The sequence below is a fragment of the Netta rufina genome, assembly GCF_964035555.1.
Source record: "Netta rufina genome assembly, chromosome: 9".
Taxonomy (NCBI): Eukaryota; Metazoa; Chordata; class Aves; order Anseriformes; family Anatidae; genus Netta; species Netta rufina.
This window is the reverse complement of record NC_140132.1, coordinates 25,325,484-25,468,428: the sequence shown is the minus strand read 5'-3', so window position 1 is coordinate 25,468,428 and position 142,945 is coordinate 25,325,484. Positions and strand designations below refer to the sequence as shown.

The following is a 142,945-nucleotide window of genomic DNA, read 5'->3' as shown; positions in this document are numbered from 1 at the left end:
CCTGGTCAAAGTCCCCGGCTGGCACCTCGCTGTCTGTCACGCTGCCGGCAGCTGGTGGATTTGTTTTGCCGCTGCTTTTGTCCCCCAGCCCTTTAACCGATGGCACAGCCTGTTCTGGGGCAGCTTTCTCCCCTTTAAACGAGCCGAAGAGGCTGAGGAACCCACAACCTGGACAAGGCAAAGCCCAGACAGACCCCAGGGCTCCGCGGTGCTGCCCCTGGGCACCCGCCTGCCCAGCGCCTCTCCTCCCCACAGCACCCACCCCGCTTCAGGTGGGCTTTGAGGCAGGTGTGCTCCTGTTTCAGTAACCAAAACCATTTATTTCATGGCCTGTTTTTTTCAAAAGTGTTACACGGTTACGGCCGCCATCAATAAAGCTGACTGAACACATCTTTTTTTTTCCCCCCAGGAAAGATTAGACAAACACTGAGCTTCTGCTAACGGGCTGCAAGCTCACTGTGTAAGCAGCCTGCAGCAGATGGTGTCTAGACGTTCCACATCACCAGATGTTCCAGCTCTGTACGGGAGACAACTTCTGCTCTTCAGCTCTGGAGCGCCGGGCACAAGGAGTACAGGAGGGCAATCAGTGCTCACACACACACAGGCTGAGCCCACTCCGAGCTTCTCTCCAGTAACTGAACTCTGACACTCGGAGCTGGAGCTATTTGTGCTGCTGTAGAACTGTTACCACTGCCCCAAACCCTCTAAATACCTGTATCTATGGAGAAATGTTAAATTTCCATAGTTACACAACTTTCTGAAAGCAACAAACAACGTGAAAGATAGGCCAAGTTTTTGCAGATTAAAAAACAACACAAAACAGAGGTAACCAAGAAACAGAGAAACACATTTATCTTTCCCAACTTTTTTTAAAAAAAAAATCCCTTTCTGAATTTCTAGAGAAGATACAAATAGGGTCAGGCAGGATCTTGGGCAGCTGCTTACAGAACACACCAGTTGCAGAGCAGCTTTTGCTCAGTCACTTTTCCCCGTGGCTTCTGAGGGCTGCAGACTTTTTGCCCAGTGCCTGGCGCTGCTGCTGACACCGCACAGCGTGCCGGGCCCTGCCCAGCTCCCAGATCACCCGGCCTTGGGCTTTGCCCTGTCCCGTGCTGCTTCTGAGCGCCACGTCACCCCCAGCCAGAGCTGGGAGCAGCTTTTCAGGACAGTAAAGATGTTTTTATGCTGTGTTGTTTCTGTACCCACAGGTCTGCAGGTCAGCATCTGAAGCTTGTGATGACAGCAGACGCCTCCTACCTTTAAGCCTAACATTTTGTTATCTGACCAGCTGATAGAACCAGAATTTCCTCACCTTTTCTCCCCTTTCCATCTGCAACTACAGCCACAGAGTAGTGCCAGCAAAGCGCCATGTGCCAGCCACCTGGGCTCTCAGTGGCACAGGGCACAGGCACAGCAGCTGGGTAATGGGAAGACATGAGGGAAGAACAGTGAAGTGCAGGGGACAGGGACACAAAAACCTCGACTTCTTGTCCTGTGCTGTACGTGTAGCCCTGACAGGCCAGCCCTGGGGAAGCTCAATGCTCCTACTACATGCAGCAGAAGTGCATTCATCTTCCTGGCTGCCTGTGCTAAGAGATACACTAATTCCTAGAGCCTCCCCGGTTCCCTCTAAATTGCTGCAGGTGTTTTGTCTGTACCAGAAGCACGTCAATATTTTAAGTGTCGCTTTGATGGCCAACAGGCAAAGTGTAAGATTTCAGAAAATTCTTTTTAGTGGTCTCAATACATTTGATACCCAACAGGCAGTAAAAAAAGCCTTATATTTTATTTCTTGTAAAAATCTTTTAACACATGCAGACTAAAACCAGTGTAAGAAAGTATCCACCATCGTTTAAACAAATAACTATACTTAAATATAAGTGTCTGCAATTGACTTGTATAAAAATAAGGTACATTTTGCTTTTGTACAGAAATCCACTCTCCAGTTCTCATAGTGATAAACAATACACAACTCTAGTACATACAATTTCACCTGATCATTGTTTTCCATCAATTTGATACTGCTAAGGTATTATGTGCAAAAAGTTGGTAACAGTTCCTTTCCCAAAAGAAAAAATGTTCTACGTGTTTTAGAAAATCAGATATTGGGCTTAAATTAAACAACTCCTAATCGATTCCTTTGTTCTCAAGTCCATTTACTGGGTTATGTACAGGCTTAGCTAGGACCTAGCGCAGGCTCAAGCCTCAGCGTCTGTGCCTGCTGTGTCCTGAGCGACTGCTGCTGTGGTGCTTGCCTTTGTGGGATCTCTCAAAGGAGCGGGACCTCTCGCGCCTGTCTCTGTGGTGGCCCCGCTCGTGCCTGTGTTTCTTGGCGACGTCAGAATGATCCCTGGATTTGCTCTGCGAACGCGAACGGGATTTTTTCCTTTTGTGACCGTGTCTGTTGGCGCTCTTCAGCTCCTCCCTGCCATGCTTGGCTTTCAGATGCGGCGAGCCGTGGTTGTGGTGTCTGCGAGGGCTGCCGCTGTGGCTGCGGGACCTGCTTCTCGATCTTGAGCTGTAGGTCCCAGACAGACTCCGCCTGTTATTGTAGCTTACAGAAAAACGGTAACAAGTTAGAACATTTCATTCACGTAGCAGGGAGGGAGAAGTGAGGAATATGCTTTTTTTTTTGTTTAGAAACTTTCAAACTACTGGAAGAAATCAGTCTCCAGAATAGACAGCTGATGAATGATAGTGGTGCTCCCACAATACATCTTTGAGTTGTGCTCCTTTAAAAAACAAACCAACCAACCAACCAAACAAAAAACAACAAACAAGAGCCCCAAACCAGAAGGTAGCGCCTTTTGCGATTCTTCTACCTCATCATGAAGCTTCCCCTCAACATTAGCTCTCTTCTTATCCCATAAAAATATAACAGAACTAATTATGCACAAAAAGATCCCCCTAAAAAAAACAAACAAACCACCCTGTCCCCCCAAACCTCACACCAACCAACCAACCCACTACTTACTGCCGCCTAGGAGTATGGGATCGAGACCGTGACTTTGTTCTTGACCTGGATCGACTGGCACTTCTGCTGCTTCTGCTCCTCTTGCTTTCTTTCCTCATGCTTTGCATGGGGGCGGAGAGAAGAGAGAAGCAGGGTTACACTTCTGAGATATTCATTATTTCCATTAAGTAACTGAAAAGTAGTTCACTGTACTTCAGTTGAAGAAACCCTTTTAAAGAAGACTCCATAACCAGGAAAAAATGTTTCACCTACCCATTGTAAGGGCTCTTCGAAGCCTGCTGCCTTTCTTCTGGCTCTTTTTTAATGGTTTTGGTATTCAAGGGTACTGGGCTCTTCTCTTCGGTTTTTACTTCTCTTGGGGAAGCTACAAATTTAAGTTCAAGATTAGGTATTTTACTGAGACTTTGTCATGACCACATTGTACCTTTTTGTACCCTTTGCAAGAAATTGAAATACAAACTCCAGAGCTACAGCTTCATTCCCCTCTGAGGACAGAGCAGGAAGATGCCAGGGGGTACACACATGGCAGCTTGAAGGCAACTGACTGAGCGGGGTGAGACACCCCACATGAGGGACACCACTGACCTGCAAGCCAAGCAACAGGATCACCTGGGACTTGATCCACCAGGGCTCAAATGGTACAAAATAAAGCCTGCCTTTACGGCCCACAAGTATCCATCTCCAATTGTTATCATGACAGTTAATTTTCAATAGCATCAAAATAATTAAGACTGAAGAGCAAAGTCACGGATTTTTAAATCAGTGGTACAAAGACAGGAATAAAGAATAAAAACTTTAGCAAACGCCACCATAGGTCCTGCTTTGTTCATTGGCAGTTTACAGATCAGTAACAGTATTAAGAGGTAGAAGTGCCAAGACAAAACTGTCTGTTCTTTGTATCAATAATGTTCAGACAGCGTTATTCATTGACTGATTCAAGATATGCACAAGAAGTTTTTCACTGCAGTGCCAGGAATAGCACTGTTATGTAAATTTCCCTTCAGTTTCCTGACCACAAGTTGTCCTCCTTCACTGCACTCAACAGTTGAGATGTACATCAAGGAGGTATTTTTCAGAAACACCTGCTATGAAAGAAGTCATGAAGGCTACTACAGCCCTGCAACAGATTAAATCCAGAGAATCTCTTCCTAACACAGTGATCCTGTGTCTAGGCATTTTCATGATTACCTTAAGGAACATGTTGTTAATATATCCCTGCCCCATCTGTGGAAGTGCAGGGGACTGGAAGAGCAAACCCTCTTTTTTCTAATTTTCTATTTCGTATTATTAATAACCACTTTTAAAATCTGTTTTAAAAAAAGCAAATTTCCAGCTTCTTACTTCTGTGAGAAAGTCTAAACTACCCAAGAGCTCACAGGGCAAACCTACTTTTTTTTTAAACACAACCAAAACACCACGCGTACTACTGGTCTCAAATAGCACTACCCAAGTTTCTGTTCAGAGAACAAGCTTACATGGTTTGGATGCAGGTGAAAAGCCACCCAGTGTTGAGAGTGCCGGAGTTCCATCTGGATTTAAGCCTTTTGCCTTCAGTTTAGCTTCCTGTAGTGCCATTTTCCTCTTTTCTACTTCTTTATCCAGAAATTCATAATTGGGCTGTTAAAATAACAAAGTGGTAAGAGACTTACACAATTTGCATTTTTGTCCCATTTCTCCAAGATGCATCTTTTAACTATGTGCCCAGACACCTGACTGCCTTCTGTCGTGTGCTCTCTCCGCTGCCTCAGAGAGGGGCAGCCACACAGCAGAGCTGTTCTGATTAGCAGGTTTGTACATCCATATCCCCAAACACTCCCAGACAACTATGGGACAACTCAAGCAGCCACAAACACTAAACTAGAAAAAAACACAAAGATTTAATGAAGTTACCTTCTTTCTGGTATAGAGCTTAAGAGTAGTTAAGCAGATCTCCTGGATATCCTCTTCTGTACTGCCGAAGAGCAAGAACCAGTGAGGGCGGGTAGGCAGTGGGATCTGAAAACAAATTAAAAAGGCCTTAATTAGAGATTACAGACTACACTTTAAGCATTTTCACTACTATTTTCTTGAAAACAAGTTACTAGTGGTAAAAGCCATAGCAAACTGAAGAAAAATTAACACGTACCTGCAGGGCTCTAGCAGCGAGATAAATGCAAGCACATGCTATGGTCTCTGGCTGAAAGCGAACAAACACATTTGTTCGAAGGCTGTCATTCATGTAATTCCTAAAAAAAGGAATGTAGGCAAGGTTGGATCTTAGGTTTCCATCCTTTTCTTTAGAGAGTAACAGTTCTGGAGACTCAATTGACTTTATTATTTTTTCTCTTATAATATTAAACACAGTTTCTTTAGAATTATTGCATTTGATGTTTACACTTGTTCCTTCTGTAAAAGAAGTTTGCTCCATTGCCATCATTTCTAAACACCAATGCAAGTTAATACCTTCTCCCCAGTTACGTCAAGTTGCACCATGAAGTGTCCATAGTTAACAGTCTAGCGAGTACTTTTCATCTGTCCATTTGCTTTAAACACCAATGTTTTCATATTTCAAAGTCAGTATGTTTCAAATTCAAATGCAAGCAGGAAAATACAGGATATTTTCAACCTACCATTTTCCAGAGGCTAGAGGCAACCTATGAAGTTCACAGAACATCACATTTAAATCCTACGTGCACCTTGATTAACATTAACTTCATCCAGAAAGGGAAGAATCTGATTTGCTCACTGCACTCAAAATCTTCACATTAGAAAAAGACCTACAGGTTAGTACTGGAACTACTCCACTAAGCTACTTTTCTTCCAGCATGGTGGCACCGCCATGAAATAGATGCCAAGAGAGATGTTTAAACAGCAGAGACCTCCAGCAATTTCTAAATTTCTGAGCTATGGGGAAGAAACAAACAGCAGTCAGGAATTATTGGCTCTATGGAACAGTGCCCCACATGGATACTAAGTGAACATGCTGCATGCACTGTATTTTTTTTAAAAAACAAAACAAATCAAAACAAAAACCTTGAGTCTAGCCAAGTGTTAAATTAGCTGAATTTATCTTGGCAGAAAATCTACCCAATGTGTCCACGGGCCCTTTAAATGCACTACAGTATACAGTAGCTAGGCAATAAACACATTTAGAGACATTGTTAACAGGTACTTCTAAAAGCAAATATACAAATCCTTTTGACACCCCGACAGAACTAGAAGATGCTGCCCGATGGATATGGACCACTTCAGTGAATCTCGGATGAGAGCTTGCACTGGGTAGGCTGGAGAGAAGGGCAGCCAAACAGGCCATCCCCAGGTCATGGGCTGAGGTGCAGAGGGCAGAGCTCTATGACTTACCATCATGGACTACCCTTTAATTAAAGAGTAGAAAAAAGAACAAAGTTAAATTGAGTTCTCCATTACAGAATGAAATCAAGCCATGAAAATAGTAAGCAGAAACAAGCTCCAGAGTATTTTAAAAGTACGTATTAATGTAGAAACTTACATCTCATTGCTTTGCATATGGATCATCAGGCTTATTATTTCTGCTACTATTTTCCTGGCTAGGAAGAGAACGGAAAACAACTTACCAGGCCGTCTGTACCAGGGTTTGATTACGTTCACATTCTAAGACTTGTAAATACATAACAATGATCTGAGGGAAAAGGGGGGAAAAAAGAGACTCAGTTCTAACATATAAGGCAACAGAAAGGAAATAACTATGCTAACCAAACGGCATTCCAAAACAATGGTGTCTCCTCCTTTGCCGATTCTGTACTCTAAGCCCACACACCATCCCATTGTGTTCAGACAATGCTTTATTTTGCTCCTTTTCTGTGATTTTGAAAAACAGTCACCTTTAACGCTTTCCAAGGAAGCAATTTCTACCACAGTCAATCTGGCTATTAGCTCAAACACTCTTGCAAATACATTTGTGATGGCTACTATGGAATAAATAAATGAAATCAGATCATTTTTACACCCGTGATTTTGTCCCACACACAGCTCACAGGGCTGCCTTCAAGGTAGAACAGTATTTACAATTGCATTAATTTTTGATGACTCACCTTATGCGGATGCTTGACATGAACACAAAATCCCAACTCCTTCAGTACCCTCCTTTCTGCTTTGATTACTTGATTTTTGGTGTTTATGTAGTTCTGATCAAGTATCAGGGGGCTTGGAGTCCTATAGTTTGCAAGAAATAAAATCAAAACTGTTTTGCATATCCAAAAATAGTGCATCTCTGTTTTCCCTTCCAACCAACTAATGGCAACAGAATCCGGTTTTCAACTCCTGCAAGCAAGTTTAAGCATTAATCTTGTGCTGTCCAAGTTTAGATAAACTAGTTTAGTTTCTGCAATTGACTGCTTCAGATTAGATGGCTAAAATGAAGACCAACTTGTCCTACTGTGTATGCAAACTACGTCGCTCCAGCTGCTGGGATGGAAGCCACCTTTACAGTGAGGATCTCAGGGAGCCTTTTTACTTCTTGATAGCGATGGGGGAAGGAGCGTGAGGCAACTACCTTAGCTAGGCAGGACTTCAAAGCAAAAACAAGCTAGGAGAGCTTTCTGAACAGTTTTACTGACATTAAAGTGGCAGACTTGTGCTTTTCCAACTGCAGTTTCCTATGCACCACAAGTCAAAATTATTCAGATCTTGAGAGGAGACAGCCCTGCTACTGCAACGTACAAAAAGCCTGTAAAACCATGAATTTAAACTCTAAGGTGTGCCTGTGGCTCTGCACACTGCATCCACTGATCAGTATGTGCATCTGTAAACCCATCACTCATTTGACAAAAACTCCTAAGTCTAGCACTAGCAAGTCAACTCCTCATTCCTCCCAAATCCACAAACTGAACAAGGCATTTTTTTAATTGCAGCTGAAGTAACTTGCCGTATGGTTTACGCACAATAACTCAACTTGTTCACCTTCCCAACTCCTCAAAGAAAGCTCAGCCATTGCCCTGTCTTACTACACCTTACAGATTCTCTGTGCTTTGCAGTGCAGAACAGTATTTGTGCAACTAGTTACGCTCTAATAAACCCCAGACTGTTTACACCATAAACCTCGTCCATTCCAAACACTGGTGACAAATTTATTTCACATTATCTTGAACAGAAAACAGTAAGGCAAAGTGGATGTTAAATACAGCACCTATTTTATCAGACGAAGTGTTTCACTGCTAAATTGTCTTTTTGGACCCAATGCACGTTCCACACGTTGGTCACATTTCTTTTCCCTGACAGGTCAGAGCACAAGGAACGCTCAAAAACCCTTCCAGGTTCCCATCCCAGGAAGAAAGGGTCAGCTGAATCACAAGGCTGACTGAAGGACTCCCCGGCTGCAGTAACCCACAATTTACACTAGGCAAGGTTTCTGCAGTCACCTGGAAGGATGCTGATCACCACTGGTTAAAGGAAGCAGGAGCTCCCCCCAGCTTTCCCCAAAGGGGAAGAGGAACAACTCCCAGAACATCTGAAATCAACTCCTGCAGCTTCGTGGTGCCAGGAAGGACCCACAGCTCAATAGGAGCCACACCACTTGTCTCAGGGCTCTCTGGTACACAGAAGTCTCTTCTCTCATTCATTCAGTGCGACTTTCATCACAGCAAGTTTACATGGCTTGTGATTGCAGCTATTTTAAACATGACCCAGTCAAAACACGTAGCTTTTCAGAAAGTAACTAGAGAATAGACTTGAAGTTTAACGTGACTACTTCTCCAGAAGTTACAGTATTATTTTACTCATCAGAGGAGTCTGAACTTAAAGCTCTGGGGTAGGAGGCTGCTTCAGAGAACCACCTTAAGTTCTTCAAAACAGTGAAACTGATTCACTTCCAACTGCTTTCACCTAACACCGAGTTTTAAATAGCATTTCTTCACACAATTTTATCTAGCCATCACCAGCATAACAGGGTCTGCGAGTCATCAATGAGAGCAGGAACCTAAGTTTAGGCATCCAGGCTCATCTTAGCTTGTTAGCACCACACTTTAGAGGCATCCACCTCACATCAAACAGCCAGAGCAGCTAGGGTTTAAGGTCACAAGTGAGACAGCGTGACCAGGTGGGATCACTCAACCACCTGCAGCAGGCTCCCGACCCTTCGCAGGGCTTTCCATGCTCTGACAGCTCTTTAAGGAAGTCATTACCATGAAAACAACAAGCCAGCTAAAAGTGCAACAGGAAAGGCTGTAAGCCTTACTTCACCTGAAGTTTTCACAATCCTACATGGCAAGAGGATCACTACGAACTGCTCATACATGCTCAACAGCTAAGTGTGGGAAACTCACAATTAATAGACATTGGAAGTGTGCTTCACTCTCTTGTCTTGAGTTACCTTGGCCACCTGTGACATACAAGTTCTAGGAATCTACCACAGAAGCCATGAAGCTTTAAACTGAAGCCATCAGTTTATCTGACGGTACTTCCAGAAACAGGAAGAAGTTGTGGCCTTTTATCTACTTCAGCAAATTTACAGATCTGTGTAAGGCTTCACTGCACCTTGTTATTAGCACGAGGGAAGTTCCCCCCTGAAACAGGTTGGTCAGTTCGACACTGCTGCCATCAACTCCCAGGTGTTGGGACGTGCAGTTATTCACAAGTTTCAGGTTCAGATTCACAAATATTCAGATGTTTCCAAGAGAAAATCTCCTGAGCCTTCCTACTCAGAAGGGCAGTAGGAGGAACTTTGCTACTGTATTTGCTGCACTTAGCTCTCAGTCCAAGCAGGAATTGTTTTTAGGCCCAGGTAACAAGGTAGAGAACATTAATTTGTAAGCTTATACATGAAATATAAGCTTCAAGCCCTACATAGCAAGGCACTATTACAAATTATCACAAATGCCTACATTTTCTTATAAACCAGCACTAGTGCTCCAGATGAGACCTTATGGAGAGCACAGCGCCCATTCTGGTGAGCCCATCCAGTCACAAAACTTCTACATTTAGAGACAACACAACAACCCAGAAGGTAAACAGACCGTAACGTGTTTGCAACAGAATCATAAATATCCTTTTTTTAATCCCTCTGACAAACAAGATCTGTGCTTTTGACACAACCACAGCTTCGTTAGACGCAATATTAAAATTGCATGTCTTTGGAACATCTAACGTGTTGGAGGAAAAGTACCCTGCGTGTGGTTTTGTTTAAAGTGCAACAAGTACTTCTGGTAAGTGCAGCGTAACGTCAGCATCTCGCTTCAATGACCAGACAGAGCTCTTACGCCACTCAATGTGAAAAGAAGTCAGGTTCTACGTTTGTCTCCAACACCATAAATACAAGCACTGTGCATTTATAGACCAGTTAAGAAGGCTAAGTTTTGTGAATTAATGCAGGCCACTTCAACATAAGTGTATAAACCTGATGGCTGCAGCAGAGGTGCAGAACAGCTGAGTAAGCCTCAGACCAACGCTTGGAAGGTCACAGATGACAGGAGTCACATTTGGTTGAAGCCTCGCGAGGCCTTTCTGCAGCTTCCAGGCACATTTAAGATAAATAAAATCAACTTCAAACTACATTCTGCATGTTAAACATCAGTTGTACTTGGCTCAGAACAGACGTTTCAGCACACATTTGTAAAAGCAGTGTTTTCATAATACGAGCTTTTCTTCATGCACACAAACATTTCACATGCAATACTACATGACATATGCTTGTGAAAGATTCCAAAGAAAACGTGCTTGTCCAAAACACTTCTTTTAAAGCTTTTTCTTATTTCTCAGTATTAGAAATACCACCTAATAGCAACTCGGTTGACTACAAGACTTACAAAAAGGAAATTCCAATGCAATTCCCATTCTGCAAACACACACATGTAAGGGAGCACTTACATCATCATTTATATAAAAAAAACTTTACAAATGTAAGACTTCTGTACCTTTGTGAAGGCAAGTTTTACTACGGATTCAAGCTACAATTATACAGATCCAGAAAGTGGAACCAAGAAACCAAAATTGTTTAAGAAAGCAAGCCCACTCAGACTACTCAACCTTCACGTGTGGGGTTAAGAGCTTCAGTTAACAGAAAGACTAGAAGCGAAAAAAAAAAAAGTACAGCAGCCTAACTTCATTTCAGGTCTGGGTTGTGTGTGAGAAACTAACTACGGCCTAAGTGTTAGCTTCAGATAAAAGAAGATTAAGCTAGTATTCTAAAAACCTGGACAGCAAAGAAAAAAGCTTATAACAAGATACAGGAGTTCTTCCAAATGGTTCACCAGTGGCCAACCTGTTTGTCCCCCGATTCCAGTGACCTATTCTCAGAGCACTGGCTTCTCCTTGGGGATTTTCGATACTTCACTCACTGTTGCCATGACGACAGCTTCATCTTTATGTACCACTCCACATCACCCAGGCTTTGGTAAATGTAGCTGGTCGCTGTATAGTCGGTTGCAAGGGAAAAAAGAGTTGAAGTTAATAACGTGTACAGATTATGTGATTGTAATCTTGTAAAAAGTACAGAAAAACGTTTACATCCTGCTTGTAAAAAAAGAAAAGCAAGCCTGAATGTCAGGCTTCCGCATCTTTAGATTAATTTCATGCAGATTCACTCAGAATCTCAGAGCAACAATACCCATTTCTCCAGAAAATAATGGGTAGAAGTGCACGATTTCTCTCGACATGATGCGTTTTAGACACCATGTAACATGCATAAGTGACATTCTGATTTGGAACAGGCTAGCTGGAAAGATTTAAGTTCACAGGTTAAGTTCAGTTTCTCTGATCCTTTGCATGGCACAAAGAAACGACTAATTTGTGTTCTCCTTGCAAAGAAAAGCATTGCGTATGATTAATTAACCTTCAACGTCTGGATCAAAGCCAAAACATTACAAATCTCTGAACCAGCTTCAATAATCCAATAACCAGACTCCTTTCTCCCAACTGTGGTTAAGAAGCAATACTACAGAAGTCACCTTCAGTGTAACTTCAAAAAAAACTCTCTCAGGGCCAACAGCTTCAAAGGAAAAGCAAAGAAAAACAACCCAAAAACCTAAGTTCCTTTCATTGTTTAACACTAGCCCATTCTTCTTTTATCTGAAGCTAACTAGCAGAACTTAGCATGAGACAGTAAAAGCCGACATTTTAGATGCCACAGAAGCACAACCAGAATAAACGTGCTGAGAAACAGCTGGCTTCCCTAAGGGATTTCTACTCTACTTTGAAAAGTTAACACAACTCAGTTTGAGCTCCTGTTAACGATACTGAGCAAGCAAGAAAGTGTGAATTTAAACATCTAGTTGAAAACAACCACTTCTCTAGAACTATAGATTACCCCAAGTTCTAAGCAATCAGGTACTGAAAGTAAAGCTGTTTCACCACAGCTGAAATCTCCAACCCGTCTATAACACTGCTGCACCACGGACTTCAAGAAATCTGATGTTTAACAGTAACCCCTTCCTTTCGGCCATTCCTTGCTCCCTCCAACGCACCGTTAATTTGCTTTCCACATGAGAACATCCATCACTTCACACACAAAAAGCAGCATTAGGCACTTGCAGCTGAGAACAGCTCTACAACTAGAGCACACGCATTATCCGGATCTGCACACAGATCAGGTGAGCTCACATTCCCACTTCACTGACTGACACAAACACACAGTGCCATAAGAAACAGAAGTCTCACTTTTTGCAATTAAAGATGCCTTCAGCTTCCCAGGCTCAATTACACATTCCTTGTTGAAGTCGTGTCATTAAAGCTGTAAACACTGCAGGCCAGACCAGACTTTCTTCAGATTCTAAAACCGCTACTTCTAAAAAGCAATACTGCTATCGCTGGCAGAGGTTCAGCTTTCATCTTTTGTAAACTGGTGCTTTATTGCCACTATAACCCCATTTGGGTGGGCACACGCTGTCATAAAAGCATTAGGACTACTGAACATTGTTAAAAGCCTAGAGAACACGCAGCAAATTGGCTCATCACACCTAGCACTACCTTTCAAGAACTGCAAGGCACCAAAAAAATCAATTAGCGGTGTACCTAAAACTACAATCACGGACCTGAAACTACAACCAAGACTCAAAAGACTTGTAGCTAAATAAATAATAAAAGAGTCTACCAAACGGTCAAAAGTAACATTCGAAGAGGTCAGCACTGAGCTGTACTGCCTACAGAGCAGGCAACGCGCGCTCCTTTCTCAATTTTAGGTCGTTGAACTTAGCCTGGAAAAATACTGTGAATCGAGAACTGCAGCGCACATTAGTGACAGAAGGTGCTGGTGCCGAGAAGGAAACCACCCTTACCTTTTTGCTCTGAGCTGGCGCAAGTGGTGGAACACATTGATCACATCCCTTATCCGCCGGGGCGCCTCCTCGATTTTGGACGCAAGATTGATGCAGGCCATGGCAACAATCTGAAAGGAAGCCCATTTCCACCGGGTTACTTAGGCGGTGACGAGAGAATTAACGCTAGCTAAGGATTAACAGCGTATAATTAAGGAGAAGCGCGGCCTGGAGGCCGGCGGGGAGCGGCGCGGCGCCGCGCTCACCTCGAAGCTGTGCTTGACGAACGACTTGGAGTAGAAGAAGCGGTGGAACAGCACCTGCCCCGTCGCCATGGCCACCTGCGGAGAGGGAGCGGCGGTGTGTGAGGGCGGGAGGCGCTGGGTGAGGGCTTGAGGCCCTGAGGCAGCGCCGCCTCAGCCCGCCCGGCCGCCATTTTGTGCCGTGCTCCCGCCGCCCCCCCCGCCCCGCCCCGCCTCACCACAATGGCGGCCGCCCCCCCCCCCCTTCTCCTCCTCCTCCTCCTCCTCCCCACAGCCCGGCCCGGCCCGGCTCAGCCCCCCCCCGACCTGCGGCAGGCGGAGGAGGATGCCGGCCGCCTGGATGAGCTCGCAGCCCAGGATGCGCAGGTCGGTCTCGCACTGCAGGTCCAGCCCGTCCTGCATGGACGGCGTCGGCGACAGGCGCTCCTCGGGGATCAGCGAGTGGTCGATGGTCAGCGACACCTCCGAGTACAGCCGGTCGCCGATCAGGATGCCCGGAGCGGCGGCAGCCGATGATGAGGACGAAGCAGGAGCCGGCGGGGCGGCGGCGGCGGCGGCTGAGGCGGCGGCGGGGGCGGCTGAGGAGGAGGAGGAGGAGGAAGAGGAGGCGGCGGGGGGGGCCGGGAGAGCGGCGGCGGAGGCCATGATGGCGCCGCGCGTCCGCACCCGCGGCCGGCCACGCAGCGACTAGCACAGCCCCGCGCCGTGACGCAGCGCCCCGCCGCGCCGCGCGGGGCACGCCGGGAAAAAAGAGTCCCCCCCGCGCCCCGCCTCAGCGCCCTGACGGAGCCTGAGGGGGGGTGTGGGGGGCTCCGCCGCGCTGCGGGGCGCTGTGAGGAGCCCTGGGGGTTATCAGTTATTATAAACACGTTGCCAAGCCAGTTCTGAACCCACTTTGACTCATTAAAAATGTTATTTTTGCCCCCTGCACCGTAATGGTGGCTGTTGACTGCAGACACGCTGCGTATGAAGCGTTTATTTCTAGTAACAGATTGTTGAAGAGCTGGAGACAACCCCCTGTGTATCAAGCTGCTATTACTGTAATAGTTTACTACCACCGTTGTCAGTGCTGCTTGAGGAACAGGTCTGACAAACGCCAAAGGGGGCGGTGGGCAGCTGGGTACCCCATCGGAACACACGGTTTTACAGAACCCAGCCCCGTTTCGACAGAAATGCCCCCAGAGCTCGGCACAGCCGTGCCCCGCCTCCTCCCGGGGGCCGCAGCCCCTCAGCAGCCCCCTCCCGGCCGGGCCGCCGCGGGGGCGGCGGAAGGACACTTCCCGTCTTTCGCGTCACTTCTCGGAACGGCAGCGCCGCGCCCGCCTGCCCGCCCGTATCCTTCCGCGGCCGCGCGCCCAGCCGGGACTACCCGCCCGCAAGGAGACGCGAACTGCCAGCGAGGCCCCGCCTTTCAACGGGCAGCTTCGCGACCTGATTGGCTCCCTGGGGATGATTGGCAGCTCCCTGTGCCGTCAGCCGGCCGCCATGTTGTGCGCGGGGCAGGGAGCGGCCGCTGTGGGGCCGTGTCCTCGGCTGGCCCCGGGGTCCCCGCCCGGCTCTGAGGGCAGGCATGGCCCAGTACGGCCCGGTACAGCACGGCACGGTCCGGCCATGTCATATATTTCACACAAAGCACCACACCACACCGCAGCCCCCTCCCACAGCCCCACTGCCAGCTCGCCAGCTCACCCCACCCGTCCCCCCACAGCTCCTCACCGACCTCCTGTGGGTTGTGGAGCGGGACAAGGGGCCCCAGCAGTGCCCCAGCGGGGAAATCCCCACACAATAAGCCCCAGGCCCCCAAAATACATTACCTAAGAGCTACCCACAGCAATTTGGTGCCTCTCTGTGGGCTGTCAGGTGTGCTCACCAGCACCGCTGTGACCTTGTGGGACAGGCAGAGTGCTCTGCAAAGATGGTTTTCCCCCTCTGGTTATTGAGGAAGAGTAAACCGGACAGGAGCAGAGGGCTTGGAGAAGCATAAGTTTGCCCAAATCCCAAAGAGTAGGGCCAGGTTACCGTATAGCCCCTGACTGCACAGAGCCAGAGCAGTTCCCTGCTGCCGGGGTCTGTTACACTGACAAAACCTAAGATAGGAAGGAATTTTTGGAGAAACACAGATCCCAGGTTTCAATCGGTGACAAGAGATGGCTGCTGGACCTGTCCTGGGAGGAAAGAGCCGTGGGTGCTGTGCCTGGCCCCATGGCCGAGGGGCAGCGGGTGCTGAGTGTGCGGGTGGGGCAGGGCGGCCGGGCAAACATTGAACATGACAAAGCCCCGTGGAGATCACCAAGTCCACAGTCCAACGTTTGTCTGGAAGCCTTCCTTTCCCTTCGTAGTTTGGGCTCTGAAGGCCAGTCTGTACCTATTATCAAAACAGGGCCTTTTCATAACCATTCAGTTGCTTTTCTGGTTTTCCCCAGTCCTGGGAGGTGCTGGGCTTTGTGGCTCAGCAGGGGTTGTAGGAGCTGGGAGGGTTGGCGTGCCCACCCAAGCTTCCTGTGCCTTTCACAACTTCCCTCCCTGTAGCCATGTACTCATACAGTCACTAAGAAATAAAAAATACAAATACAGAGATTCGAAAAGCCCACCACCACTTCAGGAAGATCACTGGTCTTTTAGAAACCTCCAGCAGCCCTCTGTGGTGCACTGGACTTCCCTTGGCTGCGCAGTGCACACACAATGCTAGTGCTAAGTGTCTCTGCAATGGCAAAAACAATTTACACAACACTGAAAGTGCTAAAGATGAAAGGAATAATAAAAAAAAGGAGCTGGGGAAAAATTACCACAGTTGTTTCAGTTCTCTAGCCCTCAGATTCTGAAGGTGAGAATACCAGGTGGATGGGTGTTTGCAGGAGGTGAGCGGCTCTTTCCGTTTTCAAAGCAGTTAGCGATACGTGCCAAAAAGTCTGGAAAGAAGGAAAAACAAGAGTCATGCAAGCAGCAGGTGTCACTCATTGCAGTGGAATTTGCCTGCTTTTTTTTTTTTTTTCCTTTCCCCTGCTCATGCACACACCCATGGTGTATTGGTTTTTATTTGCCCCAGTTTTCCAGTTGCGCTTCAGTGGTTTAAAAACCCGCATGTATTTTCTTTCATTTTCTTTCTTTCACAGGCTCACACTGCTTGTACCATTCTTAACAATTATTGTCATTTTTTTTTTTTTTTTTTTTTTTTTTGTGCAAATATTTTCTTTTAATTCAGTAGAGTTGAGCAATGTGTTGTCCGCACAGCTGTTGTGCAATTGGAAGTTTTAGCAATGCCAGGAAGTTTTGCTGTAGCAAGTTTTTTAAAAAAATAAATAAAAAAAAGGAACAGTCTGCAGGAGCTGGTGAGCCGGTACTCGATGTCTTTGGCCGGTAAGGTGGGGTTGCATTAAGGCTGTGTTTCGTAACACCGTCCACAGGAGGTGAAGTCCCTGTGGCCTCCGTGCTGTAGCACCACACCTACATGCGCACTGTAGGCAGCCTGAGCCTGTTAACAAAGCCATTTTAATAACTTTGTGTCTCGTTGCCAGGAACCAGTACACTGCCGGAAAGTGATGGCGATGAATAATTGCTGGTTGAATCATGGAAGTCAGCACGTTAGCGAACCGAATTCTGTGCCCTTTGGCCCGGAGCTGTATTCGTAAGCTCTTTCTTTAAACCCACTGCGTGCAGACAGCTACTGGCACAAAGAGGACACCAAAAGGCCAGCCTTTGGTTTCAGATGCTCACATGTCACTGGCTACATTCACGCACAGCATTGGCAATGCTGGTGCCCAAACAGATCTGGCATCAGTGCCGTTGTGCCTCCAGCCAACACAATTGTTGTGACAGAGGGAGCAGTCCCTGGCTCGTCCGAGTGGTGGCTACATGGGGCTGGATGCGGCGGGGTGTTGTGTCTCCCAGTCCACGGTGTCCATCCCGCTCCCCTTTGCCCCCTCGTGCTTCACCCCACAGCGCTCCTTCCCTCTTCCCTGCTGCTGGCTGTAGAGATCTTTACTTCAGAGATCTTGGAAAGTCGTCTTTTTTTAACAAAATATTTTAGGAGACTGGCTTCTGTTCTTTATGTTATCTCTAATAGGACTTCTGATTGCGCGTACACTTCCACTGTGGATTAAATGTGAAAGAGCTTGGCACCACAAGAGCTGGCAGTGCTGGAGAAACAACACTTCACGCTGCCAAATCACGACTTCAAGAAGAATGCTAGGTACTTATACAGTACACCTGGACTCCAAATTAACAGCCCAGAGAAACAATAAAGATTATTTGAAATGCTTCCTAGGGGGTGATTTCTTTAAACCCTTACTCACTCGTTTTGAAAGAGAAAAGAGGAATTCAGGAGCATAAGTTACAGCCTGCAGATCTTACTGTGAATAACGTGGTGTGAAAGCGGAAGCGTCATTATGAACACCGCCTCTTATTTCAGGGTTTCTCTGTTTCACGTTAACTGATTCATTACCTTCCACTCCCTAAAACTCTCATTCTGTTGGTTTCAGTGGCATTCCTCCTGGCATTACTCATTTCTTGCCAGTGGAGCTACTGCTGGTGGCTGGCTTAAAGTCTTTATCAAGAAGAGATTCAGATATCACCCCTGTGTAAAAATAAACCTTTGTATTTATTTATTTATTTTTATTTTCCCCAACTCTTATCATCTAAAATGCCAAAGTCTTCAAGCCTTACACTCCAGCTATAATATTTCCTGCCTTCTGTTCTCTCCCTAATGCTGCGTTTGTGTAAAAGTGCTTCATAGATTCTGTCATCAGGCAGTGCAGCATCGGGGTACTAATTTTAGCACGTGTCTCGCGCTCATTTTTTGAGCTGATGGCGAAGGGTCAGGGCGTTAGCCTGGAAAAAATCCCACTGGGGTCACTAGCACAGAGCGAGCAGAAGCAGGCAACCGGAGGGGTGGAAAGGAACAGGCTGTGTCCGGGCAGGCAGACATCAGCAGGACAGATTTAGCTCTGGTTCAGCCAGGAGGAGATTTGTCACTAGAGGGACAGGCCTAAATTATTTTTAGGGGTTGCATCATGAGTCTGCAGCTTTAAAGGACAGCGAAGGGAAGAGCGGTGTGCCCGGGGAGGGCTTATCCTGTTCTCTCAGAGCAGGGGGCGAAGCGCACACAGCCTGGGACGCTGAGGAATGTGCCAGCACGTGGAGACACCATGTGCTGCTCCAAGCCCAACGCCAGCTGCTGTTCCTCCTGGCTGGGACACCGGCAGCCTGCAAAACCTTAAATCTCGTGTGCTGCCCTTACCCCGGGCCGGCTGAGCCCAGCGGGACGGGTGGCGTTCCCGCACACCCCAAGCATCACCACCAGTACCTGCACCCCGCAGCCGGGCTCCTGGGGCAGGGGAGGCCACGCTGCCGAGCACGTTCAGCCCGGAGAGCTCCGTGCTGCAGCACTGGAGATGCACAGAACCACATCCTGCGCCGGGCTGGCCATCTCCTGAAGCGCCACCCGCTAGGAGCAGGTGCGCCGTCGAGAAAATGCCCCCTCGCCATCGGTTCAGGCAGGTGTTTCCCCTACAGGCAAATAAAGTCGGTACCGAAAGGCCTCATCTCATGTAAATAGCAGGCAAATCTTTCACCGCCGTGCCCATTTGCATGTGTGTGTTCAGCAAACTGTATTCAGCTCTGTCTGCCTTCGGAGCATTTTGGAGCGTCCAATTAACCTTAAATGAAGTGGTTTACTCTTTTTTTTTTCCCCCTCTTCCTTTAGAAAAAGATTTGAACAAGCAGGTTCATCAGGTCCTTGCCTCCTCACCTCTGCTCCTCCTCCAGGGATCTTATTTCTCTTCCAGCATTTCAGGGAAGCTCTGGGCCCCTGGCACATTGCGCACTGATGGCAGCAGCGGGTGAAATCCCGTCCTACACAGCACAGGGCTGCTTTAGGCAGAACAGGACCGCTGCCGAGAATATATATGGGGTGTTACCAAAAGAAACCACTGGGTAAAGTGCCAGCTTCATCAGAAAGACACCTTGAATGTGAAAACATTAAATATTATGCTTGCTGTTCATGGTGGTTCATGGTCTGAGCTATGGGAGAGCGCATGCTGTAGCTCGTGGTCTCAGCACGTGAATGAGACCTCAATAACACAGCTCGCTAATGGTTATTAGACAACCTTCAGTGCCTCCCGTGATGTTAACTGCGAGCACGAGCTGCAGTCCCTTTGCTGTCTATAACAAGCGCTGCGTTTCTGGGCTTTTGGCAGGGGCCGTGTGCCATCCAGTGGGCTGAGGCCGTGCTGCAGCAGAGCAGGAGGTGGCTGCTGCTGCGTCACCAGCAAAGGGAGAGGAAATTAAACCTGCAGTACCTGGGCGAGAGCCTGTTTTACTGACGGAACCACCGGCAGTATTAAATACAGACAGATTTCAGCCCTGACAGGCCGCAGGCCATTTACACCCCAAAGAGCCTGCCATGCACAGGCTGCCTGGCCCCATAGCACTGAGAAAGCTGAGACACCGACACCCCGCACTATTCCCAGCACCAGTGGGTTAGAAACAAGGGAGACCCCGAACATTTATGCTCTCTGCAATGCTCTCTCCTACGCTTCAAGTGAAAACCGCTTTATAATTGCGGAGGAAAAGCCTCACTGCGGTGCCTCTCACCCAGCAGGAGGCAGCACTTTACTGCAAAAAAGAACCCAAACTTCATGACCTCAGGTAAAATCTAGACATTAAAGTGAACAGAAAATCACAGCATCGTGCCATGCCTGCCTCCAGCAGTTTTGTGGACAGGGGGCTGCTCAGTGAGCACAGGCGAGGTTTGCAGTGCCGGCCCTCCAGCCTTAAATCGTCTGCTTTGGGGGAAGGAAGCCGAGAACTTGGGGAAGGAAACCCTGCATTTATCCTGTGTTGGTTGCAAACATCACCGCGCTCAGAGCGGGTGATATCAGATTAAAAAATGAAATCATTAATTTTAAATCATGACAAGGAAGCATCCCTGTTTTACACATCCCATGGCCTGTCTCAGAAACGATGGGAAGCCTGCCTATTTTTGGGTTCAAATACAGAAGTATTACCAGTCGAGCTGGAAAAAGGACTTTCTGACTTCATTTTGCAGCGAAAAAACCCTCGTGCTACCTCAAAGATCACCAGAATTTCGCTCTGGAGCTGTGATGGGACCAACAGAGGTGATCAGCGTAGGTCAGCCGGCTCCTTTTACGGCTGGTGACATACACCATTACAAAAATAAACATAAAAAAATCATGGTTTTCCACAATTATCATTGTTAATGCATTTGATCTTCATAGAAATCACTCAAAGCTGCAGGTCAGCTCCGTCTCGCAGGCTCCACTCCCCCAGGTCTCTGCTCCTTCCCCGCAGGGACCGGAGCCGAGCGAGGCCTCCCCAGGGCCCTGGCTCCTTTGAAGTAACTCGCTGCATATTCAAGGCTCCACGCAGAGCAGGGCTCGGCCAAAAAAGCCCCGCTGCATGCTCTCCTGCTTCCTCTGCGCAGCCAGGGGTGGATGGTGATGGAGCCCACGTGGAGCCCCGAGCCACCGCCCAGCTCCTGCACCAGCAGACGCTTCCCGGTACACCCCAGTGAGTGCTCCCAGGTGCTTTTTTTTAAGTGACACTTCCTAAATATTCACATCCATCCTAAAGATCCTCCCTGCCAAACAGAGGGGTGAGTCCACGTGCAGGCAGACATCTCTGCCAGCCGGTTTGCTCCTTCCCAAGCCTACAGCTCAGTCCCTGGTGTTTACCCTGCTGCTGCCTCCGTTAAGCATGGTCCTGCTTTTAGGTGGGACTCCAGGTGGGCCTGATGATCTCGAGTCCATTTCCCATCAATTATTCATCAGAGGGCCAGCACCAGGAGCTCAGCCCTGCCGTGTGCTGACCCACATGTGTCGTGCCCCAAAAATCCTTCACGGTGCCCACCGGGCTCAGCGTGGTGGGCAGGAACCTCAGACGAAGCACGGACGTGTTCTCAGGTGCCTCCTGCTGCTAACCCACCAGACATCACGTAATTAAACGGTGGGACTTGGCCACAGGATGCTGTGCAGGCTGAGGAGGTGGCTGGCTCCACAATTCCACAACACCCTGCTGCTGGGAGAAGCACCCAGTGCCCGAGGGCCCTGAAACCTCTGGAGGAGGCAGAGGATGGTGCAGAGAGGGGCCACCCCACCTCTGCCTCCTCCCCATCTGCTCCTGGTTGCAGTCAGGGGCAGGATGCTGGGCAGCTGGCTCCCAGCTGAGCCCACTGATCCATTGATCCTGCAGCTAACAGGCTCGTGGGCTTCAGAGTTTAGTACCAGCCCTGATACGTTACACATGGGTTTTACTCCTCATTTCATAATAGTATGTACAACAGGCTGCTGATAAAATCATAATGTTTTCCATCATCCTTCCCCACCCCCGCTGCAGTGCCCTTGTCAAAGACAATCCGAGCAGCGGGGGGCTGCCGGCGAGAAAGTGAATTGCTGTGAATGGGGAGAGCTAACAGAGAGCAGGAAGGGAAGCCCGAAAGCAGAGCCCAGCTTTTTGAAGAGGCGACTGTTTTTCACATGCGTTCTCATTAGCGATTACATGGACCAGGATACAGCCAGATGTGATGCACTCAACACAGCTGAAACAGTTTGCAAAAATAGTTCTGGGTACTCAGCTTCTATTCAATTTGCTGCTTTTTGTTTGGCCAAAAAAAGTATCTGGAGGGCTGCAAGGTGTTTACCAAGCTATTGATGAACTCCGGCTGGAATAACTTTGCACAGGACAAACATTTCTCCCCAGCCAACATTTACTAACTCTCTCTCTTTTTTTATATTCCTGCCTGCAAACCAGCCGTTCTGTCGGGAAGCAGGAACAACAGCAAGGGGCTGATGGTGTATTAGGAGAAGTGAACCATTTCTGGTAATCTATCCCCTGAGATTATGAGACATGGTCGAGGTGGTTCAGTGGCCTCCCGGCATTTTCTCCTGCACACCTTTGCTTTTAGCCTCCGGATGATTTTGGCTGATGGAGCGAGATGCAACTAGGGTCCTGTGGCCCCTTCCTTCTTCCATGTAGCAGGAAGGAAGAATGAAGGATCCTGGGGCTCAAACCGTGGTGTAAACCACCCAGCCGTGCCCCTTGGTGGTGCTCGGTGAGCTCTGCTGAGGGCTCAGGGCTCATCTCTGCTTTTTGGGAATATTCACGGTGGTGTGGTGGGCAGGATGGCCACAGGTCCACTGCCGAAGATCACGGCCGTACCCTCGTGAGAAAGGACTTGCCCTCAGGACTGGTGTCTGGTGCCCTCAGCCACAAACCAGGGGTGCTGTGGGGCTCCTCCACATCCCCGTTAGCCCGACTGATGGCAATCTGAACCGGCTGGGCTCGATTTTCCCAGAGACATATCGTGCTGGATCCAAATCTGCCAGGCACATGGTGAAAACACAATGAAACAGATACTGCACAGCCCCCGGCAGGGAGCCAGCGGAGCAGTCACAGTCCCGTGCACACATGGGATATGTTTAGAAAGCGCCTTTGATTCCCTGTGGTGTGGGTTTTAGTGGATGTTTTAAAGCCGTACCCCGTAGGTGTGAGCGGACAACCTGCTTCCTCCTCTCCCCATCCCACTGCTGGTGCCGGTGGCTTGCTGCCGGGGCGGGGGAACAGAGGGGTCCCGGTGAGCCAGGTGGGGCAGCTAAGCACGGATAGGGTGTAAGAGTTTTGTTTATTTCTTGAATTCTGTTCCATTTTGGAGTCACTTCCCTTCCAAACAAAGAGCAACCGTGGCGGATTGCTGAGGGGCAGTGTGAGAACAGGGAGGTGAGACGGCGTAAGGGCCAGCAAAGGCGAGAGGCTGAAGGGCAGAACCACGGCCACGCAGGCTGGGACAGCTCCACGGCCAGCACACGGTGCCGCAGAGCGCAGCGAACCCACGGCCGCTCGCTGCTGGCACCGGGGCCAAGGCAGCCGGGGCTCAGAGCTCGGCACGGCCGTCGGAAAGCTGGCGGTGGCTTCTCGGCGTCAAAACTCAGGCACAGGCACGGACAGCTGGAAAAACATACTCTGCTGTTGCCTAAACACCACCTGCACTGAAGCAAAGGGTTTTCACACGTACATTCTTCAAAGGAAAAACAACAGCACTTGCCACGAGTGTTTTCACATGGGTTTGAAGTCCCAAATCGCAACCAAAGATGTTTGGTCGCAGGGCTGTTCTGTGCCGTGTGACACACCGCCTCCTCCTGCAATAAAGAGCCGGCCCGTCAGGGACGTGTCTGTACCCACTTGCAAGTGTTACCTGGGTATGTAAAGCTGTCCATCACAAAAATAAAAATAAAAAAAATACCCACTGTAAAAACAAAGATCCCTCTTACGGACACACGTATTTTCCATGCATAACTAACAAGAGAAGGTTTGACCACCTGAGGGTGCTGGGGCTCGGCTGTGCCACCGGGGCAGGGGGCTCAGCCCGGTGAGCCCAGTGCAGGGCACAGCCACCACGGTGCCCTGTGGGGCTGTTGCACGGGCGAGGTTTCCACACCGAAGTCAGCCTTGGATGGTTCCCAAGAGGATAATTTTTTAACTCTTTTGAAAGGAAGCTGGATACGCTTTTTACTGGCAACAAAAGGCATTGTTTGATTTGCAAAGACCCCTCAGATTCTAATTTCCTCATGCTTTGTCTACAGGACATACAGAACTCGTATGTCTAGTTTGATTTCCCTGCTGAGGAAGAGCCAGAAGAAGTGGAGGGCAGAGACCAGCAAGCAAAACTTGGCCCCTGAACAATAGCTATTGCTTAAACAAAACAGTACTTCTGTCCTAAAAATGTCAAGTGATTTCAGTATGTATTAAAAGTTGCAGCTAATTAAACTCCGGGATTACCTTTCAAATGCTTTGTATCCACAGCAGACAGGCAGAGAATTTATACCGGAGTATCCACGCTTACAGAAGCAAATAAACCTGACCCGTGAGGTGCCCCGAGGCTGCATGAGACACATCGGGGCTCCCCAGGACTGGGGACATCCCCTGGTGGGACCGGGACCAGCACCAGCACATGGGCATCCTGGCACAACCGACCCAACGTGGGCAGTTTGGAAAGCTCCACATCATTTCAGCACCAAGTCCGGTTTTGCCTCTTTCTTCACCTAATTAGACAACGGGGAGATGTGTGGCATAACTGAGCCAGCTCAACGTGTCGGCAATTTGACATCTAATTCATCACCGTCCACTTCCTCTGCAGGTGCAATCTAAATGCTCCCTAACTGGCGCAGGCGTGTTTCTGCTAGGGCAAAAGCCACAAAACCTGCTTATCTCCTGCTTATCTCTACCCCTCGGCTGGGGGAAGCTGCCTGGAGCACCACAGTTGCCCCAAGCACGAGCGGTGCTGCTGTGGGGTGGATGTGTCCCCGGTGGAGCAGCGCCACGGGTCGCTGAGCCACGGCGATGCTCAAGGCTGGCGGGGGTGAGAGGCAGCCCAGCCCTCATCACATCGGGGTGGAAGTGTCTCTATTTCAGCTGCTGGTGCTGAGGGGACAGGTCCCATTATTGCAGTGCTTGGGGGAGGTTTCAAAGGTAAGGCTACGACAGGCAGCGATCGTGGTATGTCTGTGGCCCTATTAGAGTTAATAGGAGCTTTGTGTCTGACCTCGCTGGGGCCAAGGGTTTCAGCCACGCAGGATTAGTCATCAGCATCAATATGAGCTAGATGAGTTGTCGACAATAGGCAGGCAAGGTTGTTCCTGTGGGATCAGAAAACCTGGAAAATCTGGGAGTGAAAAATAAAGTCCAGCTTGTTCCACTTATACCCACAGCGCCTGCGGTGCCTGTGTGCAATACCTAAGCATTTATCGCCTGTTTTATTCTGTTCCTGTCAAACGCGATGGAGAACTCTTTGTTCGAGGAGGCAGGGGAGGAATCGGAGGGTAAACTTTCCTTGGAAAACTTCCCAGAAGCGGGCTCAGCTCTCATAAACAAGCCCTGGGAAGGCAGCTTGGGAGTACAACCTATGGCTCACATTTCTAGGAACCGCTGCTGAGCGGGGCTGCGGGCGTGGAAGCGCAGGGCCTTGGAGTGCGGGGCCTGTGGAGGCTCCGGCCCGGCCCGCACCCACTTGGGCGGGCTGCGTGTGGGATTGTGCCCTCGTGGAGCACAGCAAATGTCCCGGCCTTCTGCAGTTCGTTTTCAAGCTCAGTCAGTTCGGCCCTGGGGAGGAAAGAAGGATTTTACAGGAGGGTTTGTGGGGAGCGCTGCCGTCGGCTGGCTGTGGGCGCTGAGCTCACGCTGCTGGGACAGAGCCAGGACAGAGCCATGACCAGAAAGTGGGCAAAAGCTGCCGTCTGCAAACTGCCCAGGAAGAAGCTGCAGGATTTTTCAGAAAATATCGGAACAAATACAGTTGAAAGGAAGCACTGTTTGATTATGAACAACAGAAAACTGGGTGAAGTTAAACACCGTTCATTGCCTGAGTCACGGAGCTACCTGGGGGGACACCAGGTCTCCCACAGAAAAGTGGATTATTTTCTTACACAGAAATGCTCGAATGAGCCAGTGTTTGCTTCCAGGAGAAACTACGCTCATCTGTAAAACTGGGCTCCAGCCTGGGAACTGCTGGTATTCGGGAGCATCCAGATCCAGCGTTGGGTCTGGTTTCCTCAGGGATGCCGGGCCGGGATCCTGCCCCAGTCTGTTCCCGGCCACCAAAGGGCCACAGGGCACTGGTGTGGGCTGGGAGCTCTCCCCGCTGGTGGCTGCGTCCCCTGGGGACATCCCATGGCCATGCTGGGGGCAGTGCCACCACCGGGCCCCACCACCAGCCCCCGCCGCCAGCCTGCCCTCGGTGCGTCAGGAGCGAGCGCGGCGCTGGCTGCGCCTGGCAGATTTAGCATCCCGTACAGCCAGGGCTTGGAAAGCATTTGCTGCACCCCTCTCCACAAGACGAAGGCTGTTTTCCTTCACCAAACACTTCCTGAATAATGGTGTCCTTCAGCAAAGGTTAATTCACCCAACAGCAGAGTGCGACTGACATCCTTTGTGCTGAGCGTTGCGCAAGGCAGCCACTTTCCTTCCTCTCCTGGAAGGGAGGAGCAGCGATGCTGTGCTGGGCCTGGACACTGGGTGCCAGGGCACTGGGACGCTGCCCTCGTCCCCTGCGGGCAGCGGTGGCTCCAGAGAGGAGCACACAAAGCGGGGTGACGCAGTGGGAACCGCCGGAGCGTGCCCTGGTCAGAGGGCAGCGGCCGTTCGGAGTTAGGAAGTTTCAATACATGGCATTTCGAACAGAACCAGCAAAAGCTATTTATGGATTTGTTCAAGAAGAAATCTTGCGACAGTGGGATTTTTATTTTTTAATTTTTATTTTTTATTTTTAAATCTCCTCGCTCTCATCATAACTAGATTGATGATTTCTGTGTTTCTCCTTTTAGGAGGATGACTAGAATAAGTTGCCAGCTGAATTTCTCTTTTATTTCATTCCAAGTTTTAATTTAAGACAGGAGAAGTGTGGCTAAGCTTCTTATTTTATGTAATTATTTCTTGGCACAGACCCCGGGGTCTCTAACAACACAGCTATGCATTCCATATTGTTCCAATCACGCTGGGATTGCGAGGAAGGACGTGAGGGACGGACGACAGCGAGGTGCTGATGACAAAGCTCCGAGGCAGCAGGTGAAGCAGCCACAGCCTTGTCCCATATCGCAGCTTCGTGCTCATGCAGAGGAATCCCTCAGCAGTGCCCTGCATTCTCAGTTGCAGCACCCTGCGGGCTGGGAGCTAGATGACAACGAGCAGCGTGCTCTCCTTGCCTACATGCACACACACAGGCAATCAGGTGCCTTGAATTGATGCGTAGGTGGCAGCCTGAACCGTGGCTCCAAGATTAGGAAATGCAGCCCGTCTTGTCTATGGATTTTTTTATTAGCCAGCCTGTTATGCCCCTGAGCTCCAGTGCCGTGACCTACGCAGATGCCACCAGACTTGCTCGGAGTGACTGGGTGCACCCCAGGGTACGGTTGGTCCTCCTGGCTGCCAGGGCACGCTGCTGGCTCATACTCAGCTTGCTGCCAACCCCAGCCCCCAGATCCCTCTCTTCTAGGCTGCTCTCCAGCGTCTCATCGCCCAGTCTGTATGTACAGCCAGGGTTGCCCCATCCCGGGGGCAGGACCCGGCACTTGCCTTTATTAAACTTCATGCGGTTGGTGATCGCCCAGCTCTCCAATCTGTCCAGATCTCTCTCAAGGCCTTTCCACCCTCAACAGAGTCAACAGCTCCTCCCAGTTTGGTATCATCAGCAAATTTCCTCAAAACACCTTCTAGTCCTACATCCAGATCGCTTATAAAAGCATTGAAGAGGACTGGCCCTAAAATGGAGCCCTGGGGGACCCCACTGCTGACCGGCCAGCAGCCCGATGTGACCCCATTAACCACAGCCCTTTGAGCCCTGCCCGTCAGCCAGTTGCTCGCCCATGGCGTGATGTTTTTGTTTAGCTGTAGGCTGGACACTTTGTCCAGTAGGATCCTAGGGGAAGCCGTGTTGAAAGCTTTACCGAAACCCCTCAGCTGCTTTCCCTTGATGGGTGAACTTTCGGTGACTGGCTTTAACAGAGCTGTTCCCATCACTCTGCGGCACTTCGTGATCCAGCACTCATCTCCGCCTGGGAGCTGTTACGGGAATTTTCAGGAACTGGACCACGTCGAGCATCTCCCCGGAGAGCCGAGACACTTGGGGAGGCTGGAGCTGGTTTCCTCCTTCCCCTAGATGCCACCAGCAGCGATGCAGATTGCTTGCTTAGATCCACAAACCTGTGGCCGGCTTTGAAGCCCTCCCTCCAGCAACACAAAATCAACTTACATGAACTCCCAGCAGACGATAAGGGAGTGTGAGAGCATCCAGAAGGGTTTGCTGGATTTGTTTCGGTCTCAGAGGGTTTGGGGAACATGCGGAGAGCTGGATAAGAAAGGAGCTGGGTGCTGGGGGGGCCTCCTGGGCTGGGCGGCCGGTGCTCAACAGCAGCATCAGGAATAAGGGCAGGCAGCGTGGTGGCACCGGGCAGACCCAGCATCCCTGCCACCAGAAAGCCCCTTCTGCAGCCTGGTCTCCTCGGATCACACTGCCCCAGCCAGCTTCGAGCTGGTTTGTTTTTGTCTCCCACCCTCTGCTCCCTGCACCAGGCCCACGTCTGTCCCAATAACCAAACCAGAGCTCCTGGTGGGGGTCACGGCTCAGCAGCAACGGCTCGCATGAAACCAGGAGGGCTGTGAACGCTCAGGATGGAGCAGAAATTGGGCTGTGAATTCGGAGGCAGGCATTACTTCTGTCCCACCCCGCTGGAGAAACAGCAGCTGCCCAGCAATGCTCTGCAAGGAGCTCTCTGAGATGCTGGGGGCTCTTCTGCTGAACAGAAGATCCATCTGTCTGTAAAATCACCACAGGCAATTTTTTTGGAAACAACTTTTTCCAAAAGATACATTTTTCTAGATTTTAGGCAGATTGGGAAGTTTAAGATTTTATATATACTCAGCTTTGATCTCCAATTTCTTCATCTACAGACTTCTCTCTCATTCTTTCCCTCTTTTCCTCTTTTGCTTTTCATCTTTTCTGCAGTGCTTTCTCTGCTTTGGAATTACTGGAGGGTGACAACAGCAACAACAAAATACCTGGGCATTTTTCAGTGTTGTGGAACAGTGAAGACAAGTAATTAAAAAAAAAAAAAAAAAAAAAAAGGAAATATTTCTATTTTAAATTACATTCAGTTACAAATAGAGGAAAAAAAAAAAAAAAAAAAAAAACAAAAAACAGGAGAAAGAAGAAAAAGCAAAACATGTAATATAGAATTTTATTTTTCAGCACTATTAAACCTTTAAAATTGCCCCATCTCAGATCTGAAAGAAGAAGCAACTATGATTTTCTTTTCATGGGCACATAAACAGTAAAAAGGTAAGGTACACTGAGATTAAATAAGAGGGAAAATGATCTTTTCACAGACGGACAGTGAGTGAGGAACGCAGCAAGCCCTTACATCCTCAGATGCTCTCGGCAGTGTCCAAAGCCACGGAGACCTCATCTCTCAGGAGCTGGGCAGCCAGGGCTGGGCTGTTTCTCACCACGTCTCCTGGCCCTGAGGCAATTAGGCTGAAGAAAAAGCTGCATTTTGCTTGCGGATGTGCAAGCTACGTCTACACCGGCACACAGCACAGTGCTGGGTCCCCCGGTGGTGTTAAAGCTGCCCCACGGCCAACCTGGCCCCTGCCAACAGCCTCCCCCCAGCTCCCCACGTCCCAGCAGCTGGGGCTGGGGATGTTCCCCTCGAGCAGCCTGCAGGCAGCTGCCCCGTCCTGGAGGTGCCACAGCCCTACAGGTAGGTGGTGGCCTCTCTGCTCTCCCTTTCTTTTGCCTGTGCGACGGCGACGTTGATGCACTGGAGCCATTCCTCCGCGTTCTTCTCGTCCTTGGCCTTGAAGACGTAGGTCTTGCTGTCGGTGAAGATTTCGAAGGCCCGGGGCAGGCTGCGGTCCCGGCGCTTCTTCGCCACCACTTTAACGCTCTGCACCTTGCTGAGCTCGATGGGGCAGTCGTCGGGGTCGTCTTTCTGAAACACAGAGCAGGGAAGACAAAGAAAACCACATTCGTTTGGTACAGCTTCCACCACCCTGACGGGTGATCAGCAGTGTTTCCTTGAGAAACAGGAGCCTGCTCTGCCTCTGAAGGAGCGATGAGCTGTCCCCCTTCTCCAGCTCTCCCCCAGCAAGGGAAGCAGCAACTCCTTGTCCTGGTTGTAACAACAGAGCAAATGCTTTGTGTCTGGCCCGGGACCAGGAGGGAAGTCAGGGCATTTTTCAGTGGGGAGCGGGGAACATGGCACAGCTGAGATATAATGTGGTTTGAAAACGTACAAAGTAGGACATCTGTGAAATCTTGGCGTCGTGGTAAGGGTGGGAATGTGATGCGGGGAGCGTAAGAGGTGATTATGCAAAGTCACAGACGTGTCCTGCAGGAGATCTGTGAGCACAGATACCAACTGTGGTTCCCAGATGAGAAATTTAAACACAAGGCTCCGCTTTGTCAAGACTGCTCAGGTTTCTCCTGTTGAGCTCCCTGTGCTTTTTACCAAGAGGAGCACAGCAGGTTTTCCAAAACCTTTCTGCTCCTACCATGCAGGCAAGCAGCATCAATTCCCCATGCACCAAGAGAACTGTGCACCCCGTGAGCAGCCCTGCGGACACAGATGCCTGCCTAGCAAAACCGATCCACTCCCTTCATGTTATGTCATGGACACACAGCCCTTGACCTCAAGTTGCTAAAGAAGGTTGAGAATGTACCCTAGGCACATTTCTGTGGAAGGATTTACCACTGTTTTCCAGGAGTCTGGACTCATTTCAGACCTCTTCTATTTTGGTTTTCTAATTCCGCCCCTTCACCCACTGGCCATACGATCGCTTACGCAGAGCAAATGTTGTCCTTCTGGTTACTTCTACGAAGGGGAGGTTTGTAGTGGGACTCCGGGAAGAGGCAGGCACAGCCAGCTGGCCATCTCACAATACTTCCTCTGTGTTTGGTTTGTGTTTTCAAGCGAGCAGCGTGAAAAGTCCAAACACCCACGCGGCGCCTGTCCCTGCTCAGCGACGCCAGAGATGAAGGGGCAGAGCTGTCACGCTCAGCCAGGCAAGGCCTGTGCTGCTTCGGGCACCGCAATCAGCACCAGATGTGGCCGGGCAGAAACCTTTCCTTTTTAATACAGAACCATTCACCGGCAACACCTCAAGCTGCCTGGGCACATCGGTGCTCGCGACTGCAGTGCTTTCTGTGCATCCGCTGCCTCCCTGCTGCTGGTGGCACCTTCCCTCCTGCCGCTCTCTGGCCCAGCACCAGCACTTTGTTGCCTGCTCCCTGTTTGACACTGACCAGACTTCCCTGTCACTGAGAGGCAAACTGCTTCACCCCACAAGGGTGCAAAGATGCAGGATCTGTGTGTGAGAAACCACCGAGCCCAGCCTGGGACACGCTCCCTCGCAGCTGCGGAGGAGCATCAGGAGCCTGGCTGTCTCCTACGCCTGCAGTCAGGGCACACTCAGCAGAGTGGGATTTGAAAATCTTCTTTTGCACATTAATTGTCTGAAGCACTTCTGTGCGGTGTCCTAGCTCCAGCCCTGCTGCAAGGCAAAGCCTTTCCCTTGGTGTCTGCAGCAGTCAGCTCTGGGCATGCACACAGCGCAAGCTGGAGGGCTCAGGGGGTTCCCAGGCTGTAGCCCAAGCAATGGTTAACAACAGGACTCAAATCTCTAATTAAAAAACAAAACAAGCAAACAAACAGAGCCATTGAAGTAACAGGATATAACGCAGCAACTTGAAAGACTGAATGCCCGGGCACAACACCCCGCTGCTGTCCCCGGGGGCTGGACGCCAGCCTGCTGCTCGCAGGAACCAGGTATTTTTGTTCAACTTTAGAAAAAGCAAAGAAAATTGGAGTTTGCCAGCTAAAAAAAGGGCAGCTAACCTATATAGACTCTGCTATTAAGCAGAATCTGCTGTTTGACAACCTAACCTGCCAGCAAAAGGCTGAACATTCCTCACGTTAACAAGAACACCGAGAATGCAAATGCAAGGAGGCAACTGCTACATGCTAATGGCATCCCAGGAGTAATCAAGGTATTCTGACGTGACTTTTGCTTGGCTTGTTTGCAGAGCTAATTAAATCCATTCCATTAAATACATTTCTTTAAGCCAATCAAGTTGCTAGGAAAGTGACAATTATTCTGACACCTTAAGAAGGAAACATCAGCCAGTGCTGAACTGAAGCTGGAACACTTGTATGGGTTGAACCGTCTTCAGGATCTCAACCAAACGTCAGAAAAAGTCGCTAGAAAGTAAAGGAAAGGCCGTTTTATGAAGCATTTGCTCTCAGGAGGGTTGTACTGCCCCATGAAAGGCACTTGTTTCTCCTAGGCTGGATGCCCTGATGTGTTTCTTGGAAGAAGGGACTCAGGAAGCCATTTCAGAAGCTTAAAGAGCTTTGCTAGGGTTCTGTAATAAAAGACATTCTTTACCAGAAATATTGAGGCTTGGTTTAACTGGAAGATGCTGCTATTTTTGGTTTATCGAAGAGAGAACTATTGCAACAAAAATAAAAGGACTATTTTGCACAATGTTTGATAATTTTCATTGTGAACAGCCGAAGAAAGTTAGCTTCTAATGACTGACAAGTAGTAACTATTGAGGACTGGATTCAATTACCTTCTCTCCTATGCCCAGAACAAACTTGTCATGAGTTTTGGTGGAAATTTTGAACAATTTTGCAGAAATTTCAGCAGAGTTACCCTGAATTTAGGTGAGGGTAGATGTGAAAGAACAAATTGGTTCCTCTGGGAGAAGGGCACTTCAGCATCACCTCGCTTTAAGCAGACCTGCACCTCCTGTACAAATAACACCAGTCGTAACGCCATCACCTCAAGAACTGCTATTAATGTACAAAAGCAGGCAAGGCTTTAAAAAAAAGTGAACTGTTGTTTCATTTAGGGGACTGCCCTGAGATGCTTGGACGGGCCTGACTTCCTAGACATGCTGAACACAACCGTCCCACCCTGAGCTACTGCTTATCCCACTGGAGTCCCATCAGTAGGGGATGCACTCGTGAAGCAGGAGCTTTGGATCACCTGGGAGCTGGTGCTGGGTGCCTGGAGGCAGCGGGGCCGATGCTCGGGCAGGGTTTGGGTAAAGCACCGAGACGTGAGGGCTGCAGCAGCCATTAGCCTGCAGAGCAGCACTGCCAGCCTCACGCTGAGCCCTCTCCAAAGTCTCACGCTCCTGATCCAGCCAGAAAAGCATAAACAGACCCTGCGAGCAAGCGCTTGGCTGGAGTCAGCCGTGTGGTGTACAGAGCCCATGGAAAAAGCTGAGTGGTGAAAACCTCTGGGAAATGGTGATGCGGAGGAGGGAAACAAAGGGATCAAGCTGACGTTCTTCTGACTTACGGATTTTCCTTTCCGAAAGAGCAGCTGGTTGCCAGCCAGGGTGAAGTAGCGAGTTTTCCACCTTTTGATAAACTTCCAGCGGACTTGCTTCTCTTTGAGCTTGCCTTCCATCAGAGGCTGGCCATCCTGATTTACCACTGCAGAGGTGAACACACAGCCAGGGGTTAGTTCTTTCCTCTCGGCATGCCAGGTTTTGCCGTGATGCAGAGGAGGTTTCTGCAGCCTGGCCGTGTCAGCGCCAGCCTGCATCCCTCCCCTCCTCAGGCCCTTGGTCGTGTTTTGCTTGGGAGGCCTGGCAGATGGAGCCGATGGCTCGGCCCGCTCTGCCTGTCACTTTTTTTCTATTATTCCCTTATTCCCCACGTACTTCCCCCACTGTAACACCTCCCAGTTGTTCCTCAGCCCCACGATAATAATTTATAGCTCTGCAGAGCTCGCTGCTGTTGTGCTCCTGCTCTGGGGTCTGAGGGACAGGAACAGCTCGGGGCTGACCCTGAGCTCCCCTGTGGCAGCTGTGGCCCCATGGAGGGAGATAGGAGCCAGGATTTCCGTGTGGGCTGGCAGGCCAGGTGCCTGTCCCATGGGAGCCCCACCAGCATGGCCTTTCCTCCTCATCCTCCCCTTCCCTCTGTCAGGACCGGGCTCCCTCAGTAGTAAGGACACAGACATTTTTGCCAGCCCCCTCTTCTCTCTTCAGGGATATTTCAGAAGTCATTTAAGGCTGGTGATCCACTTTGTAAAAATCAGCCCTTACAGCAAACCAAGCGGTGCTTCTGCCCTGGAAATCTCACAGCACTGACCTTCTGGGAATGTGATGTTTTCTGTCGCTTTTCCATTTATAAAATAACACGATTTATTTTGGTGCTGGCCCACAAAGGCCAGGGCCTCACAGCTCGGCCCACGCAGGGGTCAGTGCCGCTCCCACAGGAGCAGTCAGGGCCCTCCGCTGTCACCACTTGGGACAGCCAAGTTTTTAGTGTCTTGTGGCAAAATTTACTTACAGATAAACTATTAGCGTGTCATCGACCACTAATTCTGCTTTCAAACAAACTGGGTGGGAATAATTATAGCAGCAGTGGTGCCCATGTGCAGGTGAACACCACCCGTACACAGTGCACATCAGGAGTCAGCGATGAGGGAGGAGGAGAGGGGAGAAACAAAAGCTTCTGCCCCCCGATCAACTGCACTACAGCAAGTTGTACATGAATAATCTAAAATGTGATGAAAAATAAGCAGCGTGCAGCTCTCAGTAACCGCAGGGAGGCAGTGGGCACGGACACAGACACACAGGCTCAGCGCCGTCCAGTCCATTCATCTCCCACAGTGGTCCGAAAAGTGACTCCAGCCTGCCTTAGAAAAATAGCTCAGGCTTGTCACCGCGATTTTTCTTCCGTAGATTCCCTTACAAAGACCAAATAGAGTCGTTACTGCAAAAATATTGCTATGTTTAAAATTACTTTGAGAACTCAAAGCACTGCGTGGATGTTGGGAGGCCCCGCGCTTCGCTCACGGCGTGCTTATAAGGCTGGGCCTCCTCCACCATCAGCCCCATGGCCATGGGGTTTTGGGAGCTGGAGGAGTGTCCCCTAACCCTGCACCCAAGGAGGAAGCTTCCAGCACAAGGAAGGCCTGGCAACCACGAGGATCACCCTGGGCTCCAAAACGCTGCCCTCGGAGCAGCCTCGAGCTGCTGGCCTTGCGCACGGAGCGAGCAACTCTTAACTTCTGTAATGCCACTGCTGGTTCTTCTTTTCCGCTTTCTCTTCTATTTTTAGTCAGACAGGACAGGACGGATCAGATGGACAGAGGAGCAGGCCAAGGCGTAAGCAGCCTGAGAACGGATGTGTTTTGATGTGATGTTTGGCTTGGAGTCCTTCCCAGCATCTGTCAGATAGTTGGTTATCCTCTGGCTGGCCGTTCTCGCATACCTTCGCGTTCAGCTTTAGCCAGCAAAGCTTTTTCTCGAAAGCCTTTGCTGTCATCTGTGCATGGCCCTTCAGAGCCCGGAGCACGAGGGGCTGCTGTGACACCGAGGCCCTCAGGAGGACATGAGGCGAGCGCGGTGCCCAGGGGCAGCCACCACAGGCAGCGCTGCTGCTGCTCTTGGGCTTCACCTGGGGCTTCAGAGGCTTTGTGGCTTTCTGGACACGTAGCTCTCTTCGCTACCTCCGCTCTGGTAGTGGGAAACAATGCAAATGCAATTTAGATAACTATTTTAGATTTAGATAAAGAATGTATGCTTTCCCCAGCGCTGTTTGTATTGGCAGAGCTGCAGACATTGGGGGTCTTCAGTGCGTACTACTTCAATTTCCTCATGAAAGATGACAAATATTTCTGTCCCTGCAGACAGCGATTTTCTGGAAGGAGATACGCTGAATGAAGATGGGGGTGGCCAAGTTGCAGCCGCGATGGGGAAGCACGACTCTGATTTCTGTGATAAAGAGGTCGTTCTCCCTGCAGCACTCCGAGCTCGACGTGGCAGCTCGTCTCTGCAGATTTTCATGCCAGCACTGATGCATTACAACACCCAACCTGACGCAGTAAAACAGAGGCTTATTTTCTCCCTGAGCAATTTTTTGTCACTGAAAAACCACACAAATTTACGGGGAAGCTGGTTTGGGGCTGCACCAATTTCACAACATGCTTTCCAGTGGGACAGAGCCACGTCTTACAGCGTGCCCCTTAATAAGAACTTTTCAACTGCGTTAAATATTGGTTTCAAAACTACTACAGATACACGTTTTCCTTTGTTCAAGAAATTTCCTCATCTGGCAAGCTTTTGTCCTGGGCCTTCCAGAGAAGTGTGGCTGGGGCAGGGGCAGTTTGGAGATCAATATTCAGCTGATGTGAAAATCCTGGAGATCGGATCGAGAAAATGCATGTTGTTGTCAAAAGGTGAGGGGATTTAAAGCCTTCCTTGGCCACACGGATGTCACAGCATGCAGCGATGGGGTGCCTCTGCAACACCTCTTTGCTGACAGTGGCCCAGTTGGCTGCTGGGGATGTGCACAGAAACACCACTGGGAATGATGGAGCTGGGGCTGGGAATTAATTGAACAACATACAGGCTCATACCTCCATCGTTCCCGTTATTTGCCATTCACATGTGCAGGCTCTTGGTGGAGGATATTTTGCCACCGTTAGAATATGCAGTTTGACATCAGGGAATACTATCTCAGTAGCATGGAGGAGATAAAAAGGGCACGGTTCCATATCACCTCCCAAGAGAAAGTGTCAGAACTGCTGCGACAAAGCCCACTCAGTGAGTCAGAGAGCAAAGGATAAGACAGGGTAGGAGTTTTACTTCTAAATGAGAACTACAAAGAATTCATAATGTGTACAGTAACTCTCAGACCTTGATGGCAGATGTACAAACATCTAGATACAGCAAAACACAGTTTTGCTATGAAAAGACAACTGCTCAACGTCTTGTACACCTACCTGGCTCCTGGTGCCAGGGAACGGCTTTGATACCAATTCCAGTGCAGAACATGTTCTAAGCCAAACTGAGAAGCTTTAAAGCACAAAGTTTTCTGCACTGGAAGATACTGAGATGGCTGGTGGTCAGGAAAACAGCATGAGAAAGGAAGTCGATGTGCAATTTTGTCCCAGATTGGATATTTATGGCCAAAATCTTTCAAACACAGGATTTACTAGAGAAATGCTGGTCTGCCTTTAAGCACTCAGTGGCTGGAACCAGGGATAACAGAGCACTTCTTGTGTACATCCACAGAGAAGTCCACGGGGAATTCCGCTGTCAGCTTCCAAAGTTGTCATAACGAAGCAGATGCCAGTATGTCTGAGGGGCTGATTAGAAGAAAAAGATTCACAAAAGATAAGAATGAAGCTCTTTTCCAATATTTTCCTAAGTCCTTTTGCTTATTTTGATTGCGGTTAGCTTCACAGAATGACAGAATAATTCAGCTGGAAGGGAGCTCAAGGGGTGCCTCATCCCACCTCCTGCTCAAAGCGAGGTCAGCGCTGGGGTCAGGCTAGGTTGCTCACAGATTTATTGATTTGGGACTTGAAAATCTCAGCAACCTCTCCAGGCAAGTTGTTCCAATGCTCGATCATCCCCACGGTGGGAAAGTTTTCCTTTATAGCCAGCCTGAACATCCCTCATTCCAGTTTATACCTCTTGTCTCCTGCCCTTGCACCCTTGGAAGAGCTTGGCCCTACCTTCCTGATCACCTCCCCGCAGGCATGAGGCCACTGCCACATCCCCAGGCATCCTGGTGCAGCCTGTCCTGGTCCTTACTGGGATTTTACTTGGTCACCACTGCAGCCACTGAGCCCACGGTGTGCATAAAGTAGGAGTAAGTGCGCAGGGTTCTGTTGGCAAGGGGCACCCGAGCAAACCCGTCCTGCCTCAGAAATGCAGCTTCTCTTCTCTCTGAACTCTAGCCAAAACCAAATGCAGTCGCTGGTGGCCCCGTTGCTTACCACATGGAAATACCTGCATTTTTAATACAGTTAGAATAATTTAAAAAATGCAAACAACCGACAACGGGTACGTGCACATTCCTCACACACACATCGATTGCTGGAAACCCTCTGTCTCGTTCTGATTTCTTCACCTCGCATGAATCTAGACAAACTAAGAAGACTTCAGAAAAGTCATACAAGAGTTTTTATATGATTATTCGCATCATGGGAAACTAATGAAGTGCATTCTCTTTAATTTCCTAAGCAAAGTTCAAGATGCGACACGATAAAATCTACACAGAGATTTTCCTCATAACAGGGAAGGGCCTAACGTGATCCAGGCCTGAGAGACAGCCCGGAGATAAGCCCATGTTTTAACAGGAGGTTAATTTACCTGAGCAACAACTCACGGGTTCTCCTTCACTTGACTGTTAAAAAAACAGGTTTAGACATCTTTAGAAACACATACTGAAGTGATACAGATCAAGGAGAAAATTCTTTGACATAAGCATTATCGGACTGGATTCTTTAGCTGTTGTTTTAGAGAAGGTTAAACCAGGTGATCACACAATCTCCTCTGGGTTTGAAATCGCAGTGGTGTGCTGACATATCATGAGATCTCTAGCTAGAAGAAAAAGGAGTTGAAGGATTCAAACTATCTACTATATATTTTTCATTACATTTTTATTTTCCTGAAGAACACCCAATAAAGCTAAAACTATTGCCTAAGCTGAAAATGAATAATTACTTGCTATAATACCCATTGCTTCTTAAACCATCTCAGGAAAGAGAGACCAGCTACAAAATCAATTTAACCCTGAATAGTACCCATAGATGTAAGAGTCCTCCATGACATAAGTTGGAATTATTTTCTCCTGACTGTATCTTGCTTTCTTTGCAGAACTACACTACATCAAACTTGAAGTAGTTTGGGTAGTGAATAAATAGAAAACAAACAAAAAAACAAAACCAAAACCAAACTCTTGCAAGATGAACTCAAGTAAGAAAAAAAAAAAAAAAGTATTCAATCTTCCATTTGATGAAACAAAGCCATCCACAAAAATTCAGCCCAATCATGAATGATCTCAATGATAATAAGCTGCTCTTAACTTGAAAGAATGAAACGTGTGGGTGGTAAGCAGAAGAAGATAAATGCAATTAACCTAAGGGAATATGGATTGGCTCTCTTTCATTAATTATCACATTTGGTTTTGTTGAAAACCTGGAAAGGACACATTACTGAATGCCACTTTTTATAATTTTCAAGCAAGCATTATAGCTGGGATATTCCAGTTCACTCGATAATCACCACTGCTAGCAAAAGATAAATGTATTCAGAACTTAATATGGTGTAGGCTATTCTGAGTGAATTGCTTTTTTAAGGAGGAATTCATAAAAACCCCTCAGTTTTACCCGAATCATTGCCCATGGGCACAATGTCTCTTCTGCAGCCCACAGGGATTACTGCAATTTCTTTGTAAGCTTCCAGAATCTGGAATGTACTGCAATTCCCTCACAGGCTATCAAGTGGTTTTACTGATTTTTTTTGTGCAAGAGCTTGTGAAGCCAACTGTCAATACAGAAGGTTATGTTGAAATGAAGCTCTTAAAAGCCAGCTTTTCCTAACAAGAGGCACACTGTATTTACTAAAATTTCAGATGCCTTACGTCCTTGCTTGAATGGTTATTGTTAAAAAAAAATAAAATAAAATAGTGCAACTTGGCTTCCCTAGCTCTGGGACCAGCCGCACAGTTAGGGCACGTACGTGTATGTGGGCAGATGAGTAGGGTTCGTAGGAATGCTCTCTCCCTCCTTGGCTCAGGGGTAGCAGGAAAAAAAAAAAATCCGGATGATTTAACAGCTCTTCTGGAAGAGTGTGGTTGCCTAAATAATGCTTTAAAGCCAGAAGAATGCATGTGAAATAGGCAAACTTTCTCTGTATTAATTGCCTCTGCCTCTTCCCTTGCTAACTCAGCCTCCCAGCAGAGCGCGGCTCCGCAAAGCTTCCCCACTGCATCTGCAAAAACCATCACGGAGCTGGTATCCCGAGGCAAGAGCCAGGCTTTAAGGCATAATCCCTCCCTAAGTCTGGGGGATAAATGGCATCTTGCAACACGGTATCCAAAAAATGTAACAAAACCCGACATTAACAGAAAACAAAAGAAAATAATAGAAAAAGAATTTCCCTCTGAATTCCTTCTTTAGGAAGAATTGGGTTGCTAAACAGCATTGCTGAGAGGGAGAAATTATTTTTTTTTTTTGTCTTTCAAAAGTACTGGTGGGTTTCAACAGGGTCCGTCCGACTGTGGAATGAGGATGAAAGATGCCTCACAGCTTTACATTTCTTACACGCTCAGGGAGATCTCTGAGCCCTCTGTTTTCTGTCACATCTTATAAATCCCTGAAGACCCCCGAGTGTCTCTGGCACGACCTCTCCCAGCTAACCCAGACCTGCATCTCCAGCGCTAGGAACTGCCCATTCACCTGCAGGCTTTGTCCCGCGAAGCACTACCTTCTGTATTCCCTTCACGTGTCTTGACCCATTAAATAGTTCATTTTCTTTGACTTCTGAAGGCCTTGAGGTTCGAGAGGCAAGCTGTGATATTCACAATGTGCCGTGCAATTGATTGATTTTTATTTTTTTTTTTTAAACTGAGACAAAGAAATGGCTTACAAAAAGAACAGACAGTTACAGCCCAAAAATGTTGTGTGCTCAGTTCCTCCTGTTCCCATCCATCCCCGAAGGCACCCCATAACTCACAGCCCTGGCTCCAAATCTGGGAGTAAATGGTGATTTTGTAGATGCTGATATTTATTAAGGTCTCCCCTCCTCAGCTGCGGCAGTGGGGACAGGCGGGTGGCAGGGTCACCGAGGGAGGCCATACCCCTATAGATATGAACAGGGCGATAAAACCAGTGGTGAAGATGACTGCTGGGTTTGGGCACGTGGAGATACCTGCATGAAGCAGTAAGGAAGGAAGCGATTGGGAAGGACAGGCTGTGAGGAGGCACATTTTCCTGTCGTATGGAGATGGACGCTTTGCACCCATCTGGCCAAGAGCTGCTGCTCTGGCACACCTCTGCGCCAAACCCAAGCCCTTTTTGTGCCAGCCCAGCCCAGCACAATGATGTGTAAGCAGGGCAGCAGCGTGCCAAACCCTGCCACGGGTGCTCCAGGGCACGTGTCAGCTCCCACTTCCCGGGGGCTGTTAGCGCCCGGCACCACGCACGGTTTATGCTACTCGAGATGTCAGCTCAAGTGCTCTGGGAACAGACTCGAGAGCCTCTTGTCAGCAGCACAGAGACATCCCCACGTCTGCACGCTCCTGCTCTACTCACCCAAGAGCAAGGAGTTCACTGGGAGTCACAGCCTGGCATTGGGGTCTTTCGTTGCCTTCCCCCCGTGTTCAGAGCCCTGAGTTCACCAGCCCCATACTGCCTGTACGGGATCCCAGCCCCAGCACCACTCTCACGGGGTCCTCTCGTGTCTCCAGACTAGTGCCAACAGCCAAACCCATGGCATCAACAAGGACACAGTGCCTCATGTCACTCTGAGGACTGACTTTGCCACCTTTGTGCAGTCCCTTGGCACTAACAGAGCCACCCCACCAGCACAATCAGTAACTTGCCACGAACACTCCTCTTTTTGGGCACACTGAGTTCTTGAAAGTTCAAAACAAAGCTGTTTTGTTAGGTTATTTTTCAGACAGACTCTGTCCTTGTGGCCTGACACACATCTAACACTGATGTGAGGGACAAGCCACAGCACGGCCACCGTACTGAGGTGAAATCTCAGCTCAAAGCACGACTCCTCTGGTGGGAGGTGAGTTCCACCTGGGAGCTGTGGAAGGAGGAAAATGGTCAAAACCCCCATGAAACGAGCATAGACAGCTGTGCCACCACCATGCTTACAAGACTTACTAGATTCAAGGTTGATGAAATATAAAGAGATGTTAGCTGTTGAAATAAAGAGCTGAAAAAGCAAATTCTTCAAAGGCTTGGCCAGAATACTCAGAATTCTTGGCCAGAATTGTGCAGGCTATCACAGTGTGGCAAGAAAATCTAAGAAAAAGGCCATCCTCTGAATTTCAGTGCACTGATCTAAAACACATGGGTAGCAGAGAGCTTCAAAACCCATAAATCACCAGAATCTTTTACCTTGGACAAAGTTTATTGTCCCCTCATCCTGTTTTCTAACACAGCTTCAGTATTATGGCTGTTCTTAAGAGTTGCCTTGTTCTTAAAATGTGCACTATGGACTCAATTATATTAAAATAAATAATTATGCAGAAAACCTTGGCCACCACTCCTCAGGATGCCCTGTGAGTTGAGGAGGACATGAATTGGCTGCAGCACCTATGCCAACATCCCCTGATGCGTGGCACCTGGGCAGTCTCCGGTGGACCTGGGACGTGGTCCAGCAGATGCAACTCCTTCATCTGGCGCTGCAAGATGGGTGCAGATCCCTCCCACTCCCCAGGCATTAGCAGCCGTGCAGATTTATGGGTTCACATTAATGTTGGATGGTGTCCCTATGAGCATACACCAAATAAGGGTTGTGTTTGACTCTCTCTCAGCAGAAATGCTGAGACAGGAGGAATTTAATGGAGAATTCCAGTTAAAGCAGACACTGTCAGTGCTACGCTGGGCACTTTGCTGTACTTTTGGCATAGCCTCTACCACCAGCACAGAGCAGAGCCACGCCGCAGCCCAGCCACCGCTCGCAGAGCACTCACCCGTTGCCTTTTCGGGGTTATTGCACATGAAGCACTGCCACGTCCCCGCTTCCTCGCTGTAGCCGAACAGATCGAAGAACCTCACTTCTTCCAGGTGCATCTGCACGTGGTCCAGGTCCTGGGCCAACAAGGAGAGAAAACAAAGGCGCTCAGATGGCGAACGGCTGCAGTTAGCACCTCGGAGCCCCCGTCGCAGCAGGAGCTGAGGTCCTTTTGTACATCTTTTGGGGATGAACAGCCTGCTGGGGCAGGTGTGCTCAGCAGCATCTAACCCAACACGTCAGGGAGGCAGGGGACTGGGCTGCCAAGGCAGTGCTGCTGGTCTGCCTGGGTCCCCAGCGCAGCAGGTGCCCACCGTGCCTTTTGTTATTGTTTCTTTTGTTAAGAAAGAAGTTCTGGACCCAGCCCCATCCAAGAAGCACCAATACGAATGTTTAACATGAATGTCTCAAAAAAAAATGCCAGCAGGACTGAGTTATCTTACACAGAACACATCCAGGTAAACGCGATGCTGTTCTTCCACTGACAGCAGTAAGGAAAGTAAGGGTTAGGGAAAGTAAAGTAAGGATTATCCAAAGTAAATGTAATGTCCGACTTGATGAAAAACCTACAGAGACTACACCTGCAGCTTCAAGGATGGGAAAAGCCAGGAGATGCTCATGAGGCACTTAAAACACTGTATAATTTCCAAAAAATACTGTTATCTTGCATTTAGATAAATGTCGATGTTAAATAACACCAAGTCTCTCACTACACAGAAGGAATTGCCAAGACCACTCAGGAAACACTCCTATTTGTTTACCTGGCATCATCGGAGATCTGTAATACCGCACACAGCAGCCCAAAGAAAACACGGATTTACACAGTAAATGGGACAAATACCCTCTCCTGCCAGGGACACGAGTTCCGCCCACTGAAGGCTGTACAGAGGGCAGAACTGTCTGATTCAGGCCTTTTCCATTTGCTTCCATCTCAAAAGCTTTAGGGAATGAGAAAGCAGGAGCCTGTGAGTTCTGTGAAACCCAGCAGCACGGCTACTCTGCTCCCCAGCCTCTAACCCCAGGAAAAAACCTGAACACAGATCCTTGGCACACGGTTCCTGGCACCAGCTGCCCCCAGTGCCCTCTCTGAGCCTTAGCCCAGGGTCCCGGTGGGTTTCAGGCTGTCTTAAAGACTGGCAAGGCAGCACGTGAGCAGGACTAACATCACCTGAGCTCCAGACAACAAAGGCTTTCTTTCCTTTCCAGTAGGGAAAATGGGCTTCACAGCACAGGGGAAAACCACAGCCAGATGTCAAAGGGCTCAGACACACGTTGGCTTTGGTTGCAAGAGGGGGCTGCAGGGCAGCAGAGCCAGGCTCGGCTCTTCTCTCCATCCTCGTGCAGGAGACGAGTGGCCCAGCTCCTTGGTGCTCCTGCCGGTCCCCTCCTCTGGCAGCGTCCCTCCAGTGCTCGGTGCCCTGCTGAAGGCCTGGGGGTGCCCATTAACTTGATTAATTTGCTCGTTATGCATTGATGAAGTTCTTACTGTCCTCCAAAGAGGAATTTTATGCATGCAAGGAATTCAGCTGGCTGCTGCGCTGTGTAACAGGAGAGCTGTGCAGCCTCTCTCCGTATTTCTCCCCCCGGTATGTCAGTGGTGGATCTGGTGGTCTGAGCGCCCACCACCTCCCTTCAGATGCTTCACGCATAGTGTGGGATCCAGAATTGCCCCCCAGGGCAGGAGAGCTGGCTCCTCGGGGAGCAGGACAGACAGACAGACCAGCCCCTTGGTCCCCGATGGAGGGGTGAAGTCTCCCAGCAGGGGACAGCAGCACAGAGCTATCCCTGGGGGGCCGCAGGATGGACAAAATGCTTGGTGGCACTGCTCTCAGCGGGTCTGTGCGGGTCATTAGAAGCACACGTGGACGGAGCTGCACAAAAAGAGCAGGCATTTGCCATCCTGTGATAAATCTTATGGTGGCTGCAGTGAGCTGAAGCAGTGAGAGAGGCAATCAGGGAAATATCAACGCAGCAGTCATCCTTTCCCACTCTGTACTCCTAGGACACCTCAAATGAGCCACTTATTTTAGGAGGTGAAGCACAGGGAAACAAAAAAGCCTAATTGGAGAGGAGAGATTTATCTCATCCTCTCCCTACATCATCCTGAAAGCTTCAGCGACTCCATTGTGAAAATGTGGCAATTCTTTCTGCTGCGTAAACTGAGATAGCAAACAAAGGGCAAGGAAGAACAGAACTAACAACGGCTTAAAAATGTTAATTATTCTCTTGCAACACTGCTCAACAAAAGGCTCTCTTAGAGAATCACACGGGGCTTGTAAAGTAGTCACTGTGTCACTGCTCTGACACAGCATGAGTCAACACAAAGACTTCTGCAAAGGGCTCACACCAGCAGAGCTTTTATAATGTGGCCTGCGTGTACTTTGATAAAGAACTATGAAGCAACCGAACGGAAATCTGTAAGGATGTACATCTGGAAATGCTTTACTTCTGGCACATTTTAAGCTGTGTTGTATAAATATTTTTTGTGGCATGAACACGCTGCCCGGTGATACAGGACATTCTTTCTGTAAGCTAGGTATTCGCTGCAATGCCTCGCACACACAGCTCAGCCAAATTCAGATAGCTGTCAGTGATTTAAATCTGAAAGCATTTCTCAGAATTTACTCCAGAATAAATCCGTGATGTAATAGATTTTTCTCCAGGTTTACAACATTCTTTAGAATACATATCAAAAAAAAAAATTGTGAATTCATTTTTTGCAGAGCAGGGGTTGCAGCAAAGCGTCACAGAGGTTCCTGGTGGCTGCTGGCCCCCGAGATTTCCCCACATGCTCCCACAGCATCCAGGTTCCTCAAACCCAGTGCAGGTATTCAGATGTCACTGCAACACAAGGCGTAAAGCTGAAACGTAACACAGGACATTGATACTGCACTGGATTTCAACCATCCTGTTTTGAAATCTCTTGATTTCAAAACCCAAGGGAAAGCGCTATGTTTGCTGAAACAACCACACCTGGAATTTTGCATTCTGCATGACTGGAAGAGGAATAATATTAGCAATATTGTCAATTCATTCGCTGTATTTGAAGTTCTGTTAGTTACGGGAAGAACTTCTCAAACTCAAATTTCAGATCACTGAGTAAATTAGTCTGCAGCTTCTGGAGTTTCCAAACTTCTGTTTTCTGCCTCATTCATGAAATCAGCGAAGATCGGTATCTCATTTTCCAGCTCCACTATTTTGGGAACTCAGAGATACTCATCCTGTTACGCAGTGATGAAAGTTCCCAAAATAGGCCAAATGCTAGCATCTGAACAGTAGTAGGATTATGCAACTGATGCGCTGGAGACTAATCACGTTTCTAGGGTGTTGGATGTCTTTTGCAGAATTTGTGCACATGAGGCACTACATCTCATTCTAGCCATGAAAGCGTGCTCTTTTCTAAGCTCTTTATTCACCCCAAACTCTTCTACACTCCACCAGCTCCGACTTTCGACTACTAGCTTTTGGCACGGACTCAAGTTAAGGCACTCCTGAGCAGAAAGACATTTCTAATGCCTTTGGATGACTCAGGCAAGGATTTCAGAAGCAGCTAAAAGACTTAGTGTGAGCTGCACTGTGTCTAAGTCAAACTGGCCCACAAGCTGGGTGTCAGACGTGGGGACCCCGCTCCCCTCACAAGCTGCAGTGGCAGTTCCCACTTCAACGCAACGCTATCTTGGAGATTCAGAAGGTGTTTCTAACAGAACTCCTGTTTTTAAATCACCCATAACCTTAGTAAATTAATCTTATTCAGTCAGACATTTCTATGCCTCAAAATATCCTGAGAGAGAGTATTTTAAAATCATGTTTGACAATTCATTTCATCCAATTTCACTGGATGGAGATGTTTGGGAGTAAATAGATATTTGTTTTACAATCCTATAGCGTTCTTTTCCAAGAGCCTGATTAATAGCTTTGAAATAGCGTTCCCTGAAATCCTGGAGACAGTAAACAGCTTTGAAAGAGTAATCTTTTAAACTGATGGGGGTAACTAATGGTGCACGTGCAAATGATCGTTTCCATAAAATCCAAGTCTGTGTTTAACTAGTTGAATTTCGTAGTGGCAGCCAAACAGCCCATAATGGCAGCTAATCTGAATCTGGAGTTTAAAACTGTGAGCAGGAAAAACTCCATATGGAGCATCACTAGTTTTCATCACCTTGGGAACAATCCACATGAAGCGTGTAGGAGTGGCTGGAGAAGAAGCCTGGAGATCTTTCAAAGCACCATACAAAATAACACCGTGGACCCTCTGCAGAAAATATAATGGCTGGGGAAACGTTTCCCAATCTCCCCACAAGCCAAGTGCTTCCTATAAAGGGCAGCCAGAGGCATGCACTGCAAATTGCCATATGGTCACCCAGCACAAGAGGACTTGGCACATTAGTAAGTTTGGTTCAGAGATGCTTACCTTTTGGTGTGGAAATGTAGACTGGATCATGGCAGTTTCAAAACTGTGTGTCCCCTTCAGCTGTGTCTTCTCCCACAGGGCCTTGAGGACTTGCACAGAATTACTCTGTATTGACAAAGGTTCTGCGAACAAGCTCTGAAGAAAATGTTGAAAACAGCATTTCAAGCATTTTTTACTTGGCCATTAACAAACAGCATCTTGTTCTTATTTCATAGTGGGACAGCCATGCAAAAAAAAAGAGGAATAAGTTCATTTCTCTATAAGGAATTATGAAGGATCGATATGCACACAGTTAGATAAATGCCCACATATTTAATTTGCTTCTGGGGCTATTTTATTTTACATTACACGTCTCTAAGGTCCTCAGCTCACTGTATGACCATGTATGGTCCTTGGCTCGTTATATATCAGCTACCACTACACACAGCAGCTTGCATGCCATGTTTGTATGCAAATGCTGCTCTGTGGCAATGCAAGCAAGGTAGAACTCCACAGATGTACATCTCAGTGATGGGCTGCTTTGTGGAGAACACATGGAGATGCCATTTACTAGAGATGCAAAGAGATGATCAGCGCCACTGCACACAAAGTCAATGTTAAAAGAAGAGCACTGCAGCTAGGAGGGCTTAGCATTATTCCTCCACTACATCTACTACATGATCTTGTAAGTAAAAAATGTGCCTGCACGCAGAAGCCAAGTTAACTGTGCACAAGCAAATCTGATTTTCCGTATTTTGAACACTCGATTTCACAACGTGTGCTATGTCCTGTTAACGTAGATTTCCTGGGTGGATGTTCCTTGTTCTTTTTCTGAACTGAAGCCTGCCGATCCCAATTCCTCAGCCCAAGCCCAAGCCCTAGCCCTACCCCCTACCTCCTGGGCTGCACACCCCCTGCCAGCCTGGGGATCCCCAGACCCTGAGCCCCCTCTGCATGAGCTCTGTAGGCTCTGAGTGGAGCTGGCAGTGCTGCACGGGGATGGCCAAACCCTCTTGCAAGCTGCTCTGCCTGAGCAAGCCGCCTGCTCCTGCTTCAGAGCACGTAACGTAACCGGAGGTATTGAGCAAGTGGTCAGCAGGCATTTTTTGTGTGGTCGGGGCGATGCGGTTTTTTTCCAGCTCTGCTGTCAGAAGCAGCTGGATCACCTTGTGCAAATTAAAGCCGAGAAACAGTCAGCGTGAGGCAGCACCTGGCACGGGAAGACTGCAGCCCAATTAACCTGGCTTTGGTGAATTTATGAACAGCTGTCAGGAAGGCACTGGAAGGGGCCACGGCAGGCAAGTGGCTCGCTTGCCAGTGTGATGCTGCACCCTGACGAGACAAATCAAACCCCAAATCCTACCGCAGTATGGGATGATTTAATGAATGAATCTGGGAAATCAAGCACCTTGTCTATCGAGTAACTGCTCTATTCTATTCACCCTTATTCTGATTTTCTTCCTTTAACCGATAATCGTTTTCCTGTACGACAACTCCTCTCTCAGCTCTCCATTGAAATATGCTCATCTTCCTGGCCAAAAGCTGCTCAGCTGAGAACACAGGAATAATTTGCAGTTTCACAACTTCCATCTGAGGGTTTCGAAACATGATACAACTACTCGTTAAAATTTTTGAAATTAAATAAAAAGCGGGGTCTTGAAATTAAGGATATGTTCTGGAGACCTCCGAGAAAAATATTTCTTGTTTCTACAGTTGCAGAATGCAATGTCCAGCAGAATATAGCGTGACTGGCAAGAAGAGAATAAAAATACAGTAACTTGTACAGAAATCTGCAGAAACTGTGTATTAGCTGTCTGTTAATCTATGACAAGTCTGCTGAAAGCTACATTTTTATCACCAGTCTTTCATTTAACTCATTATTAACACACTATAAAACATACTTTATGTCAAATTTATCTCTTGTGCAATTTCACAGACTTAAATAATATTTTTTCCAGGGCCAAATTCAGAGCAGTGTGATTTAATCATAGTTAGGTGTCCGGCTTTAGGATTTCAAACAAAAAAAAAAGTACAAATTAGCTCACATGAGGCACCACACCGATGCACTGCAGGTTTGGGTGCAGAGTTCTTTTTTCATAAGAGAAAGCATGAAGTGCTGCGTTTGCAGGGATGCTTTGGGGAGGCGTTGGTTAAGAGCTTTTTGGGCAGCATCCCAAGGAAGCAGGGTTTGGCCAGGGCAGGTGGAGATGTGCAGGGGGCAGCAAGGACCGTGGGTGTGAGCAGTGAGTGCAGCGTTGGTGCTGTGGGTGAACCCATGGAGCACCAGCGGGGCGAGGGTCGGTGGTGGGGTTGGGGCAGCGAGCGAGGTGCTTGTCCTCCTCGTGTCCTCTTCTCCTCCTTCAGCTCTGTGTGTTGCAGTGCTGTGCACATATTTCTCAACATCTGTTTCCCTTGCTCTCATTGAGAACAAAATGTTACATTCGTAACATAATTTATTTAATCTCTCTAGGCTCTGTTTAAATTCAACCTCCTCCTCCAGGCTTTCATTTACGGAGTCCCTCACCTCCTTTATTTTCTCCTTCCCTATCATCTTCTCATTCTTGGTTTTGCTGCTGCCCTTTTCTGCTTCCTTTTCTCTCTTCTCTGACCTCTCCTTCCTGTTGTCTGTTACCCATGAGTAACAGCCACACTGGATTTTTAAAAAAAACATTTTCTGTATTTACTTCTAGGAACAAACACAGGGAGGAGTGACCTGGCCTGTTAACTTCACAGTAACTCACTAAGCATGTTTTAAGTTTCAGACAAATCCTTTGTATTTCTAAGTCTGCAGTAGGGTGTGGTGAATGGCAATGGCCAATTCTACAAAGGATAAGAAAACAAACTTAATCATTTTATTATAGAAACCTTTTGTTTCATCTTGAACTGTGAAGGTGAGGTATTCTTTTACAATTTCACACTATTTGTAACCTATTAGGAAATCCCATACACATCCAAGTAAGGGGCCGCATTTGGAAGTGGCATGAAGAGTAGGACAGTACTTTTAGGGCTGGTAGGTGAACAGCACTGATCTGATTTGCAATTCCTGCTCAGTCAAAACTTCCAGAGCAAAAAAAAAAATAATTCCAGAGGGTGCTGCCCCTTGAACCTCACCTGAGGTCTCTGGGGTTGATTTTGCTTCCAAACGAACCAACTGCGCTTCTCCTGTTCATGTGCAAAGCAGCAGGACGGCACCTAGGACTTGCTGCAAGCTTTGCCTGAATCAGGCCAACAAGGTTTGGCCCCACATTGTGCTCTTCAGGCTTTGTTATCCCTACAGACAGTTTGAATTTCTTACATTCAATAGAAATCCTTCAGCTGCAAAATCACTTCAACCTGCTGTAACGTACCCACCGTGGTGAGATCCACAATAAACCTGACAGCTCCCTGAGAGATCACAAGGCTCACAAAAACTCACATTAACAGCACCGTGGATTAGAAGCACATTTCGACAGATTAACCACTACAACATTTTTTCCAGGTACGACACGAGAAATACAGAGGTGCCACTCATCTGCACCGCACGCACCTGCTGGAAGAGAAACATGATGTGGATCCAGAGCGGGGGCTGCCGGCTGACGAGGGTGAAGCTGGATTTACTGTACAGGCAGTAGTGGCCCTTCAGGGGACAGCTGAAGAACAACTTTGCTACGCAGCTTCTCACGGTATCTAGAAATAAATACAGAGAAGAGTAAAATCAGCTGCACAGAAGGCAGAAGCCAGGTGCCTGTGATGAGCAGGGATGCACTTCCAGTGCTGCTGCACCTCCTGCTTGTTGCATTTCTACTCATCAGGCATCCACGGCATCCAGAAGGGCACTGCTGTGTCTGTGCCCTCAAATTAAGGACAAGCCACGGGACAATACTGGAGAAATTTTGTCTCAGGTGCTTTAAATCCTACATGTTAGGAAATGGCTATGGGCTCTGCAAACCCCGCTTGTTCCCAAGCACGTGTGGTGCAGGTCTGCTGGGCACACCTGATCTGTGCATAAACATTACTGACCGAAATCCTGCAGTGCTTACGTGGGGTCCAACAGTGCCTTTTGGGACCAGCTGCTCAGCACAAAAGCTATAGCTACGTAACGTTACCTGACTTGAACTTCCCATGCTGGTTTTAACTGGAAACAAAGCCCCGGAGATACGTGATCCTGCTTTGGAAAAATATTGACCTCGAGCCTTCACTTTCCGTCTTGGGATGACGCCTCGTAATGATAACAGCATGTCAGGCATAGCCTCCTCAGGCTGCTTTACTGGCTTAAAATAATGATATCATTTTATAGTCCCTTTGAACAAGAACAGAAGAAGCAGAAGGTGGAGATCCTGAAGTGAAGACCTCGGTGCTGCACCCGCATCACCCAGCTGGAGAGCTGGGCTTGACGGGGGGAGAACAACCGGTCCCAGCGGCTGCTGCCAGGCTTGCTTCCTACCTACAGGCACAACAGGCAGACAGACAGCAGACAAGCCACCCTGCGCAGCTGATGAGCTGTTATAGAGTGATATTTTGGTTCTGGGGGCAGAGTTGTCACTGGAAATGTGGCAAATTAAAGCCTGGGGCTGCCTGAACCTGCCCAGTACGCTGCAGAGGGAGCAGGTGGCTGTCAGGGGCTGGGAGAAACTTCAGAAGCTGGCACGTGGAAGCCGCTCTGCTACCCTCTGACAAGGCTGCTTGAATTTGTCGAGGAAAGGAAGTCACCTGCAGCAAGTGGGGACTGCAGAGCTCGCTGAGGCTCCACTGCCACAAGGAGAAACGGTGTGGGATGTAAAGGCAGAGGAAGATCAGAGTCAACAAAGAACAGCAGAGGCACTACACATGCTGCAGGGAGGGAAACACGGGCAGAGGCAACGCATCATGTTGGGAAGTGAAGGCAAGAACTAAAACTGAGTGTACAGGCTGCAGGGAAAGGGGTGAGAACAGCGCTCCTTCCTCGGGGTAGGGCTTACAAGTTGTAATTGGCAGCATTACCAGCTCGTCCCTCTGACCCTCTAGCTCCTGCAGCTTTCCTTTCCACACAGTGTCACCTGTTCTGGCCCCACGTTGGCTCGTGCACCTGCCTGTGGTTACGGACTGATGGGCAACCCGGTGGTGTCCAGGTAATCCAAGCTTCATCAGCTGTAATGCTTCCAATTACAAGTTGGGGCTTAAAGTTAAGCTAACAAAGATGTTAATGCTGCTAAACCGAGCTGATAATCCTGGAAAGAAAATTACCTTAGCTGCAGATCACAAATGTACCGTGCCTGCGAGCAACACTCCCACCTTAGCAGGAAAAATAAAGGGCAGAAAATCCACTACTCCTGGCCAAGCAGCTGTGGGGAAGGCCTGAGTCTAATCTAATTACCCAAGCCACTAACCTGACAGTGCTCACATTCAATATACAAGAGGAGTTTGGGAAGCTGAAGGGGTTAATTAGAGCGACCCCAAGTCCTGGGATGTATTACAGCACAGAACTGAGCGCTGCCTCCAAGGAGCCTGTTGACAGAATGCTCCTCCACCAGCATGGTCCAAACTAAAGATCCCTGGCTTATGCATCGCAGATGCTAACAAAGAACCTTAATTTCAATATACTCCCCCAGACGTAGAGGTTTGGCTTTGGTCCATGTGTGTGAAAAGTTTAATGCTTCATTATGGGAAACTGCTCTTAGCGAAAAGTGACCATAAAGCACGTTCTGCCACTGCTACAAGGAGCTGGCAGTCAGTGCCTTCCTCTCCAACGAGCTCGGCACTTCTTTTTTCATTACAAACGTAGGAACTGACAAGAAACCTGGGAGGCATGTGAAGGCTGCAGGCCAGCGCTGGAGTGCCTTAAACGACTGTGCAAGGCAGCAGAGCCCGGAGCTGGAGCTCCTGTCCCCCACATCACATCCACACGAAGCTGATGAAGCCCCAGCCGTGCTGTCTGCCACAGAAGTCACTGCTGCAGGTGGCGGAGCCCCGGGGAGCAGCTGAGAAAGGGCACTCGGTGCTGGGTGGGACTGTGCTCGATAGGACCGCGAAGGAGGTTCCTGCATGAACAAAAACTGCATGGGATATATGGAGGGACACCAAAATCCAAGAAAATGCTTAGCAAGACACTGGATGACATGGAAAAAATGCTGAGGCTGATAACGCATGCCAAAATAAACGTCAGCTCCAGCACTGGAGCCTGTGCTGGCTGAGCAGAAAGCTAATTCCTGGAAAAAAAGTAACGTTCATCTGTCAATACCAAGCGAAAAAAAAGCCTCCTACTCAACTCAGACAGTCTTCAAACCTTTGGTACGAGATGAGCAATTACTCATAGCTGTTTCTACTACATTTGATATGCTGAATGTGGCAATGTCTGGTAACAAGCCAGAGTTTACTACACGCAGCTCTAAACCGATGGCACGGAACTGCTAGTTTCAACACACAACAGTTAATCTCAGCTATCCCACTGTTAGTGGGGAGTGATATTAAAATAATAAACCTATTTCTGAGGGAAACTAAGATGACCCTGATACCTATCTAGCAGAGTTTCACTGTACTTGGCTCAACTGCCAACCACAATGTCACTACCACGGCCATTTATTCTTCTGGTTGTGGGAGGCCTTTAATTAGGCAAGGCTACGTGAATTTCTTATCGTCCAGGCACATGAAGCCGCCACTGTTTCAGACAACTAGTTATGCTGTGCCGTTTCACAAAACGTTTAAAATGGAAAAAAAATATACCGTGATTTTAATTAACAGCATCATCAGAGACCAACACATGAGACTGATGCCCTGGATCTGCAGACAGGGCAGAAGAGCAGTGCAGGATAACCAGCAGCCCGCTGGATCACATCCCCCACCAACACCCTCAGATACAGAGCTCTAACTAAAAAAAACTAATCCTAAATCACACAGGGTGAGTCATGGTCCTTCAAAATTTGAAAGCATCCATTGAAATGCAACCATGTCGATAGAGTTCTCTTCACCTCCATCCCACGTAAAAACATTGCAGATACTGTAAATATTATTCAAAACGCTATTGGAGCCTGTCTAGTTCAAAACACCCCCCAAAATGTTTGTATTATATAGTATTATCCTGCCACCCAGCTGTTAGGCACTTTTGTATGTTATGTTTTTAAGAAGCTAAACCAAGGCACTGTTTCTGGAAGTGACAATACAACTCTTTACAAGTATTTTCCCTCTCGTGTAGGGATTTCAGCTCAGAGTCTCAGCACTATATCCCACTGCAGCACAGAGTAGTAACATTAACTGTTTCTTGACACTACCAGTATAACATTACACTTTTATAGCATCTTATTCAAGGAACCATGAATAAAGCTCAAAGCACCCATTGCAGTAGGGTATTTTTGCTGTACCTTCTGGGTAAGTTAGAAGACACGCTCCGAGAATGGAAAAGGTACTTCCAAAACCTGTGTAGAATTAACAAATTACATGTACTTACGTGCTTAGTACATGTAGTTTAAGAAGACACATTTTTGGGCTTTCCTAAAGCACATCTCCATAAATTGGCTGAGCTTTAGGTAAAGTATGTTTCGTACTTTTTCCAGTCCCTCATTGCAATGATCTATGAAACACTATGAACCAAATCTCAACCTTGTGTAATCCCAGCTGATCCCAGAGGAATTAGAGCAGAGATAATAATGCATAGCAAGACCTATTTGCACCTGTGAAACTTTAAGGCAGCCATTTCTAGGGAAAACAACTCATTGCATTTGCATTTGGCAGTGCAGAGCGGCTGACAAAGGGGAATGTGATGGCTGAACAGGGACCAGGTTCACAAGGCTAGCTAGGAAAGGGGAGCAAACAGATTTTTGCTTAAAATGAGCAAAAATAAATCATTTGCAGGCCTGAATCAGAGAAGAAAAAAGCGCTGAATTCACGTAACAGGAAAACACACACAACTGAGAAAAACGCTTCATTTAGTGACCTGTCCCATCTGACCTAAATTAGGATTCGTCAAAACACCATTTCAGCCATCAGAGCTGTGACTACTGCAAAGGCTCATAAGAGCTTTAACTGCAGAAAAAGAAGAAAACCCAGCAGACAGACCTGTCTTAGGGCTAGCTTAAGAGTGCTAGCCCTTGGAGCTGGACAACAAATGTAGTCGTTTTACTTGGGCCAGGAAAACCTCTTGGACTTGTCAATGTGTCAAAAGACACCAAAGGGTGATCAGGCTCCCCTGGAAACACGACTGCTGGTCAGGAAGCACTTCTCACCACCACGTCTGCTGGCAAGTCCCAAACTCCTAGCAAGAGAATAAGAACCAACTTGGTTTTTTTTCTACAAGAAACAAGAGAATATATGTTGCAATTTTAAAGTTCACTGCTTAGTGCTTGTGCCTGGGGAAAAAGAATATAAGCACAAGAATTTGTCAGAGTTGTTTTGTGTTGTTTACTCCAGCTTACCACGCGGGGTAGCCAGGAGGGATGTAACGTGGTCAAGTAGGTACAGAGTCACTGGTTCTGGGAACAATTCACGCATTATTTGATTTACAGTGGTAATCCTTTACTATTAAATAAAGTCTGTTAATAGGAGTAAAAGTATGCTCATAAACTTCCCAAATAGACTCAAACCCACCCATAAACATGAAACTGGAGAATGAGAAATGGATACAACTTCTTAAGTGTCAGACCTTTTTCAGCTTCCTCAGTTTCCTTTTCTCTTCAGTTTAGATTACAGATAAAGATGCAAACAACACATATGTTTGTAGGAGAAAAGAGTAATTTTTAAAGCAGTCAGCTTCAGGAAAGTATTTTTTGGAGCACTACTAGCTTTGCATGTGTGCCATAACTCAGCTCAATGGGTGCTTCCTCCAGTAAGTCACCCAAACTGCAACGCAGAGGTACGATGTCAAGGGGCTTGGGGAGCCCACCACAGTGCAGTCAGTATGCAGAGTTCAAATCTGAGTGGTAAAAGCCATGTATGAGAACATACAGATTTACTTAACTTCCTAACATTTTCTGACTTCCTTCTCTTCCCCGTCAGGGTAACGAAAAGCCTGTGCCATGTGGGAAGGCCTACCTCTCTCACGTCATCCCATCTTCAGCAGCAAGAGCGTGCTTCTCTTTCTGCCTGAATCGCTGACTGAAGCACAAAGAGCCCACGATGCCCGTGCAGGACAGCCAGGTCCTGGGGAAATGTCCCCATCCCCGCATCCCTCGGCCGTATCCACTTGGCACCCGCAGCCTGGCGGGGGGCTGCTGTTCACCCCATGGCATGGGTACCAGCCATGCAGGGCTCTTCTCTCCTGCCAAAATTGGAGCCCAGGTGCAGTGGGTAGGGCAGGGCAGGGTTGTTCTCCTGGTGAGAGTGCTCCTCAGGGAAGCGTGGAGTCTGTCCCGGTCCCCCTCACCTGTCCCAAGTCCAATCCCTCTGGTTTGCCTTTGGAGAGCACTAACAAATCCCCGTCGGGAATCCCTCTGCTACCACCAGGTAAATCGCATCTGGAGGTAGGCCTGTGCCAGCAGGGGCTTGCAGACGAGCACAGCAGCTGCTATCATCGCAGACACGAGGGCAGGCTGCTACGAGCACCTCCACACCCCCATTACGCTCCCCACACCACGGGGGCTCTCTACGCAGCCCACGGCCCGCATCGCCGCGAGCACAAGGGCCAGGCCGAGTTCATGCCTCCATTTTCACCGCCTCGCCTGACATTTGGGACGGATTTCAAGGTTAATACCAGTTCCATGGGATAAAACACCAACTAATATTTCTTTGGCCCAGCAGAAACGGAGCCGATCTCTGGCGAGGCGGTGCCGCTGAGGGAGCGGAGGTGCATCTGGTCCCAATCAGGCCGGGCCGAAGGAATGCTGGAATCGATCGGCCCGGTGCAGAGGCGAGCACTGCGGGGGACCAACGAGCTTTTCCATCAACTCCCTCATGTGGTACCAATTAGCTCTCGGTATGGCATAAAACATAACAACAACCAGATTTCGGGCCAGCGTACTGCAACCTGTTTCCCCGGCCGTCTCCTCCTTTATCAGAGTTCTGTCGTTAAGCCCACAAAATATTTGCTGTTTATATTTCCTCCTGCAGGGCAACAAGGAGCCAGGAGCGGCTCGCTTCTATATAGCAGCTATAACATCATTCATTGAATTTTTAATGTGGCTTCAGTGCCCGAGAATTGGGTGATGCATCCGATGTCCCTGGCCTCGGTCCTTCTGAGGGAGGGAGGCACAAATCCCCCCTGCCCTCTGTGCACACGTCGTGTTTTCTTCCTGGTGGCTTGCTTGGCAATGAGCTGTGGGCATTCACAGTGATGATTTTACCTGAATTGTCTGAAGAACTAGAAGAAAAACAAGGATTTCCCTCCAATTATAGCCAAAATGAGCAGTTTCACAGGCTGTTGTCTGGGAACTGTTTGACACCAGCCACTCCCAGCCCGGGGCAGGCATTTGATCCGCTATCCCTTCATGTCTGGGAAAGGAGAATACCTCCAGGCTTATCCAGCATGCAGGAATCAGGATGAGGCCCAGCGAGGGTAGAGCACACAGAGCCATCAGCTCCATGCTGCGTGCAGAAGTTGGACTAAGCCAGGTAAGACATTGACTCAGGCCTTGGCTGGATGGTGTGGCACTGCTGAGGTCAGCTCTGGCAGGTCACACCACCGTTAGTGACCAACACAGAGCACGGTTTCTTGTTCTCGGTCACCGAAATTCCAGTGGCACCGAGGTGATGGAAATCCTGCCCAGCGTGTGCTGAAAAGCAGTAGCAAATCTGGGGAGCGTTCAGGAAATTAGAGAGGCACAGCTCTGGGCTGCTGCCATCAGCAAGATCCCGGAGGTACCGATAAGACAGAAGATCACAAACCATCTGGAAAAATATGGGCTGATGAAAACTGCTTAGCTCCACGGAAGCTAAAGCATTCGACAAATACAGTGGCTTTTTTTTTTTTTTTTTTTTTTTTGAGAAAAAGGTCCACAGGATTAAGAGGATTTAAGTGATGAACATGATATAAAAGAACGTCTCAAGTTGCTTAAAGCACAGCAGAGACGAGAATCCGTGCAAGGTGGTTGAAACTAAATGGGAACCGAACCAAACCATCAGCCCCAAACTGAAACAACCTAAAATAAAAGGATTTTTGTGGTTTCAGATGCCTTCTTTCTGCACCATTTTAAATCCCCTCTCACACTGCAGTGTAAGTTCCAAAAGATTCACTTATGCACGTACACAGGGATCCAGTAGGTTGTTGGGTCTTGTCCATTCTTCAAAACCTTCTCAACTTGACCATTTCTTTAGCCTAAGATGTTCTGCTTGTGCTGTAGCAGCATCACCCAGTTCACGCCTCTCCTCTGCCTGACACACATCTAGCCCCAAACTGTAGAAACTAACTGGGATAACAGAGCTGAGGACACATCAATGTGCGTGGGAGGCATCTTCAAATTAACTGTCACAGACTGACCATGGATTCTCTCTTACGGTTTTTAACCAGTATCCCCTTCAGAGTTGTAAAATCCATCACTCCAGTCAATATTACATAAATTTTGACTATAGTTTAAATTGAATGAGCTTATAAATCAACAAAGAGACTGAAAAAATACATCCTGTAAAGGAAAAATATTTTGCCACGGCTATGAAATACATACCAAATGCATGAATCAACAAAAAAAGGAAATTTGCAGAACGGAGCAGAGATGTAATCAAAGCCACGCAGGGGAACTGGAGCGGCCAGCAGATCTGCCTCCCGACCCATGCTCAGTCTCCAGTGCCTGTGACGCTGGAGTTGTAGCCGCAGGCTGGCTGGTAGTGCAAGGGATGAGAAGCAGTAACATCTTTTATTAAACCAACGGGTGTGTGTGGAAGAACCAGGAATGGTTGAGGACCCACCAGCCATTCTTCAGCTGTGTCAAACCCAGAAGCCAGCCTCTCCAGGTTTCCTTAACGTGCTTTCAGAAGTCCTCCACAACCTCCTCTGGCAGCACAAGATTGTAGTGCTTCTAGAGAGCTTTTCCTACTGTTTGAGCTGCATTTTTCTTGTTGATATTAAAGCTCATTGCCTTGTTCAGCATGGGCTGTACCTTTGAGTTTTACACATAGCTGGGAACCATTATCATGTCCTACTTCAGCCTTCTCCTTTTCCAGTTAAGTGCACTTTTTTCCAATTTTCCTCACAAACCATGCTTCCCTGACCCGTGGGCACCCTCCTCGCTTCCCTCCGCTGTGTTCAGTGCTTGGGCAGTACCCACAGTCCCAGTCCAGTTCATTTTCCTTCGTTTCAAGGTCTCCAATTGAGCTCATACTCCCCTCAACAGGTCTGCTTTGTCCTTCAAGCCCCAATTAATGCAGACAACGACATAACGATGTCATCATGCGGTATCTGTTGGTCTTAATTCTTCCCTGGTCCATTTGCTTTTCTGCCTGCTGCCGAGAACCGAGCTGAATGTCCTCTGTCGTTCTGCAGGGCAGTCACGCTGTATCTGGGGAACCTTTGTGAGCTCACGCTCAGCACTGCTGCCCCCAGGCCTGACCACGCTGCGTCCACCAAGCCTGGCCAGCACGTAGGCTGCTTCTATCCTAACCCCTGTGGCTCCCAGACTACTTCTGGGGACAGCACCCAGGCTCAGTTTTAAGCAGTGAGGAATTTACCATGCTCACAGGCAGTCTGGCCGAAGGTTAAACACCTCCAGCACCAGCAGTACAAGCATGGTTCTGAATTCTGCTCGAGTGCACCAAGCAGAATTTGGCCCATCACCAATGAGAAGTTCTTGAGACTGACGTTGACACTTTTGACCTGAATGTGAGCTGCCACTTGATAGCCCAGGAAAGGCATGACTCTGACCAAGTGGTGGAATTTGGGGAAATTTGCACTCTCCATTGTTAGCAATCCGCAGCACTACCTTGTTGCAACACAGTTTGCCAGTATTTCCTCCCAGTTCTCTTTCATGGTGAGACATTGCTGTGAGGTGCCTATCTTTTTATATTTTAACTCCTTTATGGACTAAATTTCCAGTTCAAAAATTCCTGCATAGCCAACATAAAATATTTAGAAATCTGTTAATATTTTCCAACATTTTCTTAGTATTTGCTAAACATTTGATTTGAAAAGTAAAAACAGATACATTTGAATGAGCCTTTATAGTGTGTGGGAATCACAGAAGTCCAGTAACTGCCAGGTTTTTGATGGAGTTCTTTATGTAATATCTGAAGTATTAACAAAGCTGTCCCCTGTGTAAGGAGCCAGACTGCAGTTCTTTGAGCGTATTTAGAGTGAGTCACATAAATCTCCCGTTCTGCACATGTGTCCCTACTCAAAGAATTTCCCTAAGAATGCTAGCTGTGGACTTCCAGGAAATTACAATAGTTTGAATGAATTTTGAAATAGTCACATGCTTAGAACATACCATAATAGGTAGTTCAGAAAGGAAATGGAGCAATACATTTAAAAATATTCAGAGTATTGCACGTGATTGATGCAAGGTCACAGCATTCAGCAAGTCAGGCCGCATTGTTCACTTTTACTTTTCTATCGTATTTTTATGAAACAAAAGTTTTATCGATAATTCTAACAAATAAGCTTTTCAAATAGTAGACCTAACACTTGTCATTATTTAGAAATTCCCGCAGAATAAATTTTAAAATATATATACACATGTAGTTATATCCCTTTTATGGGTGGAGCCTGATTTTCACATATTAACTATTGAAAAGGTAAACAAACAGTTGGTAAGAGATTTGATGGAAGTTGCACAGTATTAGAAGATGACATTTTAAGTGATTTCAAATTAATTTATAGATCAGTTCCTCTTTACCAGTAACATGACACATGAAGGGCTGGACTGTGAAGTGCCCACGATCAATGACAAGCGGTTAGCTGCACACAGAGCTGTGTTAAGGTAACTGAGCACTGCTCAGTATAGGCAAGAGACTTACAACCAAACCTAAATAACTTTCTTTCAAAGAGCATAGAGGATCTATTTTGCAGCGTGTTGCACCCCTCCCTCACCCTGCAGCCTCACAAAAGCAGACAAAACAGCCTTCTTGCACTTAAGAACAGATACCTGCCTGCCCTTGATGAAAGCAGAAAACATTAAAGAAGCCCAGGGAGGTGGTGAGGTAGCATCCAACCCAACCTGGAGCAACAGGATCTCATTTTATTGCTTTCAAGTAGCTTCTTTTCAGGGATAGGACATGCTGCCGTGAGGTTCCTGACCTGCTTCATCACTGGTGTAACTTGTAACTCACCTGATTTAATAATGTCACATTAATGAGGGAGATCCAGGTCTGCTCTAGACCAACCCAGCAGGCCAAGAGGGGTGTTTAAGTACCTGCATGTGCTACAAGTCCCGTTCTGTGCCCCGCAGGAGGGCTCAGGTTTTAACTTTCCTAGGAGTTTGGGAGAGGTCAGAGCTGCCCTATATCCCTGAAGGAAAACAAAAGCCTTGGAAGATTTCCAAATACTACAATTTGTGAATGGTGTTATTTTATAAAACTTAGCTTCCTCCCACCCGTAAGCTTTGTGCTATACGTGTAGATCTTCGCTGCCCATTTGCCTGAATTGTGTGATGACATTTAGTGTCGTGTTAAAGCTGTAGCCTGAGGGGCTCAGGCCTCTTACCTTCAATAACACACTGGTCAGGGATAGGAATTTTCTTCCCCATCTCCATGACGTATGCTTTCACTTTACCCAAGTTCTCCTTCAAGTGCAAGTAGAGCTTGTCTTGGTACTCTGCAGGACTCTTCAGCACCTCTGCGCTTTCTTCATGAGTCTTTTCTCCAGCGGGTTCTGGCAAATTTTCTGATTCTGTGCAGTCAATACTTTGGTGTGAAACCAAAGAATTTCCCAGTTGCATTTCTTCGGCATCAACACCAAAAGGTAGCTTGTCGTTTTCCTGGCTAATGTAGATCTCGGTGAAGGAGATGCCAGCAGGTATGTCCCCGTTCTCCTCCTCTTGTCCACTGTCCAAGTTTACCGACTTCATGCGGACTGCATGCAAAGCAAGGCTTTTGGACCTGGAAGGCAAGTAAAGAAGGAAAAGTGCTTCGGAACAGAGGTAAGGTGGAACACAACATGCTGAGCAACGAGACAGAAATCATTTGAACATGTGCTCTTCCGAGTTACCTCTACGCAGCCAGTTCGGAGAGCAGAGTGCAAGGCTAACTTAGCCAGAGGCAAATACCTTCTGATAAATATGCATTTCAAAAGCAAAATGCAAGCCAGTTTTAATAAGCAAATGAAACTAAATAATATCCATATATCACAACATCTGCGTGCCATGGAAGGAGCCAGTCAACCTATCTGCAAGGAACTTAAAACCCCAGCACTGCAGCACACGCTTTATTGATCACATCATAAAAATGCCATCCAGCAGAGATTTAACTGCACCAAACCTGAACCTGAACCAAGATTCAGCCTCCAGTTCTTCACTGCCCCGTATCTATATGCCAAACATGAAACTGAAGTCTCTGTAAGAGCAAGAAGGCTAGAAAAGAAGTGCCTGAAAGCACACACACAGAGGCGATGTGTGCTTGCAGGGACACTGAGGGCACACAAGTGACCATGCCCCTGTCAGAGCAGCAGGGGATGAGGCAGTGTCCCAGTCTCACCAGGGCTGTGGTTACCTTTGCTGTCAGGTTTACAGCAGGGTCTCTGCCAGAAATATTGGAGCAGGAAGCAGCAGCCTCGGCTGTGTACCTGTGGAGCACACACGGCCAAGGAACTTTGTGGGTGCTGGTGAATGGGGGACCTCGTCTCACCCAGGTCCTGGGAGAGTCACACTCATCCCAGCACTGAGCATGGGCAGACCCACCGGCACAGGATTTGATCAGTCACAGAACTGATCAAAAAAGTAACTTTGAAAGATTTTCCTAGCCTTTAAATTCACAGACATTAGACTTGGTTAAAATTAGACTCACGATGCCCATAGCCATCATGCAAGCGGACTGATTTCTCAATGTTTGAACAAAGATTTCTTACAAAACTGATATTCACAAAAACCACTCACGCGTTTTACAGAACCATACCTGTTAAATCTCATATCCTTCCTTTCTTCTTTAGAAACCTGGCCTAAACTGTATCTTCTTATTGAGCCAGGAGTACTGTTGTTGATGTTTATTTTTTCTTCAAAAGCCTGTATCTTAACTTGAAGCTTTTCCTCTTCTTCATTTCCATTCATAACAGATTTTAAATCATCCAGTGGTACAGGCGATTCTATTTCAATATCATTTTCTGTCCTAAGAAAGCAGAAAGCAGAGATTTAGCTCTGGCACACTTTGCTCCTAGGGATGCTGACACTGCATTTCTGCCCTTGACCCCTGTTATGTGTCTGCTAAAATAATTATGTTTCAGCAGAGATTTTCATAGAGGTTGATTAATCATTTTCAGAAACATCTTCTAGATCAACATCTCTGTCAGATGGATCAGAAACACTGAACATCTCTGACAACACTGGATTAGAAACTGCATGTGCTGTATCTGCATAAGCAAAAAGCCTCTTTTCCTGATAGTCCCACAGGGAAAAGGTTTTCAGCTGAACTTAAACTATTCTTTCAAGCTTGCTAAACAGTGACTTATTGCATTATTTTCATAAACCAAAACTAGAGTTAATTGTAGAGTTTATAGAAGTCTGTGGTTTAAAATGTTTGACGAAAGTACACGCAGTTTGTACTGCCTTAATGTACTCAGAGTAAGAAAAATATATTTTAAAATAACTCTGTGCATGGAAAGGAACAGGCTCAGGAAACTCAAACCTCAGGGTACCGTGCTGGTTCCTGGGATGGAAAACAGCACACTGTCCCTCCCAGATCCCAGCTTTGTGCAGCCACGGGGCCACAACTTTCTGAAGTAACCCAGGCTCAAATGAGTAACCACATCCCACAGGTGTTCGGAGCTGAAACCAGCCTGACCCGTACAATGCTCAGAAACTCCGCAACCAGAATCCTCCTAGAGAATGAAGGGATGTTTGGCACCATTTACTTAGCTCTGCAGTTCAAAATTAAGCTCATTTTCCTCTTACCCCACCCCACTTATTTTGTTCTTCCTTTCTGCCCCCCTTAGGAGCAAACATCTGAATGGCTCAGTCCGTGAAATGTGAACACTGAAAGCCACAAATGAGAATTTTAACACGCCACTTCCAAAGCAACAGCGTCTCAACAAGTCACGCTCACAGTTGGGAAGCCTATTAAGAAGTCCCAAATGCTGCGAATTACTAATAGTGGAAACAAAGCATGTTTGGAAAAAAACAAACAGAAAACAAAAAACAAAACAAAACAAAACAAAACAAAACCAAAAAAGAACAACTGTGAATAGTGAGTGCATCATGAAGTGTGCCTTTTTGTTTGTTTTGATAAAGGCAGTTCAGGATATTTCTCAGGAGAGTTGGCAAGGCTTTGTCCTGTTTTGTTTTTAAATTTAGGCAATACCTCATAATATATTAGCACCACAGAACATTTTAGAAAAAAAAGTATTTTTTTCTAATAAAGAATCATGGTATGACCTTTGCTAACGAGTCTTCCTGCAGATGTAGGACGAGATTTAATTCCTTAGGAAAATGTCACTCCAGCAGCTCTACCAGCACTGCTCTTGTTGTGGGAATCAAGCAGCAAGGAAAACATCTGACACATGCACACACATACAGCCTGGCTGCAGAGGATGGACAGACTGATGGGGCTTATGAATGACAGCCCCAAGCCAGCAAGCCTTGAAGACGTTTGGAAATGAGAACAGACTTTCCTAACTGCACTTTTTTTTCCCCCCAGCATTCTCCAGGTGAACCTTGGTGCCTTTGAAAAGGAAACCCAAGAAAATGCTACTGATAAAGAAACGCATCAAGGAATCCTCTCTGCCATGTGCACAGCAGCAAGTTAGCAAACACAGGGCTCATCAATGGTGCTCACACCCCACCTTGGTTGGGACCTGGCTGATACCTGGCATCTGGAGCAACTGTGAGCACTGCTGGCTGTGGGATGATGCACGGCACGGCTCCTCCGGGGCACCACCAGCTCTCACGTGTACCAGCCTCGCACTCGCATCGGTTCCCAGGAAGCCAAAAGCACATGCCCCAAGAGAAATGTTCAATGAAGCCTCCACCCCACGCCCAACGGGCTGCCTGGCAGGCCTTCCTGCTGGCCTCCCCTTGCAGCAACAGTAAAATAAACTATTGTTTGAAATCTTGGCAAGAGGCACCCAGTACATTGCTGAGGTTGCTGCAGAAGGATCAGCTTACACCAAAGCTTGGAGTGTTTCAAGAGGAAAAGGATGCACAAACTTATCGTGAATCATAAGGACCTTGCTGGCAAAGACCTCCACGTTGCTGTGCTCCTCACTGGTGCACTGCGTTTAAATGCTCTTTTGCAAATTTTAGAAAGACACCTCAATATACAGGGCAGCGAGTCAAGAGCGATGTATTAATGTGAAGAGCATTGCTCCAGAACACCAACAGCATTATCAGCATCATAGTCAGGTGCTTAAAATGGGCAGAAGAGCACACACGAATAGAAATTGCTAAAAATACACTGAGATGGGACTGGTTCCAGGATACAACTCTGTTTGGAAGTAACGTGAATGGCTCAAGTGCAGGTCCTCGTGGTTCATGATCGTACAGCCTCCAGCACCTCCTTGAACACGACGGAGGTGCAGCTTTGCAGAAGTGAGCAGAATCTCCAGCTCAACGTCAGGAAGCCCATCAAGAGCTTCCAAATATTGCTAGGAGCCGATTATGGAAACATCATCAGCCTGATAATGTCCAAGGCTGAGGTGCCCCATGGAGCTGCAGGCTGGTCAGACGCACGGCAGCTCACAGCCTCAGCACTCCTGGGTGGTATCGGGGGAAGTAAAACACACGGAAATCTTAGATGTTATCCCAGTTCTCTTCACCACTGTGAGTGTTGATTTAAAGGTCAAATACTGTAGAAAATGAAAGGCAAATGAATGGTAAATGAATGCTAAGTGATGCTATGGGCTAGACCTATGCTCTCCTGGAAGGAAGAAAGAATTTCATGCAGCCACCAAACTGAGCAGCACGGGTATAGTCTGCTGGGCTCAGTTCTTACCCAGAACGATGGCATGGAAGCACCATTACATTTTCCTTCTGCCCTTTCTTGCCTTCTTTTAATAACCCTGCTACACTTGCAGGTTAGATCAGTCCATTAAGACCCCGCATGTGTTCTTAAAAAGCCCCTCCGAGACCGAGTAGCTTGCGATTTTGTGACAGAGGGGCAATAGAGCATCGCATGGTTTTAATTACACTCTCTACTAAACGCATGTAAAATTCCCAGTGTCAAACAACTCCAAGCCAGCCATCACTCTGCAGAAATCAGTTTCTTCTTATGTAAACACATGATTCTGGAAGGAATGGTTATAATCCAGCCACACATTTTAAAACCCTGTTTTCCTTTCACAGCACAAACACTCTGGATTGCTGCTCTTTAAAAACCACTGCAGCTCAGTAACTGCAGCAGCTCTGCAGCCAGCAGTGGATTTCCATGTTGATCTCTGGATCCTCCCCACTTAACATTCGTGCACTTCACACAAGTCAGAAGAAATGCGGCATAAATCAGTGGAGAGCTCTCATTTTACCCTTAACCGCTGCTCTATACTTGTTCTTGTCTGAGTCAGCTGATATTATGCTTGATAAAGGCTTGAAATGCAAAAGCAAATAACAAATCTATAACTGCAAAAAGTCTGCCTTTCTCTCTGCTCACTCACAGCCACGCTGAGTTAACACAGCGGACCCCAGCTGCCAGCCTGCAAGGACCAGGGTCACAAGGGATAAGGCAGACGATGAAGGAGAAATCAAGTGGAAAATGGAAAATAAGAAATAGTTCCAGAAAGGTTGGTTTGAAAGGGTCCAGCACAGCCACTGGTCCAGGAAAGAGGCAGACACGCCTCTTTGTCACCCAGAGCAGCACTGGGAACAGGATTTTATTTGTATTTTATTCTGGTTAAGCAACACAAATTGCACCTGCCTTGTGGTGAGAGCACCTGTATTGCATCAACTGTCCGAGCTCCTAACAGCAGCAATTTATCACCAGAAATATTAAAAACTGATAGCAACAGCAAAACAAATTGTGGAGGAACTTGTGTTTTAAGTTCCCTCCACTGCAGATAGAAAGCCAAACTCTGACCTCTCCTCCTCCCCCAGGCTCCACACACAAAACTGTATTTTGCTTCTGAAACCATGCACATACACAGCTCAAGCAGCTTCTACCCCTCAGCAAAGCAAGTCCTTAAAGGGCAATTTTACAGAGAAATAGAGAAACACAACAACAATGTTCTAACAAAAACCTTTTCCTGTTTTTTTTTGTTGTTGGCTGGTTGGTTAGTTGTTTTTTTTTTTGTTTGTTTTTGTTTTTTTGGGGTAGGGAGAGAGGAGGGAGGAGATCCACTCTAGTGATAAATGTTAGGCACAGAAGGTAATGAGGAATAGGAAAACCATAGCATTTTAGCAAATAAAATAATTTCTCAATCATAAATCAAGTGACCAGTCCTGGGCTGCAAGAGTAATTATTAGACTTTGTTACTGAAACCTCAATTCCTGTCCTGTTTCGTTACAGTTCCCACAACATGTGACATTCTTCTGGCCCCCTTCGCTGCGACGACTTGCCTGCTCGTTTTTGTAGTTGAACTTGACTGGTTTGAAAAACACGTACGTCATTTCACGCTCACTCGGTTATTTCCACTTCAGCTTTTTCACTGTCTTCAGTGAAGCTTTTCACAAAGGCAGTTCTGAGGGCTCTGTTTCAGCAGATTTGTGCCACCAGGTGATGTGTGCACATTTATTACAGCCTTGTAAAATAAGTGGCTATATCGGGGTTCCTCTCCTTTCTCATTCTTAACTCTCCAGGATATCAATTAATTGTTTCTCAAACGACCTCAATGTTTTGGCTCCAACTCTACCAGTCTGTCTCCAAAGCTATCCTTCATGGTTATGAGTTTTCTGACATCTGTGTTAAATTTTATATCACAGGATTGCTATTCCTTCATGCCCTCTTGACCTATTTCAGTATATGCAACGCTAATTTTAAGTCTCTCCCTAATTAAAAGTGACTACTATCAGATATTTAAATAACACGTTCTTACTGTGACAAATGCAGCAGTGCTCCCAATGCTTTAATCTCAGGATACAAGTTTAAGGAAGCTAAGTGCTCAGAACATTTTTGTACACGCTTGAGAATATTTTTTCAGACTTGTTTAGCAAACCTTTGTTACAGAGCCGTGCCAGTCATTGTTCTCCTAGCTTCAGTGGTTATCTTCTAGAATAAACTCGGTGGTAATTGTGTAGCCTGACTCCACCGATTTATTTTTAACTGAAGCATTTCAGATTGCCTTAGTCTGCTTATCTGGGATGTAGCTTTCTTTCTGCTCTTTTGGAAGTGCTAAAACTTTAGCAGCTTCTTTTTTCTCCCTTGCCAAATGACACAGCTGCTGCTGCGTGATGTTCAGAGGCCATTCTGCCTGGTAGCGTGCATCTGGCATCTGCAGTGCACCTAGGCTCTTACTGACATCCTGGAACTATGGATTTCTGCTGTAGTGTCGATCGTCCTTATTCCTGCGTTTGAAATGCATGCCTCAAGTTACCTCTACGAGCACGGATGTTCTCCATCGGGTGTCTGTACGCTTACCTGACCCTATAAATAATGCAATCCAATAGCTGAGTGAGTGTACACTGGAACAATACATGAGAGATACCAAGATCAATTTGAAAATAGAACTGCAGTAACTTACAGGAACTGCAGTACAGCTTGTTTTCAGCTGGATGCTCTCACTCGTTGCAACTTGGGTGTATTTAATATAAATTCACACTGCCTCACACAGCCCCTGGGACTGCCCCTCGTCACACAAAACCCAGAGTTACCTGGCTGCTGACACGTTGTCATTCTCCAGCTGTCGGACGAGGAGCTTGGCTATGGCAGTGAAGCTGTTGCTCATGCGGTAGATATCTCTGCTCTGGGTGCCCAAGATGCTGGAGAAGGTGTCAGTGAGACTCTTAATTTCCAGCAAAAGGATGTGGTGAAACGAGTGCTCCATGTTGGCCAGATGGTTCACCAAATACATCAGGCACATCCTGGCTCGCTCCTAGACGACATAAGGAGATAGAAAAACAAATTTTAAGCAAATGAATTCAATGTTTGCTTGCACAAGGCTGGTTTGTGTGCATGCTGCTGATTAAAACATTGCCATTGGGGAATTAGGGAATAGTGGCTGCCCCACGACTAACAAAAAGGCAGCTGCACCAACAGCACAGTTTCCTTTTGCGTGCTGTCAACATCACACGTGTTGGCCTTGGTGCTGCCCAACCTGGCTTAGCCTCCATACACCTTTGTGTACTCCTCAACCCAGAAACGGAGTCCCCAAAGCCTTTGGAGGGCTCTGCATGGCCCTAGGGCAGTAGATCAACCTGGTTCACAGATCAGAGCACCAGCAGCAGACTTGGCTCCCATTTCTTCTTTGATGGGCCTTGTGAGCCTGGCCAAGCTACCTCACCTGCCCATAACCCAGTTTCCATGCCATTTTTTTCTTTCTTTTCCTTCCTTCTAACTCACAGTCTGTTTCTGGCAGGCAAACCCTCGTGCTCGTGTACTCAGCTCAGCAGGGAGCAGACCCCGTGGCTCAGGGCTGCACTGCACAGCCCACGGCTGACTCCATTGGGGTGGCTTTGTTACAGACCCATTGCATTTACGGGCTAATTTCCAGATTATTGCCTTGTCCACATTATCCTCCACAACTGCAACCATTCAAGAGCCACCAGGCAGTTCGAGTGAGCTCTGCGCATGCCACCAGCTGTGACAAGCACACAGCCGGGAGCAAATACCCATTTTTCCAGAGCACAAAAGTGTTTCCCAATCACGACTTCCTTTCTGGATCTGCCGGGTGTTGCCCATTTGCTATATTTAGCAGTGTCACCCCAAACCCTCTCTTCACCAGTGCTCCCCAGACCAAGCGGGACTCCTGCGACAGCGTCCTGCAGAGGAGAGCCAGGGACGGGGGTAACGGCGAGGGGTTGCAGGGCCTCAGGAGTCACAGGGGCACGCTCCTTCCATGCATTACATCTAGGAGCAACGCTCAGGTGAGACCCATGACCAACAACGAGGGGTTTAAAATGAGATTTCGTTTCACGATCTCGCCACACACGCCAAGCTGCTGCCTGGCAGCTGTGCCAACCCCTGCCAACACGCTGAAGTCTGATATGCCCTCCGCAGCCAAAGTTTGGCTGGGCGATTTATCACCAAGATCACGTCTCCCACAAATTACAACTAAAGGGGCTGCTCCAGGTCATAACGTAAATAAATAAACAAATAAAAAGCAAATATTTGCTAACAAATATGTTATCTCTGCTTGGCAAGTGCACACGGTTCCAATTCCAAGTATCTCTGTTTGCACACGTGCAAGTTCTCACACTAAAACACAGACCCTGAAGGTAAAGAAACGCATGAGGGTTTCTTTGTTTTCCTATAATTGTTCTAGGCGCATAAGGTTCCACAACCCTAAAAATACCTAGGTGGTAAAAGCAGCAAAGAGCAGCAATTAACTCAGAGCTCATATCGGATCCTCCGCTGGGATGCTCCCTGTAGTGAGACCCACTCCACGCTCAGCAGATCGTTACAGAAACCAGGAGATGTTTCGCTGTTAGAACCTGTGCTGAAATGCAAGCAGAGGCACTTCAGGGAAAAAAACAAAAAACAAAAACCTAAATCTCTTCTTCCCAAGGATTAGCAGAAATAGAGGGGAAGCTGCGTGCCATCTACATCCTCCCAGCACTGCAGGGCAACAGCGTTATCGCCTCAGATTTCAGAAATAAAATCCCAAAATTCTTCTGGGACTCTGTAACAGGAGAAAAAACACTGCCCAAGGTTTAATTCCAAGTGTAGCCGGGCCATAAAAATACATGGGAGACTTTGGCAGAGCGTTGCCCAAGTATCACGGGTGAGACACGTTTTGAAGAAAAAGTCAACTTCTTTCAAACAAAAGGAGATGGGCTGCGCCGTGCCGTGACAGAGATAAATGAGCACAGCTTATCGGACAAATTGCTTCCCCTCAGCCGTATGTGGAAAAACTACGGCTACTTCTGCAGGCGGGCTGGGCTGCTGTGACAGAGCGGGCCTTTTCCTCAATGGTTTGAAGGGGGCTGACTTTTTGGTAAATACTCACTAGCTTATTTGGAAGACATTCCTCCCTCCAAGAGATAAACATAGGCTCAATTAACATTTAAAACACATTTTTGTTTCCTAAACAAACTGTGCAGCAGACGCAACTCGAAGAGAAGTTGTGACCCTTTTCATGTCACTTTGATCCAGCTGGAATGTCTCCAGCCACGCTGAAACGCTGCTACTCGCCTGGAGTGAGGTAAAAGAACAATAAACTCCAGTGAGTAATATAATATGGAACTGTTACACAAAACAAAATTACAGCAAAATAGCTCAACATGAAAGCAGTTATTATCTCCGCCGCAATTTTTACCCAAAAATATTCAGAGAGCCTGTTTGGACGTACATAAGCCATTGTTATTTCAACTGTGCTTGTTTTCTGTGTTCATGTGCTCTATCCTAAGCTTATCTCACGTTTTATGGCCAGTAGGTGAAGATCTGAAATACAGGCAACGAGGTGTGGCAACAGAGTTTGCTTTTTCTTAAAATCAGGCTCAGGAGACTACAGAAGAGACCAGAATGATTTCAGAAGAAACTGCAATTTCCAGTTTGTCCAAAACATCTTAATATATGTGTATTTCAATAACTACATATCCAGCTGACTTTTGCCCCAAGATGATGCTTTGCTTTGCACAAATTGCTGGTCAAGGGACACGTCCCGATTGCAGCTTCACCCGTGAGACTCCCCCTGACATCAGGGGAAGCGGCGTGCATAAACAAGGGGACCTCTAAAATAAAGGGATCCGTTCCCAGCCAAACCTCTCATCTCTCCAGGGGTCTGCCTGAGCTGCCAAGGGGGAGAGAGCAGCTCAGGAAAAGCACGAGAGCTCGCTTCTAGAAGCCAGCAGAAGACATTTTCTGCTCACGTTTGCAATCCGCATTACGAAGGGCCAGCCCTCAGCCCTTGCCACCTCTTTTCACCCAGTAAACCGCCCAGTGAAATAAAACACCAACAAATACAGTTCCAACACGCCGTCATCATTGCGTTTCTCGCTTGCTTTGCTCGGCCAGCAAGGGGTGGCTGGTGCAGGGTCCCGTCTGCAGGCAGCAGCTCGCGGTGCATCTGCAGCACAGCCCCGTCGCAGGAAGCAGCCACAGACGTGTTCAGGAAGGCACGGCCGAGATAAGGGACCCCATCAGCACGCCCGGGCGTGCGGGGCCCGCTGTGCTGCTCACACGCTTCTGCCGGGCCTACATAAATTAGCCGGCTGCAGCAACGCTTGTAACCCGGCAGTTCCTCTTAGATCAGTGGTGCTTGAACAATTTCTTTTGGGTAGACTCATTTTTATCTGCTGGACCTTTACGATCGGCCCGGCTTTTATGATGCCAGATGTGTTTCTGCTATTTTATCTGGGTGTCCACGCTGCAGCGAGCGCTGCCTTACACATCAGTGAAGTTCATGGGGCGCTCACAAAGGCTTCCCTGCTCCCCCCTTTCGTGGTGCCCAATCTGCACGGGAGCACCTACAGCCAGCACCCATCCCTTCGCTGATGGTAGGGTGGGGACAAAAATCTGCCAAAGGAACAGCCAGAGTAAAGCAAGAAAAGAAAGCTTCATGGGGAGAATGAGATCTGGGCGTTACTGAACAGGTGAGAGGGGCAGGGACCCTTCGGTCACTGCCTGGTCTCCTGCAAACCCAGGCAATGGGCCTGGACCAGTGAACGGCCCTCCAAATAGCTCCTCATACCCCCAGAAAACTGTGTGACACAAAGCACTCGAGTTCCCTAAAATACAAAAAATATATGTAAAAAATAGGATAAAAAGACAAAAGCCGCAAGGAGAAGGTGTGAGAAAGACCTTGAGCTGCAATGCTGAAGGAAAAGGGGAAGCCGTCAGGTGAAGCCAAGCAGGTGATGCAGGGAAGCAGACCACGTCCCATGTCAGAGGATGCAAAAACCATACAAAAAAAAACATTTGGACATCTTTTAGAAAGCAAACCCAGGAGAGCAGAGGAGCCAGCTGTCTCACACTGCAGAGTTCACCTCTGCCACCCTTTGCACGTTGCTTTTGTAAATGGTTTTTGGTCAAAGGGCTCCTGGGTGCCACTAAAGCAGAGCCACACAACCAAGCCAAGCGTGTGCCCACCTCTCCAAGCAAGCACTGCTCATGGTGTGGAGCTGGGCTGGAACAGGGCACGTGGCTGTCAGCAGCCTGCAGCCCCTCGGACACAGCAGGCGTACGGCATGGGGCAGCACGGAGGGTACCTGACACTTACAAGACTGGAGATTAATTATTCTGTGCAGGTTTGGCCCAGGCTGTGCATGTAAAAGTTGGATGTTACATGTATCTGCAGAAACCCAGGGATTAAAAAAAAATATAAGAAGAAAGTGTTCTGCAAATTGTTTCTTTGTAAACTTTACAGTAGTCTGTCATTTCCAATAATACACAAAGCACAACACGTCCAGGTGGCTGCTTGCTTGTTCTTGGTATAAATCAATGAGTAAGTAAACAAATGCAAAATAAATTCTGTCCCTTTTAAGAAGGGGAACACAGCAGAAAGGCTGCCTCAGATATTTGCATGGAAGAGCTGGTTCATCATGCTAAAACACAGCCCCAGAGTTAAATCCTCGAGTCCTAATCCCAGCTGTGCTCCTTCAAGGATGGACCAGTTATGAGCTGTAAAGCTTTTAGGAGTCCCTAACTCTGAAGTAGTGCACGCAGAAATAAACACTGCCTGCTGCAGTTCTCAGCAAGGTAAATTTTACTGGGGTGATATAGGTAAACAAGGAGAGAACAACCAATTTCATTCATGCTGGAAGCTGCAACCACACAACACATGAGCGAGTCTGTGCAGAACAGCACAACATTGCCCTGCGGTGTGCCACGTGTCCCCAGCAGCTCCGTCCCCTGCCTGTGAGCCCTTGTGCCCCCAGGCAGGACCCCAGCTCCTGGGGAGGCTTTAAAACCTTTAAGATAGTCCCCCGAGCCCAATCCATATACACAGGACCAACTTCTCCAGCCTGTATGGAGACAAACACCAGTTGATTTGGTGCAAGGATCACTGAAAGGACAGGGAAACTACAAGGATTCACCTCTGCTGAAATAAAATGACCCAGGTTACTGTATGGCAGCATCAGTACCAAACTTCAGCAAGCAGATTTATGACATACTGTTCATTTTTTGTCTATATAATCAAGTTTTACCACAGCCACGGAAGTTTGAATTATTTAGCAGGAGCTCTATGAATTCAGCAGACCATTATTTTTACCTTCACAGAGCCGTGATTTGAGGCAGAGGGAAAATGTTTATTATTAGTGGCAAAAGACACATAAACTTATAACCAGGAATGAAAACAAAAGTCATATTAAAATCACGGTATATCATAAATGAGTCTAGCTAGCTTGGTGTCCTCAGGACACCCAAAGTCTTGAGCAGTCAGGTAGTTTGCAGGCTTCGCAGTGGTTGCCTCCCTCCCTCAGGCTGCATTTTTAGGAGCTGGGGATGGCAGTGGGGTCTACGGTATTTCTCTGTCCCAGTGGGACAAGGGTAACAGCAGTGCTTCGTGAGCAGCACCCCTCACTGCTGGGGCCATGGGGAGCTGGGGTTTTGGGGAGGGCGAGGGGCTGGGACCTGAGAGCTGCTCGGTGGTGTCTGTAGCACACTGAGCCTGTTCGTAGCACCCGGAGCAGGTGAGCGTGGCTTCCACATCCAGACTTTATGGTAGAAAAAAAAACTCCGTGCAGATTTGTTACTCTGTGATGAAACTCATGAAACAATTTTAGGAGTTTGTGGCTTTAAATCCTTTTAAAGCACAATGTTCCCACTGGGTCAGGTCCAACCATGAAAATGTTCCTGTGATGAGGCTTGAGTCCAGCATCACTGCCGGGCACTTTCCTTATAAAACACTCGTCAGAAGCATTCAATTACCCATGGTTACACATGCAAAAGAGCTGGGTTACACTGGACTAGGGAGTTCATATTTCCCTACAAATGCAAAATAGCTGGATTACAGCATATATTGGGGAGTTCATATTTCACTGCATGATTGCAGTGTTCCTGAAGACTATATGCATCTAAAATTCAGTATCATACCCAGGGTTTGCAATACCTAGTTTAGAATACTTATGTGTATTACTTTGTACAACCTTTAACAAGAGAAACAAATGAGCACACACACAGAGCCATTCCCCTGAACCAACCAACTTTTGTTTTCAGGCTTACCTCATCAATATGTCCAACAGCTCCAAAGATCTTTGCCGTTTGTCCAATTAAACTTGGAAAACTCTCACCAATTTCTTTTAGCTTTGGAAGAAAAGCAGCTAAGGCTACCGGGTCATAGCCAGCTATTTCTACAAGTATGTTTAGAATAACATCGCTATGGCTAGGGTCTCGTAAGTGTCCCAGTAGGCACGGAATACACTCCTTCAGCACCTATTTAAAATAAAAATGACAAAGATTGTGAATATATTTGAGAATTGTGAATACAGATAACCAAAAGAGGCGTTGTACATTGGAGGGATAGAACTAAAATGCCAGACTTTGATTTAGCACAATAGTTTTCCACCTTTGTTGACCTTTGCACAAAGCTATTGCTGAGGTCAACAGGAGTTCAGCTCAACATATGGAACAAGGGTATGCTGTAGCCTTGAAATATTGCAGTTATGCATATTTAAGTAAGGAAATACTCAATTGTTTAAAAAAAGGCAAAAAAAAACCCTCACCAAATATTTCCTTTGCTCTGGGCCAGTTCTATACTTTATGGATTAAAACAACATAGGTCTTCTCAGTCTTCCTCAGTGATACAGTAAATTAAAGTGCTAGCAGAAAGTTTTGATTTCCCCCAGCAACCAAATAACTTGACAAGGTTAATAGCTGGTACAAAACTAAAAATAAGGGGCAAGATCCTAGCTGCACAGAAGTGCTGCAGGCAAGTTGTCATTTCTTACAAGACATTTTTCAAGAGGTTGAGGGTCCAGTCCTTCAGAACACCTTACAAACAGGATGGAGTGTGATCAACTACCAACTGAGTTATTATTTTACATGCATACTAATGCACGTCTACGTGTATACTAACACACTTCTGACTGAAACGGCTGCGTGCATGTAAAACACATTACAGCACAGAATGAGGGCATGAAGTGATTTTCTTTTTTTCTCAAGTGGACGATCAGTTTTAGCAAGTTGTTACCAGTGGCTCTGCCAAAATATTGCAGGTACATGACCGAATAAATTGTTAACAGTGGTAAATGACACCTCTTTGGATTTATGGAGTGTGTGGCACAGACGCAGAGCACTGCACAAACATGAAATACCTTAAAGCTATCACGGCTCACGACTAATGATTTGCATGCTATTACGACAGACTGGTCCCACACCTGCTGAAGCCAAAGGGAGGCTTTCCACCAACTTCCCAGGGTTTGGGAGGATGCTCCAAGTGCTCACTCAGGCATTTTTTGGCTTATACACCTACTTTTCACCAGCTCAGCATCTCCACACACTTACAGGGCCCTTTGGTTGACGACTCTCCTACTTGCAAGAGCAGCCCTATTTCATCTGTTACAGGGTATTATGATGAAGTTTCCTTGGCTATCTGGAGGAAGGTATTAACTACTGCTGATTCCTCTTTTCCAAAGATTTTATAGATTCCATAAATTTACAAAGCAGGTAGCTTTGTGTCTTGTATGAATGTGCTGGGCGCTGTCCTAGAATTTTCGAAGCACGGGATGCTTTGCCTCAGTTAATCTCTAGTTCACTCTTAATCATTTCCTAACTCATTTTTAGTTTTCCTTGATATATTACTTAACACAGTTCACTTATTCCAACAGAAATGTAGTTATGGGAATTAAAGCTCAGCTCACGGAGGAAGAGCCAAAAAAGTAGAAAACAGTTCTGGTTTAACACAACCTTTTTGGTCCAACGGAGTCACTGTTACGTCCTCTTTATGATCAGATGGAGAATTTGAAATGGAATTAAAAAATTCATAGGGAAATTCATAGGAAAATCATAGGAACGCACTGCCATGCATGTTATGGGACTCTTCCTGTTCTGAGAGCAGCTAGCAGACAGACTTTGCCAAGCCATCTGAACCAAATAACCTCCCCCAAAAGGGGGTGCAATGTTTAGCAGTGAGATATTCCAAATGCAGTTTTACCCCAAGTTCTTTCTTCCTCGCCACGACCTGGAGGAGCCTGAGGAGGTGGTGCTGTTCGGCGTGGTGCAGCTGAGCCAGCAGGGCCACCAGCTCCCTCAGATGGAGGTTAATCGGCTGCGGCTGCTTCTCATACAGGGAAGGCAGGACACGGAGCAGCATCGAGTTCCCTGAGAACAGAGCAAAGGAGAGGCCGGTGACTCGGTGTATGTCAGTGCCCCACAGGCAGGGAGCGCCCTAGAAAATCAGCACATGCCTGGAGACACCAGTTTTTAAGAATCGTAAGTACAGAACCAGGGAGGTGTAAAATTCACTGCAGGAAATCATGTACCGTGCCAAGAAGCCCAATAAATTATCTGAATAGAATGAATTATTGCAGGTATAACAATGTACATGTAAAAAAAAAGGATTTCCTATCTATTATAATTTTCATTCTCAAGCACAATACCATGAGAAGGCCACTTAACGAGCTTTCAGATTTGGATGATAAACTGGTCTAGGGCTCCACAGACTAAGTGTGATTTAAATTAATAATTAAAAAAAGCTAGAAAGCACATAAAAGCTCTATTTCTCCTTTGTTGAGATTAAGGCTTTCAAATTAAGTAACCAGCATATGGAAAGAATAGTTAGTTATTAAGAGAACTAAATGTGCATGACAGTAAATTTGAACATAAATAGCTAAGGATGCCATTTCCAGGAATAGAAAGAAGCCAGAGAGAGTCAACTGCAGACAGACACAGATATGCAAAACCCTCTCTCACACATTTTCTTAAGATGTCTGTGCATAATTCAATTTGAAGCCCAGGCTCATACCAAAATATATAACTTCACATCGCTGTACATGCCTGCCTCAATATATTTAAGTTTCACTTGAACAACATATGGAAAACATCTGCCTATTGCAGTGCAGTATGGCTTCTTTTTGTAAACCCTTGAAAGTCCTTAAGGTCTCTTCGGATTTGGTTTCCAAGAGGAACTAGCACTCTGGCCTGCTGTTTTTTCTCCCACTTAAATCCAAGGCTTATAATTTTGGAAGATAAGCAGGTCAGTTCATGGATGGTAGAAAGAGGATACATGGGTCAGACTTGATCGCATCGTGCTCCTGCCAGATACAGAAAGAGCAGCCCACAACACTGTTAGGTCTTACAACATCGCCCCTGAGGCAAGTAACCAAAATGAAACTCATTGCAGACTCAAAACTTTTAGGCAAAGCAGCCTGTAACGATCCTTAAGGGGTCCTTATGCTTCGGAGGAGTGCCTCCACACTGTTTATCCAGCCTCACTTCTGCATCCTCCCCTGAAACATTTATTCTGCTAGAAGAGTTGTTGGCTTCTTCCCGAAGACAGGGCTAACAACGAGCTTCAGACCCCACCTCAATTCCCGTGGATATGAAGAATTTGTCTTGTTCTATTCAACAAACAAAGCACAAAGGCCAGCTGCAGACGAAGGATATTTGCTGATGGATTACCCCACACAGATCAGCAAGCAGCTCAGCTCTGGCCTCTTTCTATCCACACCTTTGTGCACATCTCTTCCTGATGCTACTAGTCTGGAAAAAGAATTGAGGGGCACAAGAGTCACTAACTTACCAGGGGACTCATGCTCCTAAGTCACAGAGGTTCATTTGAAACTGCCTTTGACCTGCACAAGCAGCTGATAAATTTTATTTTGTAATTTTTAAACTAACCAGGATGGCAGTGGCAGCTGAGCACCAGGAAAGGCAGCGGTTGTGAGTAGTGCAGTTAAACACAGCCATAAAAGCACCAATTTTCCCATAGCTAAAATCAAAATGTTGAGATCGATTTACTTGAAGTTTTCTAGACTCACATCTGAGTTTGAAATCGAACAATCTTGTAACCAAATGTACTGAAAAATTTCTTGTTCTCTGGATAATTTTGTGCTTCCTGAGTTAAGCCCTTTCTTTGTACTTGTGCATGTTTAGTTTCCACTGGAAGCTTCCTGCCCATGCGGAACAGACCCCTTAAGCTCCAAATTTTCAGCAGTGGTAAAAGATGAAATTCCCTTGTTCCCGGACAGGCAAAATTCTTGGTTGTAAATTGTGGAGGGAAATGATTCAACAGAAAAACAAAAAGTAGCAGCTCTACATGAGGAAAGACAGCAGCTAGCCTGAGATTCGCCATTGCCTAAGCCAGAATATCACAGGCAGGAAGATATCTGGAAGGTAAGACCGATTATTCACCATGAGAAAGCCACCATTTTAAGCATTGGACGCATTAGAGGAGGCGGTGTAATTTGCCCTGACATGATGGATTGCAGTTATGAAATACTTTGAACAGAAATACTTTGTACAACAGTAAATTTGGGCAGCTCATCCAGTCACCATGCAGCAAACATTACTGCCTTTATATTCACTAACCAGGATAAATTAAAAAAGAAAAGGCAAATTAGAAGCTAGCCCATCACTTTGGAGCGATGTTTAAGTGGCCTCACTGACACGGAATCCTTTTTAATTGAACAGCCCCCGTACACCAACCTGTAAACCATCCAAGCAGGCACCACAGTTTGTGTCTGTTCTTCATATAACTTAGAAAGGGTCATAAAGCATGCCCCAATTCACTACTTTCTCCTGTTTGCATGTTTCCAGCCAGCTCTGAGCACCATTTGCCATGCCTTCCCAGTTTCTAAGCAATTTCCCCTCGTGCAGCTCACCGACCTTTTGCATTCTCAGGGTCTGGCTGTGGCGATGCTCTGCCCACTCCCAACTAATTCACTTTGCTCCATCTTGCTTCCTCTCTCTCCGCCTAAACCAAGAGCCTGAAAAGCACATTTGCTGTCCGAGGACGGAAAAACATTATACTCAGCTCCTTAATTACCTTCTCTCCCTCTTCCTTCCTTACCACCCTTATCCCCAATGCTTTCCAGATTAGCCTTGCTCAGGCGTTCCAAGCAGACCACACACTGGGAATTATGCAACTCAGGCAGAAGCTAACGTACAGTTGGGGACATCCGATGGCTGAGCCGGGCTGGCTGCGAGTCAGGCAGGGCAGAGGCACGGCCAGCAGCAGCAGCCACAACGCCAGGACCACGCCGCAGGCACGTTGGCCGATCCCCTGCGTGCACAAGGAGTGGTAAAGGTGTCCACGTGCTCTGTCCCAGCTCTGCCCCATCCACGGCTGATCCCAGAAGCGCTGTGGAAATAAGGCTGGTGGTGCTGTGTGGACGTACAGCCCTGTTCTGGCCTTCACTCCAGGAATACCCTGGGAAAAGCGCTTGCCCCAAGAGCACTGCGCTCCCTGAGTGTCCCAAGCTGGGCAGAGAACTCTGCAAGTGTTCACCTCCATTTTACCAAACCTTTGCAGGACACCGTGCCAACACTACCATCTCTTTCAGGTGGCAGGAGAGCAGCCGGAGGCCCTGCTGTGGCAGGAGCCACCGTCACACTGCGGAACAGCCAGACGTGGTGCAGGGGAAAAGCAGCACAACACGGCCAGCAGCATGGGGAGCTCGGCGTCGTGCTCAGCAGTGCCGGTACCTGCAGTGTGCTGAGGCCATGCACACCTCTGTGCTCCCTCCCTGTGTCTCCTGCCCCTGAACAGAAGCCCTGGTGATGGAGCAGGGCAAGGAAGCTGTGTAGGGGAGAGTGGAGCCCTCCCTGCCACCGCTGTGTGCAGCGCTGAGGGGCTGGGCCTGGGGGTCCCAAGCAGAAAGGGAACAGACTGCATGCTGAGTGTGGTTATGTGGGGTTTTTCCCCCCAGTTTCCTAAATATTTGTAGCCAATGTGTAACTTCTACCATCAGTATGCTACCCTTAATCTCAATTCTGGAATAATCAAGGGCCCGTTAAGCTGATAAACTTTTCAGACCTTAAGTGAGTCAACACCACCACTGCTTGTCACTGGATTAACATCTAACCCACGAGCCCCTTGTTTTGTTGTTTCCAAGTGAAGAGAAACAGCTCTCATCCTGCAGCTGCTAACCTACGGGCTCCTGAAACAAGATCCTAGCAGCAATGCCTTATCACCAGTTACAAAGCTCTTACTGGTAATTAGGACTAGAAAAGCAAAACCCTAGCAAGCTGCCTTTAGTTTTTTCACAAGTTCTCCTTTGTTGTTTAAGGCAGCAAACTACCAGTATAATAGAAGTTTTTAAATTAAAAAAAAAATATATTAAAAAAAGTGCTACAAGATCTAGGTGAGACCGTACGTGTGCATCTAAACCAGTTGCAGACCTATTTATTTCTCTACCAGTCCCCTCCAGAGCCCTGGCACACACCAGCTGCCAAATGAGTTTGCAGAGAACATTTTCCTTCCCACAAAGGACACACAATGGCACGAGCGATGCAGCCTGGGCTTTTAGGCAGCGATCTCCGAGTGATTTCATCCCCCGCTCTCAGCCTCGCTTCGCTGCACGTTGCGGCAGCCTGCTCTCGGAGGGGAAGCGGCAGCTCGCAAGAGCAGCTTTCCCCATTCCTTCCCCTCCATGAGGCAGCCCTTCTCCCCCCAGCGCAAACCTGGAAGGCTGAGATTGAGCAAGCTGCACGCCCCCTTCGCCTCGCCGCCAAAACCAACAACCAGAAGTGCTCTTATTACAACACTGGCACTAGCATCGCTCATTCATTCAGGCTGAGACACTCGGAGCATTTATTAGGGGCTCGCCGCGGCTCACTCGCAGTCTCGTCTCCGCTGAAGTCTGACTTCGACTTTAGCTCCAGACAGCTCAGCTATTTTCAGGAAGCAGCTGGAGAATGCTGCCTCAAGGAGTGCTTTCTCTGCTCACGCTGTTCTGTGTTTTCAGGGCTTCTGTCTCTGTTCTGGATGAAGACGACGACTATGATCTCATGTATGTGAATCTGGATAACGAAATCGAAGGTCCGGTTCTTGGGACTGAGGAAAGTAAGTAGATTAAGTAGATTTAAACTAAATTTCTGTTAAGTGCAGTATTGCATTCTTTGTTGCTTGCTCTTGTACCAATTGTTACAAAAGTTTATTCATTGTAAGAGGAAGAAGCGTGTGCTCATACCAGGAGATTATTGCGAACAGCAAGCGCTACAGTACTTGGTTAGCATGCCTTGGAAGTTTGCTTCACACTATTGTTCCTGTTTTCCTGCAGAAGAGTGGGGTTGACAGTTTCAGAACTGCTCTAATACACACTGCTTTACCTTCCCATTTTGATACAGAAGGAAATGAACTGGCAGACTGGAGCTCATAAGCCCTGTACACAGCCAGGTTTTATTAAATACCCCTTCTGTTTAAAACCCTAAGTGCATCTGCATCTTGCATTCCAGCTTCGTGTGACTGCCAGCGAGAGCACACCGAGTGGGACAAGCTCTTCATCATGCTGGAGAACTCGCAGATGAAGGAGAACATGATGCTGCAGACAATGGACGACATCCTGAAGGTGGACCTGCAGACACTCAGGGCAGAGCTGAGCCAGCTCGCTGCCAGCCTCGCCGGCACCTTCAGCGCTGCGGTCGAGAAAGTCACTTCCCACGTCATCTCACAGGTAGAGCAGGCGCTTGTGAGGAGCAGTGACCACGGTGCAGAAGCCAAGGGGCTTCACGAGTCCCAGCAAGGAAAGGTTCTCGAGCACGTTCTGCTCCTGAGCCACAACGTGTCCAACAGACTCAGCCGCCTGGAGAGCGCTTGCCTGAGGAGGTCTGAGGCGGAGGCTCAAGAAACAGCTTTTCAGCAGGACAAACTCGGTCCCACCAGAGAAGACAACCTCATTTTGACCTCCCTGTGGAAAGAGCTACAGCAGATGAGAGCCGAACTGAAGGCATCGCAGAAATGGGCAGCTCGGCACTTGCTGCCAGCGGGTAAGTCCACACACGTTTTTCTTTCCTGGCGAGCTCTTTGGTTGGCCTGTCAACGCAGACATGCTATGAACATTGACCTCCACGCAGGACTCCAAAGCAATCTTATGGGTAGCCCAGGAGCTCTGAGCAGTCTGCAGATACAGGGAGGAAACCCGGTAAGGGCTCTTGAAAAAAAAGAGGCGTTGAGCTTTTCAAAGAAGGGATCAAAGCAGGGTTTAATCAAAGTCCTTACACAGGGCAAAGCAGCCACCCAGCTAGGATCCCACCTCCTGGAGGCTCTCCTAGATCAAAGAGCATAGAGCAACAAACATATTTTAAACACACAGAATATATTCTCTCACCTTTTACCTTCCCAGCTGGTAACTCCCACATACACTCGCTAGTCACTAATGCTCCTGTCCTGCTGCATGTACCCACCTCCTCCTTCCTCCTGAGCTAAGCGCTGCCTCCTCCTCACCAACCCTGATGCCCAAGAGCAGAGCCAGGGCAGAGGACGTGCTGCTGGGGACAACCAGCCCCAGCCACGCACGCTTCCTGCAGCAGGGAGGGCACGTTCACTGCACCCAGCTGTCAGGGCAGAATGCCTTCCCCGAGCACGGGAGCCTGCAGGTAACACAGCACGACTGACACGCCGAGTTTTTCTTTCTAAAACGTTGGTATTGGTGAGCAAGCGAGGTAGCCATAGAAAGACGAGCTCATATCTCAAAACTCATTGCAGTTTTTCTGTGCGCTGTAATGTGTCACCCAGCAGAAGCAGCTCGAGCACCTTGGGTATGGTGGAGCAAACCCCTACCTAGAGGGTGTGGGTGCAAAGTTGCTGCATGCACAGCACAACCACGTTGGATGTAACTACTCAATAACTGGTGCTGCATGTTTTCTAAATGCTGGCATATCTTTAATGATCACATTTTCCAAACAGAAGTATTATGGTAGCATAGAAAACCCAAAACACGAAGCAACCTACACTCACAGAATCCCACACGTGTGAACAGGGAGGTGAGTGGTTACTCCAGCCTTGGCAGGGAGCCCCGAGCAATGCCACCAGCGTGGGCTCTTACACAGGTGAGCAAAGTGTGAGAGCAAAGTGTGAGAGCAAAGTGTGAGAGCAAAGTGTGCTTCTTGCAGCTGCAAAAACCACCACCAACTTACACCAGCCTATTACGCTGCAAACACAGCATAACAATACTTTATAACAAAGCATTTTGCAATCCAACAAATCTATCCTTTAACGGAGAACATTAATTCAGCTTTGTAAGTAACTTGCTTTTACTTCTTTACTGTAATATTTGGGTAATCTGCACGTCCTGGTAGGAGCTCTTACAGCATATTCCTCCTCCCCGCCCTCCCCCAACACACGAATCTCGCCTTCCAAAAAGCATGAGCTCACCCTTTATCTCCCTGTAACACGGCCAGCCTTGCAGTCAGTTACTGTGTGCTGGGTGAGAGTAAAAAAACTCGCTCAGCTTTAAAGATCCCAGACTCAGCACTGGAAATTCAAAGTATTTCCACTAGTTCCTGCATGATTTTATAGAGAGCGTTTTGTATTTTTTTTTCCTTTCTTAATTTAAAAGACACATTTTAAGTACTTCCAGGGTCTCCCTCCCTGGATATTTTTTTTTTTTCAAGGGAATTTTTAGCAACTGACTTTAATTTCTCCCATCTTGAATTACTGCCAGACACTCTTGAGGGATTTTCAAATCACACTTTTTGTTCTTCAGTGAGGCTGTTTTTAATTTTGTTTACTCCTTGACAATAAAGCCAGAAAGCTTGCTCATTAAAAGCCATTTCACAATAGCACTCATAAGTAGCATTTTAAGGAGCATCCCCAACAGTTGCTTGCTGCCCCTCAACTAACGCAAAAAAAAGAAAAAACACGAAGAAATGTAAAATCCGCCCAAAGTTTAAAGGAAGCAGTCTATGAAATAACACAGCAGCACTATCCAGAAGGACACAAAGAGTCCTTCATGCACTGAAGCTGAAGTTTCCACACACATTTTAGACGTTTTAGATCCTCTAGCTTGTTTAAACAGGAAACGAAGCAGCTTAATTATAGAAGGGGGCTGCTTTTCCCCCTCTGGCTTGGAGTACTGAGTTGTACCTAAGGACCAGGGAACAGCACGTTAGAATGCCAAGAATGTCTTGTGTTTAGTAATCATCAGATACTTCTCTCATAGCCATGAATTCCTGTTAATAGCTTTAATAACCTAGTTTCTCTTGCAACGTATTGATAAATTGGAGAGGGGAGGGGAACTGCTTTAAAAATACGAAATAGTGGGAACACGAGAAACACCAAACCAGTGCATGAGTTACCAACAGCCCTAAAGCCAGGGTCAGAAAAGGAATTGATAAAAAATTTAAAAAATACATCTCAGCATGCTTCTGCCGACACTCCCCGCTCGGCTGCTGGAGGATGCTGCCTCAGACCAGTTGCAGGAAATCGCAGGGACAGAGGGCACGGGTTGGCAAGGGACAGGGGAGCCAGCCAGGATCTGAAACTGCTCTCAAGTAACTTACTTAGTGCGAGATCCTATTTGTAGTTAATCCAGCACAAATCCCCCCAGGTGCTAGCTGTGCAGCCCTGGGTTCGTGCTGACATAGCCGGACAGGGCTGGCTCAGGAAGGCACATTTTTAACTGGTGCTGTTATGGGGCAGCAACACCAACAAACAGCCCGTGCTGCTCCGAGTGCAGCGAGCTGGCAGGGCTCCTCGGGTCACATCACAGCCCCGATAACCGATGACATTTCCTGAGCCAGCAGCAGGACATACGAGATCAAGCTTTGACTTCTGAAGTGAGCCTAAATATAGGCACTGAAACACCATCAGAAATCCGACAGGCAACGCGTCAGCGCATCCGTTCGTCCCTCGGGCCTGAGGTGCCCCGGTTTGGATGAAGGGCTGCGGTGACAGGGCTTCCCCAGGGCCATGCTCAGCTCCTGCTGGGCACCGTTCCAGCGTATTGCGTTGCACAGGACGGACATACCGAGCCCTGCTGGTACTCGGAAGGCCGTCATCAGGTATCCAGCCCAGCAGGACACGCTGCAGCTGCTGGTGACGCAGCTCTCCGGTGGCTCTGTGCCACCAGCCCCGGCAGCATTTCACACTGCCATCCCAGGAAAGTCACAGTACGTAAAACTTCCAGGCTGGTAGATTGGCAAACCCATCCCTTTACCGTAACATGGCCAGGACAGGCAGGTAGGGTTAAAACTAAATGATATTTTGTGTGCTCCAGGCCAGCAACGTGCTTTTACAGTGAAGGGAAGGTTGGGTCTTGTTAAAGCAGCACGATTAGCCTTTCGGGATGGCTCATTGCCATACCAAGGGCTAAGCAAATTCATCCATCAGAGCTGCTACCTTCCTCAAAGCACCCCGTAAGCGGGTCCCTACGTCCCACAGGATGAGCAAAACCCACAGCTCCCTCTGAAAAGTTCAGGGGTGAGCATACACCAAGGGTCCTAGCTGTGTCCATACAAACCTTTACTTACATAATCTTTCTAATTTACTTTTTCAGGCTGCGAAACAGCAATTCTATTCCCAATGCGTTCAAAAAAGATCTTTGGGAGCGTTCATCCAACCGCTGAGATGACCCTCCGCTCCTTCACTGCTTGCATCTGGATCAAAGTGACTGAGGTTTTGGACAAAACTATTGTCTTCTCCTACGGAACCAAGAAAAATCCGTATGAAATTCAGCTTTATCTCAGCCACGAGTCTGCAGTGCTTGCTGTAGGTAGTGACCAGCACAAATTAGTGGTCAAAAATGTAATTGTTCCTGGGGAGTGGATCCATCTCTGCGGCGCCTGGAGCTCAGACAACGGGACCGTGTCCCTGTGGGTGAACGGAGAGCTCGCGGGCACTGCCGCGGGCGTTGCTGACGCTCACACTGTTCCAGACGGAGGAATTCTGCAGATCGGTCAGGAGAAGAATGGCTGCTGTGTCGGAGGTGGATTTGATGAAGCTTTAGCCTTCTCAGGAAAATTAACAGGCTTTAACCTGTGGGACAGAGTGCTCAGCACCGAAGAGATAGCAGCGCAGAGCGGGGAAGATGCGTGCAGTATCAGGGGCAACATCATCGGGTGGGGAGTCACAGAAGTGCTGCCATACGGGGGAGCTCAGTATGTTTCTTAAACTCTTGTAAAGCAGTTTTTGAAGCAGAGAACGTATTCCATTAAGAGCAGCATGCCAATGCATACAATACACAGAGCTGAAAGAGCCTGCACCTCCCAACCTCCCAAGGAAGATTAGCACTGCAAGTTTACAGAATGAGGTACTGTGGAGATGGGATTTGATCTCTGCCTGCTGTTTTGGCAAAACACTGAAAACAATACATCAAGGCTTGACATTGGAAAAGCTATTCCTGAGGTCAGACGACCGCTGTCTCTCTAGCTTACGTATAAAAATGAGTGCCACTGTGGCCTGAGCAGAACCGGACTCCTGCAGTTCCTGCTAAGCTCCTGCACATCTCCGCAGAACAGATGCAAAGCCACACATCTTCCAGGCTTCTCCAGTCGTTGGTTTTCAGAGTGCTCATGTCAATTGTGCAGAGGAACCACAAAAGCCAAGAAGCGTGTTGTTTATTAAGTGTTGTTAGTAATTTGTAGACTACAATAAAACTAGCTTCTTGTTTAAAGCATTATTTAATGCCACGGATTGACCTAACGTATAAAAGTAATATTCACCATCATAATCCGATGTTACATTTTGAGAAAACGCAGCTGTATTATACTGTAAATTGACTTTGTAATAATTTTATTGAAATTATTTTTGTAAAGTTGTTCTGTAAATAAAGATACTTTACTAAACTAAGATTTTCCATGGCATTCATCAACTGGAACTCTTGAAATAAATAGAGAATCTCTTGAAATAAATAGAAAATGGGATTTTTTCCATGTTGGTAACCACTCTGTTTTAGTTGCTAATAGAGAGAAACACAAATATTAACGTCTCACACAAATGGAGAGACCTTCCCCTCAGAGGAATGACCTTCAAGCACTTGGCAAAGACAGCTTTACTGGTCTGTCATGGTAACAAGCCCCCCGTGGACACTGGCCCGTGGAGGGATCTGCTGCTCCAGCAGCTCTCCGTCGTGGCCAGGGCTGCTCGTACAGGAGGGACGCTGACACTGATAAATGCACATCAACCTGAGGGGATTCCTCACTGTTTGCTGAAGCCTCTGAACAAGTTATCTTGGCAAATGTCTTATTCAAAGCAATTCTCACTTCCACGGGAAACAGCACACCTTTCTGCTCTAGTCACATTTCTTTCTCACTCTACAGATGTCTTACGGACATGCTCTGAAAAGTTGCTGCTATGTTCATTCCCAAACACAATGCAGCTACCAAATCCTTCCTTCTGCAACACAGAATAGTAAGAAAAAAGCTATGACAAGGTAATTTCCACTTGACTACACCATTCAAGGGTTTGACATTCAAGGTTGTGCTTTGCAGCCGAAGTTACACAATCTGCTTCAACATTTTGGCAACGCTGTGTATTTAAGGCAAAACTAACTTCTCAGAAGGCTGGAATTTCTCCTACCACTTACAATAAAAATGTAAAAAGCCCTTACTAAATAATAACTGCAAATAACCTGAAGTACAGAACAATGAAAGGTTACCTCTGTTCATCTGATGTCAGCCAGAAAACACATCTTCAGAGTTAGGAAAAGCACTCTACTTCCCAACATTGTGCAAGCGCAAAAATACTCCCAAATCCTCTTTCCATACACTGCCATCCATTAAATGAAAACAAATGTCCGTGAAATATAGCAGAACAAGCGAAATCCTCAAAAAGATTACCGAAAGTCATTCCTGGCTGCTTTTCTTTACTGTTCCTCATACCTGAAATGCTTTGTCTTGCAAGTATCCTTTTCCTACCTCCGCACTGGTCTGGCAGATTACCAAACGCAAAGCCAGTCCTCGCGTTCTCATCGGCTCGGCTCGAACACCCTCCTCTTTCCAACCGCTTTTCTTTCCCTTTCTAACCTCCACGAACAAGCAGAGCTTTCCCACGGCCAGTCCCCTCCTGCCCAGTACGAGGCACCTCCACCACCATGCTTCTCTTCCCTTCGGCGCTGAACTACATTTTTCTTTGTTAACAGTTACTTGGCCTGTTTCAAAGACACAGAGTAAGAAGTATCTGGGGGGAGTTTGGTCTCCAAATACAGAAGAGCCTCTGCGATCCTGCTCCTGCACTGAGAACAAACTCGAAGGAGCAGAGATGAGTCCCATAACCTGGTGTGCAGCGTTGAGCTCAGCCCTGCTCTGTAGCCAGCCTCTGCCCAGCACAGCAGCACGTGCACGCTGCCCCAGCTCCCCCAGAAGACAGAGCAGCAGTGGGACCCTCAGATAACCATACGCTGGTTCTGCTGCCATCCCCTGGAAGCAGGAATAAGGCTGCCTGGTCCCTTATCCTGATGGAAGGTGCCAGCACACGGCCTGTCAGCATCACGCGCACAGCACAGACACACACGTGCTTAGAGGCTGAGTTCACACTGAACAGAACAGAGTAGTTACACGCTCACTCTAAAGAGCTCTCTTAACTAGGACGATAAGAAACTGATTGTGCAGCCAAGCAGTTGCCCCAAGTAGCCAAAAACCCAGTCAGCTCTCAAACACTCGCAGGCAGCAGGCCAAAGCCTGCTATCAGTCTCGCTGGTGCCACTAGGCTGCACCCAGTCTGCGCAGCACCAGAACAAGGCCCTTTGTCTCTGCACTGCTTCGTAAAGCCATCTTTAACACCCTCTTGCTTCCCTTCTCAAACAGCTTCTTCTCGTGGTTCTTAGCCTGCTGCACACCAACCTTTTCATGCCTGAACCACAAACTGTGTACGGTGCCGTGAAGCCGGTATGCAGAGCAGAGCACTGTGCCTGTGCAGAGTACTCTCCTCCAATCTGCAATTTCCATCTCTGATGTCCACAGCAACATCTGCTGGTGGAATAATATAAATGCATGAAAACCAGCAGGCACAGTCAAATCCTTCAGTTGTGGGCATTTGTCGCTCTTTTCCTAAACTTATGGCTGCGCCCCAAAACTTGTGTCACTTCATCTTGCTGTTCATACTGCCCTGCTTCCCCGGCAACATACAGCATAATTAGACAGCTATTTGTACTCATTGCTATTACCTGTGCTTGAGAAAACAGTGACTTTACTGCTGCAGCAGCACTATATTGCAACGAACACTGTGAACTTTACTACCTTTACTTACTTTTGCAGAGGTATGAATATTTTTGGTTTCTTTTTAAACCACAAAAGTAAAATTTACGGAGTTTAGCAACAAAACTGTCTAAAACTACTGATGTGGGTAAGACTAAAGCATCACCATAAAGTTTTTATATCTTACATCTGACTACTTTGCCACAGAACGGGATTCATTTCATCCTCATTTATATTTTGGAGTATTGCCAATGACACTAATAGAAAGGATAAGAGCCCAGTAACTAGTGTCTCCTAGCACAGCTTATTATTTGAAGTCCATTAGTACAGTGCAATAACAACTACAGATATATTTCCTGCCCTGTGGGTCATCCAATCTGCAATGAATCTTCCGCAGTCAACAAGGTTCATTAAATTCACATAGTCTTAGAAGGTGTTCCTTGATGCACTCTGTTATTTTAGATTGCATCTGATATATTTCATCAAATGCTTATGAATGCTTGCGTGCATGTTTTATACATACATGTCTCGTAAGTGTTTTTGTGCATAAAACGTTTATTTGTATGTTTGTATATACACCTACTACAGACTAATTAATAATTATGGGCACACTGCAGGACTAAACCCAGAATCTCAGTGTGTTCATACCTTGAAGGACGCTTTTGACAATGGCATCTGTGTGATGAGCCAGCAGGTCCGCTTTGGCTATTGCAGCCAAGGATAGGTAACTCGACATGTTTCTGCACAGCTCCTTATTGCCCCTCTGGAGAAATTTCACCGCCACTGGGACAGCTAAGGCCATTACTGGAGGTCGATTGTAGTTCTGGAACAACATGAAGAAACACTGAAAAATAAGCAGCTGAAAAAAATTATTAAAATGAAGTCTCCTGCTGATCAGAATTGGAGGAAGAAAAAAACAGGTCAAAAAAGGTTATGTTTTGGTAACACCACTGGAAACAGACTTCAAAGAAAGAGCACATAAGGAAACTTAAAACTGCTGCAGCAGGAGATGATGACAATACATCCATTTTTGTATTTTGCAAGAGGAGGAGAAAACACAATACTGAGTGCACTACTTAAACGTTAACTGCTGTAACATTTCTAACTATACATTCTGTTTTGTGCCATCAGAGAACACAGCAGAAGCCGCATCCATTATCCAGACAGAATAGGTAATTTTCACCCCAAAGCACAGGAAATACTTCAGAGCATCACTCCTGCTGTTGACCAGTAAATATTGCTCACCACCCTAGCAGATCCATCGCTGCCTTTCACCCCAGCAGGGCAGCCCTACCTGCGGGCACAGCGTCCAGGCAGCATTTTGCTGCTGCTGCTGCTGAGAGGTTTGCTTCCTTCCCCTGCCCTGCATCCTCCAGTGCCCTGCTGCCCCTGCCCTGCAACACCCACCCTCCCCAGAAGCCATCTGGGGAAAGCTCAAAGGCCTGAGCTGCTTTCATGTCCAGAAACGGCATCAGAGCACTGCACAAACATGAGGAAGAAGACCCTAGAACCACGCAGTTCTGCAGCACAGGGTCTCCCTTGTATTTGGTATAACTATGATGTTTCTGTCCGAGTTCCTTGTTTGTTTAGTTGTGTTCCTCAGAATTTACAGCAAGGCATGAATATGGCAGCCATGTGTGAAGACAGCCCAAAGCTGTAACTCAAAACCTTACAGCACAATTCACGGAATATTGAGAGCTCTTTTCAAATTGCAGCTCCAAGTAAGTGAAAACAAAGAAGCCCTTTTTGAAGGACAGGGGGTAGATGTAATTAACTCTGAAATCAAAGGCACACCTGTCAAACGAGGAAAAGAGTACACATGAGGACGTGTTCTGGAAGGCTTGTTCACAGGGTAACCAACAATTTTCCTCTGATAATTAAGATTTCCTTTCTTAAATTCCAGTCAATTCCTCTGAGCACCAGGGTCAAATGATTTTTTTCCTACACTTGGGACTAAAGACAGCTGACTTCTGTCCTCAAAATGGCATCGAGCTTCAGTGATCTTAGGGTTACCTGCACACATACTTAGGTTTTGAGATTCGGGTAAGGATTTTCTGCAACTATTTGTGTGTGCAAAATTGCGTGCACAGATTATAAACCTCTATTACCTGTTATGTTCCCGAGTTAAGTTACCTCACTGCTCTTGAAACAAGCAGGACATATTTGTTTATGTGCAATTGAGGATCTACATTCTCTCTGAAACCTCCTTAATCAGTGCTTTTCTCTCATCTTCACTCAGTTTTGAATATCTCTTTGAAACCAGAGTACGTCGTTGTTTTTGAAAATAGTCCTGCAATATGATTAGATTTAATTAGCATCTGAAATCACAGGCAACCACTGGGACCCAGATGTTCCTGAAAGCAACAAAGTAGTGCAAGGGACGGCAGGCCAGACTTAACACATGCTCATTCTGGAGCAGCACTGAAAAAAATAAATTTAAACACAAGAAAAAACCACAAATCTATTGTTCCATATACCCAGTTACGTTGCCTGCTAGGCCAGCTCTGCCTCTGTGAGTAGTAACTGCCTTGGCCATTAGCCTCACGGAGAGCAGGGCTGACCCTAATTAAGGCTGCAGTTTGCTGCTCAACCAATGCAAAAAAGCCAAGTTAACCGGCTGTGAGGACTCATGCCTGCAACAGAGACCTGCCAAGCAGTGAGTGCTGCTGCAGCTCTGGGATGGTCCCTTTGCACCAGCCCCTGAGGGCTGCAGCAACGCCTAGGCACTGCCACAGCTCACTGGGGCAACTGCCACATGACCAAATACTGCATTTTCACAAAAACCCTTAAAGTGAATAGACCTTCAGGCAGCAGCACATTTAAATCAACATAATGCCTCCTTACGTTTGGAGGAGAGGCACTACTGAGTGGGAGCCAAATTCTGCCTCCATTTTATACTCTAGGGCTCCATGGAGAAAGAAGGGGAAGATAAGACTTGGCCCTCTGACTAGTATTAAAAAGATCTAAGAAAATTCCAAAGAATAGGATTTTTATTTTTTTTTTTGACCTATGATAAAGGTGAAATAGTTAAGAAAAGGTTTTAATTCAGATGGAAGGAGAAAGGTTCCATTTGCGCCTTTATAAATAATATCAGGGCATGACAGCACACTTATGTGTAGGTGACAATGAAAACCAGATTTCAATAGTATGATATAGTGCTGTTTGCAAACCTAGGGGACCTCCCTGCTGCTAATATCAACAGAAACATGCTGTGAGATTCAACCCAGCTGTCAGATATTCATTACTATTTCAACTAACCCTCGCATATTGCATAAAAACCCAGTTTATGCCTTTCGTTCTTCTTTTATGCGAAGAAACTTGCTCAAAGCAGCTCTGTTTCAGAGCTGCTTTTACAAGTTTTTATAATTCCCATTTCAGTGAACTCCTCTCTCAAAGCAATCTGTAACACAGTGCAATCCCGAAAACATTTGGATAAGAGCTCTTTTGACTTCGGCACGCAGTTGCCAACAGCGCAGACTGAGGGCTTGGATGAGCCATGGAGCACTGTGGCATTCCTGTAAAGTACGATATGATTTTACAGTCTACAGCCTTTGGTCTGGGAAGTTGAAGTGGTGCTGCAGCCAGCATCCAAAGCCAGTTCCTGCCTCACCCCCAGGGACTCGAGACAGAAAGGGAAGTGAGCAGCACCCCCTGCATATCGGGGGCACGGCCCTTGGCAAAGCCAGCCGTTCACAGAGCAGGGCAGACATGACGTGACCCCCCCAGCACACCACTGACCTTCAGAGGATGCTTTACCAGGCCCTGCTCCTGCAGCTTACGAATCGCAGCTCCCAGCACAGCACAGAAGGAATCCTGCTAAATCTCATCCACAGACTTGACCTCATGTCTGGCTAGAATAAACTCCTTCTCTTCCCAAACCAATATCGGCAAGAAGCTGGCTTCAGGCAAGGAAGTTTCATCCTTTTTTTTTAATGTTTTGTTGTAATACTTCTTTGTGTGTCATCAGTGACGGACTAAGAGTAAACAACTGACCACAAATCATTGTAAACTAAAGTTTAATTGACGAAAATTCATTTTTAATTCCACTTTTTTTTTCCCCTGAAACTTCTTGTTTCTTTTGGATTTTAAATACCTTCAGCAAAACTAGATGAGGAATCTCAGGAAGTTTATTGAGCAATCCTACAAGGGGCTAAGCAGCAGCTTTCATGGGACAGTGATGTACATGTGCCAATACCGCTGCAATTCTTACAGTGAAAGCACTAGAAAACCCACATCTGATTTTAAGAGGTACAGAAAGGAATTATGAGACAGCAGCCATGCTGCAAACACCACCCCTAAGCAGTCCACACAAAAACACACTCATGGCATTTAGAGAAAAAACTGCTGTGTCTGACCCATACATTGTACCCACAGAAGAGACTCTGGATATATATATTTATACATTAATATTATATTTAATATATTTTAATATTATAATATAGTAATATATATATATATAAATCCCATATTAAATCAGCTTGGGTCTTACGAGGATTTTTTTCCTCCTCCCCATCTTTAAATGGCTTTTCACCCTAAGATTACCTTCTTAGAAAGCCTTGGAACAGCCTACTCCTACCCTAAAAGGCTGCTGTATACTTTGAGGTCTTATTCTTAGTCTTGCATTTACAGGGTTCAGACAGGACCTATTTTCAGCTGTTCTTCGAGCAAACATTTTTGGGACATAAATACTTTTTCCATATTATTGTTGCTGCCTCCAGCATTTAGTAAAATATTCTAAGAAATTATTTCAACACTCTTGACCAGGGCATAACCTCTTTCTAGTCCTCTGCTTAGAGCAGTAGCAATCAGCAATCAGGTTTTAGGTCAGAAGGCAGTTTTCTGCATTGCATCTGGACTCAGCTTTTGCAATCCAAATTTAGAGGGAGAGTCTCCTTGCTGACAGGATATCCAGTGACCTAAATGCCACGTTATTAAAATGTCTTCAGTATTTTTCTGCCTTCCAGAACAGTTCCAAAGAATAACTTCTTTCCCAATTTAAGTGCTTTCCAATGAAACTTTCTGTAACCACAGAAAATGGTAGCCCTGTGTCTCCCACTTTCTTACATTAAATGAAATACTTGGAATTGACAAGCATTAAGATAACAAAATCTGGCACTAAATAGTCACAATATTTCTAAAGATAAGTAATCTGCCAAAACGTTTGATTCATCAGAATATTACCACATATATGCGATAATGTACATTAACATTTGGGGTCATATTCTTGGTTTTAAACAAACGCAACTACTCTCATGCACCCTTAGAAAACATGAGGCACAACTGCTTTTTCAGAGATAAAGCTGGATAGCTGAGGAATGCATGACACTCCCTTGCTTTTTCCAGCTCATTCTTACCTGCAAGATACAGCTCATGATATCAGATGCTATTTTGGCGTGTGGCGTGTCCTCATCTTTTCCGGAAGGCTTCAGGTTGTGCTCCAGGCACGACTCCCAGAGAGCCACGAGGGCTTTCCCGTGCTTCTCGATGGACTCGGTCTCCCTGATGGCAGTGGTGATGCGAGTGATGCAGATTTCCACCACAGCCTGGTCGTTGTCGTTGGTTTGGTAGTCCTGGATCAAATAAAGACATCAGCCAGTGAACGCACATCCTTTATCAGACCCCATAAAACTAACCAGAAGGCTTGAGATTTTTGTAGCTGCCTATTGTTTGCTCACTTCCACCTCCAGAATTAGTGTTTAGCATGAGTAAAAACAAATCAGCCATATCATAGATGATACACTTGCTGTTCCTAGTCTTAATTCTCATTACTGTTAAGATACAGGTTATGTTATCACACGATTTTTAGCAGACTGTCTCAAAGCATGGCCTTCTTGACCACAGACTGCAGCTGCATGCCTTATAAACACTGGTGTGGGCCTCTTCTCCCATAAGCATCCCAAAACTCACACTGAAATTGTTACCTACATACAGCCAAATGCAGGGTCCCAAATATTTCCCATCATGTTAGGTCCCTGGTGTAGGCACGGTTAGTTTCAATTAGCATTAACATAACACAAATAAAAATTAATTAAACAGGCTTTATTGCAAAGCCCTGTAATCCCCTGTAATTACTGACACACAAGCCACATGGCAATGAAGCAGCAGCGCTGTGTGATAACATAAAAGGCTGCTGGGGAGAATCATGGAGTCAGGTCTTGTAAGGTTTGCACATTGCCAAAACTGATTTTAAAAATCACAATGATGTAACACACCAGAAAAGCACAGCTGTTGGAACAGGTATTTGTGTTGCTACTTGAGTATCCTAGCGCTCCTAAGAGCTTGCCCTTCCCTTCTGGCGCACACTCCAGCCAGAAGTGCATTTGAGGGGTTCTGAGGCTCTGGCTCAAGTCTGCTGTGAAATATAATTAAGGAATAGATGAGCTGATCATTAAACTGTGCACAACTTGCTCTGTAACCAGACTAGTTAAAGGCAAAACACAGGGACAAAGAGGTGACAAAGGTAGTCTGAGGAGACATGGGGCTGGACTCTGGTGCTGGCAGCATCATCCTGCCTGCTTTCAGAAGCTCACCAAGCATTTTGTAGCCACACACACTTCACCTCAAAGGAGCCAGCAGTGTTTGTGTAACCAGCTCACTGCAACAAGCCCCAAGCCTGGAGCTGTCCATGAATAAATGCAGGAGCAAAAGCTGGACACTCATCTTACATTTTGTATGGCATTCTTGAGTTTAAAACCTTGAATTGTGTATGTCACCACTTTTAATGCTTTGCTTCTATGATATATTGAATCACATGAAAAATTATTAGAGGACAGTGTTTCACTTACAGGAGATGAACTAATTATTCTTATCTGTTCAAGAGCTTCTGAGAGACTTCCTTCAATTTCAGCATCATCTAAGGAGAAGAGATCCCCCGCACGTGAAAGGTCCTTCTGTGCCAAAACCAGCCCAAAGAGATGATGCATGGCTGTGTTTGCTGCCACTCAGCCAGGCATATGCATGAAGGAGTTAGATGAGGACAGAACAGGAACAACCCTGCGGACTGGCCATCACTGTACTATGAAGAATAAATCTGTGGCACATTTCAAGACTTCTTTGGCCACAACCTAAAAGGAAAGAAAAAAAAAAAAAAAAGAAAAATTAGCAAATACATTCACTATTACCCAGTTTAGCAAAGATTTTTAAATGATGCATGTAAGCAGTATGCAGAATCCCTGATCTAGGGATGTCCTCAAGGACCTACCATGAACTTCATGTTGAAGTTGAACAAGAAAGTTTCAACTTTGCCACTCATGGGGTTGGCTTTGCAGAGCGCAAGGGACACGACTATGAGTCAAAGGTGGTCAACTTAAAGGTATGACATTAGACACCTGCTAGATACGGTCCTCATTTAATGCATGGATTTGAGTTGGTTTCAAGTGTTATGCACTGGAAAAGCAGTGCTAGAGCTGGATTCGAGCTTCATAGAGCTTCTATGCACATTGCAGAAATAGCATGGTCTGTGTTTCCAATGAGCAAAATTTCTCTATATTACGTAGAGGGGTAAAAATGTCTGAGATTTGACACTTAGCAGAAGTAAAATACAGGAGAAAAGGGAATCTTATGACAAGTAGGCAATTCATAACCTGGACAGCGCGACGAAGGAGCTGGATGAGCACGACAAGTGTGGGAATCAAGCACCACCTCACTTTCATGCAGGTTTGGGTTAGCTGAAGGCGTGCACAGCCACACGTGCCCCAACGCCGTGCCGAGAGCTCAGCTGCTGCAGCAGGAGCACAGCAGCTGGCACCACGGGCTGCAAGCAGCCCTGGCTATGCACCTACCCAGCCTGAAACCTGAGAGCACAAACATTACGTCACAGGGGAAAAAATTCCCTCTGTCTTCACTTATTCATATCATAAAAAATATTCACTGATTTGGAGGATAGCACGAGATCTACCAAGCGTGCTTCCAGATTGCCCACGTGGTGCATTCACGGGCAAACTCCTCTCCTGAGCTGATGAACATAGTTCATCATGTAATTATTAACTGAAATATATAGAGTATCCTTAATTCCTGTGCTCTATTTTATCCTATTTTTCAGAAAAAAATGCAAAACATCAAGTAAGGGCAAAACCAATGCAAAACACTGAGAACTTTCCAGAAATAGTTCATTGAAACAATCTCTATTTTAACAGAACAGACAAAACCCTGACTTTGATCTCCCATAAGCCTGTTTTATAATTTAAACTATTTAACTATTTAAAATGATTTAAATAGTTAATTTAATAGATAATTAAAAAAATCTATCAATATCATTACACAGTGGTTTTTTTTTTTTTTTTTTTTTTTTTTTTTTTTTTTTTTATTTGCAGCAAGACAAAAGCAGAAAAAAAGCTAATGCAATTCTAAACCCCAAGGCCCAAGGGGCTCAATTCTCCTGACAAGCTCGAAGACCTAAACCAGCAGTCACCAAGTAAGGTGAGGGTGCTCTGTCTCCAACAGAGGAGACCAGGCCCATCATACTCCTCCACAGCAATTCAGCAATTCTCAAATTTACAAATAAAACTTCAAAAAGCCATAGACAAACTGATTTTTTTTTTTTTTTACCTGTTCACGGTTTCCCAGTGACATCCCCACTGATGTTTACAGGTGTAAAGTTTGTGCTCTTCAAAACAAAGCCTGTTTGCTCTGCTCTCCAGCTCCCACAGGCAACATCCAAGGGCACGAGTGGAAAGCTGGGGAATCTGGTGGTAAGCAGTGAACCCGAAGCTGTTAATTGCAGTGCCAGGAGTAAAGCATTTCAGGAATGCAGACTAAAGCAGCCTAAAAGTTACCAATCTCTCCGTCAGGTGACTAAATGAACCTAAACGCAGAGAGGCCTTATCTTTGAATGAAACGCTCTGTTTCTAGGACAAAATACAAAGCCTATTCCACTTGACTGCGGTTGTTTTTAATAGAGAAAACAGAACTCTCTGTGTTAGTGGAAAGCTATCCTTTCCTGGGAAGAAGGGTAAAAAGAAAAACTCAGTAAGCTCACACTGTTTTGTTCACTTGTTCTTGTTCTTGCAATAGAGGAGATTTTTCTGTCCAAAGGAATAAATGCTATCATTCGGTAACACTTTGCATGAATACAAAAGAGGGTCTGAAGTTTTTTGGCTTTTAACATTACTTTTAGAAGTGGCACAACAAAATCTGGATAGAGAATTCAGAAAAATGCTTCAGGTATGGAGATCCATTTGAGTCCTGCCTTTGATCGGATGCCCTGAAACACAGCTACCTTTTCTTGGCCTTTTGCAAATGAGATTCTTTCTACTCAATGTGCTTCTGCAGAAGAGTTTCTCAGAAAGGTCCTGTTCTCTCTGATGGAACAATTCCATTTGTACGTGGTTTATAGACAATAAAGACAATATTGGAAACATTTACTTAACCATAAGCTCTTTGAAATGGAAGTGTATTGTCATCTTAATACTTAAATTATGTACAAGTGCCCAAAAGACTCTTCTTGCGTAGGTCTTACAAGGAGAAAATTGTTCTTTGAGCATCTCCTTACTCACTACAATATTTCAGTTTACTGCTTGTAGGTAGCTGCCACTGAAGAAAAGATAAAACATAATAAATGTCATTTATTCTTAAAAAATAGAACCTGGTTGGACAATTAAATTGCTTCCGAGTGTGGTTCCTGAGATGCCTCACCAGCTCAATTCCACATCGTCAGAATCTTCTTGTTCAACAGGACAGACATCCCTGTCTGATCAGCATCTGAGATCAGATTTACATTTGTACCTCACGTACACAGTTAATGGAAAATAGGTAAAAGGACTTGCCAAAATTCCTCCCTCCCTGTCAGTGCTGTGTCCATGGAGGCAAACAGCTGGGATCTACACCTTCACGTGGTCAAAACATGGGAAGAAAGCAGCGACTCCAGCTCTTGTAACAAACACCAGGTCATCATTATGCATAAAAAGAGACAGCTGATACCACAGCCCCTTTCCACAGGTTCATGGTGCTCTCCCACATTTAATTCAAATTTTTTATTCTGTTTTTTTGCTACACCTAGATTCCTTTTTCATGACAAACTTAAAGAGCCACGTGTTCCCTGGGACCTTGAAGCTGCTCCCCTCCAAGGTGAGTCTCTTAACTTGCTGGAGGCACAACATTCTTACCAAAGCTCCTTATCAGAAGCAATCAGAACAAAAGCTAGCCTGACAGGTTTCAGAGCTTGAAGCAATTGAATTGGTCTGTTTGCAAAATAATTCCCCCAATGAAAGAAGATTAACAATAAAAAATTCACGTAAAAGGGCGGTCGGACCTAAAGGCATCCAAGAGCCAATTGAACTCAGCTAAAAAAGAAGTCATAGTTTTATCAGGAACTCAGATTCTGCAGAAAGACATTAGAAGGACAAAAAAAAAAAAAAAAAAAAAAAAAAAAGTATTTTTGGAATCAGAGAGGAAGGGAAAGGAATAAGATATGTTGAATTTTTAGTGGGGCAAAGGCTGCAAGAAGTTAGAGTCATTTCCATAACTCGCGAAGGACTTGAGATGAAAGTATGGTTGCTCAGTTTTAGCAGATGGTGCTATCCCACTGAAGACAAAAGGGCAATCTCTGAAGAACTGTGCCATGTTGTTAATCTAGCTGTACACTAAACAACAGAAATATGGAAAACCCCTCACTATACTTAAGAAATTTTTGGAAACACAGGCTACCTGCAGTTAACGTTAAGTGAACCTTACAGCATCTTCCAGTTTCCTCACTAGAAAGCAAGAGGCACCTAACCTCTTACTGCACTGCTCAAGCAAATTAGAAGGGAATTTACATCATACTGCATTTCAGAACAAAGTTAAACATTACCAAGTCCTGAGCTAACTCATCTCTGCAGTAAAATCCATAACCCACAGCCATGAGGGATAATCTCTCAAAGCCTCTGACTGGTTGCTGTTGAGCACATTGAAGGACAACAGGTTGGGAGGATGAACCTTGCTGGAGCCACACCAAGGACAGGCTCTACTCCTAAGGTAGTGCACAGCGAGGGCTCCAAATTCTTAATCCATTCAGCACTTCCCAAACCCCATTCTCTTCCACCCATTTTGCCACAGGCACTGAGCATGGTTCTCCTCAAACACCGCAGCACAGCTTCAAACTAGAGCCTTGCCAGCTGATGTTTCTTCTTCACTGATGGATCAAGCAACCCTAAAAGCCAGAACTCTTTGATAAAGAAAAGGCAAATTTCCTTTTCAGTATAAACTGAACACCCAGTGCAAAAATTATTTTAGATGTAGTTGTCAAGCAAATTACACAAGAGAGAATTCTCCTTAAGTGAAGAGAGTTGTGTTAAAGGACTGGGAGGCCAGAGGTCTTGCTGTACCATGGCAATCCCATGCAATCCCAGCCCAATGCTTTGACTATTCTATCAAGAAAAAGGAATAAATAAATACATAAATTTCCTTACCTCACAGACATGTTGCCATGCTTAATACACTGGATTGTATGAAGTGCTTTGGATGCCTTGGATGAAAGACGCTATAGGAAAGCAAAAGCAGAACTGTGTTAGTAACTCTGCCTTTTCAGCACTGGGTGTGCAGACTATAAAACATGCTGCATGATACCACCAGGAGTAAGACTGTGTATTTCACTGAACTGGGTTTAATATTTAGGACATGGTCCTATTAAAAACAAAAAACCACAGGAAAACAAATAGGACAGCAGCTCTACAAAACCCTGTGGGAGTTTGATGTTATTCACACACACATGGATTGAACAAAGAGAGGTTTGGATTCCCATTCTCTCTGGGGGTGGGGACAAATATTTCCAACAACTGCACATTTAGTTTTATTTTACTTTTCTATGAATAGGAGGAAGATTACAATCACCTTCAAAGTAAACTTTCACTCTGTGTATACAGCAGGATTCCCTTCTCTTGAAATCCTTCACCCCCACCTCACAGGAAAAATCTGTTCTGCGGAATTAGAAAAAGGATGTCTCGGTCACAACAGTTCCTAATGTCTCCAAGACTGTTGGATACTTCCTTCCCCACATGCATCCATGCAGGAAAAAAAAGAAAGCACGGATACATTTCCTGATTATTTTGGGCCTGAAACTTTCCCAAGAACATTCACATACGTAATTTATGGAGAGAATATTGCAAGATATTTCGGACAACCGCCCCCCTCCGTGTTACAATAATAATTTGATTTATTTTTGTATTTGAAACACATTTACTTACTAAAATAGAGCGCTCTTTCGAAACTTTTAAATAAAGTTCTCACATTTTTCAGTGAAAGAAAAGGATTAAAGATTATTTTGAAAGAGCATCATTTTCACACAGGGTGAATAGACTACAGCAGTTCCCATGGGATCAGCTGCATATATTTAAACTCTTCCCACAAAACAACCATTGTTTGCTACAAGCCTCTGTTTTTTTTCTGTCATGACAGGTTTCCACACTTCATGTCGTCTAGAGATCCCATGGATGCTGAGCTGGACCAGATGATCAAACAATGAAACATTAAGTCTACTAATTAGGATTTATTATTTTTTGGGGGGGCTAACGAAACACCTTGCTGCAGTCCTGGGAGCTGCAAACTGACTAATGCCCAGTCCTCATACAAAAATAAATTGTATTCTTACTGGAAGCAACTGTAAAACAATCAGAGGAAATGTACTGCCTCTTAAGATCCATCTCTTCTAACAGGTTGCAGGGCTTTTAGGGAGGTCTTTTCCCAACTTAAGGTCAAAACTCTTCCTTGATGTGCAAACCACCATGTAAATATTCTCCCCTGTGATTAACTGGCTTAATTGGTAGGTTTTACAGCTCAGATGATGCTTTAAGTGAGCCAGATCTCACAGATCTGTCGCAATTTGGGCTGCAAAAATCCATGCAGAACAAAGCCGACAGAGAGTGGAAAGAATTTACCTGTAAAGCTGTTAGGTGTGCCTCTTGCGAAAGGTTTGTAACTTGACCAGAAAAAAAAATCATTTAACATATCTTCTTGATAACCTATGTACTATTAAGAGAGTTTTCTACAATTTTCAGTATAGAAATAATAAAGTCAGAGGCTTACATGTGGCTGTTGTTTCAGAACACGCTAATGCCATAAGTAACACAGCAAAAACATTTTTAAAAATTAGTAAGACAGATGTGCAAGAAGTCAATTTGTAAGTAGCTTCATTAAAACATTATGCTAGAATAACATTGCTTACGTATCCTAAATTGCTTCATGTAACAAATACCAATGCACTTATTGTCATGGTGATGCTGTCAGAAGTTCACCATTTTCAAGTATTTCTTAGTGAGAATCCATATACATGACGGGTTTTCAACGCTATAGAGACATTACAGGAAAAGGACTTGTTAGAAAGTTTTACTCAGTGTAAAAACGTGCATTTCTGTCTAAAGAGCACGAGAGACTAAACAGAACAGACCATCAGGAGATGACAACGGGATAAAGTCTTCAAGAATTTCACTCTGGAAGTAAAAATGGGACTAGAGCGATTAAAAAGTAATAATAAATCAAGTCCCCATCCCTCAATGTCTCCTGAACTGGCAGGCACCAAACAATCCCTGAATATCCTACGGTTCCTCCCAGGTATGTGGCAATCCACTCCAGCCTCTTCAGTACATATTTTAGTACAAACACCTTCTCTAGTCCGTATTTTCCAAGTTCCCCTAACGTAAGGCAATAATCCCACAGCACGGGGTGCAGAGTGCCTTCAGAGAGCGGGGAAAAAAGCAAAATGCATTTGAGCCCCAAGATGAATCAAGAACACCGCGGGATTAACGCCCGTGCTGTAACACACCCCGATGCACAAGCACTGCTTTTTCTCTCTAGTCAGCTACGAGCTAATTTACAGCAGGTTTTTAACAAACATTATTGTAATGCATTTATACATGTAACAGCCACAGTTCCTGCGTTCACAGAAAAAAAAACAGTCACTTAACCAGTATTAAAGACAACATTTTATACGCTCTCAAAAACCTCTTCCATTATTTAATATTTGGATGTGCTACTCAACTTCTTTCCATGCAGTAATTTATTCATTATTGAAAGTGTTACATGAATGCATATTTATTTAAGTTAGTTATTCATACCTCTCAGGAGAGAAACCTCTGAAAAACATTAATAATTGAAGGCAAATTGTTGGTCTTTAGAGAAATTCTGATAAAATCCATTACAACTGTCAGTTCCCCTTCCATCCCCCTGTCTCTGGTATGCGAGGCTGCTGGCTCAGTGCACAGCCTTGTCAAACCAACCGTACAGTCTATTCAGTTACCCTGGAGTTGTCATGTGGAATCAAGCAAACAAATATCTTCTCTCCATTTTCCCCAACTCCAGAACTCAAAAACAGCTCAGAACTAATTCTTCCCAAAAGCTTAAAGTCGGCAGCAGCTTGAGTGGAAATGCTCCGAGCTCGATACGGAATTTGAATTAGTTAAAAGGATTTTATCAACAGCCAGTGGTTACATTCAGTTAATTAATAACTTGCTTAAGAGCAACGAGGAAATTGCAGCAGTTAATATAATATCATATGGGGCCTCTTGTCAGAAGTCGGCGAGAAGGCTGGGCTCTGTGTCTTTGGAGGAACACCAGCCCAAGGAAAATTGGGGAAGGAGCAGGATGCCAGGCAGGACGTGCATCCTTTCAGGTGGCACCTGTCCTGTCTCGCCAACCCACAGAATTTCGGGCAGCCCTCACAAAGTGCCGCCGCCCGGCTGAAACCTGTGCTCAGGACCTACCTCAACACCTCCAAAGCTTGGCAGCTGCAGTGGAGAAATCATTTCTAAATCTGCCTGGCAGATTTCTCATGCCAGCTGAACGTGCTTGCCTTCCACATTAAGCATGTCTGTATACTTCTCCCTTTAGCTTTCCTTTGATAAGTAAATTCCACATTTCCAAAGCATTAACCGTAACTAAACCCTACCCTACACACAGGCCCACGGGGAGCTTGACAGAATTTATACTGGGCTATATTTTCCTCTCCTTGCTGAGCATAGGAGCAAACCCACACTGTGAGTGTCCCAGCACTGGCATTTTTCTAATAATGGTTATTTGGATATGGCTTTGGCCACCTCGCAGAACAGCAAGGGGTAATGTCGAGCACTCTCAGCCAGCTACTTATCCAGAAGAAAAGAAAAACTGTTTGCCCAAAGATAATGAGGAGGCACGTTTGTACCATTTTTGTTAAGTCCTTTGCCTTTTTGCAACACAGTAAGGATTCATAAGTTCTGGTTTAAAAAAATCTGCTCCACAGAGTATACAATTAAGTTACGAGTCCTTGATTTTAACAGTAAGCACTCAGAATAGCTTTGTAGCTCCAGATCATTGCAGCATGGCCTCTACAACCAAATACAGAATTAACGGTGGGTGAACACATACTTTAATGAAGCTAAGAGACTTTTTTTTTTTTTTTTTTTTTTTTTTTTTTTTTTTATGATTGTGTTCACTCTATCTTCCTTTTAACTTAGTATGCATTGAAACACACGGTTTGCTTCCCTCCTTCCTCTGTGAGGCTAAGCAAGACTCACAGGTTGTTAGAAGAACACAAACCTTCACTCTAAAAATTGTTTTCTAAACATGAGATGTTAGAAAGCATTTTAAAAAGCAGCATGGCCTAACTACTGTCTTAGGAGAGCATAAAGAGGATCTTGGATTTTACTTCTGCATCTGATTTAGGTTACTGCACAGTGGGAATTAACAGGTTGATTCCTTTACTCACTGCAACAGAAGTAACATTTCCCCTCGGTGTCTGACAATCTTTTCAATTTTTTATACAGAAGGAAAAGTAGAACCACAAGCTGGTTTTGTGCTTACTCAAACACAACTCCAGTCAGAGCTAATCACAATCCTGAGAAGATTTATGTGGAAAAGCTCTTCTGATAGCTACATGAAAAAGGAGAAGATGAACGTTGACTGCCTTCTCAGACAACCCATTCCCTTAATGCCATGAGGTGGACAGCAGCAAGGGGTCCTGCACAGAATATATCTTACCCTGGAGTCAATGTTCTCTGCTCCCAGAATCATCTGTATAGTCAGGGAGAAAACCAACAGAGACAGCTGACTAAGGAGTATAAGGCAAAGCAAAGATCAGGCGCAAGAGACCCAAACGAGCTTAGAAAAGAAGACTGATGGCATTACCTTGAAGAAAGACACAGCAACATGGCACTTTCCTGGCTACGGCTTCAGTCCCTTCCAATCTGTTTCCAAGCTGTACACTCGCTGCAGGGCTTTGCCATGCTAGCATCACCCTTTACAACCCTGACATATTCATACCTTAATTAGTTTGTTTTTTCATTGATGGATTCATTGTTATACACCACTGATGTCACTAAGACAATGAAATGTTAGTTAATGCAGGATTGGACATTAAAGAATGTCATGGGAAGCCTGAGTCAAGCCACCCGCTGCAGTCCTCTTGAATGTTCTTCAGCTTCCCTCTTACTGTTTATAAAAAATGTAATCAGCTACACAAAGAACACCAAATACCACTGGACCAGGATATGCTTGGAAAGACAAATGAAATTAAAGACAATAAATAGCACTTGTGCAACTCGTGTCTCTGAAGCATATAATGCCCACAACAAACAATGTATTGCAATAAGGCAAAAAGACTTACATGTGTATTTCACTATCGGAAAGAGGAGAATTGGCTTTATGAAGAGGTTTCCCACCCTAGAAAAAACTTGGTTTTAACCTTCATAATAGCTGCAATGAATTTGTGCCCCTCTTAAAGTCCTGAAAATAATGTATTTTGTTAGGCTTGTTTAAATAAACGTCTTGTTAGGAAAGAAAGATGCTATTGTTCTCTCTGACTAATTGGTGAAGAGAAACAGAATATTCTGTATTCATTGCGTTTAGCCTAAATGAGTCGTGTTATCTTCTACTCAGACAAAGCAGTTTAATTTTAATAACAACAATGCTGACAGCTACAATACTGTTCTTGCAGAAGTTTGCTTGTAAATAATTAACAATTGTTGTAGAATGACAGTGGGCTTTTTGATAGCTCTATTAATTTCACAGTCAAGCTGAAGTCTCTTTAATTTAGTGTTCATAAAAATCCACAAACACCCACAACCTACTAATGTAAAAAGCTAATAGGAAAAAAAAAAATCAGGTTTATGTCCCTGCATCCATCTAGATGCCAGAAATCTGTTGTATGCCCAAAATCTGCCACAGAAACCAGTGAGGATAGTACAGAAGTTATGGATCATGCCTCCAAAGAGTTTACATTAAATTCAAAATCAGGCGATTATTAGTCTGAAGTCTGCGTTCAGATGATCGGCAAGCTCAGATAACAAAGTTTAGCTCTGTGTTGTAGGGCCTGGTGGTCAGCCACCCCTGGTAGCATTAGGCAGATTTAGCCCAGATGGCGCAGTGCCTACTGCTGTCCTTTAAGTATGTGCACTGATGCCTCAAAATCTTGCTAGGCAAGACACTGATGACTGTTTGGTTAATCCACTCAGATTTTTAAAACCTGGCAAAATTCCTCTGATTCTGATGGAATCGGCAAGGACACAAATACCTTAAGGAACACGGAAACATTTCCTTTGTTAATTATGTGGCAAAGAATTTACTTACTAGTTCACAGCTGCATCTTTTACACAGATATTAGCAATTTTGTCCAAGAACTATAGAAACAGATTCAGTGCTTCCTCTACCATAATGAGATACATATAATTTGATTTTGTTTCCTTTCAGATAACATATCCTGGTGTGTCCATGCCTCTGAGGAACCTCTCCAAAGCTCACTGAAGTCAATTGAGCAACTCTTAGAAGTTCTGTTTTCAACTTTTGTTCTCCCAGTAGGTATTTCCACAAGTTTCCTTATGCCTATTTGCTGCCCCAGATAAAGAAGTGAATAATGACACAGGCATTTATGAAGTAATCTTTGGTTCCTATATGGACTAGTTTACAAAAAGTATTTCTGGGCCATGCACTTGACTGGCAGCAGTCCAATAATTCATGTACTTGCATAATTTCATACACTGGATTATTTAGGATAGTAAACTCTCCTGCCAAACAAACTGTTAGTTATCAACCTAATATTTCTATCAAATTCGATATTAACATTATTTTTTTAAACTATTCTACTTATTATTTGTACAGTAAGGATTGCTTATACTCCAATTACTGACAAAGCAATCTGGTTTGACACTTTTAGAATAGCTGTTTATTTCTAAAGGCCAAACCCCGTGTTCCAAAGTCAAAGCTGCTGTTGAAATTAAAATAGGTTTTCCCTGAATGAAGACTAAAAACCATAGGATTTGACCCGTTGTCTCAGAGGAACCAGACTCTGCCTCAGCACTGTAGCTGTTCGTTAGTAGGGTTGGTAGGTGGCTATTGCCTGGCAGCCCTATCTTGTAACAATACACAGAGCTCATTATCAGCTGCACTGCTCCAAAAGGCTCATCTGCATCACAAAAGACAACATCTGCTGTGCATCGAAGTGCCATCTCATTGATAAACTATATCAGAAACAGAAAAGTTTGAATACTTATTTCTTGATAGCCAGTGCTGTTTTGGAGAAAGTTCCAAAACACTCACAGGCAACAAACAAATGTCACTTCAGGCCCGTCTGACGGTTCTTCAGCTGCTCAGCATCCTTCCTTGCTGTGATGGACAAACTGTAGACACACCCAACCTATTTTTACACACTCACATGCACACACACACACACCCTCTCACATTCACATCTTGCATATCAGATAGCATATTTTCATTACCTACCTGAATCATTTTCCAACTGAACTGCATTTTTTTACTTCAGGCATATATTTCCATTCACATTGTTTCCCACATAAAGGGCCTTCTTAATTGAGCTGCATAGTTTATGAACTGTGGTAATTGAGCTGCATAACTCCACTGCAGTGTTTATATACTGTACCAAGCAGAATATTGAGTGTGGATTTGCGCCTCCGCAGTTACAAGCTCTGCAAGTTGAGGAGCACTTCAACAGTTCCGTTGTATTTTTCACTTCTAAATTTCTGTATGTTTTTCCTCCTTTCCTACCCTTTCAACCCTGAATGGGCAGAAATCTGCACTTGGCTTAAGCAAAGTCTTTTTAAGGGTAGTCAGGCAAATGAATTAAACTGCTGCTGACAGCCCAAGTAACCCTTGTATTCTGTCCCTGAGAGCAGAAGTCAAGAAAACTTACCTCAGGAGAGCAAAGGCAGCTACTCCCACACAGAAGAAAAAACTGCCTGACTGCAAGGGACTGTTTCAATAGGCACTCACGCTCTTCATTTCTGGTTAAGAGCCAGAAACCTTTTAAAGAGTCCCAGAACCAGGGAGGAGAAGCAGTATCGATAAGCAGCAGCGAGGACATGCTGTTCTCAGCTGCCTGGAGACAAAAGCTCAGCAGCCAGGACGTGCCTGCTGCAGACAGGAACAGCATCTAGAACCAAGACTGGTGCTGCACAGCATCCAGACACTTCTCATCCTAATTAAACTATAGGCTAACAGTGATTATTAATATTAAACACCTATCCTCTGAAGCTACTAATGATACCAGATAATCCGTTCCATAGCTCCGCATTTAAAATTAATACAAGCATTTCTGCTACCTTTTGAGAAAGAAACGCAGCACACAGTGGTACAATGAGCTCATGCCTTTCCTGTGAACAGGTTCTCCTCTTGGCTATGGATAGATGCCAAAGTAAGAGTCAGTATTTAAAAACTACTGAAACATCTGTTCAGGATATAATACTTCAAAAGCTTACCATCATTAATTCTATAGCTCACAGATGAGCACAATGCTTTGAAAGATACAAACATAAGGAACAGTACTTCCACCAGGAACTCTAAAGTCAACAATGGCAGAGCTGAGCAGTGGCACTTATTTCATGGCTTAAGGAAACCAGGCAACAGAAAAAAAATAAATAAATAGACAACACCTCACGGGAGAAATTATTTAAATGAATTAATATCAGCACTAGTATGTATGCCTAGGAAAACTGCTTTCCTAGACCTAATTTTGTTTGCTACATTTGCAGAAAAATGTCTGTATAAAGTGAGCATGGAACCATAGAAATGTAGGATTGGAAAAGCTTCAAGATGTGATCTAACCTACATCCTTGTGCTGAGGCAAGAGCTGTCAGGTATAGACACACCTGATGTTTTTCTGCTGTTACTGCTTCCCAGAGGTAAATGTTTCAACACTTCCCAATTAAGAATTTACCCAGTAGCCAAGCACTTCTCCCAATTTCATTAGGAACAGTCAATAACAGATCACTGTTTTGTTACAGGGCCTCACTTTCTCAATGATTCATTGCTCTCTCAAATGCCTCTTGTGGAGCAAACATCTCATTCGGTTTCCCACCTCTTTCACATCCTCTTGTCAGTTTCCACCCACCCTTGTTGTATCTCTGGTCTCTCTCTTTTCTGGAAGAGATGCACTGAAAACAGAACACCACAGCCTGCCCCAGGCCTTTTCAAGTGTAATTACAGTAGGATTACAGCCTCCCGTGTTTTGCAGCCATCTCCCAATGAGCACACTTCAGAGCTACAGCTGCTTTTCTCCACAGCGTCATGCTATTGACTCATCACTGTGCTGTAGCTTGGCAGCACCTCCCTCATATACGTAACCACTGTCAGCTTCTCCACCATTATCTGTCTCATTTGGCAATTCCTCATGTTTTGCTCAGTGCTTTTCCATGTCAAGTTAATTTAACCTTAGGGTAGGACCTAAGCAAAATTTGCTTCACAAAGCTTTCATGACCTCAAAAAATTCCTCATTTTTTGTTTGTTTGTTTGTTGTTTATTTTTTTTTTCCCTCTATACTGCTATACATGTTGTCCTTTTCTTTAAGCATCCCCACTCGCCTAAGAACCTCCTACCCACAGATGTGGCACACAGCTAACAACAGGGGTTCCAGTATGAAAACAACTCCCTGAAACTTCAAAATATTGCAGAGAAACGATTTTTTCCCCTCAAACTAGAAAATTAAACCAATAGTCTCTGCAATGTAAGTCAACATCTGATCCTTTGTGTCCAAAATGTGATTCTCAGTTTTTCCCCAGAAGGTCTGAATTTATCAAATAGTGAGGTGTACACATTGCATTAAAATGAAGTAATTGAAAATTCAGTGTTCACCTTTCACGTCCAACTCGGTAGTAAACTGATCCAATTTTTCTGTCAACTATGTTATGGGGAAAAAGAAGAAAATAGGAAAAAAAAAATCAGATTAACACATCCTGAGATAAATGGTATTTCAGCTAAGTTTAATCTTACTTTTGAAAGGTGCAAACTCATCATATACATCTATATGGAGGATTCTGCAGAATACCTGGGAGGCTCAACATTATGACAGCTACACCATCAAACTGTATATGGGTTTTCTCCACCCCTGCCCCTCAGCTGGGCTCATGGGGCAAGACAAGAATTTAAGCTGGGGCCTGAAATTCCCATATCCAGTCCAACCACATTTAAACATAAAGGTAATTTTCTCCTAATCGCAAAGACTGATTACCCCTTTAGTCTTCCTCATCAGACCGTAAATAGATGTTCCTCTGTCTTCTTGGAAAAAAAAAATACTTAATTTGACTTAAAATACAAAATAGCTCGATATTCTAGAGTTAAATGTGATCAAGCAGAATTTTTAGTCTTACTTGGAAGTTTTCTAATGGTTAAATAAGTCTTCCCTGATTCCACCTTCTCATTAATTCTTGCAAAGGATCTCTCTCTTTCCAATTGGTTACTACAAAAATGTTCAGAAAACAGAGACTGTCAAAAAGAACAGCATTTTCTTGTCTAAATAATATTCAGTATGGATTCAATTTATCACATCTCATTAACAGAGTTGTAGAACCATTCTGAATGTCTTCAAATCTTAGATGAATCTTATTAGAATCCTTTCACCTTAAAAATTATAAAATCAACTTCAAATTTACAATCTCATAGTACCTTCACTCACACTACACTGTACTCCCAGAAAAGGGTTAATGTCATGCATATACACAGACCGAGGACTTTATTTTAATGGCAAGGCAACAAAGAAGTTCACTTAATGACAAGTTCTTGGACTAATGTATTATTCATTTTGTTATGTGACAGTAGAACAAAATTGTGTCCATAAATATATAATGCCGTACATCACTTTTTAGTGTAGTTTACATTTATGAAATAATTGGCTGTCTTTCAGCACATTACCCTCTCTTTATTCACTTTTTAAAGTGGGTGTCATAAGATGCAGCTCATGACATACAAGATACACACATTCTAGAAACAGAAGCAGCAACTGGCCTGGATAAACCTATGAATTTCAAGCTCTCTTTCTGGAAACATTTTCTAGCCTCTAGAAGCATTTTAGAGGTATCATTACAGTGCTCTTCCACGCCTAAATTGCTAGTTTTCTCATTTTCCCTTACAATTAACATTGTAAAAGTATATAAATCTGCATGCCTTTGCCAATCAGCAACAGATGAGCCTCGTGGACATAAGCGGGGAATTTCACAGTGCCAGACAACTGCTGCTCAGCTGCCAAACACAACACTGAATCATCGCTTGAGCAGCAATTAAACCAGAACAATACAGATACCCAAACCCTTCCTTTAATCAGTCTCCCAACCCTGTGTTAATTAGCTAGGCTGCAGTAACTACAGAAATGATGAGCCTATATGAGAATAAAAGCAAAATTCTATTAAAAATTCAGTAAATTATACAATATTCCTTCCTATCAAAATATTTTAAAATATTCATGCTTAAAAGTGCACGTCCTGTGAAGATCCCAGGATTGTTCATTAGGCTCCTTTGTCTCTCGGATCACTCCCTGCCATTACCAATTAAACTAAAAGGCAGCGCCTGAGAGCCGCCGGCAGGTCCAAGGGGCACTAAGTCAGCGGTGAAAAGGGCAGGTTTGGAGGCAGCAGAAAGCTTGTGGCTGCATCCCAGACCGAGGCCAGGCCTGCAAAGGGCAATTTGGGCTCAGCCCTGCTGTAAATGAACGTGTGTTGTGCTTCATTCTGGGTTGAACCTGGTTTTTAGGGAGTGGGGATGAGACACCGATTTCTCAATTTTCAGAGGGAGACCCAAAAACTGACTGGAGCCCACACGGGAGCTCCTTGGAGATGGCTGGCTCTGTGGGAACAGCCTGGGTCTGCACCTTGGAGCCTCTGGGGGAAAGAGGAGCCTCCAGAAAACCAAGGTGCATGTAGAGCATTTGCACGTGAAGTGAATCTTGCCCAGATTTAACTTCTGCTTCCAGGCACCTCAGCTTGTGCTTGTCAAGGGCTGGGGGGACACCCTTGTGGATGAACGCTCTGCTTCAGCTGAAGGCAAGCCATGGAGCAGTATGGAATTATGGAGCAATATGGAATTATGGACTGCTTGGACCACCCGACAGATTTCTGCTTTGCCCTCACAGCGACTGCCCTGGTCAACAACATGGAGGCAGCCGCGGTGCTGTATCAGAGAGGGGCGCACCCTCGCAACAACCACCCTGGCCTTCAAAAACCCCCAATTTTCCCCAATCCCCCTGAGGGGTGCGGTTTTCCCCCCTCAGGCAGCTCCGCAGCCCCGGCAGCCGCCCGCAGAGGGCGCCCGGGCCCCGCGGCTGCCGATGGCGGCGAGGGGCGGTGCGGGGCGGGCGGGCCGCCTGCCTCCCCTCCCGTCACCCCGCCAGGGCCGCCCGGCCGCCTCCCTGCCTCCCTCCGCTGCCTGCCGGGACCCTCGGTGCTGGGCCGGCCGAGCCCGAGCTGGATCCGCGGAGCAGCAGCCGCCGTGGCCAGGTCGGTGTCCGCCCCCATCGCGTCCTTGCAGCGCCTCCCTCATGGCCCCGGCCCCGGCCGCCCCGCGGGGCCGCCATTACGCGGGGCGGGGGGCGCCGGCACCCGGGGCTGTCGGTCTGGGGCTGGGCGCTTCTTTGGGACGGCGCTTCTTTATCTCTCGTTTTTTTTCTGCTCGTTTTGATAAGCTGGGGGCTTTCTGGGGGAACGGGACGCGGTTTGTAGGCTCGGCGTGGCCGTGCTTTATCATCAGCGCTGAGGAGGCAGCGTTCACAGCTGGGGGACGATGCTCTCAGGGAAGAGCCAGGGGTAGGGTGCACGGGTTCATGCTGGGAGCGTGTGAAGAAGCTCCGAGTTACTCCTTAACTCTTCTTTTTATTTATTTTCTTTTTTACCCCCAGTAATAAATTACAAACACTATACCGCTGAGCATCCTTTTGGGTTTCAGGCTGTTACCAGACTTACAGGAGAAGCGTGCTTTGCCTCCGCACCGTGGAGCTGTTCTTAACATAGAGAACTTCACCCTTAAAATACTATTTGTTTCTGTTTGGGCATCTCTATTTCGTAGTAGGGGATTAAAGTAAGAAAGTTGTCCAAAGCAAAGTCTCAAGCTACTGATTCCTTATAACTAAATATCCGAAACCACAATGGTTTTACTTCCGTCTAGACAAACACTGAGCCTTTTCAGAAAGATGTGGTGTCAAGCTTCCAGGCTAACACTTAATTGAAAATAATAAATAATATCTCTACTGCAACCTTTTCAAATGCTAGAAAATACTGTTTGGGCAGTACTCAGAATGAGTCTGTAGGTGTGAAGTTTCTATAGGGACATAACTCACCTTTTATTTCCTCATCAATTCTAATATTACAGGAAGAAAAGAAATGTGACGGCAATCTCATCCTGTTTTCAGGTGCAAAGCATTTCATGCAACAAAAGAGAAGTAAGAAGGGTTTTGTGGCAGATACGTTTAGTTGAAAGCATCCAGTTGTTCTACCCACGGGTGAAATTGCTCTTGGTATAGGGGCACAGTATCTTGATGGGGATTATGAAACAAAAAAAGCACACAGTTATTTTAAGGCTAAAAGTATAGTCTCATGGGCCGGCAGCACAGAAGTTACCCTGCTGTATAAATGTTAAGGAACAGCAACCCGAGAATATCCACGTGCTTTAAATGTGTTAAGTGCAGCGCGTGGCAGGAGGCCAGCGCACACGGCTGCAGGCATCTGGGGAGCGTAAGTGGCCTGACTCCCACCACTTCTTAAACTGTTTGGTTTTCTGTAGCAGCTGCGGGGTTTTGGAGCAGGGTATAGCCTGAGATCAGGTGGTTGAGTCTGAATTGCCTCATTTAGACTTTTTACCCTGTGATTATTTTTTTTTAAGAGAACTTCTAATGCGTGAGTCAAACTGCAGTCATGACATTCAGGCAGAGTTTTAAATACCATAGTCAACTTTGTTTTAAAATGTCTAATATTTTGCATTTATCAAAAGGGGCATTTTGGGATGAAGTTGAGGTGCAGTGTTTGCTGAAAGCTAATAAAATTTGCGTGTTTATTGTTACAGTGTTTATAGATAGTTGAAAGTTTGTGGCCTAAAGTAGCATGTGTACTTTGTTTCTCCTTTTTAGTGGATGGTAAGACCCTGTTCAGCTGCAGAGTACCAGAACTGGCAGCTTAGTTTAAACATTACTCATAAATATATTTTTTAACTTTAAAAAAATATTTTCAAAGATGACTACAAAGTCTAATAACTTCTCCAGTATAAGCTAAATATATCTAATAGACAAAGATGAATTCTCAGCGTATGAAAACATGTTCTTTTTTATTGTTTATGTGGTTTAGGTCCCATGATGACAGCTCTCTTGAGAGGCAGCCAGTTTCCGCAGAAAACTTGTTGCAGCACCGCAGATACTTGAAGTCTGGAAAGAAAAAAGATTTCCTGATGATTAGCAAAGTGAGTCCTAACATCACAGTGAACGATGCTCTACGAAAACAAACACTGTGAACCTTCATCAAGGCTTGAATGTAGTTTGCATAATGAGAGTGGCTCCAACATGTGTTGTAGGAAGGGTAGAAAGTTGAGCCCTTCCAAGCCCTGTCCCATCCCAGGCACAGGGTATTACAAACATCAAAATCCCTGCCACAAACATGAGGCCTTTGGGGACTGTTGTCCTCAAGATATGTAGTCACTTACAGGAGGATGCCCTCATGCCTCAGGGTTACTTCTTCCTGGTTTCTGAACTTGCTGTGCTTCTGAGTTGTTCCCAAATGGTCTTAAAAATTCTCGTTGTCTTGTCACTGATTTGACATCTGGCTTTAAGTACTAAACAGGCGAACCTATTAATACAATACATATATATTTTTAAAAATAATTTCTTAAAATATGCTGTGGCTTTTTTCATAGATTTGAGACTCCTCTGCATGGGAAATTATTAACCCTTAGAGAACCTAAGTATCATCACAGTGAATCAGTGAATGGGAAAGCAGCTTTTTTTTTTTTTTTTTTTTTTTTTTTTTTTGTCAGCAGTAAATCTCAAAGAATAGTCACAGATAATTCTGCATTTTTGCTTTAAAAAAAAAAAAATCTTCAATTTTATAGTGGTTAGCCTTTTAGGGAAAAAAAAAATATGATGTCCAATAGTATGAATATTTCAATAGGAAGAACAATAAATATCCAGAATCATTATAATTAGCTATGACAAGATATTTTTTAAAGTCAAAAGGATCTTGTGCTTCAAAACTTAAGCTATGTTTTACTTCATGTGCTTCATTCTTTGTGGTTTGGGAGTGGAAATACCCTATATCTACCTTACGAGATTTCTCATGCTTTCCCTCTTTCCTCTGAAGTATTAAATAATACAAACTGTCTGACATTGTATTGAATCACTAATTAGGCTGATTGGGCTACATATATTCAAGTAGACCTTAGAGCTTGTCTGCAATCTGTGTAAGAAATAACTTCTTTCATAATATTAGCTGGGAATTAATTGCGTAGAAATGATCACTAAATTTATGTTCCTTAAGTGTAAATAGAGCGTTCAGGATGGATACTGTTAAAGAAGGCACTGTTGCTTCATTGCAATAATGCTGAATGTGAAAATCAGAGTTTTGGCATTAAGTGTGAATAAATGGCTGTGTTTACTTTACCCTGTAGCAGATTTCTGGCACCTCTCTATCTAACACAGGCTCAGGCTAAAATGCTACAGTGATAAACATCTGGAATGTTGCAAGGGTTAATGAATGCGATGGGCTACAAAGTATTTCTCTTTCTTGGAAGTCTTAACTTCTTTTCTGTAAGCAATAAACGCGATCAAGCATCTTATGGTTAATGTCTTATTCACACTGGCTATATTTATTTCTTTGAATTTGGCAGGTTCATTTATGAGATTGGAAATAACTGCGGTATCAAGCATCCGTCTGGATGCAGAGGTCTTTTCACAGCGGATATTCGGCATTGGTAAACGGATTTGCGGATTTGCATGGGGTAAAAATGGAGGCAGAAATAAACTTCTGAAATTGAATCTCAGTCCAGAAACGATGGCTTCCCAGCTGTATACACATGCTTTCAATATCTCCCCAATAGAGACTAGGAGACTGTGTATAAATGGAACACCATGGATTTGGCATCTTCTGGAAGAATGTGTTGAGAATGCGTGGGAGTACTGGAGCGTTGTCATAGGACTGATTTCCATTGTCTGTTTTCTGTTTGCTGCACTACCGTAAGTTTAAAGTCTTAGGCAGTCCTCAGATTGAGACATGAGTAATCTTGCCTGAAGCCTTTTTCACAAGCTGCCTTTTTTTAGTTTATCTTGGATATGTTTCTCTATCTGCATAATACAGATATAATATGCCAGAGAAGCATGTTGTTCATGTTTAGAACAATATTTGGTGGTTGACAAATGAGCTTGATGTACTGTTCTGTTGTACTGACTTGACACTAATCTCTGCCACTTAGAGCAAATGAGAATAAATCACCTCTTCTCTCTTATCTTCTCCACCCTGAGATGTGTGCACACGCAGCACACTTGCTGCAAAAACTGGCTCGGTGTTTATTTAAACCACATGCCATGTCACCAGTACTCTTGTGCTGGCTCCTGCAAATGAAGTTTGGACTCGGAAAAGGTCAGAAACAGCACATGAGTTAGCACTTTGGTGCTAAATCAGTTGCTGTTTGGTGGACTGGCGCTGGGTTCAGGTTTCAAACGTAGGTAGGAGATGGCAAAAGAAAAGCAGAAATGCTGCTAGTAGATGAGAATGCCTGAAACAAAATGGGATTGACTCCAAAGTCTGTCCCTATAAGGGAAATATAATTTACTGAACTAATAAAAATGTGATGGAAATCAAGCAAAATAAAAACACTCTTAGCAAGCTGTTGAGCTTCAGAAATATTAGTTGAAAAGGAACTTTACATTAAAAGTGTTGTGTTAGTGGGTATGGAATTCATCAAGACATGTCTAATGGACTTAAATTTGGGATTGCTTCATAGCCCCTGTTATGAATCTGAGTAACAGCTCTCCAATTTGGAAGCGTGAGTGTAGTTGTCAGCTCTTACAGGAGCTTTGTTCATTCTTAGCACTTCTATGTTAAGTGTTTTTCTTCTTTCGGTATCTTAAAGGCTAGTACTTACAGCAGAGGAATATGAAATGATGCTGGCATAGTTCTGGTGTCCAGAAAATAATACTTCAGTGCAGGACACACAAAAAAAACCAACAAACCTCAACGCAAGCTGTAATGGGGTTGTGATTTCAGCTTCTGTTATATTAGAGTAAGACATGGTGAGCTGTAGTGAATCTGAGTTCTCATTCAGACTGTAAGTGGGGTATTGCTGTGATGGGTCTCTTGTAGTTAAGAGTTTTAATTTTTCTTTATTCAGATTTTGAAAAATGTATTTTCAAGCTTGTCAAACATTTTTGGCTTACGATATTTTATAATTACTTCTGGAATTTGTGCCAGTCAAATTTACGTTGCCTGTCAGAATGGAAAAGTGGATCAAGCGCTGTCTTTGGGCTTTCTGCTGTGTTGGATAGCTGGAGATCTTACAAATTTTATAGGCTGCTATTTAACAAATCAACTACCAATTCAGGTAATCTGTTGATACTTCTATTTTTTGTTATATACTTTTTGACTGTCTTTTTAACCTCTAGGATAACTTAATATTGCACATATATATGATATATATTTTGAGAACTGTCTTTTAACAGCTTCTTTGAACTAGACCTTTCTCGTTAATCTGTTAAAATTTGAAAATACAGTTCCAGCCTTAGTTGTTAGTGATCTGTTAATTGTGTCTGGAACTTTCTTGTCTGCTGTTTCTATTTTCAATTTGTAATGAAAGAAAGATGTATGTGTCAGTCACGGAAGTTTTCCCAAGCTGGAGATGGACCCAAGAGTGGATAGAGTTGTCATCTAGTTTACAACTTAATGTTGTCTAACAGTTTCATCTGCCCCATTGTAAAAGGGAGAAGAGAGAATGTCAGCTCTGTCTTCTTGAGGCAGGAGGCACTAAGCAAGACTGATAGATTCCAAAGTGCTGGGAAGCTGGGTAGAGTGGGCTTAAGCTTCTGGGCAGGAAAGGATTTTTCAGTCTGCCCAGGCAGGAATTTGTGCCATGCATCCTGGAAAATGACAAACTGTTGTGATGGTGTCAGCATGTCACCATTGCACAAGCTTTACATCGCATTCATCTGCTGCTGTCTAACTTGGTAGTCGTTGTTCACGTTATTATTATGAAGCACAGTTATGTTGGGAAAGTTTTTAACTTCTTGTGTACTGAACGTGCAAATGTATTTTTCTCTTTCAGACCATCACTGCCATCTCTTATGTTAATATGGATATAATCATGATTTCACAATATGTATACTATAAGCTCAAGAATCAGAAGATGACAAAATGTAAGATTTTTAAGCACTTAATATTATCCATTAAGTAGCACATTCTTCACTGTGATGTTTCCTATAGCATTTAAAGAAAAGCTACCTAAAAATAGGGTGCACAACTTCCAACTGGAGTTGTTAGGCGTATTTCTTGCAGTTTTCTCAGTCTTTTAATGAAAGTCCTATTCTTTCTCTACTCTGCCTTTCTGCCCTCTTTTTACCCACAAAATACCTGTACATATCTCCTATATAGTGCTTTCAGTTTATATAGACATAAAAATATAGTTTTGTGGAATCTGGTTCCATATTTTAACTTGCTCCATGGTTTTGTTATCTACTTTCAGCCATCTAACTGTATGTGTAAGTTGAGAGTAAGCTTTCATTATTGCTTTGTGTGGCTCAGTTTCCTTCATGTTGATTAAAACAGGACTTTATTTGCTTATAGCATAAAATACCTTGACATCTTCATGCGTTCTGTTTCAATACCCACAATTAAGAAGGATTAATGGGAATGAAATTGCTTGAGTTGCTTCATAAAATCCTGGCAGTAGTTGTAGCATTCAGCCTACCGAACGAACTACTGTTTTGACTGCAATGGAAGACAGAAAGCTAAGTTCACTGTGTATCAAATTAAAAGCATTATTTCATCAACCTAAAAAAAACACAAAACCTAAAACCCACGGTGCAGTGGAGGTAACAAAAAGCTGAAGCAAAACAGACGCCTGCCCAGCAAACTAAATAGGGATAAAGCAGATTCATTCAATATGGAACTGATAATAAGCCTGGAGATAGGTCAGTGCTGAAGATATTTCCTTCCTGCTGCCTGCTGTTGAAAACAAATGCAGGCCCTTGTGCATTATAACTGTCCATGCCTGCTTCAGCTCAATTCTGTGCATAGCTGGAGAGGAAGAAATGGTTTTGGGAATAAAGGAATAAAAGCTTTTCAATAGCCAGTTCTAGAGCTGTTACTGCAGGCAGGTTGGTCAATTTTGCATCTTCAAGCCTCTGAACCAGCAGTATTGCTTCCTGTGCCTGTTGTATAGGTTGCAGGTCTTTAGGGCAGGCCTTCTGATGCTATACACCAATTTGTTCCGCAGGTAACAGTGACTGTAGGAGCTTACCACTACCTTTTAAATACAGAAGATAGCATAGCTCGAGAGATCAGTAGGATTGTTTATCATTTTCAGGTTGTCCCGTAGATATTTATGGAAACTTATTAGATGGAGTCTTTATCTTTGTATATGTGAGCCTCTGCATGTAAAGATAAGGTTTCTTATTTAGCTAACCATTGACATAGACACTGGTCCAGCAGAAGACTTAAATTTAAAATATCTTTCAGATAAATAAGTAATCTAAATTTCAAATATTGTTGCTTTCTGTTTTTAAATTGCAATGTGTTGAAAGAAACTGTTGTATTCTATTCTTAGCTGCTTTCTGTTTATCAGCTGTTACATAAAAGTAAATTACTAGGAAATGAAACTATCTAAGAGATGAACTGAGTGTGAAAATTGTCTCAGTAGCAATGCCTGTGTGAGGAGCTCCCTCCTGCTCCTGCACTGCTGCCCTCAGGTGGTGCATTAAGACACAGTGCACAGTGAGCAGGGCTGGAAACATGGCCCGGGAGAAGAGGAGGACTCCTTAGCCTTGAATTGTTGCTGAGAAGAAGATAACCTGGAATTGTACCTTTAGATTTGCATTTTTATGTTGCAGATAACATCTGCTGTTAATTTAAAGTTACCTTTTCTTTTTCAGCTAATTCGTTTGTATGTCATTCTAGGCAGCAGAAACCTGAAGAATTTCTGTGTAACCTGGATCTTGGTGTGTATAGCCCTGTGCATCGTTCTGCTCTGTCAGCTGCTAGTAAGAAACCAAGACCAGAGTTCAGTACTGGAAAGAAGTAATGTAAGTTCTTAACCTGCTTCCATTCTAAAACAAACAAGCAAAAAAAACCAGTGTAAGTGTCTTGAGAGGATTATGTGCTCTGAGGTTTAAAGAAATTTGGATGCTGTTTTTAACAATGCCTTAGAAATCATAAATGTGGCGCTATTTGGACATTTTAAGTATGTACCATACATCCCAAAATAAAGAAGTTACAAAAGAGCTTCTTTTAGCAGCTTCCTGTGTTTTGGGCTTATTCTGTCCCTTGGGTTATTAGGATGTGCTGCTTTGTGAAACAACATGTACACGTGTTGTCTTTCTGCCTGTGTTAGATAACATGGACATCCATGTAGAGACTATGCAGTGAAAAGTGAAATCAATAAAAGTGGAAAATTACAATTGTACCTGCTGCTGCTGCTGTCACTTCACCAGGAAGGTTCACAGGCTATTCTAGCAATTTTGCAGCCTTCGTACTAATGCCAGTAAAATAATTGTAATCCAGCAACATTGCTCAGCAGGGAGGCAGCTTATTTTCAAAATACAGCTAGGGTGAGAAAACTAACAATTCTCTTAAACTGAAAAATGAGTATTTTGCTTTTTCCAGACAGGATGATTTTTTATTTTTTTTTTTTAGTAGCCCTAGCTACAGTTTTTAGTTTTGGCTTGAATTATTGTGTCCAAGCATCTTGAGCAGAAGGATTGGATTGACATTAGTGTTACAGCCTTAAGCCTGGCACTGGTTTTGATCTTAGTCATGGCTATGACGCAGCACTGTGCATTGTTGTAAGATAAAGATTAAACCTTTTCTAGCCCTTTTTGGTCATTTGAAGAGCTGTCCTGAACCGCTTTGAAGGGAGTTCTGTCCAGAATGATAGCCTGTGGCCTCTCTAAGCCTCTGAAATGCTTGAAAACATTATTGCCAAAACATATGTACCTTTATTTTTTCAGACTTCCCTTGATATGATTGAAATGTCAGGCTTCATTTGTGGCTATATATCTTGTGTGTTTTACTTGGGAAGTAGATTTCCTCAGCTTTATAAAAATGTAAGTAGTTTTTTGGCTAAGTATACTTGTATAGTTTACAAAATACTCTCCGTTGCTTGACATTTTGGATTCTTCCTAGCAGTGAGCCCTCAACATCAAAAAACTGCATGGCTTTTGTGACTCTGTAAAGAAAAAGAAGGGCTTTATTTTTCCATTCAAAAGGGAAAAGGGTGGTGAGAATTTTAGAAAAATGATGGTCTTTAATTGATAGAAGAGGACTGATTTGCCAGAAAGAGGAAAGTTTTTTACACAGTTCAATCAGATACATGAGCAGAAGCATGCTTTGTGTGATTGGTTGCATGAGCAAGTGGTATCTCCCCTTTTCTTTCTCCAAACTATTCTACCTTAAGTAAAAAACTACATGATCAAAATTTAAAATTAGAGGAAAATTAGTTTAAAGCTTTAGGCTATTTTCCATGAAGCTGCTATTACTGACTTTTTAATATACCAATAGTGAAGAGTCTGCGGGAGGAAAAAATGCTCAGGGTTTTACATAATCAAATGCATACAGGTATTCTAGCAGAGTGTGTAAGTGGTTAATTCATTTCCAAGCTTATTCCTGTTCCCTCCTTACCTTTTCCATCCCAGCCAAAATACTACAACATGTAATCTACTGCGGTGAATGTTTTAACATTTTTTTCTGTAAAAATTCTTTGTATTTAGTTTCGGAGAAGATCAACAGAAGGCACCTCTTACCTGCTGTTTGCATTAGCCATGCTGGGAAACTGTACGTATGGACTGAGCCTTGTTTTAAAGATGCCTGCTACCACATCTTTCCAAGCTCTCTACTTTTTACACCATCTTCCGTGGCTCATTGGGAGCTTTGGAGTTTTGCTTCTAGACATTTTTGTATCCTTTTGCTGTTATAGCTGAAGTTTTTCAGGATGGGCTTATTAATAAGTAGATCAGAAATTAAATGGAATTTAAAACTAATTAAAAAAAAATCTTCTTTCAGAACAATAATTGATATGTTTTCTGTAAGAACGTTTCTATAACATTATAGAAAATAACTACATTGAAGCTACATTGCACAGGTTAATTTTGATGTTGTAGTCAATGTATAGTATACTAAAAGTTGGGAAGTGGAATTTTGCAGTGTGCCATTCTGCGTGATGTCTGATAAATGTAAAAACAAAAAACACCTCCAAAACTGCTTGTTTTTAAATGGAAATATAGAATTATAGCTTTGAGAATTTGGCTGACTTGTAAATGCTATTGGAAGAGTGCATTCACTTGAGAGACAGGCTGTGAGATTTTGGCCAGCTTTGTTTCAAGAAAATAGCATATAACAAGGAAATGCTGCAGCTACCCTTAACTGTATAATTTGGGGCAAAATCAGATGCATTGAAACACTGAGTGCCTCTGCAAACCATCAGCTATGCTCGCTGAGTCGTGCTAAGAGCTGCCCTACTACTACACAGTTACATAGGTTAGTATGTCTGTTTCTTGAAGCCCTGAGTAAACTTAAACACTAATTTTTTTATTCTTAATTCAGGGGACATAAGTAAGATGTTTACAGTGTTTTAGTTATTGCTAGTCATGCTGTTTCTAGATTGAGCATTAGCATTCTGTGATCAAAAAATTAAAAGTACAATATTACCATAAATATTTTACTTTTTCTTTGAAAGTCTAGTGAATGATAATGTGGTATTTGCTGTTCTTCTGTTCATAGTGTGTTTATAGCCACCTGCCTGGATACTTTTGCTTGCAGTTTCATTTAAAATAGTATAAACTGGAGATTTTCTGATCTTTCCTGGAGTAAGAATTTTAGTTTTGTTTCTTAAAACATCTTGGTACTTAGCTCCATTAACTCCAAGTATGAAATGGAATAGAGTAAAGAGGGATTTCAAGAGCATGCTAAAAAAGCATACTGTGTTAATCTGTTCCATATTAGAAGGAAGCTCTTTACCAGATTTACCTGGAACAGTTGAAGAAGTTGTGATTCCCAGGCACCAGTCTTGTCTTTCTAATTAAAGTAATTTCATAAGCCACTCCAATTAGCCTGATGATAGGACAGCTCACCCTCGCCTTGGATGGGCTGTCAAATGGTACTGTCCCTCAGAATAGTATCCGTGCTTCTTGCGTTTGTAAATTTAACTTTTATCTTTTGAGACAATGTAGTTTCTTTTGCCTGAGCAGACTGCAGGGCTTCAGGGTTGCTAGCCCATGTGGCTGGTGTGAGTGCTCAGGCCTTTTGTTCCACAAATGAAGTAGTGACTTTCTTTTCCTCTCCACAGCTGGAAACATAAAACTGCCAGTATTTATTTACCAAAAAAAAACCCTAGAATTTGATCTTGATGACCCTTACAGTACATTATGTGCATATTAGCAGATGTCTCTCTGTGATGTACTCAAAAACTTCTACGTTGGCCACAAACCTCTCCCCTCTGCGAGCCCAGCCCCGGAATTGCAGTGCCAGTGTGCACATGACATTCATTTCTCTGCTCCCTCTTGATTGGAGTCTGAATCCAATCTTGCTAATAGTCTTCCAGTTCAAATTATATTGGAAGCAGATGCTCCCAAATCAGGTTGGGGAGCTTATAGAAATCTAGTCAAGTATATAGTGTTAGTTGAAAATGTATGAAGTATTTGTAATCAAGAGAAAACAAAAGCAGACCTCCAGCTTTGAGAAGCCCTGAAGGTATGGAAGTAAACGCTATTTTTTTTTTTAAAGAGAGCTTCATTACTGTCTCTTGCCAAGCAAGAAAATCAAAATTCTAACAAACCGATATGTCATGTTAGACCTAGACCAGAACAGCACCACTCATGTTTTGAAAAACAGAGGACTTAAATGGAAACGTTGTAATTTCTACAAGAGAGGTGTCTCGTAATTAAGCATTTGTGCAGCAGTCTCTGGTTTGAGAAGTAGTTGTAGAAATTGTCTAATTCCAGCATGGTTTATTCCTCAGAGTGTGCAGAGTTTCATTAGGTGGAAGATAAGCCCTCATTCCTCAAGGTCCAAGGAAGGATTAAGGGTTCACTTACTCTGTGTCTGCTGCAGTTTTCTTTCTTGTGCTTCCGCCTGCCGTGGCTGGCGTTGACTATTTTTAGAACCCAATGGACTCCTGATCGTAGCTGGAACTGCAGCTCCAGTGTTAGGTAGTGCAGGATTACACCAGACCCATTTCAGCTTACTTTAACAGGATAACGTGGTCATCCTGTTTCCTCGGTGTCTAAAGCTAGTTATTTGAGCGCACAATAAGCTAGTTATTCTGATAAATAATGGAAGTGTGCAGTTGTTTCTAAAGTATGTGTTGTCCTCTTTTTCATTTTAAGGAGCTTCATAACTTTGCACATTTTCATTAGAAATTGGACATGATTGTCTCTTCCAGTAATTGTTTCCTTCCAACTGCTGCTTTGCAGAGGAAGGTGGTTGGAGTTTCCCAAGGGTTTTTAGGGGAAAGTGCCCCTGCCTATAGGGCAGAGGGGTTGGGATTAGGTGGTCTTTAATGTCCCTTTTGACCCAAACCACTCTGATTCTAAGAAACTGTGAAAGACAAGGTTTGCTTGTTCCTGATGGGGTGGGGTGCCTTATCTGGGAGAGATGCTTAAGTCCATATTTGCCTATCTTAGGGTTCCATGGTGCACCTCACTAGAGCTTTATGTGCGTGATTATTTAATGGCTTGCTTGTACACAAGGATTTAAAATATGTAGTATTAAAATAATGAGGTTTTGACCACTTCTGCCCTTGCAAACAGTGTTGGCTGCTGCTAAAAGTCTTAAGAGACTGACTTTAGCACAACTTTTCCGGAAAACTTTGTCCTTTTCTCTAAGTGTCCTCTTTCACCCTTGCTTCTTTCCCCTCCTTGCCCCCAGCAAAAGCAAACAACTCTGCTTTGTATTTAGATTCAGGTAAGGCCCTTTACTAAGATTTTTGCCTTTTTTGTTTGTTTGTTTGTTTGTTTGACATCACCCTATTGTCAGAGAGGGATGTTCAAATCCTCTGCGGGTACTTCTTTTCATTAAGTGTAGCCAGGTTATAACTAAATAGCCAAAGGATATTCAGCAAGAGCCAAGCTGCTGTACACGGACTCTTTATCTTGCACCTTTTGTGAGCTGCAGGGCAGCCACTTGGAATCCATTATATACTTCTACAAAACATCATGCTTTGTAATTTAATTACACGGTGCAGAGAATGTAAGTCTGACCTGACAAGTCAGCAAGACTTTCCCAGCCAAACTTTTCTGCGCTCCTGTAACTACCTGCTGTTGTCTCAAAAGTACTGCATTACTTGATTTGTCATTAAATTGTTTGTAGGTTTAATGAAACAGATTTGATGAACGTGTTCAGTGGCTGTCATAAACACCAGTGTTGAATACTCAGCTTGGTTCTCACCTCCAGTCTGGGCTCTCTGCGTACAGAGGCCTTGGAGTTTCCCCCAGAAAGTCACAGACTTGAGCAGCAAGCATGTTTCTATATTAAGTAGTCTTGGCAGTCTAGCATTGATTTTAAAAATACAACCAGATGAGCACATATGCTTAAAAAAAAAAAAAAAAAAAAAAAAACAACACACCAACATTCTGGAAATACTTTTTGGTGAATTCCACAGAAGGACGGTAAGTTACAGAAATTAAGAGCTCTGTTGCTGCTGCCAGCTTGGTGGCTAAGCGGTAATGCAGCCCAGTCCTGTCCCCAGCCCACGGTGTGATTTCAGCTGGTTTGATCCCCAACCCACAGCAGCCTTTTCTACCAGTGCAGCTTTTAAGACCTGGGGAGGTGTTTGGCTGTAAGTCCAATAATGCCTATTTGAAAAAAGAAACAGGCAGGAAATTTAAGTGGTAGCTACATATGCTGTAACACTAATTTGCTAAACTTTCTTCTTAAAGTTTCCTGCATAATACTGCAGAAGGACTTGAAATGAGTGCTGATCTGCTGTCTCTGAAGGAAATCCTGTCTAGTCTTGAGCTGGGAGGCCTTAGAGGTGGGATGCAGGAGAGCTTTGGGAACGTGGGACAACTCTTGGGGTGCTGCCTAAGAAATTTGTAGAGAATTTCCTCTGCTTCCATCCAGGCCTCCCAGAAAGCTTTTTATTTTTAATTCTTATTTTTATAAATAAGTATGTACGTTAGCCTCAGACTTCTCACAAACGTTGTCTACCAGCCAAGTTATTTTAAGTGGGCTGAAGTGTTCCTGGCAAAATTTTATATGCCAGGTTTCCTCCCAGAGAAATGCAGTTCCAGTTTAAAGTGGGATTTTATGTGTAGTAGTAGTGGTAACAAGTCTCAATTAAAGCTGAACGTAGATGAGCATCCACTGCCCTTTGCAGAAAGGTACCCAGGTATACGGATGGCTTCTTGTTTCCACACCCTGTACTTTCAAGCCTGCTTCCAAGTATAAAACTCAACAATCAGAAGTTCTGAGGAGTAAGGCACCTCTTATTCTTTCTAAGTGCACATCCCCATTTTTCTTAAAGGCTAAATATGCTCAAAATCAGTAATTTTGTTTGAGAGCTGGAATCTCTTTTAAGAAAAAGGACAAGTACATACTTGCTAATTCTTCTTAGATTAGCAGTATTTCCAGTGGTCTAGTTTACAATAGAAATAAGCGGTTATGTCTAATTGCACAATTCTGTGTTGAAAACAGTATTAAATAGTGAGTCACAGAGCTGTTGGCCTGTCATTGCCTTCCAGTACCAAATGAGGGAGAATTTTGCAGGAAATAGGAATTTTGTTTCCTGATCATGCCCAATTGATCCACCTCTAAGAAGTTTTTACCAGCTCCCGTCCTTACCAGCAGCCCCACGTGGGCTCCCCAGGTGAACGATGCTCCTCTTGTGCATCTGATGAATTTCATGCTTACGACCCTTGCAGGCAAGAGATAGCAAAGGATATTCTCATTTGTATTTGAGCCATAAAGCTGAGGTTTTAAGTTATTTTTTTCTTGTATCTTCCCCTTTTTAGTATTGCAAATAAAGTGATTAGACATCTTGTCATAAAAAAATACTGGAAATGAGTATTAAGTAAGGTTTGGAAGAGCTTGTATGATAATGTAGAGAATTCCACAGTTAGGATTAAATAAAATGGATAATACCCCTCAGTATGTGAATTAGATTAAACAAGTTTTAAGTTTTTCCTCTGTGGACTGTGGTGCTCAGAGCCTGAGCCAGAGCTAAATGGGTGGCTGCTTTTATTCTGTGCGGCTTTCTGCCGTTCGCTGAAAGCCAGCACTGCAAGTGCTGCCTCTGTATCCCAGTTAATTACTTCCTTACCCCAAAATAACAGGTGACTGTGCAGTTCCTTCTGTATCGTCAGCGCGAGGAAGGGCAGCCTGGCGTGGTGGCGCTGGAAGTGGAACCGCTGCTCCTGGGCGAGGAGACTGCCTAGTGCGGGGTCGGGGTCGGCTCCTGCCTCCCGTGCACTTTGCTCTTGGCTGACTTCAACAAACAGATGAGATTGGGTGTGCTGAGGGACCACATTTGTTACCTTATTTATTTTGTCATTGATTTGTCATTACTTATTTTAAAGGGATATGAAAATAAATATTTAATACTGTATTTCAGTATGATACGAAGTCTTTTTTTCCTCACTTTTTGCTCTCCCCTACATTTTAGGCTGTTTCTCCCTATCATGATAGGGAATCACAGCAGGGACTGCTTTAGAAGTATTTATTTGATGTCGTGATACAATGCATATCACGAGGTGACTATTTTTAGATGAAAATCTACATCTAGATAAGGCTGTTTAAAAAAAATGCAGGATCATAGAATCACAGAATTTCTAGGTTGGAAGAGACCTCAAGATCATCGAGTCCAACCTCCGACCTAACGCTAGCAGTCCCCACTAAACCATACCCCTAAGGATCCATTGTTGCACTATTACATCACTCTTGTAAGCTGGGGGGATCCTCATGTACAGCTCCTTGTAAAGTATTACTGTGCTTTTTATTGTTCAGTTAATTAAAACATTTATTCGTCAATACCTGTGTGTTCCATGGAATATAATTACTGCATGCCATCATACACTGCATGGAAGGGTTTTCTTTTTTTTTTATGACTTGCATTTTTTACCAAGCTGCTGGTCTAGGTAAGTACCGGAGGGGGGAATGCTAGGATTGTACCTTGCAATTGTCTATGGTGTGTTAGGTATGTTTATTCAAAACTGTTCTGTTTGAAGAAAATTTTAATAAGATCTCAGAATAAAATTCCAGTGCATATTTCATTATACATGTGTATAATGATTCACTTCAATAAATAACTTTGCGAACAAAAGGGCTGTTTTTTTAAAGTCAGTATGAGTCAGTGCATTTGTGGGCTTATCATGGAACTCAGCCCCTTTGATTTCAGATAACTTTGTTGAAGGGACATCAGAAGAGATTAATAATAAAAAAAATAAACTGCGTGCAATTGATCATATCTAAATCTCTGCCAAAAGTGCACGCTAAAAGTGAAGCATTTTTCTCTTCTCTCTGGATGTTCTAGAACGTCCTGCACTCCAGATTAAAACAACAACAATAAAATAACCCCCCACAAAATAGGGCTTGGGTGTTTTGGGGGGTGATGTCATCCCTGCTGTTGGATAGGGAAATGTGAACGGATCTCACCCTGTGTCCCAGCAGTCACTTACATATACGAGTGACCAAATTCTGTGATCTTGGCAAATCCCTTTTACGAATTCATTTCCAAACAGTATCGTGGAAAGCTGTGCGCTTCTGAGCTGTGTTACAGCCCTGCACGGCTGGGCTCCTGGTGAGCTCCCCACGTGCAGGGTGCCTTTATTGGCCTCGGTGTGTACGCAGACTGAACATGCTTTTCCTGGTTTCTTAAGCTAGCAGAGGGTATTAGAAGTTAACCTTTTCAGTACATAAATTAAAATGCAATTTGTCTCACTTGCAGATTTATATGCTGTACGCACGAGATTATCAGCCGCTTGCCTGGCTGCTGATTGAAACTATGACTTGTTACTTTTTAATGCAGTTAGAATTCGGTCTTGCATTATTTCTTCAAAGATTATTTCCCTTTTTATTGCTATAAGTAATCCTATTTCGGGTTGCCTTTTTATCCCTGTTTCATACTGCTGTTTATTAAAACAGCTGAATAGGGGATGTATAAAGTTACTGTCATTTAACTTAAGAATTTCAGTGGAAAATAACTTCCTGAATGCAAAGCAACGATAGTTTGTTTATTGATACTTCATTTATCATATATTTCATATATAGGTTAACTGGATATTTGAGGGGAAAAAAAAAACAACGAATTTGCTGTTGAGTGGTTTGGAGGGGCAGGGGATGGTTGTCCCCGCTGTTGGGCATGAAAATGTGAGCTAATTCCAGCTTCTGTTCCAGCAGCAACGTACACGAGCAGTGCCTGCTTGGGTAACCTGCCATCACACGATTCTCATTGCTGTTTCCTGATGCCTGCTAAGACGTGAGGTTTCTTTGTCATCACATTGCTCAGCCCCTGTTTGTATTTTCTCAGAAGCAGGCTCTGCCACGTCAAAAGGAAAAGTTTGAGCTGTGCCAATGCACCAAGTTAGGGACGAAAGGACAGCTGATTCCCTCTTTGTTAATCTCAGGCAGGAGAACACGGCGCGTGGCCTCTACCACTGCTATTTTGTTGAAGAGCAAAGTGTCTTATTGAAGAGCAAAGTGTCTTAATCTTCCTGCTTGATGCCACTAAGTCTTCTGCCCGCGTTGCGTGTAATCCAGGATTAATGGCATTGTTTTCTAATGATATTTTTTAACTATCATGGAAATCTCATTAACTAAAGGAAACATCTAAAATGCCTTGAGTGTTTTATTTGTACACAAACTAATCAAACAACTTACCTAATACAGTTCTTCAGTCCACAGAAGAGTTATTCCTGGTCATTACACGCTGATCTTAATTGCTTCTTTAGATAAAAATGTGCTTAATTCACTACTTTTGACTAGCTCTTGAAAAAGTAAGTTTCCCAGCATTTTTTCTAAATGCACATTTGTATTCCTGCTGATTAAAAAAAAATGTTGTATTAGTGTACAGGAAACATGGTTTGGCTGCTCCACAATCTCCTTGCCTCCTCTTCTGCCTCACCAGCTTTTAAGCTCTGCAGCATCTCGTGGCAGCAGCAAACGTGGTCCCTGGAGGTCTTAGTACGATACCTTTCATGGGGTTGGTTGCAGCTGCACCAGAAACACAAGAACATAGAAGAAAAACAACCTTCTTTTCAGGTACAAAAAGCAGAGCCTGCCTCCGTCTCATGTCAGCACTCAGACAAGAGCTGTACAAGGTCCCTGCTTTATTTCGCTGCTCTCTGTGGCTCCTTCTGGAGCCTGAGCCCTTGTGCTGGGTGCTGGGATGTGCCGTGGCATCCTGCAGCCCCAGGACCCTGCAGGAAGGGCTGCTCTGGCTTCTCCAGCCTCCAGTTCATGAGCATTTCCAGCCAGGTCTTCAAACTGGGTCTGCTGAACATCCATCCACTGCTGCTGTGCTTGTTAAAGCTCTTGGAATGGAGGCAGGGACCGTTCATGGATATGAATTGCCTGTGGTACTTCAGTGTCCATCTGTGTCACTGCTTGCTAAATGCAATATAAAAACACCCAGCGTGCAGCCAGGGCACTGATTCACATCGGGGCGAGGGGGCTGCCCTAATGGGCTCCGAGCAGCTTTGAGATGATGGCTGCAGAGGAATTAAGACCAGCTCAATCCAACTAAATAATGCTCCTAATGATAAACCATTAAAATCTAGCTGGCTTTCAGATTCTAGCAATTGTATCAGACAAGGTGATTGTACTACCCATCAGCACTGATAATCATTAGAATAGATTAAGCCACTGGCTGAGGAACAAGGGACGCCGGCGGGCTCCGATGTCCCAGCAGCGCCGCTCCCACTGCACCAGCAGAGATTTCGTGCAAGGGAGCAAAATGATGAGGATGATCTCAGAGCCCCTTGGAGGAGAAACATCTTCCAAGATGGTTTCTTGGAAGAACCGTGCCATGGCATGCTCCAGAGCCATCGTGGGGCTGCCATCGGTCGGTGCCGTGCCCCAGCCCCAGCTGGAATGGGCCAGGGGGTGCTGCTGGGGGGAGAGCAGCCCCTGGGCTCGCTCCGGGCTTCAATTGATTGCTGCCCTGGCTCAAGGTATTGTGCGATCCTGGAAACGTAGAGAGGAGATGGGCGTTTTACGATGCCTGACTTTCCTACAATATTTTTTTATTAAGCAAACGGTAATGGAAATATTGGGTTTTCATTTCTTGCTTGCTTCTTTTCCAACAATTGTCAGTAAATCAACGCTGCAAAAAGCCATCTCCTCCTCTGCAATGTCAGAGCTAACGGCAGCCTGGTGGTCACTTACTTTTGGAAATGATACCGCCTTATTTCCAGACACTCAGCAGACTTTAGTGCTGATGTATTGACCCTCGCAGCTTTCAGCCCAAGGAAATATTAGAGGACAGCATCTCCTGCAGAGAAATGCCCATATTTTAAAATGAGGACTGTGAGCTGTAGTTAAGCCAATTCACTGAGATACAGATGTGCCAAGCTTAGCAATAAAGCGAGTATTTCTTCCCCTGGCCTTCCAGCATCTCTCTGCTTCTTCCCATAAAGCGACTGGGGATGCTGCTTAGTGCGGGACGAGCGGGGCTCTTCTCACTCGCTGCAGCCAAAATGCAGATTGTGCAGAGTTTTAAACCAAGAACTGTGCAAGGTTTAGTGAGAGCTGACCTGGCTGTGGCTCCGGGTGTATCTCCTGCCACCATCACACAGCAGGGCAGCGGGGACATCCCCTTGGGACCTGGGGTGACAGCAGCACAACTGGGGCTGCGCGGTGCCACCAGGGTGGTGGCATGGCCAAGCTGTGCCCCCGTGGGCTCACGTGGGGCTTCCTGAGCTGCAGCAGGCAACCTGTTCAGACAGCCAACCTTACAGATTTGTTTTGCTGTAGCTTTAAAAAAAAAAAAGAAAAAAGTTCCTAATCCATCTGGCTTCCTTGCGAGCTTTGCATCGTGCCACGGACTGATGGTGCCTCCGTCCCCACGTAGGTCCTTCCGTGATAATCAGGCTCAGCTTCTTCATCTGGCCTGCCGGAGATGAGGCTTGGGTCAAGGTGTCCCCAAAAGCTGGGAAGCTCAGGCTGAGCTCCAGATGTTGTGGCTCAGAACTGGCTCCGTGCTGGTGAATTGTAAAGTTATGATTTATTACCGCGTGCAGCGTAATTCATTTTTACATTGAAAGTAATATTATGTTATATAATCAAATCTCATTTGTTATTTATTGCCTTCTCTCCCCGCACAGATGTGGATGCTTCTCCCTCTCCCCTGATTGATAATTTCCTCCGTGCTTCTCCTGGTGGGGCCGCGGGGACCAGGGGGAGCAGCAGCGTCGGGGGCTGGAGGGATTCAATGGGGCAAAGCCACAGGAAGCCACCTTCTTTTGCCCAGGTCTGCCTATAAAACTGCAATAACTCCTGCAAAGTGTGACTGGGGGCTGGCTGGCAGCGGGGCAGGAGCCAGGGCTTGTGCCGGCAGCCCCGCATCTGCAAAAGGTTTGCAATGAGATGCTTGGGTTTCGAGCTGCTGCTCCTACAGAGCATGCCAGGACCCCAAAAACAACCCCAAAAGCTACGGCTGTGCCCCGTGTCCGGGCTACCTGAGAGCTGCTTTGGGTGAGAGGGGCTCGGAAGGGGGTTGGCGTCGCAGCACGGCCCCAGGTCTTTGGTGCCAACGCCAAATGCTGCACACACAGCATTAGGTCAGAATAGATTCCCATATATATCCCTGATGCATTAAGCTTTAGAGCATCTCTTCCCTCTGAATCTTCCCCATGCCACCGTGGATCAGTTCAGATCAGTTCAGTCTTCCCACCTGCACCAGACAAATGAGCTCAGCTGTGTTTTGGAGCCCCACGGGCAGCGCATGCAGCCGGTCCCTGCGGCTACCCCGCCACACGGAGGTGCCCCAAGCACAGCTCCAGAGACAAGTTTTATGTTAACCCCCTGAAATTCAGTATTTCACTTCATAGTTAAAAAATGGGTATATGATGAGGACGTATTAAATGCTGATCTTCTTGCTCAACTATCTGCTAATGTGATTTTTGGTACCACATCACGGGGAAACTGTGAATTCTTTTATTTTTATGTAAAAGTGCTGTCACAAATCCAAGCAAGTTTTCAGTGCGATGAGACCCTTGAAAAGGAGCGTTTCTCTCTCTCTTTTTTTTTTTTTTTTTTTTTTTTTTTTCCCTGTTATTGATGTCTTCTGAAAAGGATACCCTTAAGATACAGGGACAGCTCTGGCTGCCGGTGCTCTGAATTGCGATGACGGCTGGTACCGTCAGGAGAGCGCTGACAGTGATGGATAGCCCCGCAACTTCGCAATAGCGGGATTTGTTTATCCTGCCTGCTCTTTGTGTTTGTGGCAGGTTTTTCACTCGGGGCTACGCTCAGCCTCTGAACGCCGGCTCCGCTGCGCTCCCTCCCCGGGTGCAGCCCCAGCCCCTGGGGGCCGTATCCTGTGCCCTGGCAGGCAGGGAGGCACCCACAAGTGGGTTTTGGGCAAAAATAGTTGTTTCTGACCAACTCTGGGTGTGCGGCAGAGCAAGCAAGGCCATGAGCAGCCAAATCTTGCAGGAGCCTCTGCCCCACGGCATGTACCCACTGTGCCTCTCGCCTCTGCAGCCGCTGGGACCAACACCGTGGGGCTTTCCACCACCTCTTCTCTGTGACTGTCTTCTCCTCGATACGTTGAAGCTCTCTGGTTTTGGTTGAAAGGTTTTAATAAAACCACTGCTGAGATACAGAAAGGCTTTTCCCGACAGCTTAGCAGCACTTGTATAAACTCACGGGTTTCTGGTTCAGTCGTTTCCATGAAGATGACCTGGTGAAAGCTGGGATGTAAATGTGTGTGTGTGTGTGAGTGAGGGTGGAGGAGAGTTGTTTTTCTGTGTTTGAAGTCTTGGAGAGGGGACAAGTGAGAGCTTTGGCCATATTGCCCGAATAATAAAACCTTTATAGGCATGGGACACGGCTCATGAGACTTTGTAAAAACTTCCTCTCTGAGAAAGAATTGGCTAGGCAGCAACTCCAGAAAGGAAAGAAGAAAAAGATGTGGGAAGAGGATCGACAGATACTGGAGCAAAGGCTCCGATAATGGAGCGAAGACTCCCACACCCAGAAGGTGTCATCCTGGGGTTGTCCCTGGGGCTGCCCCAAGGCGGTCGGCTCCTCTTCAGCACAGCCACCGGGACAAAACCTGACAGCACCGGGGCTTTGGGGTGTTTGAAGGGACACAAACTGGCCGGGTATTTCAGAGCAACCCCACCTCTAATTAATAGCGGTGTTTGTTTAAACAGATCAATGCCTGTCCTTGACCTCAGCGCACGATTTGAGCTATTACCGTATCACTAAATATGAAATGAACTATAATACATCTGAGAGGCAAACCACTTATATCGAACCCAGCAATACAGATGAGAATCTTTTATTATATCAAATGAAAGCTGTGTGGTTATATTTAAATACTCCGACTGCTGAAGGCTGCAGTGAAAGACTTCTCCGCAGCTAATTCACCGAGGAGCATCGCGGGGGCTAACCTGTGCCTCCAGTGCGCATTAGCTCTCCCGAGAAGAAAAATTGTTTTGGGGAGAGAAGCTCTGCTACTCGTGATTAAAATAACCCACTTAATGTGTGCTGAAAATAGCGCTTACAGTAAATGCAGGGAGCCATAAATTTGTGGGGAAAAAAGAAGGGCGAGGTATGAAATACGGTGAGGGTTTGCACCGCGGGCTCAGTGCCTGCCAGGCGCGGAGCTTCCCCGCTGCCCTGGCCCCTTGGCTCGGGGCAGGGATGGGAAAAAAGAGAAAGGAGAACAGGAACAGCCCCAGAGCTGGCCAAAACCAGCAAACACCTGGGTGAGGGTTCACCTGCAACAGGCACGATGAACAAAACCGGTGGTAGCTCTGAAGGCTGTCCTCAGAAGCACGCCTCTAATTAGCGGCAAGTTTGAAAGCCTCCTCCATCACATGGGTAAACAATCTCCTGGCGTAATAGAGCAGTTGTCAATGATGCTTTTATGTTCAAAGAAGCCTGTATTGTACCGTGGGTCAATGAGAAGCTGCGAGAGGTGAGCACTGTTCAATACTCATGGCCTAAGGTCTGCAGAAATTTCCATAATATAAAAATGGGTTCTGTGGGGACAGGAATGCTAACGCGCAGCCCTACGACTCCGGGCGGTCACCGGCATGTGGCTGCACACACCATAAACATCCCCAGTCACAACACTTCCCCGTAACACCTCCTTGAAGGAAATAAATAAAATAAAGAAGTGGAAGTGTGAGGAACAGCCAGCAGCGATGGTGGTGCCTCGGGCTGGCCTTCTCCTCTCTCCATCCTCCGGCACCAAGCCCCAAATATCGGCCGTGGTGCACGCTCCTCTCCCTGACTGCCTCTGCCCTGGCATTGCTCCTGTGGCCGGCTCTGTGTTTGCACAGGGCTGCGGGTTGCACTGCCACCAGCTGCTTCAGGTCATTTCTGTGAACTCATTATATATTTGGGGGACAATACGGGGAGTATCGGCACGTTTCCCCTCTGCTCAAACCTTATCTCCAGCAGCCCCTCCCTGCGCTGGCTGCTGTACAGAATGAGGGTTTTTCATGCACGGTCCCGGAGGAAAAGTTGTTGGGGAATGCTGATCATTCCTCTTTAGTCTAAATTAATTAAATGACACAGTATCTATTGTACGAAATATATGGGGATCGTTTTACATGGTATGCTGTATGCAGTGATTATAATGCACGATCTTTCTAGAGAAATATGGGAAAACAATGTCCTGTGCTGGAACAGGGAAGACATTCCCGGGCCCTGTAATACATCTCCCCGTTAAGCAGCAATGCGATGTAATCCACAGCGGCTTAATAACTTGCATGACAGATGCATCATCTCGAGCAGTGTGAGACGCTGCGAGCACGAGATGCACGCGACTACCCTTCATCCAAAACATGTGGAAATAACCCGTATGCTTGAACCCAAAATGGCAAATAAAAGCGGTGCTGATGCCGATGGAAGTGCTCAGGATTAGCGTCAGGTCCCCACTGATACACATCCCCCAAATGAGCTGCTGGAAAGCAAACCAGGCTTGCTAGGGCTGCAGCACCCTGCCCCGTCCGTCTGCTGCACTTCACAGCACAAATTATGGCCAAAACTGAGGGTTTGCTCGGGGATAATTATCAAATCTTGAGAAAGGGTTACCGAGAGAGGAGCAGCAGCCAAAATCCCCCATAAATCATTTCAAATAATAACCACAGTTAATAAAACACACGGAGGGGAGGAGTTTGGGAAATTCCTTTGGAGAGGCTCCAGCTCCTCGCAGAAACATCGCCCTCCGAAAGGCTCAGAGCGCTGGCGAGCAGCTGAGCAATGACACGGGCTGCGTGAACCTACGCACCCCCACGTAATCGCAGCACCTTCTGCTGAGAAATTTTCTGTAGCATTGTCCCAGAGAGGAAAGAGCTCTGGAGCTCGGGGCTCCTGGATGCGTCCCGTCCCCAGCAGCTCCGCAGGTGTCCCCCTCAGGACACCAAAGCTACCCAGGGCAGGCGTGCAGCCCCCATCCCCGCCTGCTGCAGGGTTTGCAGCACGGGGAGGGATGTTTCTGGGCCTGGGGGCTCAGGCTTGTCCAGATATGTTGCTGATAGCATTTTTTATAAAACGCCTCGGCACTTTGTTATGCAGGCTGCTGATTTTTGTTTTCAGAAATAGCAAATGGTTCTGCATTTCCCAGCCGCGATAAACTTGGACGCCCGGCACATGATAAAAACCCTGTCCCAGCTCATCTCTTTCCAGTTGCCCCGAAGGAAAATGGAAATATGAAAGAAATATGGAAAAGGGGGAAACAAACAGAGAACAAAGAAACGAAGAGCCAAATTTTCGGGAGAGATGAGGACTTCAGCACATGAAACTCCAGCTGCTGCGTTCTCTGCGTTCATACATTCTTATTTTGACTCATCATATATCTCCAGCTGTGTCAGAAAGCTTCTGAGAAAGCAGCTCAAATACAAATTTTATGTTAAAGTGGAGGAATCAACGGAATTATTCAACCAGCACAGAAGCAGCCTTGGTAAAACAACTGCTTGCAGCATTCCAGCTATTAATGTATTATTCCCTAACAGCGCTTTTCATTCTTTGAAACAACAGAAATGCCAGGATTGCAGGACTCAGTTTAAATAAGAAAAATAAAATATGCAAAGGTCTTCAGAGTGATAGGTTTTATTAATTTCTGGGGAAGTCACACGGAAACCCTCGCAGGGATGCTTGGCCCCTCTCTCTTCTCTCCTCCCAGGAGCTGCCACTGCCCTGTGCAGCCCTTGTGCATGGGTGCAAGGGGTGCTCGGTGCCTCCTCTGCCTGACGACTTCGTTAATTAGTAATTAAGTACCAGGAGCTGCCATGGCACCGCTGGGCAGCCGCTCACTGAGCAGGCAGGGCAGCAGCAGCTGGACAAGGCCTGTAAGAGGCCAGAAGCACAGAAACACAGAAGCACAGGGGCTGGGAGGGACCCCCGGAGCCCACCCAGTCCAACCCCCGTCGGGTGCAGCCCCCAGGTCTGGTCCCTGCCGTGCCGCAGCCCCTCAGCCCCACGCTGATTGACACTGCGGAAGGCAGAAGTGCTGAAATATTTATATAAATACTTAAACCTCGCTTACGGCCTTCAGCGCCTGTTTACTCAAAAAGATCCCCCTGGAAAGTTTACTCGACATGATCTGCAAGCCAAACAACTTCTCCAAAGGCACTCGGAGGAAGGTACAAAAGACCCAAACTCTCTTTATACTGCCGTATATATATGTTGAGGCACATTTTATGCCTGCTTTAGAAATGGTGGCGAGGGCCAAGTGAGGCTGAGCTGGCCACGGAGGGCTTTGGGGTGGCCGGGCCCCATCCTGGCTCGCACGGAGCCGCCCCGGCTGCTCCCCAGCAGAGGCAGCCCCAGCGCAGCCTGGGGAGAGAGGAGGCACATGAAAGCGGGGCTGGATTTGCCTTGCAATGACAGCTGCATATTAATCTAAAGAATTTCTGAAAAATCAAAAAGACATTTTTCAGCAAAATACACCCCTAGAGCCTCGATCATAAAGCAAGGGAATAAACTTGAAACAGGATTGATTTCATCTTAAAGGGGATGTTGCTTTGAAATGCTACCAACTGCAGTTGTCTTATTTGGTTTTCAATACTATAACAAAATTGTGCCATATTGTGTCAAATAAGGAGATAATATAACAGCTTTAAACAAATTTTGTAATTACGGGATCAATCGGGAGTGAATTAAATCCATGTGCACCGCCTGCGCCGTGCCGCTGAGCAGCTCCGTGCCACCCCATGGGCCCTGGGGTGCAGGTCCCACACTGCAGGGCTTCAGCCTGTGCCGGCAGAAAATTGGTGTCCGTGTCTATAGGAAAAAGGCATCGGCTGTTGTGCCAGGCACCACACACATGCACACTGCATCCCCGTCAGATTTCAGCTCCCTTTGCCAAACGGCAGCAGTCTGAGTTGCTGTTGGGTGCTTTGGAGCCATTTGTTGCCAAAGTTTTTTCCACTGCGGACACTTTTGTGTAAATATTTTCAGGGTGCAGACAAGCTCCATGGCCCACAGGGCAATGAAGGTGTGAAAATAAAGGGTTGGGGGGCAGTGGTGTCCTTGTACATCTCCCCATTCAGGGCTGCCGTGTGGGGCCTGGACACCACCTCCTTCTCCTCAAGCCCTCGGGGCAGTTGTTGTCTCAGGGGTAACCCCATTAAAGGCCATCACATCCCCTTTTTTTTGCATGCCTGCAAAAATTGATAAATAGCAGTGACAGGAGTCCTAAAGACTCAGACATGAAGTTGCATCCACTTTCCTTAGCGGGTTTGCCTTATGAATATTTTGATTTCAAAGCACTCATGCCAAAAGGGATGAAACCCGCGTGGGCGCAGCACCAAGGGTGAGGATGGGCAGCCCAGGGGGCAGGAGGGGATGCTGAGGGCTGCAGGAGCTTGCCCTTAGCAGAAAATAATGCTTTTGCTTTACAAACGTTATCAAGGAAAAGACATCTTTTTCTGTTTTCTTCTTATTCATTTAAATAGGAAGAAAAGAGGGAGAGGTTTGTTTAAGTGCTCCTACAGGCTCCAGAGCCTCCCAACAGGCGTCTCCCTGCACACAGAGCTGTGTGAGGTGGGAGCAGTCCCTAAGAAGGGGAGAAGCATGGCTTTGGGGGGCCTCAGGGGAGGCCCACACATCTCCCTCTGCTCCTCCTCCTCCTCTGGGCTCAGCAGCACAACCCAAAAGGTGCAGGTTTTATAAATACACAGCATCTTCACTCCCATCGCTTGGTCTTTGGCACAAAATTCCTCACTGCCAAACATCTGCGTCGGCTTCTCAAAGCGAGCTGAGCGCCAGGGGTATCTGCTCGGTGGCCCAAGGTGAAAACAGCTTCAGGAGGAGGCACCAGGGGCCTGGGGCCAGGGGCACACACGTGCAGGGAGCCCTGGGGCAGCGTTTTGGGAGTGCTGGGGGCTGCAGGAGGGTCTGGTCCCCACTGCGGGGTGGCGATGGGGAGCCCCTGCCCTCTGGGCTGCTGTAAGCTTGGCTTTCCAGCGAGCCCGTCCTGCCTTCTGCTGGCTCGCAGCACGGCGAGCGGACGGCTTTGCAGCTTGTCGTATAAATACAATGTTTGTTCTCCGTAATGGATTTCAGCAAGATATGGTAAATATTAACTCCCAGGTGGGGCAAATGCATAATTCATCACCTAGCACACTCCGACGGCTCTGTCTCTCTCATGATTAACATGTAAGGCATTCATTATATTTTTCAGCCGGTGCACAGGCGAGCACAGAAAGTTATGCAGATGAATACCAAACACCTGGGTTATTGAAAATCATCCCGCTCCATCGCAAGGTCTGCTCCGCAGCCAGCTACCTCCAACACATCCCAGCACTGTGCTGTAATGCAATGTGAGATTTGGGAGGCTGGGTGCTCTGGGGTCGGGACTTCCCCCAAACCGAGCAGCCCAGCGGTGCCCTCCCCTGGACCTCGGTGTGCACCCAGGGCACCGACATCCCCCTGGGGTCTGCATCCAGCTGGGGCTGGCGAGCAGGGACCTGGGCACTGGGGTGCAGCAGGACCCACAAGCCTGATGCCTGAGCAGTCCCCATGCTGATGGGTCTTTCTCCCCATCCGACACATCTCTGGCAGCTGGAAGATCCGTTTGCCCAGCTTTTCCTTCTGAAATCTCAGCACACATGAAGGTGGACACTGATGACCTCAAGCCACAAGACCCCCAAGAAGCAGCGAGCTGCATCTTTCTGCATCACCTCTCCCAACCATGCAGGCATTGCCAGCCACATCCTGGCCCGTGAAATGTGCACTTCTCATGATTAATCACACCGTTTCCAGCATCTGATAGAGGTGCTGCAGTTCTTGCTGTCCCAGATCCAAAATAAGAAAGTCAAACTTTCCACCTGCTTTTTCCAGCCAGAGGACTCTTACACTTGCCATGCTCTCCTGTCCTGCAGATGCTCCTAACCAAGAGCATTGTATTTTGGTAATTAAACTATTTTAACCCACCGTCTCACCAAGTCTGAGGGCATGCAGTGCCAGGGAATCACTGGCCTTTTCCAGGACATTTTCTCATGATCAGAAAACTTCCAGTGAAGTTCTCCGTATCTCTGCTTGTTGTCTTTACCCACACTGAGCCACGTTCAAGTCCTAAAGGATGCCACTCCATGGGCTTGAACTGATGCTGTGTCCAGGGCCAGCTGTGACTACGTATTTCTGGGGAAAATGGGTTTTAGTGCCTCTTAACCCCTCCCATATGGCCTGGGATCCATCAGAAGTCAGACTCACTGCTTGCACCCAGATAACATCTTCCCGTTCTGTTTGTCTTCCCAAATCCTGGATATTCATAAGTGTGGGCTTAGTAAAGTGCTAAGGGGTGAAAACTGATCTTTAAATGTGCAATTTAACCCAATTAACTTCAGTGAAGTAAAGAGGATTTCAATTTGAACTTGAGTGGTTTTGGGAGCGAGGAGACACAGGCAGGCCTCCACCTACTTTCTGTTAATGAGACGTCAGCTCATAAGCGTTTGCCTCTGACACTATCACAACAACTGCCCCAGAAGCAGCTCATAAGCACTCCTCCAGGGGAAAAACCTGCATCCTGGTTGTGGCTGTCCCTCTGCACCCTGTGCACCAGCTCCAGCAGCTCCCATGTCCCTCGGTGCCCCCCGAGCACTGCGAGCATCCAGCCTCGCGCTGAGCTCAGGTTGGAGCCAGGGCTGGCACACCGACTCGCCACGTCCCCATTTTTCTCCTTTCTTGGGCATTCTTTGCCGTCACGTTCACGTGGTGACAGAGCAACAAAAAGCCATCTTGGTGAATGAAAGAAATGACATTCAGCAATGCAATTTCAGACCTAGATAAGTCAGATGTTAAACACCTACAGGGTATAATCTCCTTTTAATGTGAGCACAATTCCTATTAACATTAATGGGGGGTTGTACAACGGCTTCAAAAGGAGAATATGCACCTAAAAGTGCAAATTAGCACTTACAAACTCTATTGATAAATTATTAAAGAATATCATTAAAGCGTAGCCACACCTCCAGATCAT

The 142,945-nt window shown here is 45.7% G+C and overlaps 4 protein-coding genes across 9 annotated transcripts; 2 read left to right on the top strand and 2 right to left on the bottom strand.

Moving 5' to 3' along the window:
• Nucleotides 1–1,762: 1,762 nt before the first annotated feature.
• CCNL1 (cyclin L1) lies at nucleotides 1,763–14,150 on the bottom strand. Its single transcript, XM_084292400.1, has 11 exons — nucleotides 13,746–14,150; nucleotides 13,443–13,517; nucleotides 13,198–13,307; nucleotides 7,024–7,144; nucleotides 6,547–6,611; nucleotides 5,100–5,199; nucleotides 4,865–4,969; nucleotides 4,450–4,591; nucleotides 3,227–3,338; nucleotides 2,975–3,073; nucleotides 1,763–2,554 (listed from the first exon to the last, which is right to left on the bottom strand). Exons 1-11 carry the CDS (start codon nucleotides 14,082–14,084, stop codon nucleotides 2,206–2,208), a joined length of 1,617 nt encoding a protein of 538 aa, XP_084148526.1. The 5' UTR covers nucleotides 14,085–14,150; the 3' UTR covers nucleotides 1,763–2,205.
• A 15,528-nt stretch (nucleotides 14,151–29,678) lies between these two features.
• On the bottom strand, nucleotides 29,679–96,876 carry VEPH1 (ventricular zone expressed PH domain containing 1; the record flags this gene model as incomplete). 3 transcript variants are annotated; one of them, XM_084291791.1, is made up of 13 exons in its annotated part: nucleotides 29,679–29,932; nucleotides 33,312–33,448; nucleotides 42,473–42,590; nucleotides 46,925–47,099; nucleotides 50,368–50,569; nucleotides 61,416–61,810; nucleotides 62,822–63,031; nucleotides 68,653–68,873; nucleotides 75,104–75,313; nucleotides 77,034–77,200; nucleotides 90,602–90,776; nucleotides 95,308–95,523; nucleotides 96,739–96,876. In XM_084291791.1, 13 exons carry the CDS (start codon nucleotides 96,874–96,876, stop codon nucleotides 29,696–29,698), a joined length of 2,601 nt encoding a protein of 866 aa, XP_084147917.1. In that variant the 3' UTR covers nucleotides 29,679–29,695. The 3 variants fall into 3 exon arrangements, with proteins under 3 accessions (XP_084147917.1, XP_084147918.1, XP_084147919.1); XM_084291792.1 differs by having other exon boundaries at nucleotides 46,925–47,059; nucleotides 50,430–50,569; XM_084291793.1 differs by lacking the exon at nucleotides 46,925–47,099 and having other exon boundaries at nucleotides 50,430–50,569.
• PTX3 (pentraxin 3) lies at nucleotides 81,619–87,615 on the top strand. The gene is made up of 3 exons (XM_084291794.1): nucleotides 81,619–81,884; nucleotides 82,277–82,807; nucleotides 86,317–87,615. Exons 1-3 carry the CDS (start codon nucleotides 81,737–81,739, stop codon nucleotides 86,928–86,930), a joined length of 1,293 nt encoding a protein of 430 aa, XP_084147920.1. The 5' UTR covers nucleotides 81,619–81,736; the 3' UTR covers nucleotides 86,931–87,615.
• Nucleotides 96,877–113,475: 16,599 nt separating the features above from the next.
• Nucleotides 113,476–129,169, top strand: LOC311212399 (lysosomal amino acid transporter 1 homolog). Of its 4 annotated transcripts, XM_084291748.1 has the most exons (10): nucleotides 113,476–113,610; nucleotides 115,447–115,558; nucleotides 116,978–117,061; nucleotides 117,188–117,323; nucleotides 118,558–118,687; nucleotides 119,405–119,495; nucleotides 121,255–121,379; nucleotides 122,304–122,399; nucleotides 123,063–123,248; nucleotides 128,622–129,169. In XM_084291748.1, exons 3-10 carry the CDS (start codon nucleotides 116,986–116,988, stop codon nucleotides 128,721–128,723), a joined length of 942 nt encoding a protein of 313 aa, XP_084147874.1. In that variant the 5' UTR covers nucleotides 113,476–113,610; nucleotides 115,447–115,558; nucleotides 116,978–116,985; the 3' UTR covers nucleotides 128,724–129,169. The 4 variants fall into 4 exon arrangements, with proteins under 4 accessions (XP_084147874.1, XP_084147875.1, XP_084147872.1 ...); XM_084291749.1 differs by lacking the exon at nucleotides 117,188–117,323 and having other exon boundaries at nucleotides 118,478–118,687; XM_084291746.1 differs by having other exon boundaries at nucleotides 116,978–117,323.
• The last annotated feature ends 13,776 nt before the right edge of the window (nucleotides 129,170–142,945 follow it).

Coding starts and splice junctions, on each gene's coding strand:
- CCNL1 (XM_084292400.1), bottom strand. CDS start 14,084: ATGGCCTCCGCCGCCGCTCTCCCGGCCCCCCCCGCCGCCTCCTCTTCC. Junction 4,970..5,099: donor TCGCTGCTAGAGCCCTGCAG/GTACGTGTTAAT, acceptor ATTTGTTTTCAG/ATCCCACTGCCTACCCGCCC. Junction 3,339..4,449: donor TTCACCTGCATCCAAACCAT/GTAAGCTTGTTC, acceptor TTAAATTTGTAG/CTTCCCCAAGAGAAGTAAAA.
- PTX3 (XM_084291794.1), top strand. CDS start 81,737: ATGCTGCCTCAAGGAGTGCTTTCTCTGCTCACGCTGTTCTGTGTTTTC. Junction 81,885..82,276: donor GGTTCTTGGGACTGAGGAAA/GTAAGTAGATTA, acceptor CTTGCATTCCAG/CTTCGTGTGACTGCCAGCGA. Junction 82,808..86,316: donor TCGGCACTTGCTGCCAGCGG/GTAAGTCCACAC, acceptor TTACTTTTTCAG/GCTGCGAAACAGCAATTCTA.
- LOC311212399 (XM_084291746.1), top strand. CDS start 116,986: ATGAGATTGGAAATAACTGCGGTATCAAGCATCCGTCTGGATGCAGAG. Junction 119,496..121,254: donor GAATCAGAAGATGACAAAAT/GTAAGATTTTTA, acceptor ATGTCATTCTAG/GCAGCAGAAACCTGAAGAAT. Junction 122,400..123,062: donor TTCCTCAGCTTTATAAAAAT/GTAAGTAGTTTT, acceptor CTTTGTATTTAG/TTTCGGAGAAGATCAACAGA.